At 40.3% G+C, this 144,179-nt stretch overlaps 1 protein-coding gene across 1 annotated transcript; it reads right to left on the reverse strand.

Moving 5' to 3' along the window:
• Positions 1-19,723: 19,723 nt before the first annotated feature.
• On the reverse strand, positions 19,724-118,630 carry pdzd2 (PDZ domain containing 2). The gene is made up of 24 exons (XM_052125962.1): positions 118,248-118,630; positions 101,800-102,283; positions 71,064-71,209; positions 68,166-68,298; positions 67,644-67,814; positions 52,551-52,650; positions 51,811-51,959; positions 51,121-51,240; positions 50,272-50,386; positions 49,650-49,723; positions 48,996-49,212; positions 48,149-48,266; positions 42,970-43,102; positions 37,968-38,040; positions 37,491-37,597; positions 37,100-37,274; positions 34,642-35,516; positions 32,918-33,062; positions 27,004-29,818; positions 26,426-26,543; positions 25,907-26,008; positions 23,902-24,175; positions 23,289-23,423; positions 19,724-23,070 (listed from the first exon to the last, which is right to left on the reverse strand). Exons 2-24 carry the CDS (start codon positions 102,235-102,237, stop codon positions 22,904-22,906), a joined length of 6,900 nt encoding a protein of 2,299 aa, XP_051981922.1. The 5' UTR covers positions 102,238-102,283; positions 118,248-118,630; the 3' UTR covers positions 19,724-22,903.
• Positions 118,631-144,179: the final 25,549 nt, after the last annotated feature.

Here is a 144,179-nt window from a genome sequence, read left to right on the forward strand (position 1 = left end):
GTTCATTGAACAAGTTGGCCAAGAAAAACACGTAAAATATATGGTGGATAACAGGAACAATAGTAACGTGCTTAAAAAAATGGCAGATGCAGACATCATGTTCATTTAGACGATTGAGCGAAGGGAAGTAATTAGGGCAGACGCTGACACAATTCACTGAGCCGCGTTATATACCGTGTTGCAATACGTGTTAGCGAAATTGAACACAAATCATTCCACTGCAACACAAAAATTATGTGTGACGTCTGCCTGAACGCTTTACTGAGACACGTGGTTTACGTGAAATCTGCGTCACATCTACGTCTCCTCTGTGTCTTGAATTTAATGGAATAAATGGTAGAACCTTTAAAAAATCCAGATGTTGAGTGACACGTTCAGTGAGACAAGTGTGTGATGCAGTCATAATTTTGACCCCAAAGGGATGCCATAGATGATGTCATGGAGGTGATTTTCCCCCCATGTGTCCATGCTGCTGCTGTCCAGCAGTGCTTTGAATCAGGGGCAGCTGGATCTGTTCAGGCTTGTCTAAATTAGATTGAGGAAAAACATGGAATTTTGCCATGCATCTCATTTTCACAGTTATTTATTTACTGATAAACCATTAAACAGATATTGATTTGTGGTGCATTATAATTGCCACTCTAAATTAAAGGATCTGTAAGTGATTTTGTGCATTAAAACTATTTTCTTATTAAATGCAGTTGGAGTGAATTTGGCATTCAGTTACAAGAAAAATATTAGTTTGTTTTATTTTACATTTTTACTTTTATTTACAGCAACAAAGCATTTAAACATTAGATGTGAGCATGCACTCAATACGTACAACAAACATAACCCAACTCTTTCTGTTTCTACATCCATCAGTCATCTCATCAAAATGATGAATGCTAAACAGTTTACAGTCTATGTGCATTCTGTCAATGCAAGCTTTCTCTCGCACGGTTAAATGTGTCATAACACTAACAAAAGTACCATAGTATCTTGGAGTTGGGGAAAAATGTTTCCCTTAAGAACAATGCACCCAACTAAATTGTGAAAATACACAATTACATAGAATATTAATTTGAGTATTTTACAGTAAATAACAATTACATTCTTAATTTTGTATTTTCTTTTATTTACTGTAAAATATTAAATCAAATATTCTATGTAATTATGCATTTTCACTATTTAGTTGAATAGTTCTTTAACTGAATAATGACAGACAAATCAAATAGCAGAATCCCAGCCAAAGAGATTCTTTTTAAAGGTAAACCTGTTCTACAAAATACAGTATATACTGTCCAAGCCAATGAATATACAGTATAAATACATAATTAGACTGACAGTTTTTTGTTGAAGGGATGTCATCATCATTCAAGGAAATGTATGTCTTACGCATTTTTTATTTTTTTATTAAATTATTTTATTGATTCATATGTGCCTCATAGTACAAAACATATATACATAGAATCAAACTTAAACCCAACTATTACCCCTCCCAATCCCACCCTAACCCCAAAAACATAACAGTGGTCCCAAATGAAATAGACACACACATGCACAAACAAAAAACAAATAAATAGATAAATAAACAAATAAAAAAAACAACAATAATCACACTTCCACAAATGTCAAATACCCGCCACATTAATCCACAAACACTTTTTACTTCTCCGTTCCTCTGAATGCTACTTCCTCAAAGGCCGCTACCCTTCCCATCTCTGAGCACCACTCCTGAAAAGAGGGCGATCCAGCCAAATTCCAGCCACTCAAAATGATCTACCTTTAGAATCCTAGCCCATTCTCTCTCCTCCAATTCCAAGTTTAAATCTTTCTCTCAAAATCTCTTGAGAGTGGTTGAGACTCCGTCCCCAGACTCTGAATCAATAAGGAGCAATACACTAATGCCTCATGGCCTTTTCCAAAAGCAGAAATCATGTATGCTATTCCCAAAAATAGAAAAGAGCAAGTGGCATAACAGAAGATACCTAAAAAAACTGAGATCTCAGGATCCCAAAATATTGACCCAATTTTCAAAGGATCTCATCACACCACTCTCATTAAGAGTGTATTAATCCCCCTTGCAATCCACTCTGACCAACAAAAAGGGGACTTATTAATGCATAGTTTGGGGTTTAGCCATAAGCTCGAGGCAACATTTAGACAAATATCTGAATTAAACACTCTGGACACTTTTGTCCATAATGCAAATATGAAATAACGGGGTGTGATTTAACTTCTCAAGTTAGATTGACAGAAAGCCTTTGCAATGGCGAAATAGGGGCAAGAACTTCTTGTTCAATGCAGAACCAGGGAGGGGCTCTTTCAGGAGGAAGCGACCAATGAGCCAAAAGTCTGAGTGTTTACATACATAATAATAAAAAAATTTTTGGGTAGACCTAGCCCACCTTTGTCAGTCGGCCTATGCAGTTCACTAAAATGTAATATGGGTTGCGTACCTCTCCAAATAAAAGACTTTGCTATGTTCTCAAATTGCTTGAAATAAGAGAGGGGGACATCTACCGGGAGAGACTGTAGCAGGTAGATACATTTTTTAATACAGTTCATTTGAATAATATTAACCTTTCCAATCATCGATAAGAGTAATGAAGCCCATCTGTCTACATCGCTCAAAAGTAACTAAATCAGACAAATTTGTTGGGAATAAAATACCCAAATACTTAATGCCCTGTTTGGGCCACTGGAAGGTGCCTGGCTGGAAGGCTGTTACTTGACAGGACGCTGTCAGACCCAAAGCTTTGGATTTAGACCAGTTGATATTGTATCCTGAGAATTTAGAAAAGGAATTAATAATTCTGTGGAGGCAAGGCATAGATTAAGTAGGGTCAGAGACGAATAATAAAATATCATCTGCATAAAGCAGAAGCTCATGCTCCACACCTCCCACCACCACCCCTGGAAAATCCTCCTCCTTTCTTATCGCAGCTGCTAATGGTTCCAGGAAAAGACAGAACAATAATGGGGAAAGAGGGCAACATTGCCGGGTGCCCCTATTCAGAGTAAAATAATCTGAAATTAATCAATTTGTTTGTACCGCTGCTACAGGGTGTCTATAAAGTAACTTGATCCAACCAATAAATGTACTCCCGAAGCCATCCATTTCCAAAATCTTAAAAAGATAATCTCAATCTACAATATCAAACACCTTTTCAGCATCAACTGATGGCAGCAGTCTGATCTTTCAACACTGACCACATGATATTGATGAAACACCTAATATTATCAGAAGAGCTATGACCCTGAATAAACCCCACCTGATCTATATGTATAAGAGGTGTCATAACATTACTTAATAGGTTACATTTTAGTGAACATTTTTACATCTAGCTCGATCAGGGAAATTGGACGGTAACTCTTACACTCTTGGATCTTTGTCTTTTTTAAGAGTCATACTGATCTGGGCTTGCGTCATTGTTTGTGAAAGCTTTCCATTCTTTAATGATTCAGAATAAACTTCTAACAAAAGTGGAGCTAGTTCTGTAGCATAAGATATAAAAAATTCAGCAGCAAAACCATCTGGCCCCCGGAGCCTTGCCTGTAGGTAAGGCCTTAATTACCTCGTCAATCTCCTCCAAGTTTATCTCAGAATCAAGATTTGTTTTGCTGTCATCAATTTAGGGAGTTCTAATGGTTCCACAAAATTTCTAATATCATCATCAGTAAACAAAGACTTGAAACAATAAAGATCATGATAAAATTATTTAAAGGCATTATTAATATCAATGATTACAACTGCAGTCACCATCTCCTCCTGTTCATTTCAAGCACCATATTTCCCTGTCTCTGGGTAGACCTTTAAATGAGGCTACTGTCGCAAGCCATTTGATCTGAGAGTATATGATACAATTCCCTATTGTGGTACACCGGTCCTTTTATCTAAACCTTCCACCCTGATCCGGCCCTTACGTGAGGCTGCCTCCATAAGCTGGCCAAATAGATGCAATATATCAAAAGAACAGCACCCTATAGCTGCATAAATGTCCTTCGTCTAAACCTTCCACCCAGAGCAGGCCCTTGCGTGAGGCTGCCTTCGCTAGCCTGCTGCTTCAAAGCAGTTTACCAAAACAGTACCACAGCTTTCACCGCAAATGCATTTCTTGGACATGCTTTCCAAATGTAGCTCCCTGGAGCCACTTTCAAAATTATACTGCTGCAGCAGTACCCAACTCATAGCTCCACATAGTGGACATAGTAGGGAGACGGCGAGACGCGTTAGCCTTTCTAATTGACGCGTCCCCAGTTGTCACTGCAGTACAAACTACCGCAATATCTACCACCAATGCACAATATCTACCGGCAATGTGCAACAGTTGCGCTGCCCACAGCTCCCCGCAGAAACTAGGCAACCACCATCCCTCACCATATATCTTAATCCTTTCAATTCACCTTATTGGGGGAGTCTTTCTGTACTACCAAGTACTACCTGTCCTAAAATGCTCCTGCATCTTTTTGGGGGATACTTCAGAGCTCAAGTTGAAGCTGCTTCATCAAGCTCCTCCTCTGTGGACAGCAAGCCAAATAAGTTTAACATTAATAGATTTAAGATTATATGGGCACATAAACTCGTGAATTGCCCCAAACACCTCTGATCTTTGAGAAAAGGACACTGAGAATTGGCGAGTGGAATTTGCATGCCACTCCACCGGACATACGGGTATAAAAGGAGCTGGCTTGCAACCACTCATTCAGATTTTTTCTTCTGAGCCGAAAAGTTGTGTGTCAGCAAGCTGAATTCCACTGCCGGTCCATTCACCTCTAAATAACAAGCATATGCTGTTGTATAATATGGAGCTGTAGATGCTCTGAGCAGCTCTTTGTCTTCATCGGCGGACAGCGGAAAGGGAACGCTGTCTCTAAATAGAGGCTTGCCCACTGTATCGTGGATGCTATCATGCTGGCATACCAGGCCCAGGCCGTGCCCACCCCTTTGGGAATATGAGCACACGCTACAAAGAGCATGGTGTTCTCATGGGCACTGGCCAATGGCACCTCTTTAACAGACATCTGCAGGGCAGTGGGCTGGGCAAAACCCAATACCTTCACAAGATTCTATAAACTCCAGGTTGAGCCAGTTTCTTCCTGTGTATTGTCAGGTTCAAACAGGTAAGTGTACGGGACAGCTGGCCGGGTGTATCTTTTGCATACAGTGCCTGTCCTCTCCGTGAGGCAAAGACGTGCGCTTTCTTCTCTCATGCGAGTTCACGAGTCTGTGGACCCTGGACGTCCTTCCTCCCCAGCCATGTGGCTGGTGAATTCAGTGGAGTAATTCCTAGCCAGACCCAGTAAGTGTGATAGTGTCACGATTCCCTTGTTGTCTGCCCTGTGTTTCACTAGTCTTTGTCACAAACTCCAATTCCCATGATTCCCGGCCCTCATCACTGCCAGCCCTGTGTCATTGTTCTCACCTGATTGTCATTTGTCATCATCATGTCTCCTGTGTATTTAAACCCTGCTGTTTCTCCATTCCCCTGTCGATCGTTGATGTTTGTAGATGTTGAATGTAGATGTTTGGATGTGTTTGTTTATCCTTGGTCTCTGTAGATGTTTATCCTGCCTGTTTACCTTTTGCATGTTTACTCTTTGGATGTTCTTCATGTTTTTGTTTTATTTTCCCATCGTGGACGTTTTATTTGTTCCAGTCTTGTTTGTATTCATTAGTTTCAATAAAAACCGCATTTAGATCCTCACCCCTCGTCTGCCTTCGTCTGCCTCCACCTACTAGCGTTACAGATAGAGTGCCCTGTACTGGGGTAGGTGCTCCACGGAAACCGGTTACCTCTGGTAGCCCCCTGTGATGTATTTTCAGCAGTACGGTCCCCCTATAGGTAGACCCGCATCTCCCTTAGGCAAAGCCATGTGGTGAGCCCACATGATGTGCTTGCCACATGTTAACAACCCCTTCAGGCAGGATGTGGTCTCCTTGGTGTCTTTTCCACCTGAAAGAATAGGAAAGGAAAAGAACACCTTCCCAACAAAACAAAATATTATTACGAAGGAGGCGATTTCATTTGAGGATTAAATATTGATTTTACTCATCTTTTTTCCTGATTGTCAATGTCGGATCAGTTCCTTTTCTTGTGTATATAGTATTAGAGTTTAGTCTGATATGTATAACTGGTTCAAAACTTTTAGATTTCCAGATGGAATTACTCCTATTCAGTTTTAATTTAAGTTTTTCTTGGGGAAGTTCATAAAAGTAACCAAACAATAAAGCTTTGCTATTGTTGTTTCAAAGAGGATTTTAGAGTCTCTAATATATCAAGACAGGAGAGAATAATTTAATGCACATAGCTGTAGCTTGTATGATTGGTTGTCTTGTGTGACTGTGTATATTTTATAATGATTTGTGCTATGCGTGGCGGTTTGTGAGACATATGTTCACTTTGATAATCAATTGAGGTGTTCTTAGCACCTGCCTGTAACCATCCATGTGTCTGAATCTTTTTAACTGACTAGAGCGCCATCTTTCTCCACTCGCTTACGTCACCGAAGTCTGCACTCAGAGGAAGACCGCAAGGGAGGATGGTTCCATTTACTCAACAGTACTTACCACTTTGGCTACTGGGGGAAGTGTTTACTAATTTCGGTAAACACTGGCAATTTTACCTTAAGAGAAGTCAGCCTACTCTTCCGATTTTACTGTGAGATCAGTCTGGTTATTAACCAATCTTAATCAATGATGAATAAGAACAATAATAAGAAAATGACAAAATTTTTTGGTTTATAAATTAGCATCCAATAATTACATTGATAAAACCAAGATTCCTTTCACACGAGAGATGACAAGCTGTAAAGCTGCACAATCGGAGCCACAGTAGCCCATTCAGTCTGAAGATGGATGGCTGTGTTAGTGGCACTTTGATTAACAGTTCCATCTGAACTTTGGCTGGTGGCTCATCAGTCTGGAGTAGTTCCAAGGAGACCCCACTAACCCAGCTGTGCTGAAGCAGACAAGCCCTGTGCTGATGACTGCAGTGACAGATAAATCCACCCCCCTTCACTGAGCTTCAAATGTACCTCCCCCTTCTACATACACTCTGTGATTGAGGATTTATTGCATGTTCTGATGAATACACATACACAAAAAAACACACTCATAATTTTTTCTTTCACTGGAGAAAACAATCATTAAGGACGAGGCAAATTAATTTGTGGATTAAATATTGATTTTACTAATCTTTTTTCCTGATTGTCAATGTCGGATCAGTTCCTTTTCTTGTGTAGGCCTATATAATATTAGAATTTAGTCCGATGTGTATGACTGGTTAAAAACTTTTTTTTATTTAGATTTCCATATATATGGAATTACTCCTATTCAGTTTCAGCTTTTATTGAAGTTTTTCTTGGGTAAGTTCATAAAAGTAACCAAACAATAAACCTTTGCTATTATTGTATCAAAGAGGATTTTAGAATTATTGTGAGTCTCTAATATATCAAGACAGGAGAGAATAATTTAATGCACATAGCTGTAGCTTGTATGATTGGTTGTCTTGTGTGACTGTGTGTATTTTACAATGATTTTTGCTGTGTGTGGCGGTTTGTGAGACATATGTTCTCCTTTCTATTCAATTGAGGTGTTCTTATCATCTGCCTGTAACCATCCATGTGTCTGAATCATGTGTATTTGTTCTTTAAACATTTACAATTATTGGGTTTTGTTTCTGTAGTTATATGAACTTTGTTTTTCAGAGGTTCTTGACTAAATTGACTAATGGTTTTTTGTCAGTGTTTTGCTTAAAATTATTTAATAAAAAATATTCAAGAGTGAGTTTAAAGTGTGTTCCTTTACCCTATTTATCAATGTCATGACTTTTTCCAAATAATAATTTGTAAAGCTGCATGTAGCCTATATGAAAAACATGAAAAACTGTGTGATCTGATTAAAGTCTTGAAGTCTGTTCCAAATGCAGACTTTTATAACTCATACACCCACATGCATTTACTGACTAGCACCCCATCATTCTGCACATGCTTACGTCACTAAAGTCTGCACTCAGAGGAAGACCGCAACGGCCGAGTGTGCCATTTACTCAACAACATTTACTGCTTTGGCCACTGGGGGAAGTGTTTTCTAATTTCGGTAAACAACCTACTCTTCTGATTTCACTGTGAGATCAGTCTGGTTATTAGATGGTAATATTATAAATTAGCATCCAATAATTACATTAATAAAACTGAGATTTCTTTCACAAGAAAGATGGCAAGCAGTAGAGGGGCACAGTTGGGGCCACAATAGCCGGTCCATCCTGAAGATGGATGGCTGTGTTAGTGGCACTTTGATTAACAGTTCAATCGGACTTTGGCTGGTGGCTCATCAGTCTGGAGTAGTTCCAAGGAGACCCCACTAACCCAGCTGTGCTGAAGCAGACAAGCCCTGTGCTGATGACTGCAGTGACAGATAAATCCACCCCCTTCACTGAGCTTCAAATGTACCTCCCCCTTCTACATACACTCTGTGATTGAGGATTTATTGCACGTTCTGATGAATACACATACACAAACAAACACACTCATCATTTTTTCTTTCACATAAATGGCATTTCATCTTAATGAAATGTTGATGGAATCATTGCTGTTGATGCGCAATGCAGAACTGTTGTTAATGATTCTCCTCCGTGTTGCCATCAACACATCATTCAGTGCTCCTTTCAGTGATTTTACCATTACGGAGTTGATAAAGGAGCCCTGGTGTATTTCAATTAAAGATACATTTGAGAGTAATTCTACTGATAGAACTCTCCAGAAAGTAATACGTTAATAATAAATATAAACATATGAGCTATGTGTATGTTTTACTGCCAGCTGGCCAAAGATGTAGGGAGAATGGAGAGAGAGAGAGAGAGAGAGAGAGAGAGAGAGAGAGAGAGAGAGAGAGAGAGAGAGAATGAAATATAGAAGCTGGCAGATAGAGAGGAGATGAGCTGTCCTTATTCTTGTGGGGAGTCCCACATCATTTGTGTTGACTTCTTGATGAACTCGGCTCATTAATCCCAATTTCACAGTTGAGCTCAAACAGTTGGTGACTGTGAGAGCATATATTCACTCTGATGCTCTTTATTATAAGGTCTGAATGGTATAACATGTGTTTAAGAGGTTGAATACAACAGATCCGATTTAACAATAATCTTCTTTCTCCATCACCGTCAAAATCTTTAGGCTGAATATGTCTGCTGTTTCTCTGTTGTGAAACAAGTTGGTTATCAGCTCCTGGTCTTCCAGCAGAATAATTGCCGCAGGTCTTTTTTGGGAGACATACTTTAGGAGACTACTTCTCTATTAAATTTATATTTGACATTATTTTGACATTAATGTATTCTCCTTAGTCACCAGACAAAGGAAATTAGCTCTTTGAAATGCTGAAATCTTTTCATTTAATAATCTTATTTCTTTAGTTTTTTAATATATAAACAGATCAGTCACAATATTAAAACTGCCTGCCTAATATCGTTTAGGTCACCTTGTGCCACCAAAACTGTAACAACCCGCATCTCTGAATAGCATTCTTAGATCAGATTCTTCTCACCACAATTGTACAGAGCGATTATCTGAGTTACCATAGACTTTGTCAGTTCGAATCAGTCTGGCTATTCTCTGTTGACCTCTCTCATCAACAAGGCATTTCCATCCACAGAACTGCTGCACACTGGAGGCTTTTTGTTTTTGGCACCATTCACTAATCAGCCAATCGTGTGGCAACAATGCAGTGCATATAATCCTCCAGATACGGGTCAGGAGATTCAGTTAATGCCCACATAAACCAACAGAATGGGGAAAAATGCAATCTCAGTGATTTGGACTATGGCATGATTGTTGGTGCCAGACGGGCTGGTTTGAGTATTTCTGTAACTGTTGATCTCCTGGGATTTTCAGAAACAACAGTCTCTAGAATTTACTCTGAATGGTGCCAAAACTAAAAAGCATCCAATGAGTGGCAGTTCTGTGGATGGAAATGCCTTGTTGATGAGAGAGTTTAACTTAGAATGGCCAGAGTGGTTCGAACTGACAAAGTCTACAGTAACTCAGATAACCGCTCTTTACAATTGTGGTGAGAATGCTATTCTGATATGCGGGTTTGCGCTGTTTTTGCGGCACGAGGGGGACCTACACAATATTAGGCAGGTGGTTTTAATGTTGTGGCTGATCGGTATTTGTGTATATATATATATATATATATATATATATATATATATATATATATAAGAAACCTTATTACCCTTGTAACTTATCTATATGATCTAATTAAAGGTATAGGTCACCATTAATGTTTGTGAGTGTGCTTTGGATTGTAGATATGATTTTATTCATATGCCCTCTTCTGCAATATGATTGCCATTAACAACATGAGCAGTCTGGGACTTCAGATGTCTTACACAATAAAAAGTCCAAGGATAAATGTTTTGGTGGAACATTGCCATTTCCACCCTCCTTCTCCAAAACATTCTCCTAAAATAGGCATTTAGTGTCCAGATGGTCAAAAAAGGACACATATTTGTTAGGTGGGAACTGAGCCACTCCTCACCCAGTGGGCATGCATGCTATTTGTGAGCCATATAAGGGCTTTGTTCATTTACTCAATATCATCTAATTTCCCATACCACACCTTCTGTAGACTGACCCTGGAATGAGATCAGCATTCCAAATATGCATGGCTATGAGATATGTAATCGATTAGCTTAGCTTATATGAAATACCATTGCAGTGAGAAGACAGGTACTGCTGATAATCTGAATGTTTCTTGATGAAACTTATAATAATGTACTTACAATTTTCACATCAGTTAGTTTCAGTCCTCTAATCTGATTGGACAAGCGACAATATTAAGTACAACTGGATGATTGTGAATGTGATACTGACATTTTTAACTTATGTTATTCTTTGGATGATTTAAGGCTTTATGTCTACAACACAAATCTGTATGTCAACTTTGTAAATTCTTGATTTAAGGTTCACTATCATCTATAAATCAACTTGACATTTTAGAGGGATTCTTCATTTGTAAAACACTACAGGCAAGTATATTGATGTTTCTGTTCAGTTTCAAGTTTCAGTTACATTATTCGAAAAATTATCTGTCACTCAAAGAGTTTGTGGTGAGCAATTTGCGTGACAAAGCCTACATGACCTTGCAAAGTGATCTAGCCTAGAATACATGGATGCCTAAATAATACAGGAAGTACTGTAACTGTAAAATGTAATGCAATTAAAAAATATTTTTACCACAATTATTTAGGTGGATGAATTGCTGAAATGTAATACAAATTTGAAAAAATAAATAAATGTAAGCACACCATGCACTGAAGAAACATTTATAGATACAAACCCTTTTCATTCTTCTTGTAATCAAGAACCTGAATCTGAATACAAAACGGGGCAAAATTTGAGGTTCAAATAGAGCACATCGGAAAAGATTTTAGGGAAAGGTAATTTGTAGAATGACAGAATAGTCTTTCTTTGAAAAAGGAACAAAGAAGATTGAGTGGGGCACAGGACTCCCAAGGGGAAGGCAGAAAGTCAACTTCACATGTTAGATTACTTCAAAGCGTCAGAAAGTGAGATGGAAAATTTCAAGGACTGTGTCCCTCCAGAGTATTTAATGTTTAGCAGATTTTTATTTTATTTTATTTTAGTTATTTAGTTTAAAAAGTAATTTACATTTGCATCTGTTCATTTTACAGACACCCTTTTATGATCCCTAAATAATAATGCTGCATACAGTGATGCATTGTCTCTGATATTTTAGATAGATAGATCTTTAAGACAAAGCCTATACAATCTAGAGGGGGTCCAATAGAATCGATGTATAATCCTATATATATATATATATATATATATATATATATATATATACATACATACACACACACACACACACACACACACACACACACACACTGGCAACCAAATGTTTGGAATAATGTACAGTTTCAGAGGAAATTGGTACTTTTATTCACCAAAGTGGCATGCAACTGATCACAAAGTATTGTCAGGACATTACTGATGTAAAAAAAAAAACAGCACCATCACTATTTGAAAAAAGCCATTTTTAATCAAATCTAGACATGCCCCATTTCCAGTAGACATCACTCCAACACCTTTTCCTTGAGTAATCACTTACCATTATATCAAACACAGTTGAAAGCTATTTGATTCATTAAATGAAGCTTAACATTGTCTTTGTGTTTGTTTTTGAGTTACCACATTATGCAATAGACAGGCATGTCTTAAGGTCAAAATTAGGACAAAAATGGCAAAAAAGTAACAGCTTTCACTAGAAACTCATCAGTCAATCATTGTTTTGAGGATTGAAGGCTATACAATGAACAAAAAATGAAGATTTCATACAAAGGTGTACACTAAAGTCATCAAAGATAAAGGACAACTGGCTCTAACAAAGACAGAAAGAGATGCGGAAGGCCAGATGTCCAACAAAACAAGAGGATAAGAACATCAGAGTCTCTAGTTTGAGAAATAGACGCCTCACATGTCCTCAGTTGACAGCTTCATTGAATTCTACCCGCTCAACACCAGTTTCATGTACAACAATAAAGAGAAGACTCAGGGGTGCAGGCCTTATGGGAAGAATTGCAAAGAAAAAGCCACTTTTGAAACAGAAAAACAAAAAGAAAAGGTTAGAGTGAACAAAGAAACACAGACATTGGACAACAGATAATTGGAAAAGAGTGTTATGGATCTTAACCCCATTGAGCTTTTGTGGGATCAGCTAGACTGTAAGGTGTGTGAGGAGTGCCCGGCAAGACAGTCACATCTATGGCAAGTGTGAACAGCAGCATGTAAGTGTGTTTATATGCAATATGATTTGAATCTAGGAAAAACCCACAACCTTTGAATTAGAATTCCTCAATGTCATAAATAAAAAGAAGGTGACAACGAGTCTCACATCTGGCCAATAAAACTAACAAAGAATCTTTACTAGATCGCATATGACTTGAGAATTTCTCTGCAAAGAGGCCCTAAGTTCGAAGGTCACAAGCAATAAAAGACAGAGAACAAACCCTCCCTGGAATTCCCAAGAAAGACTCAGAACAAACTATGTTTCATCCTCCGATATAAACCAATTTGCTACACTTAGACTCATCAGATCACAAGACATCGTGATTATTATCCTGCAAACAGCAGCTAAAAAGGACATTTCACTATCCAGGAACATTTCACACAAAGTCACAGTACTTTGCTGAGTTAACCCTATAAAATATACAGAATAAATGTAATCTCTATAACTAATGATTATAGCCTGATGTATCTTTTTAAAATATGTGTAATGATTTGTAATCACTTCTATCTAACAAGTCGATCATTATAATCTTTAATCTTGTATGGTCACTTCAAGGTTCAACTGGATATTATACCCCGACAATCAGGTTTCACGTAACATGTAATGTATTATCCATGTTGTAAAACTAATTATTTAACCAGCATGATTTGTAATCAGGGATTTTCATGTTATGTTACCTACACATATAGATAGATAGATAATTTATTGTCCTCAAAGAGGAAATTTTTTTCCACCGTCGGTGCGTAGAAAAACATAAACACAACAACAGCATACATATTAACCGACTTGCAGTACTGCCACCATTGACATAACACACAGGAAAATGTCACAGTGGACCCCCTCAGCCTACAGCTGGTTAGTTCTGTGAACCTAAGGGTGCTTTCACTCTGGCCGTTTAGTTTGAAACAGATCACAGTTCGCATGAAAAATTAGTAATGTGAAAACTGTCATGCAGACCGGTCTGTCTGTCTGGCTGGCTGGCTGGCTGTCTTGCTGTCTGTCTGTCTGTCTTATAAATACTATATATAAATACTATTATAGGTTATAAATATAGGGTATAATAGGAGTGGCAGTGGTGATAACTTCACCTTGGACATGAGCGTAAGTGTGCAGTGTAAATAAAGTTGCAAATAAATACCTTGCAATCAGCTATCTGCTCAAAAAACACTGTTTGCGAGCAGCAGAAAGCCACCTTCCCCTGGACATCTGATGAGTTACGCCATGAAGTGCACATATACACAGTTGTCGTTCACTCTGAAATAATGGCACCAAAATACAAATTTTTAAAAAAGTATGATGAGTTGCATTGTGTTCTCCATGCGTGTTTGTGATAAGATGAACGCAAATGGTCCAGGGTTCGATAGAATCAAGTGAGTGTGAAACCAGACCAAAACTGCAGGGGGCCAACGGGAACAATCGCACTCGGAATCGGACAGCAGCAAATGTGCCCAGCCCCCTAACTTTCCTCAAAAGGCTATACTGAGCTTAGAAAAACTAGCAGAACAGGTGGCAAAAGTGACTGATGAAAGTGAGAGCAAAAATCAATGGCATAAACAGGGAGCTAGACCCAATGGTGCTCGACATATCAGACAGTCACAAGCATTGCATATTGCAGCATTGGCATCTTCCACTCCAGATATGAATTGACTAACCAGTACTGGTATTCTTTCGCCCCCGATGCATCTTGAAAATAGATTTGAACCATTAATGAATGTGGAGAAAGAAACCCCAAATGTGATCAAGTATAGATCACATCAGCCAGCAGCTAACATTGGTAGCAAGGCTACTACCACTTGCTGCCTTCCTCGAGCAACAGTTTCTGAGGAAAATAAGGAACTTCTGGACATTCTGATAAACCATAAGACTATGAATTGGGTTATTATATAGGTGGGGGGAAATTATATTCAGAAAGAGCAGTCAGAACTCCTTAAGAGGGATTTCAATTAACTCTATGAAACACTTGGTAGATTGAAAGTGCAGTTGTTCATCAGTAGACTGATTCCAGCCCGAGGTACAAATATGTATTCTTGGTTGCACTTGGCTCCACAAAACCTGCAACATGAGGTGACTGAACTACATTGATAACTTAAATATTTTCTGTGTCAAAAAGAACTGTTTAAATGAGATGGCCTCCACCCAAACAAACTTGTTGCAAACTACAAAATATGCTTCTCCCTCCTTCATCCACCTGCAGCGTGCACAAATCCACTCAAGATGGATGGCAAACAAATACCACCGCAGTGTAAGGATGACCACAGGATCGCACTTCAGCACCTAGATTGACATTTGATTAGAAAATCCCACAATAACCCAGTGCAGCCACAACATTCACTACACAGGGACACAATCCAGGCTGAGCACCACCCACAGAGCATACTACTGTCGGACTGTGACGACTTAGAACTGCTCCAAGAAACAGGACCTAAGGACGAATTCCTGGAAAAAGCCAAGGGAGCCAGGATAACATACTTCAGCCTCCAGAAACAACAGAGTCACAGCCTCTCTCACCACACAAATTCTCCCTCTAATCAATATCCATACTTCTGAGCTTCTCATAGAAAGTGGAGGATCTAGAGTATGTTGGAAGAAAGCTCTCCCTCTCCATTTCTGCGAGCCCTGAGATTCCAAACAAAAAAGGGTGGGCCCCTCTACCACCAAAGCCTGCAGGCCCAGCTCCTCCTCCCTCTAAGAGATCTCTCCGGCCACTGCTACAACACCAGGGCACACATCATCCTTCTTCTGCTCTCGGTGAACAACAAACAACTAATAACAGCTCTCAGTGATATGTGTCGGGTCCCTGCTATGGGAGCAGCAAAACTCACAAATGTTTACAGGAAAATCAGGAACCTGCTGTGCCAATAACTTTTTCTATATCTGATATGTTAAGTGATAGGAAGACAAAGGCATTCTCAAGACATATGGCAAACCTATCTAATCTGTTGCCTATAAGATGTCAATCCAACATTGCTGTGGGGTCAAAAACAGATAATGTCAAGTTCACATTTTTAAATATCTGCTCACTAAAGAACAAGTTGTTTTTAGTCAATGACCTCATCACCACAAACAACCTGGACTTTATGTTTCTAAATGAAACTTGGTTAGATAACAGCTGAAGTGCAACAGCCCTCAATTAATCAGACCCTACAAACTTTACTTTTATTAGTGTCTGCACAGTTATTAGGAGATGTGGAGGTTTAGCTGTGATATTTAAAGATGTTTTTCAATCCTGAACACAACACATCCAAAGGACTCATAAAAGTTTTAAACCCCTTTGATCTGACTCAGCATGTAGATGGACCCACACACAATCGCAGACACACTCTTGATCTACTCATTAGTAAGGGTCTGGACATTTCATCCACTATTATTAAAGATGTCGCGCTATCTGCACATTTCTGTATTTTCTTTGAAGTATTGATTTCTCCTGCCACTGAAGTTTGCCTTTTTAGAAGGTGATGTAAAGCAGATGACAATGTGAAGACAAAATCTGGTAAGTCTTTTATTAATTATGAAGGATTTGTCAATCACTCAATGAATGAGATGTTAGAAGTCCAGAATTTAGATTTAACCCTCAGGGGTCGACGGACTGGCGCATCCTGCTGGATATTTTTCCTCATAACAGCGGAATCAACTAAAAATACTTGTATTAAATATCTTTGGGCATACATATAAGTGTAAGACATCATTAGAAACTATAAAGGGTCTACTTTTTTTTGTACACGCACAATAACAACAAAACCTTGTGCTTTTGAAAAATAAAGAAAATTAATAGAGTGTGCTTTCAGACGTCTCTGTCTCTGCGATCATCTTTCTGAAACACGTCACAAAAATGAACCGAAACTCCGCGAATACTTATCACACAAACATGCGCGAAGTCCCTGCAGGTTATACATAAACATCACATCCAAAATCAGTGTCATATATCAGTTATTCAAAGCAATCTTTAAAAACAAATTACATCTGAAGTCATACACAAAAGAAATTCTGCATTCTGTCATTCATTAAAGCTTATAGCAAGTTTGAGATATGCCATATTCTTTCATCTGCTGATTTTTCAAGCGGGTCTTGTGGTTTATAATCATGTGACTGTTAAAATGGAGAACAGGAAATGTGAGAAGTGAAACTTGTGGCATTTCAAGTGTCAGCTTATTTTAAATTACCATTTAATTTATAGCTTTATGTAAATCTGCATTGTTTTAGACATCATTTTACATTGTTTAATGAGAAATGTGCTCTCTATTTCAGTACAAACTGGACATAGGCTATATTATTTCTGTCAAAAGACTATAAAGTGTCTTTGACATAGGCTATTTCAAGAAACTATCAAAAATAGAGTTTAAAAAAAGTCATTCAATTGTTACACTGCAAAGGAAGCACAAGTGTTGTATCTAAAGCACCATATGTTCTACAAAATTGTGCAATTAAACAGAGACTAATGTTGCACAAAGGCAGCATAAATGCATTTTACACCAAAATTGCAATTGTGAAAATGTTTTTTGTATATATAATTATAAATAGAAAAAATACATTATGTATTAAATGATTGCATTTTGAAAAAAATATATATATATATATATAAATAATAGAATTTAAACAATGACAAAAGTTTAAGGCTGCACTGAAGTTGCCTTTAATTTATTGATAACCAAAGCAACTTCAGAGTCCTTTGATATTAGGGACTGAGGTGGGTCAGAGCAGGCATATTTTAGTATAACTTTTCTTTGGAATTGAGTCTTAATACAGAATATTAAGGCAACACAGAGCCTGCTCATAACACTCTTAATTCTGCTGTCATGACACCCTCAGTTTTGAGAAGGCTATCATTGAAACCATGTGGTTCAATATCATATTGTATTGATATTGCTTTGGATCACACAGCAGGCTCAAGTTATTTGCACAGTTACATCAATTCTGTCTACGGTTAAAGTCCTACATATTGATGCAGGCTGTCTACTGACAAAGAGAAACCCTCTACAACTGTTCTACTGAATGCCTGTACAGTCTCAACAGCTGCAGTCATGTTGTGATGACAGAATCACAGACAGATATTCACACAGAACATAGACATATTGTGAGAAGATCGATCTCTGCCAGCAACTAATGAACCCTTGGCAGGTAGTGCAAGGTGGTGGCAGTTCCCAGGAGACTGTGGCCACCATCTGGACTGAAACAAGATGCAAATCCCCCCCTTCACAGTCTACCTTTCTTGTGCTGTTGTGCCAATGGTCTTGCATTAATATCACTAAGTACTGTAGATATCAAGCAAATTCAAAATTGCTAATATAGTAAATCTTAAAATCAATTTTGTTTTTGTGCCATAAATGTATCTAGCATTTTCTTTTATGTTAGAGAAATGCTTGCTTAGGGGACTGATAAAAAAGCTGAGCAGAGCGGTGGCTTGTGAATGGAGAGCGAGATCAGTAGATGCACAAGGAGGGTGTTGCCACCGTGACCCCGTGACCACCCTGCCCCATGTTCCACTAGTCAAGATGGACCCACAAGACGAAGGTCTTACTGGAGCTCTATGAGCAGACATTGGGGGACTGCAGATGGCTGAGCACCCAGTGGGCGGTCCGGTGGAGTGACCTGCATTATCTTGTGGTGACTGTGACGATTACATTGTGGGGACAAATTCAATGTTGAGGCTGCGGTTACAGCGAGTCTGGGAAGTCAATTATGAGGTTAAATGATCGGATAGGGGCCGAGCACGTCAAATTTACCACCTCAACCTCTTAAAACCATGGAGGGAGGTGGTCCCAGTGGCTTTGGTGACAGTGGTACCAGAGAAGGAGGAGCTCAGGCTGGAGGTGAACTTAAAAGCCAATCGAGGTACCCCAGTCACATGCAGAGACCAACTCTCACCATCGCAAATCACGAACGTGGCCCAGTTGCAAAGAGAATTCTCGGACGTGTTCTCGCCCCATCCAGTTCATACAAACCTCATAAAACACCACATCGAAACAACCCCAGGGGTAGTGGTACGCAGTCGTCCCTACCGATTGCCCAAGCACAAAAAAAGTGGTTTGGAAAGAATTAAAGGCCATGCTCGATATGGAGGTAATAGAAGAATCCCACAGTTACTGGGCCAGCATGGTGGTGCTGGTTCCGAAGTGAGACGGCTCATTCCAGATCTGTGTGTATTATAGAAAGGTCAATATGGTATCTGGAGTTCCACTTGGGCCACGGGCAGGTGCATCCCAAAATTGATAAGACCACAGCGGTTGCGGCCTTATAGAAAGTTTGTGCCTAAATGTCACCAGCCCGCTGACCGATCTCACTAAAAAAGGGAGCCCCAGACCTGGTCCAGTTGTCGGAGCCGTGCCAACAGGCTTTTATCCAGGTAAAAGCTGTGCTTTGTGGTGGGCCATTGCTACATGCTTGTGATTTTTCTCTCCCTTTTGTTATACAGAACAACGTGTAGGACGGGGGGGTTGGGAGCCGTGTTGTCCCACTTATTATAAAATTTAAATGTTATTAAATTATCAAATTTATTATAAATAGTTTGAGTTGGATTCGCCGTCTCCCACTTTCTCCTTGCAACCCCATTACGAACATTGTTAAAGTAATTTTGAACACAATATGCCCAAAAAGGTGTTTTTCCCATAAATATTCCTATCGTTTGCCAAACACCTTCTTACATGTCATTGGTAGGTCCTGGAGCTCCACCTTCCATGAGGACTTGGGGCTCCAGATCAGCAAACCTGAACACATCGATGTGCAGAGCTACTAGTGAGGGTTAGGTGCAAATGTACCTACATCTGTAGGGTCGCTCGCCAGACATTTTCCAAGAAAATTTTGTGTGACTTTTTTTTTTTTGTCTACTAAATATTCAAATACTCTCAAGTACCCATTCACTCATGTGCCATCTGCAGCAAAAGCCATTCACACGTCTGTCTCAAGTAAGATATACCTCTATCATCATTGCTTTTTATTTGTTCTGCACATTAATACTTTTATACACTCATCATTGCACTGGAATCGGTGTCATAATAAATTACAGTAACAGTGTAACCAGTGCATATTATGGATGTGTGTAGCATGTTAGCGCATTAGTACCATTAATTCATAATGTAAACAAGACAAATTAATCTTTTTCTTCTGCATATGTATTACTTTAAATCATCGAGTGGTTAAAACAGTTTATTTTACTGACCTCAAGTAAATTCTACTCACAATGAGTTATAAAGTCATTGATAACACATTTTTAAGGTTTTAAATGTAGTGTCCTCTGATTTATATGTACATCTAAATGCCTCTTACATCTGTGTCGGGTGTCTGATTGTTCAGAAACAGTATATATCTCGACTGTTTAGAACTTCTATTTACCCATGAATGAAGAACAAAGAACAACTTCTATGGAAGTATATCGAGGCCTTTAACTGTCAAGTCTTAAAGGAGCAGCAGCACCAAAACTGAGTGTTTCTGACAGAGGGTAAGAATGAGGGTGGAAAATTCATGTTTTACAAATATATTATATTTTTTGTGTAAAAACATTTAAGAGTATAAGTGAATATCGAGGAACATGTTAAAATAATAAAAAAGGCATGAATGGCAAAATGTCATGACCCCTTAGTTAAGCTAGTGAATCAATGTGGTAATATGCTAATAACATTGAACCTCATTGGTTTTTGTGTCATGACATTGGGTTGTCACCATATTGAATTTATGGACATTATTAATGATTTGATAACAAACAATGTCTTGATGCACAAGTCACATAGGCTACATTTATTACCCTTTTAGGAACTTTTTTAAGCTTTAAAGTGAGACACTATTGCCTGCTATTGTATTGAAATTAGCGATCACAACTATCTTTAAATATCTCTAGTGTTCTAAAGAAGAAAGTCAAAAGAGTTTGGAATGACAGGAGGGTGAGTAAATAATGACCAAGTTTTTGTTTTCGAAATGACTATGGAAATGTTGAAGTTGAACAGCAATAACAACACAGTTAACAAGGTAGCTGTAATTGTGGATGAGGAAAACAGGTTAATTAATATAAGACCTGTAGCCCTGTCAAATCCAATAGGCAAAATCTTTTTAAATGAATGAGCATTTCAATTACTGTACAAAATATTCACAAGGGCAGAACAAAAGGTCTAATAGACAATAGAAATAATCATGATCATTTCATGTACATCACACTTTTGCTTAAAGGTATAGTTCACCCAAAATGAAAGTTCTCTCATGATTTTCTCACCCTCCTGGCATCCCAAATGTATATGACTTACTATCTTTTGCAGAACACAAATAAAGATTTTTAGAAGAATATATCAGCTCTGTAGGCCCATACAATGCAAGTGAATGGGTGCCAATTTTGAAGCTCCAAAATCCACATATAGAGAGCATAAAAGTAATCCATATGACTCCAGTGGTTAAATCCATGTGTTCAGACATGATATGATAGGTGAGGGTGAGAAACTGATCAATACTGAAGTAATCTTTTGTCATATAATCTCCTCCCAGCCCAGTAGGAGGCAATATGCATGAAGACTGTGAATTACCAAAAACAGAAGAAAGAGAAAGTGAAGGAAAAAGGACTTAAATATTAATCTGTTTCTCACACACACCTATCGTAATGCTTTAGAAGATATGGATTTAACCACCAGGGTCATCTGGAGTACTTTTATGTTGCCCTTATGTGAATTTTGGAGCTTCAAAATGTTGGCACCCATTCACTTGCATTGTATGGACCTACAGAGAAGTGGTGTTCTTCTAAAAATCTCCATTTGAGTTCAGCAGATTAATAAAAGTTCATACAATTTTGGGATGGCATGAGGGTGGGTAAATGTGAGATTTTTCATAACTGGGTGAACTAACCCTTTAATGCTTAGCTAAAATAAATTACACTAATATCAGTGGGATCTGCAATATTTACATAAGACAATTCAAGTACAATAAAGAAACAGCACTGAAAAGGAAAAATCAGGGAAAACGACTTTCTTAAATATTTTAGATGTGAATATACATGACAAATATTCACAGCTGAAAAAATATCAAACATACCTGAAGGACCTTGTTAAAATGTCAATACTTTAAAAGTCAATATTATTTCAGTCTAATTAAACAACATGTTTCCACACCAAGAATTTCCACAAAAATAATATTTGCTCTGGTCTCCCATGCACTGCTATAGAAGTTTACCCAACTAGAGTTGCAAGTGTTCTGGAAAGGGTACATTTTTCAATAAACAGGCACTGTAGTCCTGCCCAAATCTCACCTTTGGTTGAGCCAGAAGCTGACAAACAAACAGATTAATGTTTTGAAAGTCACCCTAGACAATACTCATTATATAACTGTATATTTCAAATGTTAATAATCAGATTGAATTCTAGTATTTTAAGCTGTAGTAAGTGTGGCAATGTCAAAACATGAATGGGAGACCAGAGCTACTATTATTTTTGTGGACATTTTTGCTGTGGAAACGCATCACTGCAGACTGTGAAAAGGTTCCATAGCAATAAGGAGTGTTTGGGGAACCTTTTCTGAAACTATCATGATTTTGCAGGTACGAGGAACAATGAAAATTCAGGTACATTTAAAAGAAAATAGAAGAAAGATCAACTCTACAATTCCATTTAAAGTTATAAACCTGTTCAAACAAAACTTCACTTTGATATCTACTTTATGTTGATCAAAATAACAAATCCATCAGATTAGGCAGAGTGATTCTAAAGTGGTTTGATTTATCACCATAATTATAGCTGTAGAACCATTGCAGATACTATATATACAGTACAATTTCATAATATTAAAATTAAGTTAAATTATACAAGGGATGCAGTTATAAACATATCACTCATAATTCTTACAAGTATGTTTTAAATGTCTTCAAAAAGTAATAAATGACAGAGTTCAAAGTTTGTGTGATACAAAGTTCAAAGTCAGGACACAATAAAAAAATATCATAACCCCACATACTGTATGTGAGACCACCGCAACATTGCAGAAGCCTTGTTTGAATAAAAATCAATGTGCAACAAATTCTTTATCACAGAGATCCTGTTATAAACACGTATAAAAACAATGCAAAGTCAGAATATGTACAATAAGACACCACAGTTTGGCACCTTCATCACATCTGTTTAATATGTGCAGGTAGATCAGACGTCATACAGAAGTCCTGGGTTTTTTGATGACTAACTGGACGGGGCCCTCAGAGACTGTTTTAATGATGTTCCAGGCATCATAGTGCATAAGGCCTTGCAAAGACCTGCCGTTGATGGCTAGAAGTTCATCTCCAACATCAATAACCCTGGACAGCTCAGCAGCTCCTCCTGAGTGGTGACAGAAAGAGCTCACAATCCACACTTTTGCATTTCCTACAATAAACTAACCCAAAAGGACTGAAAGCACTTTTGTGTGTCCCTACTAAGACAAGGGAATGTTTTTCCTCTTATTAGGCACTGTGATGAACTGAGCACTTTCTGTTTTCTACTTAGATTAAACCATGTGTCTCCCCCTTGTGGACATATTTAAAAAGTGCAGAACTCACCTCGGAAAATACGTTTGATGTAGAGTGATCGATCTAAATGTGCAGATGCTTTGCCTCCATCTAGACTGAAACCTAGACCAGCTGTAGTCTTCTGTAATTCCACACTCAAAGCCCCATCCGGTCCCACCTCCACACCTACAACACACCAACAGCCAATTAGCGACAGAAAAGGTATTTTTCTGGAAACTATTAAATGATATAACCACAATAAAAAGCAAACATGTCAATCAATGACTAGTATCATTTTATAATTAAACAGCTCTGTGGAATACTAGATTCTGATTGTTTGTTCATGGCATTCGGCAGACAAATATTGTTGAACAATGACCGATAAACTGCATATTATTAGCACTCCCATACTGTGCTAATTTTATGTTTACCTTAGAACTTCACATACTCTTTCATCAATAATTAGTAACTCAATATTTCATGATACTTTTATAACTTATTTGGGAAGTATAACCAAGTAACAAGAATAATTACGTACAGTCAGCCAGTCATTAAATAAAATAAACCCCTTAAAATGATACAAGAAGTTTATTGAACATTATCCCTCACCTCTACCTTTATATTCAGGGCTTAAGTGTCATTAACAATAATCCCTGCCACTTACTTGTTTTATTCTCCCTGAAGCTGCCTTTAAGGACAGGTGAAGGGCAATGTCTAGCCTGAAGGGGAAGTTCTGGTCTTGGTGATGTCGGCTCAATATCCTTGCCCTTCTGGATCACCACTAATGCCTGTCTTGGCAGCCTGGTCTGATGAAGGCAGGACAGCGCCTCTCCATGTGTGATCCCACTCAAGCTGTTCCCATTTATTGACAAAACCCTATCTCCTCTGTGAATGGTACCTTCAACTCCTGCCACCCCACGAGTAAACACCCGATGAACCTGTTAAAAGAATATATTTAGTATGTGTGGCAGGGCAAAGGGTGGGGCCGGGTCATGATTATACACACCCGGTCCCTTATCAGGCTAATCAAGCCTCCGAGAGGGATAAAGGCAGACTGCGGAGGATTGTGCGGGAGAGAGAGATAGTTTACAGACATGTCCGTCCTATGTGTGTTTGTTGTCTTTTGTTTCAGTTTATTATTAAACTATTATTTATGTTGAAAAGCTGATTCTCTCCTCCTCCTTTCCATTGACTGCTTTACACTGGTGCCGAAATCCGGCAAGGAGGAGTGGCCGAGGAACAAGCTACGGCGTATCGGAGAACTGGCGAGTAAGTGTTTTTTTTATCTCTCTCTCCTCTCTCTCTCTCACTGCCGCTCCGCGTTGGCCTTTTCCCTCTCATTTAAATTATACAGTGTTTTTTGGGGGGGTACTGCACTGTTACAGGAAGTAACCCCCCTATTTAATTATTTCTGTTTCCCTCCCCTTGTCCCCTCCCTCGTCCAGGTAGACTGGGATGACCTGCCGGCAGACGGGGCAAAAAGGCACGCCCCTTCCCAGGGAAAGGGGGGAGGGGTGTACGTCATGCCGGGGGCTCCCCTGCCTGAGAGAACAAGGGAGGAATGTGGCAGGGCGGAGGGTGGGGCCGGGTTATCAGGCTAATCAAGCCTCCGAGAGGGATAAAGGCCGACTGCGGAGGATTGTGCGGGAGAGAGAGATAGTTTTACGGACATGTACGTCATGTGTTTGTGTTTGAAATTAAATTATTATTTATATTGAAAAGCCGGTTCTCACCTCCTCCTTTCCATTGACTTCTATACAGTATGCTACACACTTTTTGAGAAATTATAATTACATTTAGTATTGGAACCAGCTGGTTGCTTTGGCAGTAGGCGGAATTTAATCAAAAGCGGAAATCCCATTGGTTAGCGCTCACATCAACAAGTTAAAAAGATTAAAACGTTTTACATTTTGGTAACTTTTAATTACTTTTTACTTTTGGACCATTTTATTGTTAGTCTTTTTCACCGAATCACTGAATTTCACATATGCAACAACCAGCCAAAAAACTGAAGGGGGACAGACATTCAGGATTTCTTTCTTTAGGGTCATGTGTGACAACAATAATCTTATTTCATATAATATACATTAAACAATGATATTGTTCTTTGACTTTTTCATGTTTTTTGTTTGGCCTTTGAATAGAATTGAGATTAGTGGTAACGTTTGTGGCATATCTGTTTTTTGAAAAAGAAAGAAATATCTGTGACCAAGTCTGCAGTGTAGAGAGGTGACACCAGCATCTGAAATTGTTCAGGTAAGATAACAGTTATTATATCAGGTAACAGTTATTAAATTATATGATAATTATTTTGATTAATATGAACATTTTCATTCAAACATGGTTTCTACATTTTACTTCTAATTATTAAAGTTCTATCATTAAAAGACATGCAGCTGTTTCTTAAAAATTCAGTTGATATGCTTGCTTTCAAATTATATAATATATTTTCAGATTGTTTTTAATGCCCCTTGATAATAATCCTAGTTGCTAGGTTGTTCCAGTGGAAGCAGGTTATTTCACTACCACAAGGGGGTGACAATATGTTGTTCCATTATACTGTAATTATAAATGCTAATGAAAACAAATAGCTCAAAATATCGTTGAAAAAGCCATTTCATGTACCAAAACAGTCAGTTTCTGTTTTTGCTTAAAAAAGAACAGCTTACCGTAACAGATTTCTGCTCCAGGTCTACCCCTCCAGCGATGCTGAATCCCAGACCAGATCCCTGTTCTTTAGTTAAGATGACAAAGTAAATGTCCTCTTTAACCTAGATACAAAGTATTCATGAAAAATTACATTTTGTTAATATTATGAAGGATTAAAATAAGTACAGCTTTCTTGATTTTACCTGGCTGAAAAGAAATACATGTATATGAAACTATAAATAGGGCCTCCCTGGTTTTGTTATGAGCATTTCTTCTGTACTTTTAACGCTGATAAAAATAACACAAAAAGTGACAGGTAAGTAAACATGGAAAGCTTTTTAAATTTGACTAAACCAGAACAAAAGAATTTCCATAATTGCCTGTGCTATATCTCAAAGCATATCTTCCCCATCTCTTAAAAGATACTTCAGACTGTCAGATGGTCTTTTAACATAGAATATACGCTTTTTTAAAAATACATACAAAATAATTTGAGATGTCCTTTGAGGGATGTATGTAGGAGAGATCTTAAAAAGTACCTCTGAAAGAGATTCTGTCTCCTGTATGAGAGCCATCACATCCACTTTAGTTGTGAGGGAACACAGAACATCTTTTACCTTATTTTGGTCCAAGGGAGAAGATTCAAGATCTTTCAAACTGTCATAAGAAAGACACAACACATATCAGCTGAAAGCCTGCTTTTTTCCTAGCCAAAGATATGTGATAAAATTGTATCAATCATTGAATATATTGGTCCTGGTTTTCAGTAAGAGCATTTATACAGAATCCAGTTACAGTGCCATAAACTATATTACTAAAATACGCACTATGTTACGTGGGCAAAATTAAAAACCATATAGCTCTATCAGCATTACACCAAATCTTAGCATTGCACATTTATAATACTACATTTACATTTCTCCATTTGGCAGACGCTTTTTTCCAAAGTGACTTACAGTGCACTTATTACATGGAAAACCCCCCTGGAGCAACCTGGAGTTAAGTGCCTTGCTCAAGGACACAATGGTGGTGGCTGTGGGGATCGAACCGACAACCTTCTGCTTAACAGTTTAGTGCTTTAGCCCACTACTCCACCACCCTACTAGCCTTCACTCACCTTATAGACCAGCATGAGTGTCCTGTGGCCTGGCCTTCATGTTCCTCCACATTGCTGGTGGTACCAGGTGCCCCAGTGTTAACACTGCTCACCCTGGTAACCACATTGCACTGCAGGTTGTGTGATGCTGGGTCTGTGGACATGCGAGGATGGATTTTCAGTTCGGTCTTAAAGATCACATTGCCAGGGTTACTGGAAAAATCCTCGGTGCACAGCTTGTCCAATTCAGGCATGCTTAGCGCCCTAATCTCTCTCAGTTTTGAGCGTGAAAGGCCTCCATTTGCACGCGCATTTCGGGATTGCAGCACTGGTGGTCTGTGAATAGTGGACTGGTTCTGAGAGGCTTCATTATTTGCTTTCTCCTTCATAACTGGCTCTGCTGTTCCATTTGAAGGAGCTGCTTCAGTGTTGGTGATAACTGCATTGGAGGAAGAATTCTTCAGTTGATGCAATGGAGATGGAGCTGAACTCATATTGTCCACACAAGAGCTGAGACTTCTCCTCAAACGACTGTCACTGGACTGACTGCTAACAGAGCCGGTGAACTCAGACAGCCTCCGATTGAGAGGTGGCTTGGACTTTATAGCATAAGAAGGAATGTCTAAACACCTAACCACAGAGCCATCGAAGCTGGCCAGGTTCTCAAAGGACTGGATTCGTTGACGAACTGAGAAAGGGTTTGGGTCAGAACACCCACTGGGATCGATAGAGTAGCATCTGTGGTCAGGTGCTCTTAGGTACAGTTTGGATTTGCTTGATTTGAGACTAGAAACAGCATCCTTATTATTTGAGCTCCCTTGGGGGCTTTCTTCCTGGCCATTGCAGTACACTTTCTCAACAGTTTCATTTGTACTAAGAGTACCATTATGTTGCAGAGGACTAGATAAAGAGTTGATTGATTCTAATGAGATTGTGTGTGCTCCTACAGACGGTTCCAAATTAGATTCCTCCAACTCGACTTGATTGTCTGACACTGAGACCAAATTTAAATCGCTTGTATTCACAACTTCCTTGCATGTCAGGATAGGTGTGGACGTTGAAGAAGATGGGATTGAAGAGGATGAAAGTCGTACCTTGATGAAAGTTCTTTGTGTGGTGGCCATAGTGATCTCAGACTTAGAGACTTGCTCCTTTAGATCCGAGACCTGTTCCTCTCTGGCAGATTTGAGTTCTTCTTTGACGATGTTGGTGAGATTTGTCTTCAATGCACTGGACACAATTGATTGAATTTGGTCAGTCTTGCAAGAAGAAACCCTAGTCTTATCAGACATTCTGCTTGATTTTGGGCTACCAGTCAGTGTAGTTCTTCTATCATGGAGTTTAGGACACTGACTTGGGGAGCTGAGAGCTTTTTTCAGTACCGGACTTTCTGCCCTGGGCGATCTGGAGACAAACTGTTCTTGCTCATTGCATTTACTCTTAATACTCAATCCCTTGAGTTTCGAAGTAGTGCTTGGTAATTTATTGTTAAGTTTAAGTCCACCACTCAGCAGGGGTGAGACAGGGCTGTCATTGGGGGATTTAGTGCCCAAAGACCTGATACAGTAAGTGGTGGATTTACTCTGGTTTTGAGAAAGTGATGATTTAGAGTCAAGTGTGGGATAAACTTTCTCTTTCTCCATGTCTCTTGGAGAGAGCGTATTAGAGGCCTGTACACTAGATTTTCCATTGGCATAATTTGATGCCATTGGCTCTGACATATTTGACTTCAGTGGCACTTCCGCAGTGTTGTGTGTTTCTGTAGACAGAGTTGCAACTGAGCGCAACTTAGCAGTCCTCTCTTGACTCCTAATGGTGACAGGGTGGTTGCTCTGAATAACAGGGGGACAACTGACACCTGCCAATGACTGGCAGGTTTTGACAGGTTCTGAAACAGTTTCACATATTTCATCAGCATTGAAGTTTGAGGACATTGTGCTTGGCGAAGTTCTCTCACACATAGCCTCTTGTGTGGGACTGTGTCTGGTGTCTCCATTTAAAAGGGTATCACCTAAAAACTGAGGGCAAAGTGGGCCCTGTAACACAGAGAGTGAAACGGAATGATTGTTCTCTTGTAAATCCTTGTCTGGAATGGATAGTAATGGAGGGTTGTGGAGATCAGTGCTAGCAAGTGTCTGGTCAAAAGTTTGACTATAAGTAATGCTGTCTCTCTGTGGAAGAGAGCTACCCTCTGATTGGCTGAATGCAGGCTGACTGACTGCAGTGTTGAAGCAGTGTTCAACCTCCTCCTCATCTGAGTCAGTGTCCTGAGGTTCCTCACAGTCACGTTGAGACTTCTCTACTTTGATAGCGCTGTCAGTGGCAGAATCACTCTCAGAGTCACTATCCTCAACCAGACGGTACATACTTGGTTTCTCCAGAGGCACAATGTCCTCTTCCAGATGACTAAAGTTCCTAGAGTAACTATTTAAAAATGTCTTTCCTATAGGAAAATGGCAAGTGCTATTACTCACATCTAGTACAGAGTAATCCAGAGGATTTGGTTGTGATGGTGATGTGGTTGAACTCCCTTTGTCTTCCGTTTTACTGCACTCTCCTGTATTGGCAATTGTGTCTGTGAAACCTGAGACATTTTGGTCCATATCTTTGTCTTCAGCTGAGTTCAGTTCAGTTATTACATCATCAATATTAGTGACAATGTTGCTGTGAATTGCTACCGCTTGTTTTGCATTGGTTTCAGATAAAGGGCTCTCCTGAGCCACAACTGGAGTTTTGTTCATATTGCTGCTTTCCTCTGGAGGAGGCCTTGGTGCCTCCGATTTAGGTGAGCCCTCACAGCCAGAGGACATTATCAAGCTGGAAAGTTGATTTACAGCTGCAAATGTGGACAAAAATACACGGTTATGCATTAAAAAATTGTCTTGGAATGGAAAAAGAATGGAACAATCATTTCAAACTTTAAGGCCAGTTGATCACCAAAGTTGACTAATCACAATTGGCAATTCAAAACAAAAATAAATTAAATGCAGTTAAAAATATGGCAGAATGGTAAAAGAGGATGGTTGGATATAATGACTTAAGATCAAGATTACCCGTCATACAGTATTAATTCACCACCAAGTGCTGCAAGAAAAGCTCATATTTTAAAGACTTTAGTCAGTTTTACCTGAGGCAGATACCTCTTAAATCAATTCACAATTTAATTAAACACACAAACTTAAAATATGCAACATTTCCTGAAGTTTCATGCTTTAAAGGGGTATTTCATTATTCAAAGGGCACACCTAAAAGAGGTAGACCCAAAAATTGTGCATTCAACATGAATGATAATGAATGGTAAATGGTCTGCACTTATATAGCACCATTTTTAACCTTAGCGTTTACCAAAGCACTTTACACTGTGTCCCATTTACCCATTCACACACACACTCACACAACAATAACGGCAGAGCTGCCATGCAAGGCACTAACCTGCCATTGGGAGCAACTTGGGGTTCGGTGTCTTGCCGAGGGGAATCGAACCGCCAACCCTGCGATTAGTGGCCGACCCCCTCTACCACCTGAGCCACAGCCGCCCCATGAACATGACTTAGTGCAAGTTATTTTAAATATAAATGCTCATGTAAACAAACATTTATATGAGCATGATTGATCTATGTCAGGGGTTTTCAAAGAGGCCGTACCGTCCCCCCAGTTGGCATTCAAAGGATGCCAGGGGGCACTAAGAGCATATTAGTAGAGAGGGGGGCGTTAGGTTACAAATGGGGGGGCCTTTATCAATCATGTTAATCAAATCTATCGTCAAGTTCCTTTTTGCATTAAAATGTTTATATAGACTCCATTATACGGGTTGGTATGCATTTGTACCATTGTTCATCTGAATCTGAAGTCTAGCATCTGAAGTATCTGGTTTAGTAGCGTCAAATAGTCACAACCTCCGCTAATGCACCTGTATGACTCTGTAAGTGGATACAGCTCAATGGACAGAGCAGCACGAGTGCAAAGTAGGTAAGTTTTTACTCACAGACCGGTCTCAAGCTCTTAAATGCGCACCTCTGATCTTTGCAGCACTGTGAGAACCAGTGAGAATCACGGCACGAGACATGCAAGTCATTTGAATTCGGCACAGAATTCTACATCATCAACCTTGAATTTACTACAATAACACTACTATAGGCGTATTCATAATACGTATTATCATTTCACTTCTTCAGCTCAAATAAATTTGTCACATGCTACATTATGGGAGTGAGGAAATACATTTTTGTTACATCTTATAAATATTTGTATTTTGAATATATTTTTTTACATGTGTTTAGAGTAGGCCTACAGTTTGTAATAAAAAAAAAATCCAAAATTTGTTATAGAAATCATTGTTAAATCAAAGCACGAAAGTGAAGAAGATCCATGCTTCCATGTGCATACTATGGTCTTGTTACAAATACCACGGTTAAAACTACAAAAATAAATAAATACATTTACATTTTCATACAGGCAATTGTAAAATACACAATTGTTTTTTATAGATGAAATAGAAATTCATAAATCCTAAAAAAAAATTAAAATAGGCTAAAGTATTTTTGTTTTTGTGTAAGAAAATATAACTGATTTTGTTTGCCTTCAGAAATTCCAAGAGATGACTCATTTTAATCAATAAGAAACTTATGAAAGGAGTTCCAACTCAGTCACACTGTTAGAATAATTTAGTAACATAAATAAAGTGTTAAATTTTTACTTTTTATAGATGTTAAAGATAACCTTACTGTTGTTGTAAATGTACATCTACATCCAACTCAATATCAATGCTGTAATGTAGAATGAGCATTTCAGTGGGACAAAATATGCAATATTATTGTTCTTTTCATTTATTTTTGAAATATAATAACAATACCCCTTTTATTATTAGTTTCTGTCTCTGCATTTTCATTTTATATGCCCCAGATATAGCCCTCCATCTGCTTGAATTCAAGAAAAGCAAAGGGAATGAAGTAGGGGGACCTCCATCAAAAAAGCTTAAGAACCACTGCTCTATGTAATAGACACACAATGTATTGTTATTCACATATAAACATTAGGTGACAGACAGGTGTTGTAGTCCGACAAACACATAACAAATATATTAACACAACTGAACAGTAGTTTTTTGAGGCTATTGCTCTGTATGCCAAAATCAAATATATGATTCAAAAGATCTACTAGTAAGAAAGAACAAGAGTTAATAAAGTATAGTAAAGATTACAAAGTTTTTGACAACGTAAAATCAAATATAATGAATATTACCTCTTTCAAAAAACATTTTAAATTTGAAGGTAGCATTGCAACAGTTGTCAGAGCAATAACACCAAATCTACATTTCAAAATGACTAAAGGCCTCTAAGAAGCATTAGTGCTGTTAATCTACACTTCTACAGAGGCTACTGTAGTAAGATAATCAATAGTCACCATTGACAAATAGCCAGCAGCCTGCAGTTCCCTTTGAGCTGGTGAAGAGTACTGCCAGAAAGGGGAAGTCTGTAGTACTCTTATCTCTTTAAGGCAGCATGGGAAAAGACAGACTGGTCTTTTTATTGCAGTGGCAACTGCTAACAGTATTTTGTATAGTATAAACAAGATTTGTTTAAATTGTTATGCACTCTTTATATAATTAGGAATTAGCTGTAAGATTACTGAATATGATGGAGCACCACAGTCTGCAGGGAGGGAGGCATCTACAGCAACATGACACTAACACAGCATTAACTTCTATTCTTTCAAATCAAATTAATTTTGGATTGATTATAACTTGTATACAAATAAATTGGGAGCTATTTAGTTATATTATACTGAATCCTCAGATCCACAACCAGAGAAAATAGGTTGTGAAGTTATGAAGTTGTTTTAAAGGATCAACTTTCTTGTGGAACATATAAATGAGAAAACAAATTGGAAAAATCCATACCTCCAGGAAACAACAAACATTCTGGCTGCTACTCACCTGAGACTGGTTTCTTAATCTCTAAGGTCAATGTGACTGGCAGGTTGTGCATGAGGTCACAGATCTCCTGATAGGTGGATGTACACACACGGGTCTCACCAATAGTTACAATCTCGTCGCCTACACTCATATTCCCTGAGGCATCCTAATGAACAGATGAGAGAAAAATGGGTGAAATGCATCCCTATGATTAATTCTGGAGATAGTTCCTCCATGCCTCTGACCACAACCAGCTGTGTATTGTAGAACGACTGCCCTACACCTAGTATTCCCTAATATACACCGCACAACTTCCCACGGACACCTTAGGGGCATTTCGCACAGGATGTGTTCTTGCATTCGTCTGCATTTTAAAGGTACAGTAATATTTCTGTTTAGAGTGAAAACATCCATTTACTGGGGATTATCGAGATAAAGCGACTAATATTCTGCTGGTCATATGATCTCAACATGGCAGTGCTCTCCACTATTTAGAATAAAGCAACTTTTTTCTAAGATTAATATGACTAGTGTTTATCTGATTTCAATGTAAAACATTTAAAACAATAAATGATTTTTTCTTAAAAATATTTGCAAATGGCAAAAAATAAATAAGTAATAATAACTGGGCGCACCTTTAATTGTATATGAACATGCACCAGACTGCCATCTTTGAATGCTCTGTCAATGACTTAATCACAAATTTTAAAAAGGAAGAATATAAAAGTTGTCCATGTGACACATGCATCATATTCCATGTCTTCTGGAGGTGTACAATGGATTTTGGTAAGAAACAACACAAAACTTAAGTAATTTTTCATTGGAAATTCAGATGTCCGTAATACCTTCATGAGTGCTAAGAGATAGCTAGTTCACAGTGGCACTAAAAACAACATGAGCATTATGGAATACTTTTATGATAAATTTGGGTCCTATAAGCTTTAAATTAAAGGAATATTCTAGGTTCAATACAAGTTAACCTCAATCGACAGCATTTGTGGCAAAATATTGATTCCCACAAAAATGTCACTCGCCCCTCCTTTTCTTTAAAAAAAAAAAAAGAAAAGAAAAATCTGTGTTACAGTAAAGTGCTTATAATGGAAGTGAATGGGGCCAATCCATAAACGTAAAAAATAAAATACTCACTGTTTCAGAAGTATAACCACAAGATGTAAACAATATACGTGTTAACATGATTTTAGTGTAATAAAATCACTTACCTTTTCTGTGTGAAGTTATAGCCAATTTGACAACTTTGTTACCATGACAATGTAATGTCAACAAACACTGAAGCCCTAAAATGACTGTAAAAACAACGATTTAACCAACTTTAAAGCTCAAATAATACAAAGGTTTTAACAGAAGAATTAATGCAAGTGCTTTTCTAAAATTATAAGCTTGAGATTTCTGCCTTTAAACCCTCCAAAATTTGGCCATATTCACTTTTATTGGCCATATTCACTTCCATCGTAAGTGCCTCACTGTAACCTCGATTTTGGCTTTTTTATTAAGAAAAGGAGGGACAGGTAAAAAAATACATCTTTGTGGTTATTAATATTATGCCACAAATGCTGTCGATTGAGCTTAACTTATATTGAATCCGGAACATTCCTTTAAGGCACCATCCACTGCAATTGTATTTCAAAGACATACAGACTTGGAATGACACAAGGGTGAGTAAATTGTGATATCATTTTTAAAAAGTAAGAAAATCAATACAAATATAAAAAAGAATTTCAACCTACCCTCTCTGCAACACCTCCTGGTCTCAACCTTGTGATCAGCACCTTGAGAGGAGAGGACTTAATCTCCAGATCCAGACCAAAAGACTCAGTATCACTACGCTGGAGCACTATGGTTTCAATAGTGCAGACCCCAGCTAGCTCGCTGGATTCAGCCTTCTTGCAATGTAGCAGTCTGCAGGGAGGCTGTGTGTTGTTCTGCGTGGCCTGAGCAGGGGTTGATGGGAGTAATGGTGAATCCTCACCCTTGGGTCTTTGAGGAGGGTTGGGGCACTCAATGCTCATCATGCTCTTCACACGAGTCACGGCTTTGTGCTCCAGCTTTGGTGAGCGTCTGATCTCCTGCCCTTCCCGATGGGGTTCTTTTTTCACACCAAGGTTCATTCCAACAGCTGCTCCAGAGTTGTGCTCCATACAGCGAATGGGCATGAAGGGAGATTCCACACCAGGCGGCCCACAAGGCCCTTCCTCTGATTCTAGCGAGCTGCCATAGAGTGGAGTGGTTGGCTCGCTGCTGATTTGTCTGTGGCTTTCGCTGCTGTCCTGGCTTTCGTCATCAACTTCAAGAGATGAGGTGGCTATTACTATACCAGAGTCTTCCTCCTGGTGGTGGTGGGCTCCCTCCGTTACAACACGGAGAAGATGATGAATGGGACCACTATCCTCTTCAAGGTCGTTTTCATCATCACTGGGTTCATCCTCATAGCAGATGACCCGACGCTGGCGGAGAAGAGGGCTGCGCACAGAACTGGGGCTGCTGCACACACTGGCCTGGTGGGGAGGGTCTCCAGCACGACCAAAACCAGCAGTGGCTTTAGAACAGTCTGGGGTTGTAGGACTACAATCTGAGCCTCTATAAGAATCTTCCCTGTATATCCCTGTATGACAAGAGAACAGACAAATATATAGCTCTAGTAATTAAGGAAAAATCAATTACAGACCTTTTTAAAACAGGCAATAAATAAAATCTTTTGATGTACCGACTCGATTTGAATTTGAAGGTGGGGGAAAAGAAAAAAGAAGCGTTGTGTTTTTTTGTTTTTTTTTACAACCCCTATCCAAACCACATCGATATGTAATTTGAAATCTGATCAAAATAAGATATTTGGAAATGCATTTCAGTCTGAACGGTCAGACCAGATCACAAGTATTTACTTTCATCATCTGGGATATGGCGTGATTATAACAGTTTACACAATGTGCAGTACAGTCCAGTCCCACCAGGATTACGCTGCACTTTTTCCTGATTATTGAGGCCCAAAATATTGCTTTTGTCCAAAATTGCAATGTGATTTGCAGCTAGTTTTTTTTGTGTTACCTGTTAATGTTATTATGCATAGTAACTGTATATGTATTTACTATTATACAGTTAGCAAGTAAAAAATAAATCCCATACATTTAAGAGGTGAAGCCCATGATATGGCTAATACGATTTTAATGGAAGATCCTTAATCTTTTTTTATGTTTAAAATTTCAGCCTTAAACAATGCAAGTAAACTTTGGCTAAAACAGTAGACCTACGTTAAAACTGTAAACTAAAAACATAGTTATATTAACAGTTGGACCTGTTGCGCTTATCATCAGATAGCAATCATTTGATCTAACCGTGATTATTTAAGACAATTTCCATTTTTGAGCACTGAAAATTGTAATCACATTTTACTCATTTTAATATATGACATGAAGTCCATGTTTTCTATTTTCTGATACAAAATCACATTATGTGAGCACTCATTGACCTGCACTGCCCACCGCACTCAGAGCAGCACCTGAAGAGCCCGTGAAGAAATGCTAGATGTGACATATGCACGCCGTTTGTGGTCCCCTGAAAGTTTAGACTAGGAATTATCATTTGATAATGATCCCCCTCATGCATTTAGGCTATATAATACAGGACTAGGATTCCCATTAGATGTTGTTATTTCAGCCAAAATATGGGATGTACCAGCTATGGGACAGTTGTGTAACCCTATGTGGAGATGATAGAATGGAAGCTGTGCAGTTGGAGATGTTTTGACTGTGTGAAGCGAGTCAAGCATTTGTTTTGCCGCTGTCAAACATAGAGAAAATTGAATTGAGTGAGTTGAGAGTGAGTTGAGAATTCTTAGAATCACAAAATCCTGCAGGTACTGATTGTCAACAGCAGTCTAAGTTCACTAATTTAGAGCATTAATGCTATGACACTAATGTCTAATTTTTTCAATCTTTCTTTCACAGCGACAACTACTCTCTTACTATGTATAGTCAATACAATGGCAGCCACTGTATACAAGTTATTGACTATACTGTCAAACTACACATACAGATCTGATTACATTGCTTGCAAAATGACAGTGGGGACAGTCAGTCCTAAAGATTTGACTAAACAAATTATAGTTTTAGCCAAACACTGACATATTGTGATTTATATTTTTTATACACAGGAAAAATCAAGATGGCACTTGAGATTTAGTGGTGCTACCGTGTGGCTGAGGTGCAGCTGATTCCTCCATTGAAGTATTACAGCTCCTGCTGCTGTGCAGCATGTCATCATCACTGGATCCCATCGGCATGGTCTCAGAGAGGGAAGACTGACTGGGCACATTGTGAACTGAGAAATACTGAGAAAGCTCTGCTTCTGAACTCAGCGAGCCTTGCTGCAGGGACACATAAAGAGAGAAAGTCACATTGGGAACTCAGTGAAATCAGGATAAAGGTTGATGTTTAAATATTTTATTTAAAAGCCTCTTTCTGATGCAAAGTGTGATTTGAAAACTAATGTTGTAAAGTTTCATAACTCAAATTTAATGCTAATTTGTTACGTCTGATTAACTGATTTCCCCTGTGCACAGAAGTTTGAGTTGCAAGTTTACCCTGCTAGCTGGCTCCAGGAATCTCTTCATGGTCCAGCTGAGAGCTGGGTTACCCTCACCACCCTGCTTGACCTTAACAGTGGGAGATTGACTCTTGGACGGCAGGCCTGTGCAAGAGAGCACAAAGGAAAATGGCAGTCTTTAAAATCAGAGAACAGACATCAAACAAAACATGGCCAAGATTAAATTTCAAACAAGCATGTAGTATTCCCTACTGATGTTAAAAAAAAACATTTTTTTTTTGTGTTTCTCAAGGCAATCAGGAGACCACAAATGATAGTCAGATTTTAAATAAAAATATATGTTAATCATGTGTTAATATGTTGTCCAAAACTTTAGAAATCAAAGCCAAAACAGCTTTTCAGTGCTTTGAACTAAACTGAAAATAATAAAATAAAGTTACATGCATCTAGCTTTTACATTTCTGATACTGTAGATACCATAAAGGCTTTAGTTAGAGTAGACAGGGTGTCTTACCCAGTGAATGGGAAGAATGGCTATCTCTGTGTGTGGAGCGAGCGATCGCTTCATCCATCTCTTGTTCAGAAACCTGTAGGTGAAAGAGGCAATGAGGGATATAAGATATAAAACACTTGAATCCCATAGAGCTTGGAAAAACACCAGTTCCAGCCAGCAGCTTATACCTTGATTAAATATCACACAGTAACAGCAAGAGCAAAACTTTTACTGCAAATGGCCTGCTGTGTAGGAAACTTTCCTATTTTGGAAATGTCAGTACTGACCACAAGATGACACTCTTTGTTAAGCAGAAAAGAGTCAGCTTTACATTGGTTCCAAATATTATGTTTAAATGTACATACTCTTATAATCTTTGTCATATATTAAATGCAGGTTTTTTCTTATCAGTGGAAACCTTTGAAAAACAGTACTGCAATGAAATGACACCAAAGACACCACACTTAATCCATTCAATGAAGAAAACATTTCTTTTCTTGTTATTGATTCTGTTTCTGGCATTTCACATTAAATATGGATAACATTTACATAATGGAGAGCATTACAGGTATTGTGACAGCGACTGGCTGTGAATGCTTCAGATGTTGCCCTGGGTTGTATACACTAAGGATGTTGCTAAAGGCAGATCTATTGTTATCTTTTAGAACTCTGGCACAAAAGCTCTTGTCTCGATCAGGAAACAAATCAGGTTTTGCAAGATACATTTTCGGTTTTTTTTTGTTTACTTCAATGCAAGTGTCTTTCTCAATACAAATTCAACAGAACTGATCAAACGTATAATGAATACCCTGGTTTTCAAAAACAAAATTACAGTCCATCTATGACAATCAATCATAAATACCCATCTGCACACATAGGCTATGTACATACACACACACACACACACACACACACACATACATGTTGGTGCAGCTACCCTTATGAGGACTCTCCATAGACATAATGATTTGTATACTGTACGAACTGTAGATTATATCCCCTAACCCTATACCCAACCCTCACAAAAACGTTCTGCATTTTTACATTTTCAAAAAAACCTTGTTTAGTATGTTTTTAAACGATTTGAATTATGGCGACACAAGAAATGCCCTCATAAACCACATTTATAGCATAATACCCTTGTAATTACCAGTTTGTAACCTAAAGAAATTTCCTCATAAACCACCCAAACGCACACCCCTAAATGAATGTTGTTTACTTCAATGATTCATGGTCGGGGCAAATTAATAGGTGGATGGTGCTTTTGATTTACATTTGATATATGGCAGAGGGAGAGGACTGAGATTACTAGTGAGTTATTGAGGAGATGACTGAAAAACAGTGTGACCAAATTACTACACAGATTTTTGGGGCTTATTTAATTATAAACTGAACTTTAGTTGAAGATCAGCTTTGCCAGGCTGGGAGACCATCTTAATCAGTGATAATCTCATCAAATGTTTGTAGAAAGAAGGTTTTTTTTTTTCAACAGTAACAAAGACGAAGCGAAAAAGATGCTTATGACAATAATAAATAATCAGAGCTCGACATTAAGGCTTGTCCGCTTGTCCGGGACAAGTGGATTTTTTGTAGGACAAGTAGAAGAGAAAATTAGTTGTCCGACCGGACAAGTTAAATCCATCCATCGTCAACCGCTTATCCTGTGTACAGGGTCGCGGGGGGCTGGAGCCTATCCCAGCTGGACAAGTTAAATTTCAAACAAAATAAAATGCCATGTTACTTCACGTTATGTGCCACTCATTACGTCTATTTTACAGATTTAATTTAATCGATTTGAAACTAACTAATTTTTTAATAAACACAAGATTTTGACGCATATCCAAGGGTTTGTGCGGAGTGTGGAGCGCGCACTGCATGGAACAGAGGCGCGGGCGCGAACACTTGCGTTTTCCTATCAACAGTGGAAACAACTTAAATACTCTATCATTTCTGGTCATACTGAAAATAATAATACATAATTTGCAACTACTTTTATTTGTGTAAACTCACAATAACAAGAAAACGTGCTTTTGCAAAATAAAATAAAACAATCAGGCGCTTTCATGGTCTCCGTGAACTGAAACTGAACTGAAACAAAATATAGTCTATGTAACGTTAGGCTAAAGCTTGAAATGTCCACTTTTAAAGAACCAATTCGAATCGAAAGAAAATAGCCTAACGTTACCGTCTGATTATGCAATCCATATGAATTTCTCTCTAAAGGCATCCGCTTTACATCGGAGATGGAGGTATATTTCCAGCAAACACTGATTTAGAAAACATTAAAATGCCTCGTTATTTTTTCAGGTTATAAACAGACTGTTTATAAATCACCTATAGCCTAAATTACCTCTCTGTATATGGTTCGAGAGTATGGCTCTTCTCATTCAGCACTGCGGAAAAATATCATTACCGGGTTTGGCCAATTCTAGCGGTTTTTGACGAGGTTTTGGGCTGGAAAACCTTGCTGGCAGCAGTGGTGGAGAGTTATGTTTCTTCAGGCTCCGCAGCCCGGCCAAGCGCCAGGAAAAGCTCCAAAAACAAGAAGTCACCTTAAACCAACAACATACGAATTAAAACGGGAACGAAATTTTTTAACCAAATGGAAAGATGAATTCGACTGGGTTATTTATGAAGACGGAGTAATGTTCTGTGGCGTCTGTCGGGCGCAACCCAACCTGGCTGACAAGTAAGTGACGTTAGCTAGCTAACTTAGCGTCGGCAGCTGTGTAGCTACTGTAAGCAAGCATTAAAGCATTAGTTCACCTCAAAATGAAAATTCCATCTAATTTTCTCCTCCAACTACAAAATCGTCCGACTTCTTTTTTTTATTTTATAATTATTAATAAAAAAAATAATATTTCGAGACCAGCACAAGACCAACAATTGTGGTTATAAAAAGTATAAATATTTTTTTTTTTTAGAAAATGAACGATCGTTTCGCTAGATAAAGACCCAATTCCTCAGCTGGGAACGTGCACAGCCCTTTGAAGCACTTCAAAGCCCTTTTAAACTGCATCGATTTGGACTTCAACGTGTTGTTAAGCTTAATCATATTTATTTAGGCATATCATATCAGTTAATTGCCTAGGCATTGTTTCTAATTTAAAATCATCTATTATTTATATTTCATTTCAACTTTATTTCAATTGCTGAGCAATGGTTGTGCTTGAAGTCCATTGTGTGGAGAAAAATCCTGAAATGTTTTCCTCAAAAAACTTAATTTCTTTTCCACTGAAGAAAGAAAGACATGAACATCTTGGATGGCATTGGGGTGAGTAAATTATCATAAAATTTTCATTTTGAGGTGAACTAATCCTTTAACAGCATTTGTATTGGTTGTACAATGTACATAGTTAAATATTACTAGCCATTTGCCTACTTTAGCAAGTCACAGTATTTCCAAGCCCTGATAATGTACTGAACTGTAACTGAGATGACGCAGTAAATAATTCCTCTTTCAAGTAACTGCACGGTCTGTATGTTACCAAAGGATCTTGGGACGAAGCTGCAAAACAGTACATAACAGAAATTGTGTAAATGTTTTAAATGCTTTCAATGGTTTGTTCGAATTCTGCATTAGCAAAACACAAAAAAATAAATGAAATTATAAATCTTTACCCGGGCAAGTGACTTTTGTGCAAGGACAAGTGAAACATAAATTTACTTGTCCGAAGGACAAGTGCCTCAAAAAGTTAATGTCAAGCCCTGAATAATGTTGATGAAAATGTTGATGAGAAAAACATACTGCAAGATATTAACAGTGCACAAAAAGGAGAAACAATTGAATCATCTAATCCAGTGTGTTGGACATTTCTCTGCTTGAATTGCATGAACACAAAAGCGCTGAAAACCAGCTAAATAAACCGCTATACAAACAGGTTAATTACCGTAGTCAAACACATGCGATTTATACATGTGATCCATTATTATGTCCAAAACATACTGTATATGTAATCTGCACAGACAATGAAGCAAATCAGCAGTTGATCTTGAACAAGTTACGTGCTAGTCAGAATGCACAACTTGCACTGAGTGAATAATGTTTGCCTAAAAAAAGGTGATTTCAAAATACAGTAACTTGAAAATTAGCTAATACCTTTATTTTTAATTTTTATGCAATTATTTCAGGAGCTTTGGATTTCACAAGTAGTATTTTGTTGTGTCTTTAAAGTTGTATAAATGCTTAAATTAGTAAATGTTAAAAAAAAATTCTAAATGTTTGAATATTGAATTAACTTTTGGTCTGGGGTCCTGGGTAGCTCTGCGAGTACCACCCCTGGAGTCGCGAGTTCGAATTCAGGGTGTGCAGAGTGACTCTAGCCATGTCTCCTAAGCAACCATATTGGCCCGGTTGCTAGGGAGGGTAGAGTCACCTGGGGTAACCTCCTTGTGGTCGCGATTAGTGGTTCTTGCTCTCAATGGGGTGCATGGTAAATTGTGCGTGGAGGGTAGCATGAGCCCCCACATGCGGAGTCTCCACAGTGTCATGCACAACGAGCCATGTGATAAGATGCGTGGAATGATGGTCTCAGAAGCGGAGGCAACTGAGACTTGTCCTCCACCACCCGAATTGAGATGAGTAACCACGCCACCACGAGGACCTACTAAGTAGTGGGAATTGGGCATTCCAAATTGGGAGAAAAGTATAAAAAATACAAATAAAAACCTTTGGTCTATAACAGTTTGACAAATGTTTTTGTCATTTTGCACATTATCATTAACTAAAATCTGTCATTTTAGTCATTTTAATTGACTTGAATGAACATGGCGAAAACTTGACTAAATTTAAGGGATATTTTTGTCAAAAACTAAAACTATGACTAAAACACAATGCTAAAAATTGGACTGATCTTAAACCATCTAAGACCAGGAAACCAGTATGCTGGTTTAAGAATTTTTTCAGCAGGGTTCCCAAACTCAGTAGCTTCCTAAACTTAGTAATTAATGAGATAGTTTGGATATAATTTTTTCAAGAGTTAGAACAGAGTTAAATTGAGATCATACAAAGTTTGGCTCTTACTTTGGGTTTGGGATGTCGGCTAATGATGAGGCTGACTGGGCCGGGTCCACATTCACTCAGAATGGCATAAGCTTCACTCAGGGCTGCATGTCTCAGGCTTATAGAATCCACCTCTAAGAGCTGGTCTCCTCGACTAAAACACACACACACACACACACACACACACACACACACACACACACACACACACACACACACACACACACACACACACACACACACACACACACATTAGTCTTTATTAACAAGAATTTGATAAAACTTTGTATTTCAGAAATTATTAGCTTTATTTTGGTATATTCCAGCATGATTTCAGAATTGTGATACCAGCCTCACAATCAGCCAATCAAAGTTCTCCATCCCCAGCCTACTGACACCACCTGTGGCTCATCAAAGTTGCCCATTAGTATTATTATAAAATACTTTTTTTTCTTGAGTTGTAGCTTTGTGAAGTATTGAGTGCATGCACCTTACAGAGCCTTATCTTGTTTTGTCATTGCCTGTTTTGTATCATTGCCTGTTTTCTGACCACAATTTTGAATTTGTCCTTGTTACTAAACTTAATTCTTAAGTAAAGTTTCTGGCTTTGCACTAGGGCTTCCACTTGCTTCATTACAGAATACTTCACCATGGAGGACCCAAAAAAGCATCTGATTGAACCAAGAGTTCCTATTGCTATTGTGCTTGAACAGCTACATGCAGCATTGCTTAATCAAAGATCCACAGTAGCAAGACATGCCACACTTCTAAATAGCCAAGAGGAAACTTAAGCCCAAAATGAATTGTTGCTAACTGAAATACTGGAAATCCTATAACCTATGACCAGTCCCGATTCCCCAGCCCAACCACCCACGGCAGCAGCTGCTAACATATATGATCATTCCAGATCCCCTCCAGTGCCCTTGTTGCACCACACCTACCAGCGCCCCCTTGATTTTATGGCAAAGAAGCTGAGTGTTGCGGATTCTTAACCAATTGTTCCCTTGCATTCAAATTACAACCCACCAGATATTCCACTGACTGTTCCAGCATTGCAGCCATTACCACTCTCCTCACTGGTAAAGCTCTGGCATGGGCCACAGCGATCTGGGAACAACAATGGAAAATCAGATTTTCAATAAAGAAATGCAGAAGGTCTTTAACCATTCAGTCAGTTGTTGGGAAGCAACTAACCAACTCAAGCTTTGTCAGGGTAATCTCAGTGCTGCGGTCTATGCCATCACATTTTGAACCCTTGCTGCAGAGAGCCAGTGGAACACTGATGAACTGATCTCAACCTATCACCATGGCTTGTCTGATCCTCAAGGATGAACTGGCCTCCAAAGAATGGGTAAATGACCTTGAGTCCCTCATTGACATACCATACATGCCTGGATAAAAGGTTACGGGAAAGATGAAAGGAACACCACACATTGGAGCCTCAGTCTTTCCGAGAATTGTCCACTATCAACTCCAAGGCAATCTCAAAGTCCACCTAACCCTGATTATCAATTTATATGGACATCAGCAATCAAACTGTCCCATGCACCCATCCAGAGAAGAATATCTGTCAGACTTCTGGTTGAGAACTTCAGACTTACTCAATGTTTCTCACAATTCTCTGTGCCTGTGCATAAATCAGTTGGCCCTGACTCCATGTCTCTCACAGTGATAGTGGCCTCAGGAGCTGCCAGCAAATTCCTGGATGAACAACTGTCCAGAAAGTTGAATGCACTCCTTCAAACCATCCTCCCCTTCATATCCACTAACTGGACAGTCAACCATTGTGTAAACAGACAGTAACTCCCCAAACTGCCAATCTTACTCTGCAAGTGGGAGTACACTACAAAGAATTACAACTGCTCCTTATCAAGTCACTTAGATCCTCTGGTCCTTGGACACCCTTGACTTCAGCTACATGACCATTTAATCTCCTGTTGACAAGGTGAGCTTCTGTCTTGGTGAACCCACTGTCTCACATCATGCTTATCTTTGCCATGTCAATTTACTTCAGTGGAAATCGCTTCATAAAGCACCCTTGATAATAATCCTGTGGAGTACAACGGGTTCCTGGATGTGTTCAGCAAGTCAAAGGCAGCTGCGCTAACTGCACCTCACACCTGAGACTGTGCAGCAGACTTGCTTCCTGGTAAATATCTCCCTTGAAACAAAATATTTCCATCTCTCAATCTTAAACACTTAATCATTACATTGATGAAGCTTTAAGTCTTGGCATTATAAGACATTCCAAGTCACCTTCTGCAAGTATTTTCTTTGTAGGAAAGAAGGATGGGGGCTAAGACCCTGTATTGACTACAGTGCCCTAAATTATATCACAGTCAAATTCCACTACCCAATTCCATTGATCCCTGCTGCTCTGGAACAACTCCATTCAGCAACCTTATTTACAAAACTAGACCTCAGAAACGCCTACAATCAAATGGAAAACTGCATTCATCACCACCAGGGGGTTCTATGAACACACTGTGATGCCGTATGGTCTTTCCAACTCACCAATTTTCCAGTCTTTCATCATTGAAATCTTCCAATACATAATAAATACATTTTTGATTGTGTACATTGATGATTTGCTCATTTCTAACCTGACAGATCACATCCTGCCATATCTACCTTCAACCATTTCAAATAGCTCTTTACAACAGTCCAAGTTTTAAAACAGCCTGAACCCACACTTCCGTTTGTAGTAGAGATTGATGTCTAAGAGGTTGGAGTAGAAGCTGTCCTCTCTCAGCACCATGGTATACCTTCCAAGCTTTTTCCCCTATAAGCTGTCTTCTGCAGAACGTAACTATGATGTGGGAAACCATGAGCTTCTAGCCATCAAGTTGGCATTGGCTAGAGGCAGCAGTTCATCTGTTTGTGGTCCTGACTGATCATCAGAATCAATTAATTGGGAGATATAACGAATACCCTGCAAGAAGCACTCCACTCTGATCCCAGTCCACCTAACACACCTCCTGCCAAGACCTATGTCCCAGCTAGAATTCGAACTCAACTCGTGCATTGGGTTCACACCTCCCTTGGCTCCAGTCATTCTGGCATCACATGGACCATAAAATGACTTACCCACAAGTTCAGATGGCCAAGGCTCCACGTCGATGTGAAGGATTTCGTAGTGTACTGCCTCGTATGTGTGCTCAGTCCCTACCCAAATGTAAACTTGAATGCTTACCCATTCTCCATCGACCATGGTCTCACAGCAATGGACTTTCTAACCGATCTGCCCCAATCTAATATCTATACTACAGTACTAGTCATCATAGTTGGATTCTACAAAATGTGCCATCTCATTCCCTTTGCTAAATTACCCACTGCAATGGAGTTGGCTGAATGTCCGTTTGAGCATGTTTGCTCATCTCTGAGGACATTGTTTCAGACAGAAGATCACAATTATATCCAGAGTCTGGAGAATGTTTTGTAAGCATCATGTCAGCTTGTCTTCAAGCTACCATCCTGAATCAAATGGACAATCAGAGAGGCTGATCCAAGAGGTTGGATGATATCCTAGATGCTCCAGCTCCCCTCCAGAAAACTCAGTCCCATGTACATCGGTCCGTTTAAGATTTGAAAACGCATTAGCCCAGTCACATATCATCTACAGTTACCATCCAGATATCGGATCTCCTCTTAGTTCCATGTCTCCCTACTGAAGCCTGTCTACTACAGTCCCATGTACCCATCCTCTACATCTGCCATACCTCCTCCCTCAATAGATCTTGGTAGAGAAACAGCATATACTGTATGGGTTCTGTTGGATTCCAGACATTGGGGAAGGCAGCTTCTGTACCTCGTAGACCGGGTAGGCTATGGCCCTGAAGAACAGTCCTGGTTCAGCTCATGACATACTTCACCCTTCCCTCATTGAGGAATTTCACCTGGCTCACCCTGACCAACCATCCCCAAGCCTACGTGGTCATCCAAGAATTGCCTGCCTTACTCCAACTCCGAGGTCAACAGCCTGGTAGGCAAACTCTGGCTTCAGGTGCAGCTTGTGCAGAGGGAGGAACTATGACACCAGCCTCACAATCAGCCAATCAACGTTCTCCATCCCTGGCCTATTGACACCACCTGTGGCTCATCACATTTGCCCATTAGTGTCATTATAAAATACTTTGTTTTCAGTTGTACTTTGTGAAGTATTGAGTGCACACATCTTGTTTTGCCATTGCCTGCTTTCCGACTACAATTTTGGATTTGTCCTTGTTACTTACCTGAATTCTTAAGTAAAGTTTCTTGCTTATTTCATTGCAAACATTTTCCAATATGTGCTTCAATGAATGCAAGAAAATCTGAACTTTTGACTTTTAACATACTCAATGTTCAAATTCACAACTTTTCATTTTACATCATAACCAAGATTAGTTTTTCTTTCCAAAATTTTAAAACGTGTTTAAATTAGATTTTTTATGTGGTCTCAGATAGTTGGACCCCACGGTATAACAAAGATAACCTAAAGTTTATTTCAAATTTAAAAACCAATTGCATTTGTGAAAAACAAAATGTCTGAAGTAGCCTTATATTTCTCTTCAAACAGCTGCAACCACTTTCATGACTAGATCCAACATTTAGGACCTCATTCTATCCCTAGACATAAAAACCACATTCATGGTTTTCTGGCTCTTATTGCACATTCTTTTTTAGTCAAATACAAGTCTGCAAGTTACATCTTAAAAGGCAGAAGCACATACACCTCATACACTATCAAATCACAACAAATATACAAGCAAGACAGACTTAGGTTTTAAGGATGTTATACACATGAAAGGGAATTGGCAAACACTTATACAGACACATGCAAATTGTGGGCTCTATTGGGAAAATAAAGATCTATGTGACTGTTTTCCCTAGTGGGGTCTTACTCCTACCTCTCCCTTCCTTAATTAAATTTAAGTGAATAATTTAAGATTAAAGATCAAAGGGGCCCCATGTCTGCTATGTCAGAGAAAACAACACCATTCACTCTAAACTATATGTATCTTTTAAATATGGCAACATACTCTATGCATTATGAACCACTTCACTGCAATAGCCATGAAGGAGAGTAACACCATAATCAAATGGTTTCATTTGTCTGCGTACACTGAATGCCAAAATACTACATGATGTGACACAATCATAGCCAATCAGCTAAATTTTTATTTTCTCACTTGGTGGATCTATAATCTGACCAAAAACCTACCTGAGTCTGCCATCCATTTTTGCAACAGATCCTGGTGCCAAGCTGTGGATGTAGATTCCAGGAGCGCTGTTCTCTAGTGTTAGACAGCAGACACCAATACCCAGCCCCACACCTGGCTCTGATACACACACAAACACAGCATTCCAAAAGGTTGAGTTCACTACAAGCAAAGCAATAAAGGTATTTAAGATACTGTAATCATATAATTCAAAGTATTACAATTATTCAATGTAAGAAAAATAATGTCAAAGAAATATGCATTGTCCCTGAATTGAATATGTTAAAGGAACACAAATAATGAGAATATCTTTTGATGGGTCTACTTATTAGCAGAACGATCCAAGAATAATTAACTTATTTTGGCAGAACATATAATAAGCCCATGACTTAACCACACATTCATTCTGATGCACAGGTGTAAGTCTACACAGCTGAAGATTATTTGGAATAAAAAATATTTAGCTGATTGCTGAAGTCAGTTTCACATGTCAAGGAGAGTTGCCATAACTTTGAAGTTGATGGGGAAATCAAGACTATATTGACCAACTTTGCAAATTTTCCCCAAAGCATACAATATATAAAGTGAATTAGCAGAACTTTTAATATGTTGATACAGTAGTGTTTCAAGACAAGGGTTAGAAACCCAATGACGCCAGGTTTAAACCCTGGAGCACATGAGTGTGCTCAATATGCTTTTATTAAATTTTAAGTGATTTCCACTGAAGTAATTTGACAAAGCAAAGACAAGCATGATGTGAGAGTGGGTTCCCCAAGACAGAAGCTAACCTTGTCAAACAAATCTCATCAAATCACTATATTTGTTTGTAATAGAGACACACGATTGTACCTTTGTTTAATGTCACCTCCATGATAACGCGGTCTTTGGGACCTGGCCCCTTGCGAGAGTCCCCATCTTCAAAGCTAGGAGGGACTGGTGTCCCACCACTGACATTTGAGTTTGGCGAGCTGGATCTACTGAGCAGCGTAGGAGTGGGACAAGGGGTAAGACTGGGGCTTCTCAGACGGGTTCGCACAGTTAGGGTAACTACTCCCTTCTTCAGTTGCTAAAATGGAGAAGGAAGTCATTCATTTAATACTGGATGGGACAAACATCCAAAGAAGCCAGCTGTTGCAAAAAAAAAAAAAAGAACGAAAAAAAAAAAATTGGTTTTAAATGCCTCAAAATCCTTAAACTTTTTTATACTGAATTTGATTTTCAACTCCAGATTTTTAATGTGGTCTCAGACTTTTGGACCCTCACTGTAAATGTTTACTGTACAGTAATGCTACTTGTGGACCAAAGAAAATAAATTAGAATCAATCTAATTGAAAGCAACAGGTTACGCATTTCTAGGAATTCCTTTCTTTACAAACCATTGCTGAGAAAATAATTCAAGGGCATGGAATTGAGTTCAATGATCTGGATAAAGGCAGGGATTAATTCCTTTTTGTGGTTTCATGCACCGTTGCAATTGTGTCTCAGGATGACTGAGCAGTTTACCTTGAAGGTCTGAATGGCCTGCTGGTGCGTGAGGCCTTGGAGAGATTCTCCATTCACCTCCAATATCTCATCACCTGAAAGAGACAGAATGAAGAAGCAAGAGTTAGAGGAACAGTTCACCCAGTTCGATTTGTTCAATACTTTGCTTCAGTACTGTATACTGTAGATATCATTGCCACCAAATGGCGTTGGTTCTTGTATCAAGTTACCAATCATGATACAATGAAAACGTGACCGCAATTGACATTTAAGCGCGAAAGAGGTGCGGAAGATTATCAATATTTGATGAATTTTCCTTTTTGAAGCTAGCATTTCAAATTATTATTCACTTTCATTGTATGAAAAAGAGTTGCATGGCTATTCTGCCATGATCTCTTTTGTGGCAGAAGGAAAATAATACTGTGTTGGAACGGTTAGGGAGTAAACGATGACAAAATGTTAATTGAGGAAAAAAGAGAACAGACAATGGATAGATATTCAACAGTGAAAAGCCCATGATAAAAGGCAGAGAATATGAAAACACAGCTAATTATTCCCATGCTATTTTTAGGTCCAACTGCTTTGATGACCAATTGTTTCAAGTGCATTAGAGCTACTGTATCATGATCAGGAGTGTGTTTACCTTCTTTGAGCCTCCTGTCAGCTGCTGCTGCTCCATTGGGAAAAATGGTCTTGACAAATATACCCATCCTTCCCCGAGCTGAATCCTGCCCTCCGACAATACTGAACCCCAGACCCTTGACACATTCAAAGACATACATCTCTATGAGCCAGGTTTACAATAGTACAGGTGTTGATATATCTGTATTTTGTGTATGAGTGTGTGTGTGAATGGGTGATTAGGACACAGTGTAAAGCGCTTTGTTAACCTCTAAGGTTAAAAAAGCGCTTTATAAGTGCAGACCATTTATCTTTCTATATGACATTCTTTACAATTTGAACACTGCAAAATAATTTTCTTAAAAAAATTTAAATAAAATAAAAAGTCTTACTTTCTGGTATATATCAAATTAAGTATATTTTTCTTACACAAATGGCAAATAGCTTTTCCTTGTTTTAAGCATAAATCTAACAAAATTGAATGAGGTTTTTGTTTAAAGCAAGAAATAAACATTTGCCAACAGGTTTGGAAAAATAAACTTAATTCAAGCTATATTCTCTAAAAACAAATGAATTTATCTAGCTTTTATATTTTTACTGGAATACAACACAACACTGATCTACGAGAATTTCATTTTTTGTTTTTGTTTTTTACTGTGAATGAATCAAAACATGAAGGGATTTTCCCCCATATATATATATATACAATAGAGATAATACATATATATATATATATATATATATATATATATATATATATATATATATATATATATTATCTTTATTGTATATATATATGGGGAAAAATCCCTTAGAAAAAGAATACTTGTGGTGACAGAATATATTGTCCAGGCTGCAGGGCCTCACACACCTTGCCCTGTCCTTTCATCAGAACAATGTTGGAAATTATAGATGGCTGTGCCAGTCGCCATGGAGACTCCACTTGAACGGTGCTCAGTGAACGAGATGATTTCTTGACGATTTGATATTCCTGAAGAGGATGATAAAAGAGGGCATGAATAAACAATGAGAAAAAAATAAGCATTATTTTATCGTTTATAACAGAGTACAACTGAGAACAGAGAAATAAGTAGCTATCATTAGCAGGAACAGCTATGAAATAAATGAAAATCACTTTGGAGATGAGTATCAGCTAAATTTATGTAAATGTAATGCAGTGCTGTTGCACTGGCTTTCGGTCAGTATTGGGGCAACAAATTGAGGCTATTACATTAGATTCAGTTACAAACTACCGGTAATTTTATATTTGGGTTCATGTAATGGTTGAGACTTTTGACAAACATTATAATTAGTGCAGCCAAAAGAAACCCTCCAGCCTAACGTAAAGAAAGACTGAGTAGGGGGGATTAACTTTGAAGTGGTCATGCCACAAAATAATTTTGGTTTAGGACAGGAATAAAACTTGCAACCCATGTAATTTTAACTAGGTACCTTGGACAGAATCATGGCTTGATGCTAAATAAGCCAAAAATGTTACATACTGTGGGGTCATCTAGCTTGTAACTCATGGTTGATGAAATTATCTAAATGCAGTAATGACCTGTCGGATGCCAACTGTGTCCAGTTGTTGAGGAAGAGAATGTTTGCGTCCTCCTCGTGCAGGCTTTGTTGCCATGTCACTTCCGGTTTCACCATTTTCCACGACTAGCTCATCGTTTTCGCCGACAGACTCCAGACGACTCCCTCCACCTGATCAAAATGTTATCAAGACATTAAATTGGTAGAATGCATAAACTAACATCTAATTAATACATTTGCATTCACAGTGGAAGATAAATATAAAATTAATTCCAAGCAATACGACTGACAGAAACTTTTCTTAGGGATAAACAGATTTGGGGTAGGGTTAAGTTTAGGGGTTGGTGTAGGGTGTCTGTGGGATAAATAGTAAACATGCTGCATTGATGCACCTATACTATAGGTTATTTATAGGGTGCAAACAGTATCTGCCACTATCTGCATCTAACAATGTTAGCACTTAGCATTAATTTATTTAAAGCCATGCATAACTTGAAAAATGTATATTCACTTTAGAAAAAGAAATTCTCAGGCCTGGAAATCACAATAATAAAATTCCCTGCCATTTCCAGGTTTTTCATGACAGTGGGAACCTTGTTCATAATGTCTATGATGATTAGCATAATTAAAGCATAAGTTCAGTACACCTTCACATGGTACAAGAATCTATAATAAAGGAATTAGAAATGGTGGAGCCACCCTTGGCTACAGTCCAGTACAGTGCAATCCAATTACAAAGTTTTCATGCTCTACATGTTTGACCTTGAGCCCTGCTGCGGAACTTCATAGGTGTTGGGCTACGGCAACATCCCTTGGGACCCTCAATCCTGCCATATTCCTCCAGTTTGTCAAGCTCTGTGAACTAGAGAGAAGGCAGAGTGAATTAGTGAACTATCCTTGAACAGTCTGACAGGGAAAGTCATGAGACAAATTAGAGAAAGCACACATTTTTCCATTTCCTGTGACCTTTGGTTTGCCTTTCACTGTGCAGGGCAAGAGCAATGTTGCAGGCTCATGCTGCTGAATTGTTAGTAATAATTTTACAGACAGAGATCAAATCTCTTGTGTGTGTGTGATAAGAAAGGAATTCATGGAGGCTTCTTGGAAAAGTGGAATGTAAATATGGCATGTGATTTTGCCCTTGCTCAAGTAATCTGGTATTGTAACTTAACTGAACCAATTAATGTAAATTCAGTATAATACAGATTTGCAAAGAAATTAGCCTAAAATTAGCAAATGTTATAATATTTTGTGTGATTTTTTTTCACCAAAGATGACTGTGATTTCAAAGTCTGTACTTTTATACGGGAATCACTAAATGCACTTACCAAATAAATGGTGCAGCACAGACCAATTATGTGCACAGTCCACAATCCAGCACACTGATATTGACTAGACAGCACATTGTGGATCACTTGCATGAACAACTGGATAGTGCGGCACAGACCACAGAACCTGTACATGCCATTTTAATTCTGGCAAGAACGTTCTATTAATAAGTGCTTTGGAGGAAGTAAAACATCTCAATTGGCTTGAAAGCCACAACATTATAAACAGCAACTATGTGGAAAAAAGCATAATGTGTACAGTCAGAATAATTTAACTAGCTCTATATAAATAAGGTGTTATTTACTTCCATCCTACTCTAAAGCAGAAAATTCTGTTTCAAATTCAAAAGGCTCCAGATGCTTGGATGATCAATAATAATCAGTAACATAAAATGTAATTAAGTTACTTATGCTAATAGAATCATTGATTAGATAAACAACCAACTTGGCAGGTGTGGATGTCCATATATGTAAACTATCACTGAACACTGTAATAGTTGTCAATAGTATTTAAGTGAGGGACTCTTGCAACCCTTCATGTGTTGAGCTTTGGACTTCAGATCAGAATTTGGCTGAGGATCATGTGAGCAACCTCACCCACTTGTTTTAGTGTGTGTGTGTTTAGCGTGTCCCACCCCTACTAGCAAAATGTCTCATGTTTTTTTGATAATGGGGAAAATACCAAACTGACTGATATAATGGATACTATACTCTCCTTTAATTATGATACACTCACAGAATCACAGAACACTCAAGGCACTGCAAGATACAAGCGGGTTACGTGAGCCACACTGGCTGCTCTGAAAAAATCTAATTAGTTTTCCTTTTCCAACTGTCTGAGCTATAAGAACGAGCTACATCTCCTGTGTCTTGAAACAAGTTTAAACAGCAACATGTAGGGAAAGTTCCACTTTTCAATCATGCAGACAGGAAGCCCTTCTCTCAGTTGACAGAAATGAGATCTGTCTTTTGCATGAGTGAGCTACACTAGCGTGTCTGTCGCAGGTGAGCCTGTGGGCTTCCTCAAACCCCACACCTCTGTGCCCCACAGGACTCAACGTGACAGGCACAGCTGTGCTCTTCTTCTAGATCCTTTCCTTCCGCTCCTTCTTTCCCCATCTTCTCTTTTTTTACATTTTCCTCCCCCGTTCTTCCCTCCCTTTCTTTGTCTCATCAAAATCACTGAGCCTACCACTTCAGAACAGATCTGACAGGCTGCAGTTCTGTAGACACACCCAACGCTGTCAGCACTGGACGCCCACATAATAGCAACCGCTCATCACCTTGTTGTAGGCTAAAGAAAAGGAAGTGTTAACACAGTTTGGACAGGTGTTTTGTTCTGGAATGTCAGAGTGAAAGGGAAAGCAAACTGAAAAAGTAATTGACCTATTTACACTCTCCTTGTATCATTTTCAATTAAATATTTTAAGAACAAACTAAACAGAAAACAGATCAGATTCTATTTCCCTGGGGGAGGTCACTGAGGTAGTCAAACAACTCCGCAGTGGCAAAGCCCCGGGGATTGATGAGATCCGACCAGACATGCTGAAAGCTTTGGATGTGGAGGGGGTGTCATGGATGACACGCCTCTTCAACATTGCGTGGAAATCTGGGACAGTGCCTAAGGAGTGGCAGAACGGGGTGGTGGTTCCCTCTTCAAAAGGGGGATCAGAGAGTGTGTGCCAACTACAGGGGTATCACACTTCTCAGCCTCCCTGGTAAAGTTTACTCCAAGGTGCTGGAGAGGAGGGTTCGGCCGATTGTCGAACCTCGGATTGAAGAGGAACAATGCGGTTTTCGTCCTGGCCGTGGAACGCACGGACCAGATCTTTACTCTCGCAAGGATCCTGGAGGGGGCCTGGGAGTATGCCCATCCGGTCTACATGTGTTTTGTGGATCTGGAGAAGGCGTATGACCGGGTCCCCGGGAGATACTGTGGGAGGTGCTGCTGGAGTACGGGGTGGGGGATCCCTTCTTAGGGCGATCCAATCCCTGTACGTCCAAAGCGAGAGCTGTGTCTGGGTCCTCGCACGCAGTCGAGTTCATTCCATGTGGGGGTTGGTCTCCGCCAAGGCTGCACTTTGTCACCAATCCTGTTTGTGATATTCATGGACAGGATATCGAGGCGTAGTCGGGGTGGGGAAGGTGTGCGTGATTCGGTGGGCTGGGGATCTCATCGCTGCTTTTTGCAGATGATGTTGTCTTCATGTCATCATCGGTCCGTGACCTTCAGCTCTCACTGGATCAGCTTGGCAGTCGATTTTGAAGCAGCTGGGATGAGGATTAGCACCTCTAAATCTGAGGCCATGGTTCTCAGCAGGAAACCGATGGAGTGCGTACTCCAGGTAGGGAATGAGGTTTTGCCCCAAGTGAAGGAGTTCAAGTACCTCGGGGTCTTGTTCACGAGTGAGGGGACAATGGAGCGGGAGGTTGGCGGAGAATCGGGGCAGCGGGGCGGTATTGCACTCGCTCTATCGCACCGTTGTCACGAAAAGAGAGCTGAGCCGAAGGCAAAGCTCTCGATCTACCGGTCAATTTTTGTTCCTACCCTCACCTATGGTCATGAAGGTTGGGTCATGACCCGAAAGAACTAGGTCGCGAGTACAAGCGGCCGAAATGGGCTTCCTCAGAAGGGTGGCGGGCTTCTCCCTTAGAGATAGGGTGAGGAGCTCGGAGTAGAGCCGCTGCTCCCTTTGCGTTGAAAGGAGTCAGTTGAGGTGGTTTGGGCATCTGGTAAGGATGCCCCTGGCCGCCTCCCTAGGGAGGTGTTTCAGGCACGTCCAGCTGGGAGGAGGCCTCGGGGAAGACCCAGGACTAGGTGGAGAGATTACATCTCCACACTGGCCTGGGAACGCCTCAGGGTCCCCCAGTCAGAGTTGGTTAATGTGGCTCGGGATAGGGAAGTTTGGGGCCCCCTGCTGGAGCAGCTGCCCCCGCGACCCGACTTCGGATAAGCGGTTGAAGATGGATGGATGGATGGACTAAACAGAAAACCACAATAGCCATGAACACACTTTAAAAATTTGGAAGTGACAACTGCACTTAAATGCCAGAGTGAATCCTAAACGTTACTGTTCTGTGTATATATGGAATACAGGAGGCACTCCCAAATCTGTGATGATCTGTAAATGAGAAACATGGATGCTAACAGTTTAACCAAAACTTGCTTTGACCAAAAAAATATTAAGCGACCAAAGATGTACTATCATCCAGCAAGGTGATGTGTGTAATTTCTGCACCAAACAGAATAACAAAAATAATGAAAGAATACAAATAAATAAATATATATTTTGGCACATTTTTTTTATGCCGTTGAAGATACTTTTAAACATACTCTCTCTGGACAGTATTGTACGGGTAAATGCCCCTAGATCAAGAGCAACTTCAGTTTAGAGAGACTAATGTCAAGGCACTCCATGAAAAACTCACACTTTGAAAGAAAGAGGTGATGTGAGATGTGCATTAAACACTTCCTCAGATAACAACCTTCATTCAAATATTTGATTATATGTCATGTATACTTGGATAGATAAAGACTACGTACAAACCCGCTATGGTTCAATTGTACAGTTGTGGACAAACATTTTGGTACCCTTGGTAAATATGAGCAAAAATGTATGTGAAAAATATGTCTTTATTGTTTATCCTTTTGATCTTTCATTCAAAATATTCACAAAAATATATCCTCTAATGCAGGGGTCTTCAACCATTTTCAGGCCAAGGATCCCTTGGTATGTAGTGAGATGGAGCAGGGACCCCGTTGCATATTTTCTGAAAATGGAATGTTACATTTTATGTCTACAAAAACGTGTATGGAACAATATTATTGTATGTACATATTTTATGATGTTTACATTGCAAAGTCATTAAATTAATCATTACATTTTTGACATGAAGTGCTATTTTAAATTTTCCTTTTTAATCAATGTTCAACACCCCCTCCAAAAACAAAAACAGAAAGACAGACCCTGTCCATGCAGAGTTAAAAAAAGAAACTTTTATAAGGTTTCTGACAGGCCTATACATCAAGTCTACATCTCATGTTAGTGATCGATTTTTTTACATGTTTCAAAATTACTGTAAATTTCTGTAGGAGTAAAACTCTATTTTTGTTGTATCTGACCATAGAACCATGTCCCATTTGAAGTTCCAGTAGTGTCTGGCAAATTGAAGATGCTTGAATTTGTTGTTGGATGAGAGCAGAGGCTATTTTTCTAGAAACCCTCTCAAACAACTTATGAGGTAGATGACATATGACAGTAATTTTGGACCCCAAGACCCAACAAATTTTTGCAATTCTCCAGCAGTGATCCTTGGAGAATTTTTGGCCACTTGAACCATCCTCCTCACTGTGCATGGAGACTATATAGACATACGTCCTCTTCCAGGTCGATTCCTAACATCTCCAGTTGATTGGAACTTCTTAATTATTGCCCTAATGTTGGAAATGGGCATTTTCAATGCTTTAGCTATTTTCTTATTGCCATTTTCCATTTTGTGAAGCTCAACAACCTTTTACCACACATCATGTATTCTTTGGTCTTACCCATTGTGATAGATGACTAAGGGAATTTGGCTTGTGTGTTACTTCATATTTATACCCCTCTGAAACAGGAAGTCATGGGTGAACAAATACATGTTACCAGTCACCCAGGTGTAAAAAAAAAAAAAAATATATATATATATATATATATATATATATATATATATATATGAATAGGAATGGAATATACTTCAGATATATTTTACTCATAAGAATTTCTAGGGGTGCCAATAATTGTGGCAAACATGTTTTTGAGAAAAATATTACATTTTGAGACCCCATGTTTTGGAAAAATATTTACAAACACAAACACACAATAAGGAAATTTTTACAGCCTTCTTTGTTCATATTTACCAAGGGTGCCAATATTTTTGGCCACAACTGTAACTGTGCATGTAAACATATGTGTCAAAAAAGAGTGTCTTCCCAGTATTGACCGGGATGTTCAGTTTGATTCTGTACACACTGACTTAATGAATTCAGACACCACAAACTGAATTGTTCGGGAGTTAATCGGTTCGGTCATAGAATGCAGTCATCACTTCTGTAAACAATGTGCTATATGTGTAAAAAATGGGATTAAGCACCAAGAAGGGGAGAGACAATAATTTTTGGCTGCAGTGTTTACATGGTCTGTGTGTCATTTGAAAATCTCAGGCCCTTTGAAAATTATATAAATCACAGCCTCAGTTTTTGCCTGCTTTTACCCAGCACATTTGCTCTACTGACAGCTCATGATCCCTTCCGGGTCAGTGAATCATGGGAAAGTGGAACACGGATGAATGATGTGGTTTATTCCTCCTTCAGACTCTTTCATTTTATAAGAGCTCCCACTTTGTCATTCATTAGAGACTGGAGCCTAGAGGGAGAGAATCCTAACCAGAGACAAGAGAATGCACAAACATACAAACACACAGGATGAGAGGAAGCTCTTCAGGCTTTTTAAACCTGATCTCTTTATAAAACTTTCTGCTTACAAGTGTTTAGTAATTCACTGATGAAGTGAAATCCTCCTTTTGTTTAATTAGGATAAGATGGTCTTAGTCTAGCCTCTTGGAAAAAACTTCTTTGGCATTTTAACATCTGAGGCACAGAAACATATGTACTTATGTATACACTTATAAATATTATGTATATATATATATATATATATATATATATATATATATATATATATATATATAGGGCTATCGATTTAATGTGTTAATTCAGTGCGATTAATTTTACAAAAAATAACATGTTAAAAAAATTAACGCAATTAATCGCACTTCCCCCAGACCATAATAAGCAAGAGTCCTGAGAAATGCAAGCTTGTAGTACCACCTGTTTACTCCAGAGAGCAGTAAGTGAAACTTCAGCTGTATGAGCAACGCGCAGTTTATACAGTGAAGAAAATACTTCAGTAGGCTGAACAACACAAACATGCGTTACGTTCTCGCGTTCAAAACACTTGAATGAGCGCAAATGCAAACTAAGAGATCTCAAGATGTGTTTAAAGATTGAGTATTAAACTATATTTAACTTGACACAGTGACCTAAACATTTTAAGTTTATGATGCAACGCACCCGAGACGCTACACAAACATGTATGAAGCAGGGTGTGGCTGGATTGAGATGGTGCAAAATTTGGAAGTTACCCATAAATATTTAATCACGAATAAAATTCAAACTTATTTATAAGTAATACCTCACTAAATATTTTCTTGTAGAGAGATTTAATTTTGATGTTGATATATTCTGTACATTTGTGGTCTGTAGGTGGACATTTGTTTTTCATTTATTTTGGAGTTGTCCCTACTCGACTTGTTTTTGGTCTGATTTCTGCAAGATTGTTAGAGATCATATTATGCTTTCAACTTTGTTTTGAAAATGTTTTATTCTGTTTTTGTTTTTTAGCTATAACATGTCTCTTCATAAGGAATATTATTTGATTAATGTTCTGCTTTTGATGGCAAAGTTTAGTATTCATAAATGTAAGTATGTTGGTTATAAACCATTAGTTTTAATTTTTAATTCAGAGGTTCAGCAATACCTAAGAACAATTTCCAATTTGAGTAACAAGAAAGCTGTAACGTGTATTGAAATATGTAAACAATTTGATATTTTTATTAAACTGTTTATTTATTTTCCTTTTTGTTGTTGTTTGTTTTAATATACCTCTTGGCTCTAGATGTAAAAGTTTTGTAAGCATTAATAAAACAAATAAAGAAAATGTCTGACGCAGGTGTAAATTGACGGATCCTTAAACAAGCCCTCATAATAAATCTCCAACTGATTGACAAATTCACTTGTGAAATGATTGCTGTGAATTGCATGCCAATGATTGACTTATGATCAATAATTGTAACAATCCCCTGTTGTCTGCCCTGTGTTTCTCACTTGTCACCTGTCCTAAACTACACTTCCCATAATTCCCTGCCCTCATAACTGCCAGCAGTCATTCATTGTTCTCACCTGTGTGTCGTTTATTCATTATCCTTGTGTATTTAAACCCTGTTGTTTCACCATTCGTAGTCGGTTGTTAAATGTAGATGGCATGTATGTTCCTGTATGTGTTTTGACCCTGTGCCTCACCCGTGTTAATGTTTGCTCTTGTTAATTTCAGTTTCCCATCGTGGATGTTTGATTTGTTCCCGTGTCTACCTGTTATTTGTATTTATTTATAATTTCATTAAAACCACTAGCCGCACCTGGATCTAGCCTTCTTGATTTCCCTTCTTCATTCGTTACAGAACAACCGACCAAAAATGGATCCAGCGGCATTCTTCCTAGAACTAACTCAGGCGAACTTAACAATTTGTGAGTTCTCCCATTTCTTCTCCAGCGTGGCCAGCCACACCGGTTGGGATGACAAAGCCCTGAAGGACATGTATCGGATCGGTATACCAGAACACTGATGGTGGAATTTGCCGGAGACCGGAGATTACACCTGGCAGGAGTATGTGGAGCTCATTGTGGAGACCTTTGCGGCAGAGGAACCACCTCTCTCAATCCCGGGTTCGGCTTCAGAACTTGCCACGCCTTCCACGGTCAGCGAGCCAGCACCTGTAGCCTTGCTCATCCCAGAATCAGCATGCTCAGCCTCGTCCGCCCACAAGCCAATGCCCACGCCTGCCACGGCCAACGAGCCAATGCCCCAAAAGACGTCATGTAGTTTCCCACATCCCTGAGGGGGGGAAGCAACATAACTAGCATGGGAGCAGGCCGTGCCAGCCTAGTTTTCTTGCCAGAGTGTTAGATGTGGCTGGGGCCATCTAAAGCTATAACACGCATCGGGGAAGGTGTTCTTTTCATCTCCTATTCTTTCAGGGGGGAAAGACCCAGCGGAGACCACATCCTGCCCAGCAGGGGAGGTTAACATGTGGAAAATACGTCACATGGGCTTACCAGCCACATATGGAAGTGACGTGGTGGTAGGTCCAGCCTCGACAGGGAGGAGCTCTACAAACACAGTGGCTGGGAGGCAGAGGGAACACTAACCAAGGGAGACGAAGTAAATACATCACAGGGGGTTACCGGAGTAATCAGTATCTGTGGAGCACCTGTTCCAGTACAGGCAACCCGGTGCCTGCAGTGGGTCGGGCTGTGAACTCCTCCACTGAATTCGGAGCCAGAGGGGTAGGGAGGAAGGACATTCAGGGTCCATGACTTGTGAACTTGACTGGGAGAGTAGAGCACATGTCTTCGCCTTAGGAGAGGGGAAAGGTGCTATGTGCAAGTGATACACCTGGCCAGCTGTTCCGTATTACCGAATTCTACGTGTTCGGACCTGACAAAACACGAGACGAGACCGGCTCAACTTGGAGATTGTAAAATCTTGTGAAGGTATTGGGTGTTGCCCAGCCCGCTGCTCTGCAGATATCTGCTAGAGAGGTGCCATTGGCCAGTGCCCACAAGGATGGCACACTCCTCGTAGAATGTGCTCGAACCAGCAAGGGGGTGGGCACGGTCTGGGTTAGGTAGGCCAACGCAATGGCATCCACAATCCAGTGGGCAAGCCTCTGTTTGGAGACAGCGTTCCCTTTCTGCCGTCAGCCAAAGCAGACTAAGAGCTGCTCAAAGCGTCTAAAGCTCTAAACCAAATAGGTGTGCAAAGCATGCAATGACACAGACACAGCAATGCTAAGGCTGGGTCTGCCTCCTCCTGGGGCAGTGCTTGCAGGTTCACTACCTGATGCTGAAAGTGGTTGTAGGAACCTTGCGCACGTAGCCCGGCCAGGGTCTCAGGATGACGTGAGAATCTGCCCAACCCTCGTGACGGAAGTGAGTGCAAGGAGAGGGCCTTTAGTTCGACTGACTCTAGCGGCTCAAACGGGGCTCTCCGAAGGCCTGAGAGGACCACGGGGAGATCCCATGAGGGGAACTGGCATGGCCTAGGAGGGTTCAGCCTCCGGGCGCTTCTAAGGAACCTGATGATCAGATTGTGCTTCCCTAACGACTTACCGTCCACTGCGTCATGGTGAGTCGCTATGGTGACTGAAGGAAAAAGGAGATATTAGACAGAATGTTTGCCTGAGTCACTATTTATTTCAGTGAATGTTTTATATATATATATATATATATATATATATATATATATATATATATATATATATATATATATATATATATACACTCACCTAAAGGATTATTAGGAACACCTGTTCAATTTCTCATTAATGCAATTATCTAATCAACCAATGACATGGCAGTTGCTTCAATGCATTTAGGGGTGTGGTCCTGGTCAAGACAATCTCCTGAACTCCTGAACTGAATGTCAGAATGGGAAAAAAAGGTGATTTAAGCAATTTTGAGCGTGGCATGGTCGTTGGTGCCAGACGGGCCGGTCTGAGTATTTCACAATCTGCTCAGTTACTGGGATTTTCACGCACAACCATTTCTAGGGTTTACAAAGAATGGTGTGAAAAGGGAAAAACATCCAGTATGCGGCAGTCCTGTGGGCGAAAATGCCTTGTTGATGCTAGAGGTCAGAGGAGAATGGGCCGACTGATTCAAGCTGATAGAAGAGCAACTCTGCCTGAAATAACCACTCGTTACAACCGAGGTATGCAGCAAAGCATTTGTGAAGCCACAACATGCACAACCTTGAGGCGGATGGCTACAACAGCAGAAGACCCCACCGGGTACCACTCATCTCCACTACAAATAGGAAAAAGAGGATACAATTTGCAAGAGCTCACCAAAATTGGACAGTTGAAGACTGGAAAAATGTTGCCTGGTCTGATGAGTCTCGATTTCTGTTAAACAGAATGAGAACATGGATCCATCATGCCTTGTTACCACTGTGCAGGCTGGTGGTGGTGGTGTAATGGTGTGGGGGATGTTTTCTTGGCACACTTTAGGCCCCTTAGTGCCAATTGGGTATCATTTAAATGCAACGGCCTACCTGAGCATTGTTTCTGACCATGTCCATCCCTTTATGGCCATCATGTACCCATCCTCTGATGGCTACTTCCAGCAGGATAATGCACCATGTCACAAAGCTCGAATCATTTCAAATTGGTTTCTTGAACATGACAATGAGTTCACTGTACTAAAATGGCCCCCACAGTCCCCAGATCTCAACCCAATAGAGCATCTTTGGGATGTGGTGGAACGGGAGCTTCGTGCCCTGGATGTGCATCCCACAAATCTCCATCAACTGCAAGATGCTATCCTATCAATATGGGCCAACATTTCTAAAGAATGCTTTCAGCACCTTATTGAATCAATGCCACGTAGAATTAAGGCAGTTCTGAAGGCGAAAGGGGGTCAAACACAGTATTAGTATGGTGTTCCTAATAATCCTTTAGGTGAGTGTATATATAACAAATTTAAGTGAAAGGTGACCAAGACTGTCAGTCACTAACATTCTGTCTAACATTCTTTGTGTTCCACATAATACAAAACCTCACACTGGTTTAGAACAACATGATGGTAGAGAAATGATGACAGAATATTAAATTATGGCTGAGCAATCACTTTAAAGAGATAGTTTACCCAAAAATGAAAATTATCTCATCATTTACTCACCCTCATGCCATACCAGATGAGTATGACATCCTTTCTTCTGCAGAACACAAATTCAGATTTTTAAAAGATTATTTTAGCTCTGTAGGCCAAATATTGAAGCTCCAAAAAGCACATAAAGGCAGTATACAAGTAATCCATAATACTCCAGTGGTTAAATACATGTCTTCAGAAGTGATATGATAGGTGTGGATGAGAAACAGATAAATATTTGCCATTTTTTGCTAGACAGCAGTGGGCGATATGCAGAGAAGAACGTGAATCACCAAAAACACAAGAATGTGAAAGTGATCTGTTTCTCATCCACACCCATCACATGTTATATGGATTATTTTTATGCTGACTTGTGTTTGTTTGTTTAGCTTTAAAATGCTGTCTTTTCGCGCTCCAGTTGTCGTTCACGCGAATGGCAGTAATTTACACTTAACTTGGATGTTTACATGAATTTATACAGTTAATCCACCTGAAGTAGCTGCGATAGTTTACTGAAAATGCGCCGTATCTCCAACAGCATATGCTCTATAAAGTTAAGTGGAACAGCAGTGGGTTTACTCAGCTCGCTGAAACACCACCGCTTGGCTCAGAAGAAAACATCTGTCTAAACAGATGCACGCTTCCCTCCTTTTATACCAGTATGTCCGGCGGCGGGGCATGCAAATTCTGTTCGCCAATTCTCATTGGCCTTTTCTCAAAGATAAGGGGTAACCGAGGCCCCTAGTGTCACTACATCGACACAACATCGAGTGAGTGGCAGAAGGGGAACCAATTTCTTGCAAAGTAGAAAGTAAATATATATACTTTATTTACTTATTTACTTTTGATTTATTTTATGTTTGTTGTAAAGTATCATGTACCATAAATTTGTGAGTAATCACAGAAAACTGTGCAATTAATTAGTTAAAAATTTTAATCAATTCACAGCCCTAATTCAGTATGTAACTAGTCCTTCATACTATTTTTATGAAAGCTTGAAAAGTGTTGCTATGAATAACTTGAAATAACACTGGAATTCTACAGAAAAGCAAACAGAAACTTTACTCCCCCAAATTTAAGACTACAATAAGCAGGAGTTGCAGAATGCAAATGTAATTAGACGGCAGACAGGGAAGGCTGCTCTTATACATTCTTTTGGTCCTGAAACCAAAGAACGTGTATGCAGCAAAGACATGGTGGGGGACGGGGAATGACCCACTTTACTCTGCACTGCACAAGATTTCAAGCAAAGCACCATGGGGACAGCTCTCCAAAACAACAATGCTTAAAATGCATGATCCTAATAAGTATGTTGGGTTGTGTGGTCCTGTCAGTGTGCCATTGAATTAGTTAATGTGTTGTCATCACTGAACATCAAAACAGTACAACATTTAGTCTAGTATGATTAAACATTAACACTGTATGGCGTTGCAGATTTGATGCACAGCTGCTTGCACAGAGCAAATTAATAATTTGTTATCTGTGGTGAGACCAACAAATGCAGAACAAACGGCTGCTTTAGTGAAGATTGGCACTAATTTATATTACATACAAGCTGTGGCAAATGAATAAGGGTTGCCGATATGACAAAAATTCTATATCACGGTATGAGTAATTTTATATTACGGTAATGGCATGTATTAATATACAGTACTGTGCAAAAGTCTTATGCACATTACATTTTTCACAAAAGCATGTGTCTTAAAATGGTTATTTTATATTCTGCTTTTAGTTTATCGGTAGGCAATATCAATTTTAGATTTCAACATTCCCTTTACAAATAGAACTGAATTGAAGAATAACCAGATGTCCAACAACAGATGTTATGGCCCCCACAAAGCCTGGATCTCAACATCATTGAGTCAGTCAGGGATTACATGAAGAGACAGAAACAATTGAGACAGCCTAAATAGATAGAAGAACTTTGGCAAGTTCTACAAGAAGCTTGGAACTTCCTATCTGCCAACAACCAAGAAAAACTGTGTCCGGGTGAACCTAGGAGAATTGGTGCTTTATTTGGTGCCGTCACAACAAATATTGATTTAGCTCTATTTTATGTTGATTGGACTTTGTACCTTTTTAACTGTTAATGAAAACTGTTTATGGCATTATATTTATATATAATGTAAAAATTTTTACAAGTGCCTGAAACTTTTGCACAGTACTGTATATATAAAAATACATCTTTTCTATTCCAAAAGTTTGGAATAATGTACAGATTTTGCTCTTATGGAAAGAAATTGGTAATTGTATTCACCAAAGTGGCATTCAACTGATCACAATGTATAATCAGGACATTAATAACATGGCAAATGACTACTACAATTCTGAATAAAAAATAAATAAATAAATAAATAAATGTATTCCTACTTCCTTAAACAACTTCAAAGAATTCTCATCAAAAAATCCTCCATGTGTAGCAATGACCGGTTTGCAGATCCTTGACATTCCAGCTGTCATTTTGTCCAGATACTCAGGTGACATTTCACCCCACGCTTCCTGTAATGGGGTTAAGATCCATAACACTCTTTTCCAATTATCTGTTGTCCTATGCCTGTGTTTTTTTGTCCACTCCAACCTTTTCTTTTAGTTTTTCTGTCTCAAAAGTTGCTTTTTTTTCTTCCCATAAGGCCTGCACCCCTGAGTCGTCTCTTTACTGTTGTACATGAAACTGGTGTTGAGCAGGTAGAATTCAATGAAGCTGTCAGCGGAGGACTTGTGAGGCATCTATTTCTCAAACTAGAGACTCTGATGGTCTTATCCTCTTGTTTAATTGAACATCTGGCCTTCAACATCTCTTTCTGTCTTTGTTAGAGCCAGTTGACCTTTGTCTTTGAAGAATGCAGTGTAGACATTTGTATGAAATCTTCAGTTTTTTGGCAATTTCAAACATTGCATAGATGCAATCCTCAAAAAGATTATTGAGTGATGAGTTTCTAGAGAAAGTTTATTTTTTGCCATTTTTGACCTAATATTAACCTTGAATTTTCTAGTACAAAATTAGAAATTTAGCATGATTATTCAAGGAAAAAGTGTTGGAGTGATGGCTCCAGGAAATGGGGCCTGTCTAAAAAGGTTTTCAAATAGTGATGGTACTGTTTTTTACATCAGTAATGTCCTGACAATACTTTGTGATCGGTCGAATACCACTTTGGTGAATTAAAGTACCAATTTCCTTCCGAAACAGCAAAATCTGTAAATTATTCCAAACTTTTGGCTGCTAATGTATATTTGTATTTATTTATTTATTGACAAAACAACAGATAAAACCCCAAGAACATAAATGGGCCTCTAAAGAGGTAAACAGATAAAGGGAAAATTGTTCTTTCCTTAAAAGGAAAAGCTGTATTTAAATTACAAAATGTGGGTATTTTTAATTTGTTGAAAAATATCAGGAAAGTCATCTCATTCTTATCAGACAGACTGTGTGTTTACTCATTTACTCATTATCAAACACTGAAATGAGGTGCAAATGAGGGGTAAAAGGAAAACAATAACAAATGCATACACTCACGCTAACATCCAGATATCTGCTTATAAAAACATTATACATACTAGGGCTGGGAAGTGTGATCGTATATACATATTTTTTAAATGGTGCACCAAGCAGAAAATTATGAAATACTCTCCAAACTGTATAGGTAGCTACAATGATTGTAATAGGACCGATATAGTAACAAAGCAAAACAAAAAACTAAAATAAAACAAAACAAAGATTATCAGAAAAAGAAAAATATATATATTAAGACATGGTTATGTAATATATAAAACATTTGGTGGCTGAATTCCCAGCAAAAAATAACTATATTGAGATATCTTCTGTGATATAAAATTACTCATTCCATCTAATCATACTGCCACCATTACTCAAAACCAACTTTCAAACATAGACACAAAGGAAAACAGCCTGTTGTAGCTCCAGCTGTGTATGGTAAGGGCAGTGGAGGCAGCACAAGATGAAAGCGGCAGATAATCAGGCTGATAAGCAGCATGCGAACGTACCAAGTCCTGGGTGGGCAATGAAAGGCTGCTGGCCCTCACGTCCTCCACGTCTGGCTCCATGCTCTCCTTCTCCTCCCTGGGGGAGGGTGAGACATCCGGATCCAAACATGTGCTCACTAAGTCGGGCAGGCTGGTGGATGGGTACTTGTGAAAGTCCACCTCAGATTCATCCTGGAAAAGGAAGGAAGAGCAGCTGGAGATAGCATGTTGTGTGCTATTGAGCTGCCTGAGAGTATTTTTAACTTTATCTCAGAAAGCCGAGCAGCAAGCCCATCAACGTTTCCCTCTTACATTTTTTAGCTTTTAGCTTTAACATTTTATAGAGCAGAACTCTTACAATGAATGGAGGAAGAACCGTTCATAATTGTTGTGTGAAGACACTTCCTTTTAATGATACTCAGTTATTGACTATGTATAGTATGGGCTTCATTTTCAAGACAAAATCATAAAGGAATTAAAACTGTTACAGTATATGTTTGTGTTTGCTTTGACTCAAGACTCTTCCCTTGAACTAAAACTCACCCTGCTGGCGACCACCAGCTGCACCAGTCCAGCAGTAGAGCGGAGGACAGCTACGGCCTCCTGGTGTGAGAGGCCAACAAGTGAGTGACCGTTAATCATCAGCAACTCATCACCTGCCTTCAGACGTCCATCTCTAAAATAAAAAAAGAACCACAGACAGCATGATCAGGTTTTACCCTCCTAAAGAAAATACTAGTGCAGACACCCTGGATTTTTTTATTTTATACACCCTTTCAGCTATTAAGTGAAATGTTTAAGCCAACACGAAACAACATTAGCAAACAATTTTTCTTCCGCATTGTGATGTATTTCAGAGCGACACACAATATTCAGCAAGATAAAATGACGGGATCCCATAGAGAATTTATGGAATAGTGAAAAGTGGTCTCTATATGACAGGTTGGCTGGAGGGGTTAAAAAAATAATAGGGCTTAGTGACATCAGCTGAAAAAGAAAGTCGTTTCAGAGGCGGAGCCAGTTATAACATTTAATAAAAGATTAGAAATACAAATTATTTTTATTTGTAATAACATACACTGATCAATCATTCACAGTAAGACTGTTTTGCAGGGCATTGAAACAGCAATTAAAAGGACAGATGAATAAAACCTAATACTGTATATGTATTTGAACCTATGAGAATGCTACAGAATTTGTTCAAAATTAATTTTTTAACATGATGGCCCATGTGTTGTGAAACAGAAGGAAAGCAGGGATGACATACTCTTGGAGATTTAAATCAACAAAAAAACAAATGATCCAGTTCCATCATACTTTTATCAAAACGCAACATAAGAGTTTAGCTACAACCATGAAAATCCCAAAGGCATCTCTGTCACTTCACAATTTATTTATTTATTTATTTATTTTTTCATTTTCAAATAAGCACAGACTTTATGGGTCATTCTAGCGTGGACACTCAATTGATCCATCATTATGATCAAGTTGATGAAAAGTGTGCAGTGAAGAGATTTTGATTTAAAATCTTAAGGCATTATTCCTCTCGCTGGTCAAAATCCTCAAGACTTCCTTTGCAGACAAAGGAATCCGAGTTTATCTCAGTGTTAGTTGTTATATAAGAACAGGAAGCTTCAGAACTATCAACATCATGTTGCAGTGATGGCCCTGATCTGCCTGCCCTCTTTGTGCCTCACTTAGTAGAATGAAAGATTTGGAAAGCTAATTCGACTAAGGTACATGCTTCATGTCTATAAGTTTCTCAAAAATGCCCCCATTAAACACTGTGTGGGAGAATTTTTTTTATTGTTAAATCATAACAATAAATCTAAGTGCTGTTCCAGAAATAGCCCACTCTGACTGTGGGGGTTCTGGACAACACTGTGTATGTACAGTATTTTCCAAAAGATCTTTAATGTATGATCGTGAATTTGTATTTCCTAATTTTTTCACAGTCTGTTAAACAATCCCAAGGCAAAGCCACACAGACAACATTTCTCTGAACGGATTAATTTACCTTAACATATCACTTAGAGGGTGCAATTCAAATGTTCTGAGGTAAGGAGGGTTAATTTTAGCTTTTGGCTGATTACCATGAAGATTTTGTGCTTCCTCCAAACTTTGCCAAAGTGTGCATTAATGAATAACAAATGGAAGCAAGTCAGCAAATTCCCTAACATGTTACAGATTAAAAAACAGAGTCTGGGCCAAGTAAGGACTGAGAGGGAAAGATTTCTTCAGTACCGAGAGACATACATTAGTCTCCATATTATTATTATTATTATTATTTGTATTTTACTGTATTTGTATAAAGTGAAGGAATATATAACATGTGTACGGTTACAGGTACACGACATGGTCAAATGTGTGTTGACACTCAAAGAGCACACTAATATGTGTTTGTTATGCATTTAATTTTAAAAACTTTGGGCAAAAATAGGGAGTTGCTCCTCTTGTTGCTATAACAATTTCCATTCTTCTGCGAATGTTTTCCACCAGTGAACATCAGTGAGGTCAGGCACAAAAGGTCATTGCAATTCATCCCAAAAGATGTGCAATGGGGCTCGGATCTGGGCTTTGTGAAGACCTAACCTGCTCTTCCACACCGAACTAGGTCTGAGTATTGCAAACCACCTCACAATGCATATCGCAATACATATGTGACAATTCACATCATATCACAATTATATTGCGATTGAATCTGTGATGAGTAAAGAGTGTAGCTAAAGGATCCAACAAGGAGGTACCCACTTACTTATAGCCAAGCAGAGTAATTGCTTCTATACCACGGTACGGAAATATGCTCAGTTTAAAATAAACAGTAGACACAAAGTCAACAAAGTACAAAGAGTACATACTGTGAAACACAAAAGGAGTTTTACATACTGTGAAACACAAAAGGAGGTAGAAATTGACAGCCTCAGTCACCATTCACTTTAATTATTAATTTTTTACCATACTATAGGTGTGTCTGTGTGCAAAAATCCAAACACTACATGACTGAGTGCATAGTATATTTTGTAAGTGTAATGTGTATAGTATATCTTTGGGACACAACTAATGAAAGAGAATAGTGAGTGAGGTTTCATTAAATAACATTCAGCCTAACAACTCTTAAGTTTCACTGAAGAAAGAAAGTCATGCAGGTTTGGAATGACATGATTAATGATAACAAAATATACCATTTTGAGTGAACTATCCCTTTAAGCATTTGAAACCTTGTAGACTGGTCATTATCATATATGCAGCAGCATGACAGGATATTATCCATGAATCTGTGTGAGGATGTCACAATGGCTTTGAAGATTAATGAGTATCTTCGAGGGCACTCAAGACTGCCTGTCGACTGCATATGCATGAGATGCTGATTGACCAGTGTCAGCAGAGCACCTACTGTTGCCACAGCAGCAAATGAAAACCTTTGCAAGGCAAGTTTTTTACCTCTGTGTGGCTCCTCCCTCCTCCACGTGGGCTACAATGATGCCGTGAGGAGAGCGTTTGGACCCACGTCCACCAGTGATCTGGATACCCAGTCCATCCTGACCCTTCACCATGTGCATTTTCCAGATTCGGCTGCCCTCACAGGGCTGTAGAAAAGAAAAAGAGAATACATTTGCCCTTAGAGGGTGTTTACAAGAAACTAAAAAAGTTAGACAAGAATAGAGTAGAACGCAGGTGTCTCATGAAGCATTTTTCAACAATTGATGTTCTGTTTAACTTGACATGGCATCTAAAAAAATGTGGAAAAAATTCCTGTGCAAGTCACTGAAAATAAAACAGTGAGACGTGGCACAATAATTAAATCCATCTAGTGCCCTTTTTCATAAGAACACAATTGAAAAGCAAGGACAGACTCAGAAAATGTGATTGGCGTTAACAGACCTTTATAGTGAAAGAATACGCAATGTGATTTATTATAAAGCACTAGCTAAAGCACACTTCTTGCAGCTGTTTTGTGGGTTTTCATTACATTACAGTTAATTTGTATTTTACATTGTTTAAGGATCATTTAAAGAGAAAATACCATCATCATTTACTCACTCTCATGTTGTTCCAAATCCAAATTCTTTATTTGAACACAAAATATGTTAACCTCATTAACCATTCACAATCATTGCATCCTGTTTCTATAAAATTAAAGTGAATTGTGACTTCTGTGTTCCACAGAAGGAGGAAAATCACAAAACAAGGGTGAGTAAATGGTAACAAAATCCTTTTTTGGGTGAACTATGCCTTTAAGTATATTTACAGCTCTTTACCATCACTCAAGAAAAATGTTTTGTAAATCCACAACTGAGTGGAAGCACTGAACTGATGTATTTTCCATGTTTTTATCCAGGCTAACTTTGGAGGATCTATAAATCAGAGCGAGGGAAACTTTAGGAGCACCTGTTTTTGAAAGCTTCAAGAGCCGCCTTGACACAACCGGCTCTCTCAATGTCTGAGGAGCACTTCATTCATCTAAATATGCCACTGCCATTACATTCACTGAGTGTTCTCATACTTCTAACAGGAAAATAGGTCTTAAATTCAGTTTGATCAAATGACAGAAAAGAAACTTCAGAGATAATGGGAGAATGTTTTTGATATGGTAAGGGCTAACAAGAAAAGAGGTTTAGAATTAGAAAGATTTTGTTCTATGTCCCACATTATTATGGCTAAACTAATAAACAAATAAATAAAAGGACCTTCTTTTTGAAAAATAAAAATCATAAAATTCATAGACAGCTTCAGAATATATGCCAACATAAATGTTAAATGGACCAGATCCAATTTCTCAATTCCGTTTAGGCACAAATGGCATTTTCCTAATGTACAATATATTAAATGTTTTCAATTCAATCTAATCGCATCTTTAAGTCACTTTTTCAAGATGTTGATCATTCTTAAAATGAAGGTCAGGAGGAAGGCCCTTAATTGTCTTCACTCATAAAATGAGCACCACAAGGCCAGACTAAAGCAGTTCACAGTTTGAGCAAGGACCCTACAGCTACTGCAGGAGTAAGATCCACTTGACTTCATTATACTTTGTCTCTATTAGACATAAGCAGTTGCTTTCCCTTCTGTGGGTGCCCAGATCATAGTCAAACTGACGCAAATGCCTGATACACAGTTGATTAGTCAGACATCCAATACCAAGTGTTAGTTCTGAACAAATAAAAGCAAGCAGGTGTTACAGCTCTAACATTGCAGAGGGTAGAATTACAGCAACGTTTTCCTCTTAGAAACATTTGTTATGTACTTAATACATTGACTCAATGCTCAATTTAAGGTTTTAGGCTCTGGCTGGGTTTAATGAAGCAATAAGCAGAAAGTTAGTAGCACGCAAGAAGTGCTAAATCTCTATGGCATGTTTCCCAAAAGCATCTTTGTTGTTGTCATGACAGTCGCAGCATGATTCCAGGCTGCACACAGGATTCAATGGTAACAGGTTTTACAGTATGAAGCTCATTATTATAATGCACTGTAAAGGCATAATTATAAGTACAGTTATTATAATTGTAACAACAGTTCCCCTTCTGTCACTCACTCGACATTGTGTCGAATGAAATGACACAAGGGGTCTTCCTGGGATGCCAAACGTACCTCTGAACCTGAGAAAGGCCAATCGGGGAATAAAGGGAAGCGGGGCAGCGAGTGCTAGTCAGAATTTTTCTTCAGAGAGGAACGGTTGTGCAACAGTAATCTGAGTTCACCACTGTTTCACTCACCTCTACTGGCGATAAGCACTGCTGTTGGATCTATGGCGCATTTCCAGCTGGCGTTCTTTCTATCTGCACGCTGTGCAGTCTATGCCCCTGGGCTCTTTGACAGTGCTTTCATTGCCTGAAAGAGTGTTTCTCCTCCTAAAAAGAGTTTATTTCCTCTAAAAGACTTTGAGTTTCCACTCAGAAAATAGCAATACACAGCAGGCGTTGAACTTCCTTTTCAGGACGCGTCTTTTTAAAGATGTCTTCCCGCCTCTGTGTAGTTCCTGGATGCGGTTGATTTCTCTCCACTTCTGACAGTCATTAAAGCTGCCTCGCGTGCCTGGGCAGAACGCAGGCAGCGTTTTATGAATGGTTTATGTTCTCAGTGCGAGAACATAGTCATGGCAACGTTGCGGTCACGGCTTTCTTTTCTCATGAGAGACAGCCACTTCAGCCACCCCCCACGTCGTTCCTTCTTCCCACGGGATTGAGGACGACCTGGCTGGCGATGAAGGCGATTTGGGGATAACGCCGGGTAAATCCCCACAAACCACCCACCCCCCGGCATGCTTGCTTGCTTCCGTCCGAGCTCAGGATGAACTTCGGGTCTGCATGCCCAGTCTGAGGCTGACGTGCAGATGTCCGCTATGCTTTCCCAGGCCGCCGTGAGCGCGAGGCTGGACTGGAAACCTCCGCCCCCCATCACGGCTACTCGATCGGTTACTCGGGTCAGGGCGCCGCTCATAGCCACGCCCCCACCCCCCCAGTTCCGTTCTTCCGGAAGTGCATGACGAGCTGACACAGTCGTGGAGGGCACCTTTTACTGCCCGGAACCGACCCCTCCGCTCGCCCCCTCTCACTACCCTGGATGGCGGGGCGGTCACAGGTACACGGAGGTCCCCCAGTTGGACAAAGCGGTTGCGATCCACTTGTGTCCCGAGAACGTGGGACCACCCAGTACTCCCCTTCAGAGCCTGTAGAATGACGTCATCACTTCCCGTGGGAAGAAGGAACGACGTGGGGGTGGCTGAAGTGGCTTTCTCTCGTGAGAAAAGAAAGCCGCGACCGCAATGTTGCCATAACTATGTTGACCAGGAGTGAGTGACAGAAGGGGAACTGTTGTTACAATTATAATAACTGTACTTATAATAATGCATTTATAATGCCTTTACAGTACATTATAATAATGGGCTTCATACTGTAAAACCTGTTACCATTGAATCTTGTGTGCAGCCTGGAATCATGCTGCGACTGTCATGACAACAACAAAGATGCTTTTGGGGAACATGCCGTAGAGATTTAGCACTTCTTGCGTGCTACTAACTTTCTGCTTATTGCTTCATTAAACCCAGCCAGAGCCTAAAACCTCAAATTGAGTGTTGAGTCAATGTATTAAGTACATAACACATGTTTCTGAGAGGAAAACGTTGCTGTAATTCTACCCTCTGCAATGTTAGAGCTGTAACACCTGCTTGCTTTAATTTGTTCGGAACTAACACTTGGTATTGGATGTCTGACTAATCAACTGTGTATCAGGCATTTGCGTCAGTTTGACTGTGATCTGGGCACCCACAGCAGGGAAAGCAACTGCTTATGTCTAATAAAGACAAAGTATAATAAAGTCAAGTGGATCTTACTCCTGCAGTAGTTGTAGGGTTCTTGCTCAAACTGTGAACTGCTTTAGTCTGGCCTTATGGTGCTCATTTTATGAGTGAAGACAATTAAGGGCCTTCCTCCTGACCTTCATATTAAGAATGACCAATATCTTGAAAAAGTGACTTAAAGATGCGAATGGATTGATTTGAAAACATTTAATATATTGTACATTAGGAAAATACCATTTGTGCCTAAACGGAATTGAGGAATAGGATCTGGTCCATTTAAACTTTATGTCTCCCAGCTTGGCCTCTTCGGCAACACCGTCGACGACTTCGTCCAGCAGTTTTCGGCAGTGAAGAAGCAGATGGCACATCTTGCCGCCGCGCCACCAAACCACCGCGCCCCGCCTGCTCGCCGATGGCGTCCCCCTGCGGCTAAACAACGGGTAGCTCCGCCTCAACCCGGGCCCAGCTCTCAGCCCCAGCGTCGAGCACCTAACAGGCGGCGTATGCCCCCCGTCTCCGGGACCACTTCCAGGACCAGGAAAGCTCCAAAGCACTCCTGAGACGGGCGACCTAGGCACTCAGACGTTCGCTCCGGAGCTGGTACCAAGACCACTCCAAAATCTTTGTTTCATGTGCCACACCGCCTTCGGGCTGCGGCACCCACATTCTCGATAAAGAGCAATTACCTCACTCCCTGGGTCATGCAGCCGGTGTGCGCAGTTCTCACGGCACTCAGGCCCCAAAACACTACAGTCCCGGCTCCCCGGATGCAGTTCCCTCGCCTCCGGCCCCACAACTGCTCAGCTCCGGCAGTCCAGTGCTGACGAGTTCCAAAGACGCCTCTCTAGGACCTCTTCCTCAGTCTCTAACCCTCCCCCTGCTGGGTGCACGGAGCAAGGCAAGTGCTTTGAGTCTTTTCTCAGCACCCAAGTCTCGGGGCGCTCTTCTGCCTCCCGACACGCTATTACCTGCTCCCCCCCGCAGCGAAGCCCACCCGGTACGTCAAAAGCGATCGTCCCGTTAGTGCCCCTTGTGCGGAGTTTGGATGCGTGGCTTTCACTTCCCAATCCGTAGAGCTGGCTGGCCAGGACCATCCGACTCGGTTATGCGATTCAGTTCGCCCGGCTCCCGCCTCGTTTCAGCGGTGTTCACTCCACTTCCATGCGCGGTGATAAAGCCAGCGTCTTACGAGCAGAGATCATGACCCTGCTCCTCAAGGATGCGATAGCGCCCGTCCCTCCAGCTGAGATGGAGAAGGGTTTCTACTACCCTTACTTCATCGTACCCAAAAAAACGGCGGGTTGCGACCAATCTTGGACCTGCGAGTTCTTCTTGCGGTTTGCATTCGACGGCCAGGCATATCAGTACATGGTCCTCTCCTTCGGCCTGTCCCTGTCCCCTTGCATCTTCAAGAAGATCGCAGAGGCTCTTGCCCCGCTAAGGGAAGTGGGCATCTGCATACTCAACTACCTCGATGGCTGGCTTATTCTGGCTCGAGAGAGTTACAGTACGCTAACAGGGACCAGGCACCTCAGCCGTCTAGGGCTTCAGGTCAACTGGGAAAAGAGCAAGCTCGTCCTGGTTCAGAGCATCTCTTTTCTCGGCATGGAGTTTATCTCACTAACGAGTGCGCTCAGTCAGTCCTCAGGTGCCTCGCTCTCTTCGAGCCCGGCACAGCGGTTCGATGCCCATCTCGAGTCCCGAGATGGGCATGGCGCCAAGGCACATACCGTGTGACAATCACCCTTTCTTGTTGTCAGACTTTTAACCCTTGGACAGACATCTTGCACATCAACTGACTAGAGTTGTTGGCTGTATCTCTTGCCCTACGGAGGTTTATCCCACTAATCCGGGGCAACTAAGTCTTGATCCGTTCAGACAGCACCGTGACACTGGCACATGGCTGGCCCTGGGGGCTGCGCAAGTACGCATTTCACCTAGTGTGCCTTCTTGCACCGGTGCTGTGCAAGATTAGGGAGGACGAGGAACAGGTCATCCTGGTGGCCCCTTACTGGCCCACCCATGCCTGGTTCTCGGATCTTACACTCCTCGCGATGGCACCACCCTGGAAAATTCCCCTGAGGAAGGACCTTCTTTCTCAGGGATGGGGCACCCTCTGGCACCCGCACCCAGACCTCTGGAACCTCCATGTCTGGCTCCTGGATGGGATGAAGAAGATCTAGTGGATCTACCACCTGTAGTCTTAGACATGATCAACCAAGACAGAGCTCCCTCCACCAGGCAATTTTACACCCTAAAGTGCCGCTTGTTCGCAAATTGGTGTTCTTCTCGAACTGAAGACCTGCAGAGGTGCGCAGTTCGGTCAGTGCTTTCATTCCAGCAGGAGAGGCTGGAGGGGAGGCTGTCCCCCTCCACCTTGAAGGTGTATGTAGCTACTATCGCAGCCCACCAAGACGCAGTAGATGGCAAGGCCCTAGGTAAGCACGACTTGATTATCAGGTTCCTGAAAGGCGCCCGGAGACTGAATCCTCCCCGGCCTAGCCTGTTCCCCTCCTGGAATCTCTCTGTGGTCCTCTCGGGCCTTCAGAGATCCCCCTTCGAGCCGCTTGATTCAGTTGAGCTCAAGGCCCTCTCCCTGAAGACGGCCCTCCTGATCGAGTTAGCCTCCATCAAGAGGGTTGGGGACCTGCATGCGTTCTCTGTCAGCGACACCTGCCTGGAGTTCGGTGCGGCACATTCTCAAGTTATCCTGAGGCCGTGACCGGGATACGTGCCCAAGGTTCCTATGACCCCCTTCAGGGACCAGGTCGTGAATCTGCAAGCAAGCTGCCCTGGGAGGAGGAAGACCCAGGCTTCTCGTTGCTGTGTCCGGTACATGCTTTGCGTATCTATTTGGACCACACGCAGGGCTCTAGATGTTCTGAGCAACCCTTTGTCTGCTTCGGAAAACGGCGGAAAGGGAACGCGTCTCCAAACAGAGGTTAGCTCACTGGATTGTTGATGCTATTTTCTTATCTTATCACACCCAGGCCGTTCCTGTCCCCTTGCGGGTTCGAGCACACCCTACATGAATTGTGGCATCCTCTGGCCCATGGCACCTCCTTAGCAGACATCTGCAGAGCAGTGGGCTGGGCAACACCCAATACCATTGCCAGATTTTACAATCAGGGTAGAGTCAGTCTCTCCAGTGCGCCTTCTATCCCAGGTTAGCCACTAAGCGTCGCTCCCTGGATGTTCTCTTTCCCCCCGAAAGAATGGGACCGGGAAAGACCGCCTTCCCCTACACGTTTCATAGCTTTAAGATAGCCCCAGCTGCTTCAAGTCCTATGTGAGAGACATAGTGAGAGAAAAGGCTGCGGCTGCAGGGCTTGCTCCCATGCTAGTCATGTAGCGCCTGTTCCCCCCCTCAGGGGTGCGGGGAACCTAAGGTCTGTATGTGACATCTCTTTGGGGGCGTTGGGGAGGGCTACGTGCAGCCGACAGTTGCCTCTATCACGCAGTAGCCTGCTTGCACCTGTCTCGACAATTCACGTAACACGGTCAGTGCGTGGCGTTTTTAGATAGTACCCCTTCTGTCAATTCATTCGACACAATGTCGGGGCACTCATAAAATGAGCACCACAAGGCGGGGCATGCAAATTCTGTCTGCCAACTTGACATTGGCCTTTTCTCAGGTTCAGGGGTACGTTTGGCGTCCCAGGAAGACCACTTGTGTCACTTCATTCCACACAACGTCTCGTTCCCTTCCTTGGGGAACGGAGGTTACAACAGTAACCATGATGTTATAGTACATTATAATATTTAACCTATTCATAGTAATACCTAAAAGAGTATAATGCATTATAACACAATCAACATTCAATTTTATCCTCAGAAGGTGTAATGTAATATACAGTATATATTAGGTATTGTAAATGTGCTGTCATGCAAAAGCAGCATAGTGTAAACAGTCATAAGGCTTGATGTAATTTTATCCCATTATATGTGGTCTTGAAGTTACACAGTGTCTTCTTATAAACAGCCATAACATAAAAATGTAATATACATTACAAGTCAAGCTTTTATAAATGTAATTTATAGAATTCACAGAATACAAAGTAACACATTCAAGATGCAAATCTTTAGACAATTTTTTTAAATATAAATGTAAATATCATGTAAAAATATCCTATGGATGTTAGTAAGACATTGCTTTTGTCACTTAAAGCATACCTAATACATACATACATACATTTGTAAAGCTTAACTTGTAAAGATAAAATGTAAATGTTATAATGCATTTAACTCTAAGGTATAACTATGAATATGTATGTATTACAGTTTATTATAATTGTGGTTACAATTATTTGTAAGAAGTTATAAGATATTATATGAGATGTTATGAATGCAATATAATGCCTTTACAGTGCATTATAAATATGGGCTTCATAGAAAGTATTACAGAATCACTAGTGCAATGTAAAGGTGGCTATAAATGGTTACATTTATATGCAAAGCAGGAAAGACCAGCCACAATTCAGCATGCAAATATTACAATGATACCAACATGTTCAGTTAAAATTTCAATGCTGAAGATTATTTTACTCTTTTACTAAGACATTGGTAGATTTTCAAATATAATCTTTTTATAAAACAGAAAATAGACAGCACAACTAATGCTTAAATTATCAAAGCATATAAATATTGGCAAATGTACATTTTACGTTAATGCAATCTTAAGAGTGTGATTTGTATGTTACTGGAAAGCCTGGCTTAGCAATCATTTTTTAGACATTTATTCAAATCAACACAACAAGAGCCTTTGGGTCCATCTCATGGACATTTGGACAGTGTTTCTATCATGTGTAAGTACACATGGCCATGTTTACCTCCCGCTTCATCAGGTGATGTGCTAACCTGAGCATATGAAAAGTATGGAGAATGGTACAGCCTTCTGTTCTCATGCTAATACACCCACTTAATTAGACCACAGCACGTGATGCTTCAACTTCCATTTTAAATAGAGCTTTTGTTGCCCTCTGCTTAGATATGCCCATGAGCAACAACACATCAATATTAAATTATAAAAACAAAACAAATGAATGTGTATTTCTTGTTGGAGTTTAAAAATTAAAAAAGAGTTGTACACATATGAATTAGCCATATAAAAATTTCCCATTCTGTTCATCTCAATTTAATAAAAACATGTCTTTTCTAAACCACCTTTATCGCAAAATAATTTAAATAGATAAAAGATAGCCCTAAAATGCATAAATTAATTTCAGCCACTGAGCCATTTACAGTACAGCTATTGTGGCTGACATCAAAGCTTTTCTAATACATGGAAATTGATCAAAGATGTGTCCTGAAACTAGCGTAATATATATTTTTAAACAATTATCCTAAAAATATTCCCTTAGCATACTAATATGATTTTACATAATGTAATGCTTACCCTTTATATTGATAATTCTGTCATCTGTGTTCTTTTGCTATTTTGTAGTTCAAAGCACTGTAGTATGTCTGTATTTGCACAGTTAAACTATTAACAAGTATGTTAAAATACTTTCTCCAATCCCAGTTTAACTATACTCCCAGAGGAGACTAAACACAGTGGTACCACAGCTATGTCAAACCGACTTTTGGTTTGAGAGGTCTGACATGTCAACTTCTAGCTCAACCAATGGCAAAAGGTTAGTTTGTTTTTATTGAGACAAAATCAGAATCTGAAGTACAGAGAGAGACGGCGAATGTAGTGAAACAGCATCACGTAGGTAGAGGATTTTAAGACAACTGTTGGGATTCTTTACAGACTCTGAACTTGCAGAGTTCCTTTTCAACAGATAAGACTAGCTAGGTTAATTAGCTAAAAACACAGTAGCATGAGTTTATTTGCTAAATGTTACAGAAAAGCCAAGCAAGGGGGCAGTATGAGCCCTTGAATAACCTATTTGGAAAAAAATATTATTTCAACTATTTCATTTGTTCTAGTGCCACAGAAATACTTCACCTTTAACACTCACTTCCAGCATGGCAGTTTGGAAGCACACACCTCTGAATTGTAAACATGCTGCGACTTGTTCACTTTTCCTTTGAAATGCGTCTAGGAGAGGGGCATGTTTATAACGAAAGCCTGTTTGTAGGGTGAATCACTGACAGTGGACCTCTCAAAGAGATGCTCTGCTGTCTGTCTTCACATTCTCATGCTGTTTCTGTTCACTGTCAAATTAAGCATGCACTTCCTCCCACTGGCATGCTCCTACTCAACATGCCCGCATGGACACATTAATGTTGTTAATTACTCGCATAGTGATCTCACTGCATATCCAGTGAGAAATGTACTTTTTCATATTGGAATTGTGCATTTGCCGGGAACATAAGCTGTTAGATAATGTAAGACATAAAGTACGTTTCCTATTATGTACATGGTTATGCAATCAGTCATAACAGATTAGTCATCAGTTTGTATAGAAATACAAAGATAAATACAATATGAAATACGAATTAGTTCTTGTAGTTGGTGAGGTACAATGTAACAGTAATATGCCAAACTGGTGAGATACACATCTGAAGTTGAGATATTATTTGGCTCTGTAAAAGTGGCACATTTAATGACTCATCACCATGTAACAAATTTCTGTAGTTTTCACAGCATTATTACTGTATAATGAACAAATGCTTACTGCAGAACCTGTATAAAGCATGTTGCTGTAGATTTGCAAAGCATCATGGTCAAAATTCTTTGGTGGGTGAATTCTTCAGTAAAAATGTGTTTCCTGTGAATCGCAATACAGTAATTTTGAGCGGAATCTTTTTTCAGCAGTAGAAACAATAGTCTGTCTTTGCATTATTTCCAACACGTTCCAACGTTTTCTAGTTTTTGTTATCACGCAAACAGAGAACCCGACCTGATTATAACCTCCATAACATTTAGGGATGCACCGAAATGAAAATTCTGGGCCGAAACCGAAAATCCAGGATGCGCTTGGCCGAAAACCGAAACCGAAATTTTTACCTATTTAAAAAAAAAAAAAATGTTGTGTATAATTGTATTAATTTTATACTTTTTCATTAATTTCATGAATTTAATTAATCTGAATTGAAAAACTACAAACCAATAAAATAAATCACACTTTTATTGAAAGTAGCACAACAAAATTGGACAAAAAATATATTAAAACTATATTCAATATTATTCTTCTTTCAGTTCTGTAAAAATCAAATTTTACAGATTTTATTAACAATTATCCAAATAATGTAAAGTTTTAGAAAACTATTATATGCACAACAACAGTCAAGTAATGAACTTAGCTAGCATCTTTCAAAAAGTTTAAATCTGCAACAGTAATTTTTATTAAAACAACAGGCAGAACACAGAATGGCAGAGGGCCTCTATTCCACTGATCTATATATAACTACAATATATAATTATATATATAGATCAGTGCTCTATTCTGTTTATGTAAACGTATGTACACTTTAAGTGAAAATGATTGTGCAAAACAACAGTGCAAAACAGCAGTAATTGAACTAAATCCAACCTCAACTGTAAACGACAGATGTATCCTCAAGTGAAGAACAAGTGTAATGTAATTGCTATACACATCAAATTGGACCGCTTTCTATTTAAAGGGGTCATGACATGGGTTTTTTTATTGTATTATTATGTTCCCTTAGGTGCAATTATAGTATTAATATATTTTTTTTTAAGAAAAACTTTTAAAATCTAGTGATTTATGACCTTTTCCCACCCTGTTTCTCATCCTCTGATTCAAACAGTCTGTTTTGGGGGCGTTTTCCATTTAAGACTTCAGTGTTAACGCCCACTGTTATGATTGGCTAACGTCAGTGCCTATGTATCAATTATTGACGCCCCCAGCCAGAACAATATGCAAGTAAACTAAGTAAAAACACTGTGATTATTCATAATGAATGAAATTGCGCTTTAAAAAGTAGTTTAAAGTTTAAAATAGATTACTTACAGTTTGCGTCGTCGTTGTTCCCAGAATAGTCGGCACGGACTTATCTTTGAGCAACAGTTTTCTGGCAAAGCCAGCATCATATTGAGATTTGTTCTCAAAACAGTCATCCTTAAAATGTACAGAACAAACGCTTAAGTTAACACTGCCGTGACTGGGACGTCCGCAAAAAATAAACTGCATCCATTTTTCCCTGGCGTCTGAATCTTTCGGCAGCTTATTCAGAGATTTTGTTTGACCACAGCCAGGAACAGCACATCTGTGTGGCATCGTAATTTTCCTGTGCACAAGTAGTCTCTGTCAGAGCTCGCTGTCCATCGACTGAACACTTGTGAGGCGACGGCGATACTGAAATGAGCGTAGTTGTCTTGGCGCTTAAAGCGTAGTTATCTTGTGCTGGAGGCGGTCATATGCAAACGCTGGTACGTCACTTCTAACCGTCACGTCACTTCTAACCATGAATCCAGAACGAGCTGTATTTTGAGCTTGATTAAATAAATGATTTGTTTAGAATGGGGAGGACGTCTTAAAATATTAAACTTGCAGGACGTTTTAATGATACAAAGACCTCTTATATACCAAAAGATCAAGGCAAATTTGGTTTCTCATGTCATGACCCCTTTAAGTACAAGTGACAGGTTTCTCTTCAAGAACAAAAGTTGCTAAACTTTCTGACAGTCTCTCCTGTCTGAAAGCTCATCAAGAACATGAGATGCTGCACTGAACACTCTCACTCTCTGTGCTGGTGCTTGGGCAGATAAATATCTTTACTTGCAATCCGCGCAAGTAAAGGAAATCGGTGTTTGTTTATGCGCCCGTAGTCAAGGAGATTGTCGCTTCTGGCGTAGTTCAGCTATACGTCTCAAGTTGTGGTGTAGCTGCACTAGTTGTGACATTTTCCTGTAGAATCTCTTGCTGTATTCTGTATATATATATATATATATATATATATATATATATATATATATATATATATCTCTTGAAAGTTCTGCTGAATAAACACTGCAGATCGCAAATTTTATGTCCTTATCAGAAACTTTGAAGAATTTCCACACCGCTGACATGATCGGCCTTTGTTTGGTAGCTCGTTGTGGAATTATCTAACAGCTGTGATAAGAGCTACATCGATCCAGATTGAAATCTGAGCACTGAGGGCGGGCGAGGAGGTATATATTTTCGGCTCATATTTTCGGCCTTTTTTCTCTTTCGGCCGAAAACCGAAAGTGCCATTTTCGGCCGAAAATTTTCGGCGGCCGAAATTTCGGTGCATCCCTAATAACATTAACAGTTAATCATTTGATGGGAGTATAACGATATACTGAAAAATTGTCATAGAGCCATCAGTCTTGCCTGTAAATTTCTACATTAGTAAGTAATTCCTTCCACTGCAGGGAAGACGACTACAGCCCAGGAAGGAGTATCCAGTTCAGGAACAATAAAGTCAGTCTTAGACATTTTATTGCTTAAAATTCTACCGTTTTTGGTTCATATTTAATTGAATTTACACTTTTACATTTTAATTGCTTCCAGTGCTTGGATTTTACTGTTTTGTTTGTAAAAATTACTTGAAAATATATTGTGTGACAGAGTTTTCTACATAGGTGATGCTTTTGTGTGTTTTTTCACATTGAATCAACATTGCTAGGTGTAAGGTATGGCGGAGGATCAGTGGCCTTAACAGATTCACGAACAAACAAGAACTTACTGTTAAAAACTCCCCTAATTACTGAAATAGCGCCAACCAGTCTCCACAAGCACAATAAATGTATTGACAAAGAGACAATGAACTATTGACAGAGAACCGCATGTGACATCCGCATGCTCACCACGTGCTTATCGTGTGGACAGGAAGGGGGAAACTTTGAACGTAAAAATGTGTGTGTGTTTTTCAGTTAAACACAGAACTGCATATTGCTAATGAAATACGTGTAATCCCTGTATGTTGTGTATTTCTGAGGTATATCAAACTCGTTAGAACTGTTTCGTTGTGTGTTTTAAACTCTGAGGCCTCATATTTAATAGCCTCAGTGTATATTCCCTTTCTAAGTGTACTAAACACGTTTCTTGGTATCAAATTAAACCTTACGATTTGTCCGAGCTGAATTCGAATATAAGATCTCTGTAGAATGATATTACGCGATGTTTTACTATCTTTTGAGTCATTCAGCCCAAAATCTCTTACTGTCATAAACATGCAAATGAGCTTTGACAAAGGAACTCTCTCATGCCCAGAGTAAGGGAGACTTTTACGACCTCCAAAGGAATGTTCAGAGAAGTGCTGACCCTCACTTCATTCTCTTACTGAGAAAGAGAAATGAACCCTGTTAATCCTATATATATATATTCTATATATCCATGTGATAAATATTGACATGTATCTAATGTGCCATCTCACATTTTCCCTTAAATGTGCTTGATCTATGTTTTCTTGCAAACTAATGGGTTAATGTTTCAGACTTTGCATACTATGATTAACCAAAATCATATGTGTGGCATATTTGGTCTCTATAACTTGGTATTTTGAAGATTGAAATGACTGTGTACATGATATGTCGATAACAACAACATATTAGTATTACAAGTATATTTCCTATTTTCTTTCTTGCACATGCAATGGGCAATTTTACAACAAAGAGCAATAAACCAAATTCCCGCCTGGAACCCAAACCCTTCTCATTGGTCGAGCCAATGAGAGGTGGGACCTGTTTCCTGAGGGTATAAAATTGCTGCACCCACTTCCTCGCTCCCTCTTTTCCACTTCCTCTTAGCCCCCTCTTAGCCTCTCTTGCTTCCTGCCTCTCTTGTTTTCTGGTCCTCTGAGCCTTGTGCTCTCTCACTCTCTCGCTCTCTCTCGCTCTTAGCCCTCTCTCTTGTCGCTTATTTCTGCCTCTCTGGTCCTCTGAGCCTTGTGCTCTCTCACTCTCTCGCTGAATGATGCCAAACTAGAAGGCCCCAAGGACTCCCAAGTGTGTGCCAGGCTACGGCCTTGACTGCCCATTCACCAAGATCCTCTGACTCTCACTGGTTCTCTCTCATCAAGACAACATCATCAAAGATCAACTGGAGCCTCAACAAATTGCATCAGGACAGTTTAATTCAAATGGGACATGCAAGTATCAAACTTAGTCTCATTATTTGATACATTAAGTATCCTTAACCCCTTTCTAAAAAGGGCGTGTCAGAACTAATATGATGGTTTGCTCAGGCTGTTGATCTGCTGAACTTCAAACAATGCTATAACTTCTTGCCTTCCTGTATTCTGCTTCAGCCCTCTTTCCCTTGGTAAACTGTATGAATGTATGTATATGTATGTTAGAGTAGTTTAAATGTTTAGTCTAGTTAATAAAGTCTTGTTCATGTCACATGTAAAGTTGTCTGTGTCTCAAGCTCATATCTAAAGTCACTAATCATAGATTTTGACTACTTGCTCTTAATACTTAGTAAGAAAGACATTTCCCTTGCCCCGAAATGTACATTTCTATTAATTAATTAATTAATAACCAATATTGAGTGTTCACGGGATGAACCGAGCATTTGGTTGTAATGTTAATGTAGCTACATCAAGTTAACCCGATTAACTGATCCAAATATTCATAATCGATTATAACAAGTTATGATTGATTATTAATATTTCATAGAGCTGATTCGCTACCTAATGGTGGAAGAATATAGAGCTGATTCGCTACATAGGATACATGTGACTGTCAGCAAGTCTCAGAAAGCAAATGTAAAACAATAGAGGACTTGCACACAACTTTATGATTATCAACTCCTTGCCTTTGTTTTCTATTTTTATTTATTTTATATTTGTCACTAGAAGTACAGTCAAATTAACAAAAACTCCTCAAACAATCAATCAATCATTTTAAAACTCTCTAAATATGCATTAACAAAATAATTTCAGGACATGCAGTTTACATTGTCAGGGTAACTTAAACAAAAAGGAAGGATTTGTATGTTCAGGAATGTAGTGCTGTAGTTTACAAAATAAAACATTTTTACAAAATGAAAAATACAAAATAAAATCTATTTAGTGCCTATTTAGTTGAAATGTTAAAAGTTGAACGAAGTCTTCATTTTACAGTATGTAATTATTGTACAGTATTAAACTTAATGCAGTAATGCCTGTTACAGTAGTATAATATTTGCTGTGATAAAAAATACAGCATCCTATTTCTCTAATGACAATTACAATACTGTGATTATTACTGCAATAACAATTACAGTATTTTATAGGAACTGTGATTCAGTAAGCATACTGTGTAATGTACTACAGCAACTTACTAGCTAATTGCTGCCAGCCAGTTACTGAACATTTCACAGTGTTCTTTTTACAGTTCAGATAAAATGATTTTCCAATTGCTTTGTAAATTTGCTAACACAGTACTCTACAGTATATGTTTCTAGTCATTTAGATAATGTTTTAAAGCCAAGCAAAGGTTACTTAACTCAACTTAATATAATCTTAAAATATATGAACTACAGAATTTTGTACTTGTTTTTTTACCCAAATTGTTATTATGCACAAGTCAATTGACAAGCATCAGTTGTTTGCAGATGAACTGCAGTATATAAATCCTATAAAAATATAAGCCATCAAAAAAAGACCTTCAAAGAGTTTGGCATGTATTTGCTAAATCTGTATGGCAAGCTTCAGTTTTATTTAGTTTTAAATGGAAAGTAAATGAGATAGTTATAGAATTAAGCATGTGGATTTAGTCTGCTGTCCTCTCATGTGGCTTTCTGAAAATTGCATGTGCAGAATCTCATGGAACCCAGTCCATCTTGGTCTTTTAAATCCCCTGTGATTTTTCAAAATCAGACTTGTACAGCTTCTAGGGATGACCCCTTCAAGCAGTTCTTGCAACCACTGACACATGAATATATTTTAAAACAAAAACCTTTATGGTTATTTCAAGTGAGCCACTCGATCTAATGTCACAAGGCTTACATGCTCGGAGGAACAACAGCAGCCCAATGGAGGATCAAATCAGAAACACATGCAGTTAGCCGCATGGAGGGGTCCAAACTACTAATTACAGGATGAGCATGAAGCAACCACTCATCCTGACTCAAATGGAAGCCAGTGGCATAGTGCATGTGTGTTCAGTTTGTGCACTTGATGGGTGTTGACTTTAAAGCAATCTTCTTTCTGTTTATTTGTTCTTTTTTTTTTGTTAGCTTTTTAAGTAACCAGGGGCTAGGCAATATATTCAAAATTATTTTGCTGGAGATTTAAAATTGGATTTTAAAATTCTTCTTTTGAATCATATGAGAGCATTAAGGCAGAGATGTTTTAGTAGCATCTCTGATTTAAACTTAGGAAACAAATACAGCATTAGAGTAAGTATGATTAATTTCCGTTATTCAGTTCGAACTGTCCGTTTCACCGAATTGATTAAAAACATTGATAAATAAAAAAATGTGTACAGAAGTCCCCATGTGGCATTTTTAATGCTTTAATATGTTTTAGTAAAACACATATGTAGGTAAATATTGTTGTCTCCTATGTATTGTTACAGTATACATAAACTTCCCAGCCCTAATTGGCATCATTAGACATGTGGTTCCAAATGTGTGAGAGGCGGCCCCCTTGGGAGGTGCGAGGGCACTGCAGGGGATGCGCAGGGGGACAGTGGGATTGGAGAAGTCCATTAAAAAAACTAGCTAAATTATTGTTATTATTATTAAGTGTAAAATTTTGATGAATGCTTCCAATCCAATTGACTGTCAATTGTGCAATTGATTGATAGCCTATATTTCAGCTGGACTGATGAGTATGTAGGGAACAAAGACTCAGTGAAGAGAGATGGCTGCCATGCCAGATTGTTTTCTTGTTGTAAATTTTAAAGTATTAAATCTACTGTTAAATCCTCTGCTTTTGTGAGAACATGGTTTTTCTTGCATTGTAAATTTTCAGCGGAAGACAAAGCAAATTATATGTTATTCAAATTCATCATTCATTCATTCACTCATCAAATGCTTTTGCCATTTTATAAGCGCCAAATGTGCTTATCATCCAGAATGTGGATGAGTTCAGGGTGCTTAAAGGTTTCGTGTGAGTGCGATCCACCGAGAATAGCACGCTAGAAGCACTCTACTCTATCATACTATACCTCTGGAGCACGCAGGTGCACGCACGACATGTGTCATGCTTCCCTCGATATGTGAGCTCCAGTAACAGGATTGCTCAGAGCGGATCTCATGACTGTCTCATTAAACTGGGCTTCTCTTAATATTGTGGTGCAGACGACAAAACGTATGCGACCCATTTGAATTCTCGATGTTAAAGCACTATGCAGCCATCCATGGTCTTTCTTGTGTTTATGGCATTACAAATGCAACTGTTATACAATTAAAGAACTAAAAGAAATGAAAGAACTGTGGTAAACAAAAGGGCATGTACAATGTAGAATAAAAATTTATTCTGAGTAGGAAACAAACATCTCCTCTATTGACGCAAAGTTTCCGAATCTGTAAAGTGGTTTAATGAATATTATAACTAGCCCTATAAAAAGTGTTAAATTAATTTGACTTCCCACAGCACCTTGAAGTACAAAAAAAATGTTTCTAGATGCTCAAATGATCAAATAAATAATATTCATTACAAACATGAAATGCAACTACATATCTTAAATAGTAATTGCAATTACATATAAAAAAAAAAACTAAAAACACGTATGTGATGACCGTGTATGTCAGCCACTACTGAAGACCATTTTTGACAGGAAAAACCCCGGAGAAGCGTTTTTAATGTGCAGCACATTTTTTAACTACAACCCCAATTCCAAAAAAGTTGGGACAGTATGAAAAATGCTGATAAAAACAAACAGGAGTGATTTAAAAATTATATTCACTCTTTGCTATATTGAAAGCACTACAACTGAACATTATATGAGGTTCTCTTACGAGAGGTTCTCTCGTATTGCGTAAGCTAGCTTACGCTACGGGAAAGATTCATCTTTTCTGAGATATTGAAGCCAAAAAATTATCCTTAATTTTTGTATCCATTGTCAACGCAGTGCGGCAGCTGCAGACCTTGAGCGGGCTAGCTAGCGAGCTCATAGGTTGCTCTGTGGCAACTGCTGCAGCCTATAGACGAGCTTGGGCGAACTCGCATCCAATGAGAAGCGTCCAGCGCTCACTGCATCAAAGCCCGCCAAAATGGGCGTGACTAGAGTGCATATAAGCGTAGTTAGTAGGCTGGAACCCTGATTTTCATCTCTTCAGCGAAGCTCTTCGCATCGCTGACCTGGAAGCCGCGTCGCCGTTCGAGGGGCATCAAGCAAGCGTGGACAGCGCTAGAAGAAGCCGGCCGTCTCAGCCACCTTCAGCCATCCTGCGAGCTACGCCATCCGACGACGTATCCTTTTATTCAGCAAGCTAGTTCTCACGAACTATTCACAAAAAGTACGGCGTCTTTTCAAGATGCCTCGCTCCACTTGCGCCTCATGTCGCGCCTTCTCAGCACAGGAGACCGCCACATCATCTGCGCTCTCTGCCTGGGACTGGGGCACGCAGAGCTCGCCCTCACTGAGGCGGATGCGATTCTCGCGAGGAGCTACCGATGTCGACCCTGCGGGCTCGACTCGAGCGCTCAAAGCAGAAACCGCCCGCCGCCTTACCTTCAGCCGCGCAGGAAGAAGCGGCACTCACAAAGGCTGCCGGAAACTGTGGTTGAAGCGACTGCCTCGCCGAGCCTCTCCCTCGAGCATCGCTTTCACCCTCCCCGCCCCCTGGGGCCAGCGCAGTTGCCGCCCGGCGGCGCACTGCTGCCATCTCGGATGACGAGGCGGAGGATAAGGGCCGCTGTTCCATCATGGCTCGGACAGCGAGAGTGGTCAGGCTCCCAAGCCTCCTCCTCGGCCCAGGAATCCAGCAGGACCCACGCCCGAGTCGAAGGGAGTTAACACGCCTCCTCATACAGGCCGTCGACCGCCTCGGGCTCAGTGGTCACCGCCCCTGAGCAGGCACCCAACAGACTCGATGGCTGCTTTCTTCAAAGCCATCGCCGCTCTACACCAGCGGCCGGGCGCTCCCTTCCTGCCGGAATTACATACGGAGCTTGCAAAGTCGTGGAGCGCTCCTTTTTCAGTCAGGACCCGTTCCCACGTCTCCACCTCTCGGCGTCGGTGGGCGGCGCAACTGAAGAGGCTACTCCTCCATCCCCGGTCGAGGACTTCGGTAGCAGCACACCTTTGTCCGCCCTCCGCGAGATGGCGTTCCAAGCCTGTGCTCCCGTCTAAGGCCTGCAGAGCGACTTCCGCCTATGTTGGCGCGCCTATTCCGCCGCCCGGCCAAGCCGCATCTGCTCTGCACTCAATGGCCGTTTTACAGATCCTACAAGCAGACCTTCTTCGGAGTGGGATGAGAAAGGCAGGCACCCAGAGACTGTTACTGATCTCTGGCGCGACAGACCTCGCCCTTCGGCTACCAAAGCTGCAGCCCAAGCTCTAGGGAAGTGCATGGCCTCGCTGACTGTGACCGAGAGACACTTATGGCTAACACTAGCCGACATGGGAGAAGCAGACGCTCCACGTTCCTCAACGCACCGCTCTCTCCGACCGGTCTCTTCGGCTCCGCGGTGAGTGGCATTGTTGACCGCTTCTCAGAAGTCCAGAAAGCCAACCAAGCCATGAACCTCTTCCTGCCGCGTCGCGCTAAGCTCCTCTGCAGGCCGCTCACGTGATCAGCCTCCTGCACGAGCCTCTTCACAGCGCCCAGTTCAACAAACTCAGACTTCTCAGCGTCGACAGGGCGGCCGCCCTCGATCAGCTCAGACAGCCGCCGCAGACCGCCGCCCCAGCGGGCCTCGATGTAAGGTAGCGCTGAAACCAGAGCAACCGAAGTCTTCCTAACTTTGTTGAACAAGCGGCGGCTCAGTCCGCCGCGGCGGACCACCGTCAAAGCTTTGCCCCCTGTCAGTCCCCTTCTCTCAGGCTACTACAGTGGTGAATTTAGCAGCCAACAAGCGGTGACACTGCCCGCTTGCCTGCACTCAAACGCCGTTTTCACGGCGACCCAAATAAATCTTGTAAAGAGCAAACATGTCTTATGTGTAGAAAAAGTGCCCACAACCCAGTGTTAGCCCCTACACACAAGCATAACACATCCCGTGCCCCTATCAGAGCACGCTCTCATAAAGCGATTACTGAACCGCTCGGCGTCAGAGTCAAAGAAGAGCCCACAAATGCGTCTGCGCGCCCATTCTCTGCCCGCTCTGTCACACGACCAGCCCTATGTGTAGAAAATGTGCCCACAATCCAGTGTTCACTTCTGCACACAAGCACTGCATGTCTCGTGTCCCCACCAGAGCACGCTCACATAAAGCTGTTACTGAACCGCTCGGCGTCAGCGTCAATGAAGTCGCCCACAAATGCGTCGCGGCGCCCATTCTCTGCCCGCTCTGTTACCACGGCCAGCAACCATTCCTCTGTGTGTAAGTCCCGTGCCCATGACTATGCTTGTGCATCACGTAACAGATGTGACTCTTTCCCCATTCATTCCAATCGGAAGTCACTCACAAAACAGCCTGTTCATGCTGTCTGCGAGCAATCATGCATGAACACACTAAACGCAGCTCACACATTTTGTTCAGCTCTGTGTCGCGGCAATCAGAGCGAATTGGCCATTCACCCTCTAGCGTTACGCTTCAAAGCGTGGGAAGCTATTCCAGGGATATCCAAGTGGGTGTTCAGCACAATACAACAGGGCTATTTGCTACAGTTCGATCGCCGCCCCCTTGCTTCAGAGCTGGCTCGAAACCACTGTGAACACGGAAGCAGCGTGCATGCTTCGTTCAGAAATAGCAAGCCTTCTGTGCAAAAGGGCCATAGAAAAGTGCCACCCTCTCTGAGCGAGTCGGGGCTTTACAGCCGTTATTTTCTTGTTCCCAAGAAAGACGGCGGCCTCAGACCCATATTAGATCTCAGGGTTTTGAACAAGGTGCTTGCAAAAGACCGTTCAAAATGCTTACAATCAGGAAACTCCTCGCGCGTAATGCGCCAGGGGACTGGTTTATTTCTCTCGATCTGAAAGATGCATACATTCAGATTCAGATAAATCCCGTCACAGGCCATTCTTGAGCTTAGCCCGGCGGCCAGGTTTATCAATACACCGTCCTTCCGTTCGGCCTGTCCTTAGCACCCCGTACTTTCACGAAGTGCATGGATGCGGCGCTCGCACCCCTCGTGAGTCAGGGTTTGCGAATTCTGAACTATTTGGACGACTGGCTGATTATGGCTCAGTCACATATGTAGCTTCTGACTCACAGAGCAGTTCTCCTCAGCCATCTGAACAGTTTGGGTCTTGCAGTCAATTGGACCAAGAGCTCACTACAGCCCAGTCAGACCATTTCCTTCCTGGGAATAGAACTAGACTCCGTGGCAATGGCGGCTCGCTTATCTACACAGCGCGCGCGCCGTGTTCAGCGACTAGCCGCATCTTTTCAGATGAACAGCCTCACGCCTCTGAAGAAATTCCAGAGAGTGCTAGGTTACATGGCCTCAGCCGCAGCAGTACTTCAGCTGGGTTTACTGCACATCGCCCGCTTCAGCATTGGCTAAACACCAGCGTCTCGCCGGGCTTGGGCCACAGGCCGCCAGCCCATCTAGGTGACTCAGACCTGTATATCAGCTCTGCAGCCCTGGACAGTGGCCGAATGGTATCAGCGGGAGTGACAATGGGAGCTGTATCTCGCCGAAAAGTCATCTCGACAGGCAGCGTCCAACACGGGTTGGAGCGCGGTCTCGCGAGGGCTCTCCGGTTTTCGGCCTATGGTCAGTTCAGGAAAAGCTCCTTCACATAAATTGTCTGGAAATGATAGCGGTCGAGTACGCGCTCGTGCGCTTTCTCCCGGTCATTCAGGGTCACCACGTCCTGGTCCGTTCGGACAACAGATCTGTGGTATCCTACCTAAACCGTCAGGGCGGTGTCAGATCCAGGAACCTCTTCCATCTGACAAAACGCATACTGAGTTGGTCCCAGTGCCACCTGCGCTCGCTGAGGGCGACGCGCGTGCCAGGCCACCTGAGCGGCGGCCCGGACAGACTGTCCAGAGACAATATTCCCCAGGGGAATGGTCCCTGCACGCTCAAACAGTCCAGGCGTTATGGCACCTATTCGGCAGAGCAGAGATAGACCTCTTTGCGTCCAAAGAGAACTCTCACTGCCCAATATTTTTCTCGAGCGAGGGCCAGCTGGCCCAGGACTGGCCCAGGCGCCCGCTTTACGCCTTCCCTCCCGTCTTGCTATTGCCACAGGTAATGCAGAGGATCAGGGAAGCAGCGTCACTCGGTGCTCCTCATAGCCCCACGTTGGGAGAATCAGACATGGTTCCCGGAGCTTACGCAGCTGTCACTGACAGCGCCGTGGCCCATCCCAGTGAGAGCAGATCTCCTCTCTCAAGCTCGCGGCACAATCTGGCATCCCCACCCAGAGCGCTGGGGCTGCATGCGTGGGTGATCAATGACTACCCGTCGCTCTGCCAGAAGGAGTAATAAACACCATCATACACGCTAGAGCCCCTTCCACGAGAAGACTCTATGCGTCAAAATGGTCTGTGTTCTCAAAATGGTGCACCGACAGAGACCTGGACCCGTGGACATGTGGGGTGTCGTCGCTGCTCATATTTCTACAAGAGCTGCTGGATAAGGGCAGATCCCCATCCACGCTCAAAGTATATGTGGCGGCCGTTGCGCGTTCGCTGAACCCCTGCAAGGCCAGTCATGGGGTAAAAGCGAGCTGGTCATCCGGCTTCCTCAGGGGAGCTAGAAGGATGAACCCCCGCGCCCCCATCGGTTCCTATCTGGGATCTTTCTATAGTTCTCGAAACTATGAAAGCCCCCCTTTTGAACCACTTCAATCCGTGGATTTGAAATACCTTTCACTCAAAACCGTTTTCTGACTGCCCTGTCATCAGTCAAGCGTGTGGGAGACCTTCACGCGCTGTCTGTCAGCTGCGTGTCTTGAGTTTGGACCAAGTGACTCCAAGGTCATTTTAAAGCCTAGACACGGCTATGTTCCCAAGGTGATCGGTACTCCTTTCAGAGCACAGGTCATTTCCCTATCGGCGCTGCCAGCATCCGATAGCTGACGCGGCGCCAATCTCCTTTGCCCGGTCAGAGCACTGAGATTGTATACTGCGCGCTCCGCTGCTTTCAGATGCTCTGAGCAGCTTTTCGTTTCGTTCGAGGGCGCACCAAAGGTCTCGCGCCTCGAAACAGACACTATCTAGATGGATAGTGGACTCTATTGCTGCTGCATACGCGTCAAAAGACCTGCCATGCCCGTTGGGCATTAGGGCTCACTCCACTAGAGGCATGGCATCCTCGTGGGCATGGTCCAGCGGGATTTCCATTCACGACATATGTGTGGTAGCGGGATGGACTTCCCCCTCCACCTTTGTCAGATTTTACAATATGGAAGTGCCCGCTCTGCAGGCAAAACTACTAGCGGTTTAATACGCTACAGCTCCCCTGGTGAGCTGCACTGATGGGACACATTCCACACAGACCGGCACCGCCGCTCTGTCGTTCCCTTCCCACTATGTGCTCAACAGGGGACCAAAATCTAATTATAATGACAGACACCACCATTTGGTAAGCATATTGAATTATCTAGGTTTATAAGGAAAATCGGCAAAAGGTTCGGGGAGTCTGTAGGTAGACTTCCCACATGATTGCTGTGTGTAGTTTTCGTTGCCAGGTAAATATTTCTATAAATTCCTCGATTTCCGAAATGTTGTTATTATATTTGATTGATCGATGATTTTACTCTATGAATTGGATTTGGAATTATAGTTCTGTTAGCTGCTCAATAAATTGTAAACATTTGATTTTATTCTGACTGACTCTGAAATAGTTTCCCCAAGTAGATTAAACGATTCGTATGTTACCGCAAGTCTGCGTCAGATTAGTGATGACTAATATTTGGCATCAATTCAAGTGTACTTGGTTTGCAAAGACAAAAAGGGAATTTCCATTTAGAACAGCAAAAGCTGCTTGACCAATCTTAATTCACATCTAAAACAGAGTGATGTGATAAAAAGAAAAAAAACATTGTAACAACAGAAATGTCACTAGTTTATAAATCAGTAAACAGTACTAGTGTCACAATAAACACTTAGATTAGAGGTTGTAAATGCTTCGGGCATTCCAGACTTTTCGTCTTGTATAAATTAAAAATAACTGTAATCATGCTTCTCTTGAAATTGTTCATCAGTTTCAAGCTGAATGTGTTACTATGTCGGATATCTCTGATATGACACACTGTGCTATTTACCATATAGCTGCAGTTAAACCATACTCATGTGACTACCAGTAATTTTACACAATTCTGCACCTTGAGCAGAAATATGACCCATGTAAATATGTACCTGCAGTCATTGGGTGTTTACAGCAGCATGGACATCAAAGGCTTTCAGCCTGACATGTTACTGTACACACAATGCACATGCTCATGCATCTGATACAAGAGCCAAATTAAAGGCATGTATTCTTAAAAGAGCAGCGAGATGACAAATATCTCATTCCAGAAATCCTCCAGAGACCAGTAATAAAATTATTTTAATTTATACTATTTTAATATAATATAGTTGTATTATAATTAGGGATGCACCGAAATTAAAATTCTGGGCCGAAACCGAAAATCCAGGATGCACTTGGCCGAAAACCGAAACCAAAACTTACTTTTGTTTTTTTTTTTTTTCCTATTTAAGAAAAAAAAAAAAACATTTTGTGTATAATTGTATTAACATTATACTTTTTCATTAATTTCATGAATTTAATGAATCTGAATTGAAAAACTACAAACCGATAAAATAAATCACACTTTTATTGAAAGTAACACACCAATTATTGGACAAAAAATATATTAAAACATTATTAAATATTATTCTTCATTCAGTTCTGTAAAAATCTAATTTTACAGATTTTATTAACAATTATCCAAATAATGTAAAGTTTTAGAAAACTATTATATGCAAAACAACAGTCAAGTAATGAACTTAGCTAGCATCTTTCAAAAAGTTTAAATATGAAACAGTAATTTTAATTAAAACAAAAAGGCAGAACACAGAATGGCAGAGGGCCTCTATTCCACTGATCTATATATATAACTATAATGTATAATTATATATGTATATATATAGATCAGTGCTCTATTCTGTTTATGTAAACGTATGTACACTTTAAGTGAAAATTATTGTGCAAAACAACAGTGCAAAACAGCAGTAATTGAACTAAATCCAACCTCAACTGTAAACGACAGATGTATCCTCAAGTGAAGAACAAGTGTAATGTAATTGCTATACACATCAATTTGGACCGCTTTCTATTTAACTACAAGTGACAGGTTTCTCTTCAAGAACAAAAGTTGCTAAACTTTCTGACAGTCTCTCCTGTCAGAAAGCTCATCAAGAACATGAGATGCTGCACTGAACAGTCTCTCACTCGCTGTGCTGCTGCTTGGGCAGATAAATACCTGTGCGCAATCCGCGCAAGCAAAGGAAAGCGGTCTTTGTTTATGCGACCGTAGTCAAGGGGATTGTCGCTTCTGGCGTAGTTCAGATAGATACGTCTCAAGTTGTGGTGTAGCTGCGCTAGTTGTGGCACTGCTGTGGATCGGGGCGCTTTCCTGTAGAATCTCTTGCTGTACTCTGTGTATATATATATATATATATATATATATATATATATATATATATATATATATATATATATATATATATATATATATATATCTCTTGAAAGTTCTGCTGAACAAACACTGCAGATCGCAAATTTGATGTCCTTATCAGAAACTTTGAAGAATTTCCACGCCGCTGACATGATCAGCCTTTGTTTAGTAGCGCCGTGATAAGGGCTAGATCGAGCCAGAGTGAAATCTGAGCACTGAGGGGCGGGGCGAGGAGGTATATATTTTCGGCCTTTTTTCTCTTTCGGCCGAAAACCGAAAGTGCCATTTCTACATTCTACTGTGTAGACAATGAAAGATGTGTGTGTAAAATGCTAAAGATCAGGCAGAAATTTCACAGCCCTGACAGACCACAGAGATCATAGATGATCAAACGTGTGAATAGCACCCTTAAAAAATCCTAAGCAGTCAACACATCACGAAAAGAGATTAACTGATACTTTGACCACAGAGCTGTGTTGAGAGCAATAAAAATAAAATAAAGCTCAGAAAGTTCCCCAGCAGAACTGGAGCCTATATTGCTCACAACAGCAGACTGTGCAGACTCAACTGCAAGAACAACTTAAGGTGCTACACACTTCAAACTGCACTAAAATATCAGCAGTAATTCAGATCTCACGTAAGATGCTCAGTCTAATTTGATCTCTGAAATAAAATTTGCATTAGACATTGTAATTGTACCTGTTTTTGTAAAGCAAATTGCTTCTTCCCCCTGATGCCATACAGTGAGAGACTAAAACTGTCTGTATCAGTTTGGCTTTGACCATCAGAGGGAAAAAAGTACCACATGTCTAAATGCAAATTAATTAAAGGTTCAACATTAACTGTTTTCTCTCTCTGTGGTTGTTCATATTTCAGGTTGCAATATCGTGAGGGACAGATGCAAAAAGGTTTCTGATCAACCTGCTTCAAGCCAGTACAACAATTTGGCCATGCCGGATATGGGTGCAAAAGCAAATCTAACGGGCCATTCACACCTCACAGCACTACAAAAACAAAAATAGCTGTATGGCCTCCCAGTTTAGCACCGGAACCAAAATTGTGCAACACCAATTGCTCTAGATCAGGTTCCACCCATCTCCTAAACATACAGAGCTCACACTTTTATCACTACACATCATGGAACAAAATAATGGCCTAGATTCTGAAAATACTAATCCACTGAAGATCTACACTGCCTCGCACATACACATAGCCTCTCACACATAGGACATTAAAAACCTGTTTCCATAAAAGTCACTATTTAAAACTTCCCTTTTAAATACTGTAATATACATGGGACATGGCCATGGCTACAGTCACGCATCGATGATTTAATTACTAATTGCAAGCAAACTTGCCACCCAAATTTCAACATTTCCATCTACACATAAATCGAACTAATTGATTGTTGTTGGCATGGTTGCAAACCAGAGGGCCCCTGTTTTCAACACATCGCTAATAACAATGTAAAAATAAAAGAAGTTGACGATATGAAATGCAGATACTATCGATCCACTACACATTTTGAAAATAGGCATATATCATCGATTGTGACTTAGCCACCAAATCACACACATTAGATAATTTTAAATTAGCACCGCTATTATTACATATGTCTGTAACTGTGATTCTACAATCATAGAATTATTATTATAACTATATGTTTAATGATGCATGCCACTGGTGAAGATACTAGTTATACTGACTTTGAGGTATGTTTCCTTTAATTTATTATCCACTGTAATAATGTATTTTGATGATATACTGTATGTTCTAATTGCCTTGAACTCTGTGCCACCTTTCCTTTAATTAATTCAGATCAAGTATATCTAAATACCACAAATCACAATGGTAGTAAAAAATAAAATAAAATAAAAAATCAGATTAATTAGACCCCTTTGCATTTTCAAAGACACACTTGAGACCTGGATTACCACTCACACTTGTGACATGAATTCATTGTTTGTCTTTTCATCATGTATTGCTCAACCTTTTCTCATGTCAGTATAACATTAAGTTCTTCAGAGTTTCATCTTTACATGGTCATTTAAGAAGCTGTTCAGGTGTATATGATTTACCAGTGAGAACTCTTTCACCTAATTGAGGTCTGCCCAGAAGTCCACCACTGGAGGTGGCAGAGAATTCTTCTAAGAGTCAGATCATCATTAAAGGGAAGGTGCAACCAGAAGCAGATGTTTCTCCATGATATATGTCCACTGGGGAGACTTTAGGTAGACTTCCCACACGATCGCTGTGTGTAGTTTTCGTTGCCAGGTAAATATTTCAATAAATTCCTCGATTTCTGAATTGTTGTTGTTATATTTGATTGATCGATGATTTTGTAAACATTTGATTTTATTCTGACCGACTCTGAAATTGTTTTCCCAAGTAGATTAAACGATTTGTATGTGCCGCAAGTCTGCGTCAGATTAGTGACGACTAATATTTGGCATCAATTCAAGTGTACTTGCTTTGCAAAGACAAAAAGGGAATTTCCATTTAGAACAGCAAATGCTGCTTGACCAATCTAAATTCGGGTGTGACTTACCTCTGTTTTAATTTAATGTTTCTCCAGATAAGTGTATGTGGGGAAACCACGACATGGCCAATCCAAAGCTATTATAAGAGAAGTTATGTTGGTCAACATGTATCTGTAATAGTGGCCGTGACCTCTACTGAAGAAAACGTTAAGTTAAATTCAAGTGTATGCAATTCCATGGGGGCTATACTGATGTATCTTTGATTGTGTAAAGTGAATGTGACCGATCTTAGGTATATAGCAATTACCACTGTTTGATGATCAAAGACTGATGAGCTTGTGATCGTGAGACCCGCATAAAAGAGAAAAACACGCGAGGACCTCAAAGCGACATAGTTTCCTAATCTGAACGGGTAAAATATAATTAAAGAGTTAAAAAGAATAATCAAACATTCGCTCAATTTAATTATGCTCAGATATCATTAAAACCTTTTTCATTTATGGAGTCAGATGAAATAACGAGGTAATACATAAGAGAACATTTATTTAATTTAATCTTGTTGTGTTGCATAAAAGGAAAGACAGTAACGCGCAGAGACCTTCACCCGTATATTTGGAGACCGCCATTGGACCGATAACCGGGCTTACAGAAAGTAGAACAGTAGAACTGTGTTTCTTGGTCTGAGGAGTCCACATTTCAAAATGTTTTTGAAAAACAAAGCCATCATGTTATCCGGGCCAAAAAGGAAAAGAACGATCCAAGCTATTATTAGCATCAGGTCCAAAAGCCAGTGTCTATATGGGCCAGGGGGGGTGCATGGGTAACTCACACATTTGTGAAAACACCATGAATGCACATAGCTATGTACAAATTTTGGAGCAGCATATACTGCCATCCAGCACTTTTCCAGGTACATCCCTGCATTTTCCAGCAGGACAACTTCAAACCACATACGGCCTAGATTACAAGTGCATGATTTTGTAAGCAGAGAGTGTGGGTGCTAGACTGGCCTGCCTGCAGTCCTGACCTTTCTCCAAATGAAAATGTGTGGCACATTATGAAGCACACCATATGGAAATGAAGACCCCATACATTTGTGCAGTTAAAGACCTACATAATGGATTATTGGGGGGAAATTCCACTATCTAAACTTAACAAACTTGTGTCTGGAGTGCCCAAAAGCTTAATAAGTGTTATTAAAAGAAATGGTGATGTTTCACAGTGGTGAACACTCGACTGTTCCAACCTTTTTGGAGCATGATGCAATCATCCGATTTGAAATTACTGTACATTTAACACTATGAAATTCACAGGGTAAAATATCATATAATATGTAGTTGTAGTGAATATAATTTACAAATCACTCCTTTTTGTTTTTATTAGCATTTTGCATACTGTCCCTACTTTTTCGGAATTGGGGTTGTATTTCGAAATTAGTTATTAGTAATTAGTTACAATTACATTTGAACAAAATTACATCAACTTTAGTTTTATCTTTTGCATTCTTTGTTTACAGAGACTATAGCTTTTTGTATGACTGCAACAATTACAACTAATTTTACTATGAAAGGTGCAAATGGATTTGGGGGAGGGGTCTGAAAACTTTCTGATTAGTAAAAGGGGGCTTGACTGAAAAAGTTTGGGAACCACTGCCTTAGACAAAATATGGCATTATTCCACAGCTATAGTGGATCCATGAATACATTTAATTCAGATTCCATTATGTTATTCAATAACCAGTGATAATCAACCAGGACTTATTATATTAAAACTACTGCTAATTATTTTACTGTTCACCAATCTCTTACCTGAGTGGAAGGTTCACTGCTTATTGACTCTGTTTTGTAGCTTTCAGAGAGGCGTGAGTGGGAACAGCAAGGTAGGGTGGCCGTGCTCCCCACCTTCAAGTGACTAGCTATCAGTTCTGAGGAACCAAGGACTGGACTCTCATCGGTTGGTGTGTCCTGAGGGGTGTTGCTCTCCGGGGACACGACCTCTGCCTCCATGGAGCAATAGCCATTCTCCTGCACAAAGTCCCGGCTATTTTTTCTGTCCCTGCTGTCACGAGTGAACGAGGAGCGGGAAATGACGCCAAATTTGCGAGTTCGCTTGCCATTCTGTGTGAGGCTGCCTGCAGGCTCAGAGGAGACATTGTTTCGGTGCTTGGTGGGGATGTCCATGCAGTTGCCCCCACTGCTGCCATTGCATGGAGGAAGAGGAGCCTTGCGTTTGATTCTTCGCAACATGATTAGGTAGATGCAGCCTCCATTCCAGCACTGGTCTGCCAAGTAACTGCAGAGAAATTAGAAAACATTGTTGAGTAAATTGAACACTTAACTTCACATGGACACTGCCCTGCTGCTGAAAAAATACCAGCTTAGACCATCATGAATTCCCATACTGGTCCAGACTGGTATATTGGTGCTAATCTAGGTGATCAACCTGTATAGTCTTTCAAGTGAAGCTGGTTGACTAGTTGTGACCAGCAAAAAGTTTAACGACAAAACAATCTGTTTTTTTCTTGGTGGTGTTGATTATAGAGGTGGCCATCAAATTGAACATTTAGAATCACACATATAGATCCACTGACATCTAATGAAATATTGTATGTTTAGAGAGCTGACACGAACCACACTAACCTGTATCAGTCAGAAAGCACTCAATGAGTTAGTCATTGATAATATAGGATTTTCATTGAGTTTTTGAAATAAGGAAGGGCATTGATACTGGATACAGTAGAGCACATTTTACACCATGTCTAGACAAGTGCAAAGGAAAAGTCATAGCAAAAGATACCACTGATATAAGGTACCTCAGGGCCAAGGCATGAGAAACATGCTAACTTAACGTCAATTCCAAAGAAACATAGTTTTTCAATGAGTCTAACTGTATTCTGCATAAAACAGGTTCATTGTTTATCTTTTATTATACCATTTTAGGTCTTCTCTCATGTGACTCTTGTAATGAGGACCAATGAGGATCATGATTGGATTCACACAATTAGCTGTATTCTGAACATGACTGACAATCTCGGCTGGAACTGCAATCTTTCACTGAACAAGTTAAAATAATCATTTAAAATTACTAATTTGTGCAGCTTGTTTTGGAAAGTTTGGTTTTAAAGATGTCACATAAAAGGTGACCTCATAGGAGCACAACGTATGAAGGATTTAAAGCTCTTACATAAAGCTAAAGGCTTGATCACATTATGACATCCTGTGACCTAATCCATTAAAGCTGGCCAATGGAAGATGTAGCCAAAACACCAAACAACTGCCTAGCCAAATAATCGCTATATAAGAATTGTTACAAAAGAGTGCACACACCTTTAACTTGATGAAGATATTTACAAGAATGTGGTAAGGTCCCATTGTCAAATATTGAAAAATGTCCTTCAATATTTTGGTGTGATACTTTCTGCAGATTTCCAAGCTTACAGCCGGACACAAGCATGGGGGAGTGGACTCTCAATGACAATGTCCTCCTGACTAGCTGTACTGACAGTGCTGATGCAACACACCAACTAAGCATTTGCAACAACCCCTAAACAGCAAGCCAGACAATGGAGGGAGATACAAATAAAAGAAACAAAAGAAAGGGGACGCAGTGGAAGAGAGTGATGTGTTATGAACGGACTTTCATAAATATATGTTATACCTTGCATTTGCAATCTTGCCGATATCCTTTTAAATATCGACAACAAATGGACCCTTTTCACAGACTGTGATGATGCATTTCTGCATTAAGTTAGTAGTGCAAATCTAGCTTAAACTTTTAATATTTTCAGTTTTAGTATTTAATGGCATTCAATAAATAAAAAAAGTAGTTCATACTGAAGCAATGGAGTTTCTTATACAGCTGCTGAGGAAAAGAGACGGTTATCTCTTTCGTTTTCACGGTATGAGATTTTCACGGTATGATAACCGTCTCAGAAAATATCACGGTTTCACGGTATACGGTATTACACGATTACTATTATTAGTGAAAACAGAAGGGTTATTTTATTAATTTAGTTATTTTTGAGCAAACACGATATTATAATTGAAACTTGAAACCATTTATTTTATTGAAGTATGTGTTACACTTTTAAGAATGATGCTGCATCCACTCTTGGTTATTGTGTGTAAAAAAGTCTCCCTTTTGAAAATAAATAAATAGAAAAAATAAAACAGCTAACAGAATTATAATGAACAGAATTATAAACATGATCAAAAAATATAATGTAACTATAACATGTTATATAACTAAAGCATGTTAGTTTACATGTCAGCATAGCATGTTAAATGAACTACTAAATGAAAAATAACATCTTTTAAAGTAATGTTCTATGATTATTAATAATTAACATATACAGTCAGGTCCATAAATATTGGGACATCGACACAATTCTAATCTTTTTGGCTCTATACACCACCACAATGGATTTGAAATGAAACAATCAAGTTGTGTTTAACTGCAGACTTTCAGCTTTAATTTGAGGGTATTTACATCCAAATCAGGTGAACGGTGTAGGAATTACAACAGTTTGTATATGTGCCTCCCACTTTTTAAGGGACCATACACTGTATATGTATGATTTATTTGAAAAACAATTTTGAATATTTTACTGTAAAATTTAAGCCTAAAAATTCTCAAAATGTGTTGGAAGTGTAAAGTCTCCATTGGCTTTTTCTCCTTTTTTCTACTTAATATGTTCTCACTACTATAAAGAAAGTAAATTATGTAAACATCCGATTATCCAACATCAGTTTTATGCAATCAAGTCAAGTAATTTTTATTTGTATAACTTTTCCACAACACACATTGTTTCAAAGCAGCTTTACAAAAAATCCTGCATTAACAGAAAATGAAACAGTAATACCTATAAAGTCTTAAAATATAAAAATAATTAAATAGTTAAATAATAATAATTGAAAGAACCCCAGTGTGCAAGCCAAAGGGGACTGGTGGCAAGGAACACAAAACTCCATAAGATGATGGTTAATAGAGAAAAGTAACCTTGGGAGAAATCAGACTCACTGTGGCGGCCAATTCTCCTCTGCCTAAACAGCATAAATATAATGCCAATATTAGTTATTTATGTGCAGTGCATGTCATGGTTTAAAAGAGTTAAAAAATGGCAATCATATTCAAATACCTCTGAGTTCCAACTCAAATCACTCATATCTTCTGTTTGAATTAGACACAATCTTAAGAAAAGAAGACTCTGGCAAGTTGCTAGTGAAAGAGCATGGTCAACTGAACCTGTTCTTTAGGTGATTAAAGAGCTTAGACAACAACATGCAAATATACCACAAGAATTCATCATCAAAAATGACAAAAACAGTTGTTTAAATAAACAACAAAAATCACTGGCAGAATTAATTAAAAAACAGCCAGGCATTTCAGTTGAAAATAATTACTGTTGCATGATAGCTTAAAGGGGATCTATTATGCAAAATTCACTTTTACATGGTGTTTGTACATAAATGTGTGTCGGCAGTGTGTGTACACAACCAATCTACAATGTTAAAAGTCCCTTAACTCCTCTTTCTTACATTTCTATTAATCAAAAACAGTGTGTCAAAATGAATGGTTTTTATTTCTGCTCTAACATGACATCACGTTAGAGAAGGCCTCGCCCACGACTGGTGACGGACTCCACCCTATTATCATAGATCCTCCCCTGAGTGATCTACACACAGTCCGGCATTTTTTTCTGCGCTGGAGCGGACACAGTTAGAAGAAGAATGTCTCAGGTTCGTAAGCATCATAAGTGTTCTGTTGTTGGCTGTAAAAGTGAACATAAGAGTCTTCATGTACTCCCAGCATCAGAGCCACTGAACAAGTTTTGTTTTTGAAGGAAATGAGCCCCAAAATATACAAAAATGTGTGTATGTTTGTGCAAATAATTTCTGCTTTGTGAATGAGTGTCAATATAAAGCAGAATTTTCACAAAAAAATATTCTCAAGCATAGATCAGAACCAAATGTTCCAGCTTTATATCCAGGATGTAAGTATCGCACTTTATATTTACTTACTAGCTGATTCCACGGCTAATGCAGCTAAAGTTACCATTGTCTCTGATTGTATTCACCGAGACCACAGCTATGTCGGGGTGGAGAGCAGCAGCTCATTTGCATTTAAAGAGACACACACGAAAACAGCATGTTTTTGATTCCACCCAAAAAGAGGCATTTACAACATGGTATAATATATGATCCATGAGGTATTTTGAGCTGAAACTTCACAGACATATCCTGGGGACACCTGAGACTTATATTAATCTTGTAAATAGGGGCATAATAGGTCTCTGTGGCATGGGGGGCGTGGTTGTGAGTCGGTCTGCGGGAGAGAGAGAGAGCGGTAAGACTTGTCACCTGGTTTGTAATTATCTCTAACACCTGTGTCTTGTTGTAGAGATACGGAGAGAGAAACTTAAAAGAAGACACAAACACACGCATGACGAACATGTCTGTAAATGATCTCTCTCTCCCGCACGAACCCCTGCAGTCAGCCTTTAACCCTCACAGAGGCATAATTAGCCTAATACGGGACCGGGTACGTAGGATCCCGACCCGGCCCCACCCTCCGCCCTGCCACAGTCTCCTTTAAGGTCTAATAATCTGGAGAACAAAATCACAGAGATGGTTCTTTGACTTTTCAACGAGGTGTGCAAATATAGTCACACTGGATCTCCTGGAACCAATGCATTCAAGGACTGAAAATGGCAAGTTAAAAATACAACAAAGTGAGGAATGTTCAGGAAATAGCAAGTCGATGGATATCACAATTCTCTGAAGAGGAAAGAGGCAGAATATTTATACAATATTTGACAGTGCGATTGCTTAGAAGGTTCAGACATTTTTACGTAAGTGAGCACCGGAATTTGTCGGTTTGACACACCACAGCTGCTTTTAAGTTTTAGTTGGTCTCATTTTTTATCAATGGGAGAAAAATGGTCTTTGGGCCTGTAGTTTTCCTTCACTGTGGTGATTGTTTCCCTCTGTCATTTGGCAGATAATGAAAAGTGAGTGACCCATTTCTGCCATGATCTGTTTTCCTTTAGTGTTTTTATTTAACAAAGTCCCAGACACTTGAAAATCAATGGAAAAATATCTCAACTCAGTTTAAGTGATTCACTTCAAATATCTTGGAACAAAACGGACACAGAAAAAAAAATCGAAATCTACTTTCCTCCTTTTGGAGTCTATTGACAGACACAGCCTCAATGGATGACTGGAAATTTTACACTGCATTCCAAATTCATAGTGTTGTGAGAAGATAACTGTGAGATAGATGATTCTTCTACCATCTCTGTTGCATAAAAAGCTTACTGTATGCTGGAATGCCATTATCTTCATTCCAGCCCATAAAACATGACCGTCACGATGATGTCCTCCCAGATAACAAATATTAGATTTGGACTACTGGAGAAGTCCCAACAACTCTACCCTGCCTAACTGTCTTTTCATTCTGCCAACAGTGGAAAAAAACATTTAAAGGGATAGTACAACCACAAATTCTGTCGTCACTGGCCATCATGTCATTCTAAATCCCTATGACTTTCTTTCTTCCATTGAGCACAAAAGGTGCATTTTTGAAGAATACACATATTTGAGTTGAGAACAATGGCAGAGGTCAAAAATTTCAATGAATGATGACCTACATTTTTGTCTTCTCCTTGCACACAGCTATTATGTGGCTTAATAAGACTTGAAATACGTACAATATGTACCACTTTTAATAGGGGTGTGTAAAAAAATAGTTTTGACGATGCATCGCAATCTTCATTTGAACGATCTCGATATAGATTCTTGAATCCCAAGATCGACCCTTGACTCTATACTCAACCCTCCAATACAATGAAAGGTAATTACTAGGATGTGCAACCAAACTTTGCACTATGAAAAATGTATATATTTGGCAAATGCTTGGTAAATGTTTATATTTCACTCACCAGTGATTGTGTAGTATAGTGGTGGAGTATTAAGCAGTGAGATCCTTTCACTGCGTTTAGAGTAAAAGTTGTTCCATGTAATGTTTGTCCAAAGATAAGATACACGCAACCCACTGGTCTTTGAATAACATCTCTTATAATACCCTTTCTCTTTTTTACAGTCAATTGTTGATCAAAAACAACAAAAAAGAAACATTTAATTCTAATCACGCATAGTACAGGTGAGGTAAATTCGTTCAGGTTTTTAATATGCGTGGTAATTTGAAGTTCAGTTTTGAAGACAATGCATTCTGTTCCATTTAGCTGCACTCTGTCTAGCTGTTTAATACACTCGCCTGCTGTATATGTGCTGTTTCAGCATACTGAGTTAACTGCCACATGCCTGGTGTGGGTGTGTGTGTCTCCCCAAGTGTTCACTCCTGTGGGGAAAGCCGCGATGCTCTGTGTTGTTGTTGCTGTGATGATTCATGAAGCGTTCCATTCAACTCGGGAGAGTCAGTATTTCCACCTTTCAACTGGGGAAAGTGCAATGGAAATGGCACTTTATGTCGGACTTCTAACTTGGAAACTCGTGCGGAAATCTTCAACTCCCATTTCGTCGAGATGTATGTGCGTGTTACATCACGCAAACATGTCGGCACCCAGGGCAGGGAGGTTTACTCAGTCACAAACATTCTCTTTTTTAAATAATATCTATTAACAAGTCAAAGTTCTTACATTAAATGATAATAAAATGTGTTTAGCAAATGTTTTGCAGAGACAGGTGTTCAAAATGGTTGATTACACTCTCTTTTTATTAACGTAACGATAGCATTGCAGTGTCGCATATCAGTTTGGTTGTTATGAGACGTCTCTGACAATCAATGTACCCCTCAAAATCACAACGTAATCGATCTCAAAATAAAAAATAAGCTAATTTAGTAGGGATGCACCGAAATTAAAATTCTGGGCCGAAACCGACAATCCAGGATGCACTTGGCCGAAAACCGAAACTTACTTTTTTTTTTTTTTTTACCTATTTAAGAAAAAAATAATAATAATTTTTGTGTATAAATGTATTAACATTATACTTTTTCATTAATTTCATGAATTTAATGAATCTGAATTGAAAAACTACAAACCAATAAAATAAATCACACTTTTATTGAAAGTAACACACCAATATTGGACAAAAAATATATTAAAACATTATTAAATATTATTCTTCATTCAGATTTTATTAAAAATTATCCAAATAATGTAAAGTTTTAGAAAACTATTATATGCAAAACAACAGTCAAGTAATGAACTTAGCTAGCATCTTTCAAAAAGTTTAAATATGCAACAGTAATTTTAATTAAAACAAAAAGGCAGAACACAGAATGGCAGAGGGCCTCTATTCCACTGATCTATATATATAACTATAATGTATAATTATATATATAGATCAGTGCTCTATTCTGTTTATGTAAACGTATGTACACTTTAAGTGAAAATTATTGTGCAAAACAACAGTGCAAAACAGCAGTAATTGAACTAAATCCAACCTCAACTGTAAACGAAAGATGTATCCTCAAGTGAAGATCAAGTGTAATGTAATTGCTATACACATCAATTTGGACCGCTTTCTATTTAACTACAAGTGACAGGTTTCTCTTCAAGAACAAAAGTTGCTAAACTTTCTGACAGTCTCTCCTGTCAGAAAGCTCATCAAGAACATGAGATGCTGCACTAAACAGTCTCTCACTCTCTGTGCTGCTGCTTGGGCAGATAAATACCTGTCGCTAATCTCGCAAGCAAAGGAAAGCGGTCTTTGTTTATGCGACCGTAGTCAAGGGGATTGTCAGCTTCTGGCGTAGTTCAGATAGATACGTCTCAAGTTGTGGTGTAGCTGCGCTAGTTGTGGCACTGCTGTGGATCCGAGCTTTCCTGTAGAATCTCTTGCTGTACTCTGTATATATATATATATATATATATATATATATATATATATATCTCTTGAAAGTTCTGCTGAACAAACACTGCAGATCGCAAATTTGATGTCCTTATCAGAAACTTTGAAGAATTTCCACACCGCTGACATGATCGGCCTTTGTTTAGTAGCGCCGTGATAAGGGCTAGATCGATCCAGAGTAAAATCAGAGCACTGAGGGGTGGGGCGAGGAGGTATATATTTTCGGCCTTTTTTCTCTTTCGGAAAATTTTCGGCGGCCGAAATTTCGGTGCATCCCTATAATTTAGTTGTCAGTTAATTGTCACAGTATTTCGAAATAAGTGAAAAGTAACATCACCATCGATCATCGTTTTAATGATTGATCATTGCTGCCGCGTCCGAGTACTTGAGTACTCATGCCCTTCACTAATGTAAATAGTATAAATTATGCAACTAAACAATAACTATTTACATTTATAATTTCATAATGCATTGTTAGAAGGTCCCCTGTATAATGAACAACATTAGCTGTGAGAGAATGTCTTCCATATGTAAGCAAAATGGACATCGTAACTGAAATATACCCATTTGAATCGATATCGAAAGAAATCAAAATCAGAATTGAAAGCTTGTGAATCGAATCGCAAAATCTATATCAATACCCAGCCCTTACTTTTGAGATACTTTTATGGTGCTTTTTAGTAAATTTTGGGCTTGATGACACCCATCCCCTTTCACTTTCATTATATGCCTGGATATTCTTCAAATTTCACCTTCTGTGTTCTTAGGTAGAAAGACATTGGTGAGTTAATGATGACATAATTTTCGATTTTGAGGGGTTGAATTTCCCCTATAATAAAAAGTAAAAGGTGCATGTCAAGTCTGCAGTGAGTAAAATGTTCTAAACTAAACTGATTTATGTGTGTGATGTCTTCATGTATGTTCTGTCCATGGCATTACTAAAACTTGCTAAACAATTCAACTCTTGCTTTACCAACACACACATGCTGGATCTTATACTAATGTTTGAGCAGTGGGCAAAATAAACCACACACAATAAAGTTATCTGAGGCAGAATGATGGATGAAAACCACAGAGCAAAATGGAGGGAATGAAAAAGATATTAATGAAAGTAACATTAAAAGAAATGTTGAAGCTAATGTGTGTAAAAACAAAATGTTATTAATGCCACCAAACAAAAAAGCACAAAAAAAATATTGTTTTCTAACAGGTTTCTTAAACGCTCCAATCTGTCTTCCATTGGACTGGTTGGAATGCTTTAAAAACAGAGCAATGTTTTGATAGCACCACAGAACCACAGTGTATTACATTTTCTAGGAAATCAGCCTACAAATGCTTACTTAAAGTTGTCTCAGCATTTTAAGCTGGGATATAACAAAGTATTTTAACATCGAAAAAATGGCAGACAAAAAAAAGAGGAAAGAAGGAATGTGGATACGAACTCATTCGGCCCTGTAGCTGTGGCTTGCAATCTCAGAAGGTGTGTGTCTCAGAAGCTCTGTATGACTATCAGTGTACCAACCAAGTAGACACATGTTCATTTCACACACAGACAGACACACACACACACACACACACAAACAGACAGACTCAAATGGAAAATGAGATCTCTCCTTAAACCTCCAATTCTAAAGACTTCATGCAAATCAGCATCTGATAAAGACCAAACAAGAAGAAAAACAAGCCATGATCTCAGCTCTGGCATGCTGACAAGGAATTTAAGCTGCAATATAAGCTAATGGGTCTCAGAGAAACCCAGCAACAGGCTCTACCTTCAATTGCCTCTCTCAGACTAAACCACAGCTGCAGTGGGGAAATCCATCTATTCCAGCCAAGCACAATTTAAGGAGAATGGTGACCAAAACAGATTGGCTTAAATAGTCATTAAAGACTGCCTTTTTCTGTGTGACATGGAGTAATTTGTTGTAATAGTGGAGGATGCTCCACTATTACTATTATTAGTGTGTGAAATAATTCAGAATGAGTAATATGAAAGACCGAATGCAAACAAAGCAATATAGGAAACACCCGCATGAGCACGGTCACTTATAATTTCCGCACTACTGACATAATCTAAGAGACCCGTTTTGGGTCATAACTCAAGTTTTATGTTTTGCGTTTGCACAGCAACACTGTGTTTGCGTTTCTGCATGCTTGGATTGGCAAAAAAACTCCTCGAAGTGGTGCCTATGAATGGATGGGTAGATGCATATTCAAACCCATTGCTTTAAGTATTTTACCATGGCTGTGAGCCAACCAACAGCAGATGTGCATTAAAGCATGCACCTGGATATCATATGTTGCAAAGGATCCTGCATACTCACAAGAATATACTGATACTATGACAGACCTAGCAAGGAAATCTATGGTTGGATTTTGCTACTTTTCCACCATATTCACCAGAACGCCTCACGAAATGCTAATGAGTTATGTGTTAGATATTTTGTGACATTAAAACATAGTATTCATCTTGCACCCATTGTAATCCAGAGGTCCCTGATCACAGTCATCAGCACAGTTCAGGGGTTATGTCCTCTGAAGCAATGGCTTAGTGACAGGATAATCTTTTAGTCTTAAAGCAGATGCATGTTAGAGTTATTGCCAAGCTCAGTAAATTCCATAAGTCTGCTGGAGACACAAAGAGTCAAAAAATCATTCTACCACCTCTGTCAGACATTCTGGTGCATTTATGATGATTTGTAATACTGTAGGTGAAATTTAATTTCATCAGAATTCAAATAATTCTTACTAGAATGAAGCCCTGACATCGAAAATCAGGAGCCTGTGTCCCGCACGTTCTCAACAAAGTGTGTAGGCCTACATGATGCAGAGACAGCTGTGAAGTTTGAGTGAGCGAAGTTGTTCCGAGGGAAGTTGAATGACAATTGAATGAAGGTGAAAAATGCTTATCGAGAATCCACCGGACAGGAGGACATTGTCGATGAACTTCTCAAGATGTGGTTTGAGACACATTCCAAATGAAACTCGGACAAGTGAATATGCGTCTGCACAAACAGTGCTACAGATTATTTGCATGTGACTCACGTTGTGCAATAAATAATGACAAATTAAGAAATGGATGCACATTGTAGGAGAGAAAGAAGTTTTGTTCTTTATTTATTTGATGCAAATGACTGACAAACTGAAACGAAACACTGAAAATAAGCACAGCTAATGCGCATGACGTACAGTATCTTACCAAAGACAAACCCAAAGGGAAAATACACAGCACACACTGTGTACCATACACACAAGTACTGGGCATCACACAACAAATCACATCTTTTAAATGTGTCACCCTGCGTTAGCACAGAAAATATCTTGAAAGAACAAACATATAGAGCAGGAATTGAAGATCGGATTTATATCCATTTGACAGACACATTGATATGGCCAAGTGTAAATGGAATGTTCATATTATAAATATTAAATCGGATTAGCAATCCGATCAGTAAAAACGCATGAAGTGACCAAGTGTAAATACCCCCTAAATCACCCTGGAGGAATTTCTTGTGCAATAATATCAGGCTGCCTGTTCTATATCCTGGTTATTACATGGCTACTATATTTCTAAAACAATACATGAAGATGAAATACTGAAGTTGACTGTTGAGCTGAAATCATTTTATTGTATAGACCAGACCACTGAGTGATATGAAAGACCGAATGCAAACAAAGCAATATAAGAAACACCTGCATGAGCACGGTCACTTACACAGTGTTGATAAATACAACAGTCATATAGTAAATATTTGACCACCAAATGAATTCTGATTTGACCAATCAGTATAAAGACATCCAGAGAGCTGTGTAATAAGTATTTTTAAATGCATATTATTTAATAAGTATTGATAGTTAATTACATTATTATAATTAATAGTATTTTAGTATTATAATAAACCTATCTGAGATCTATGTAATGCTCCAAAACTCTTTTGAAATAGACTTCTTCATACAACGACCACTGCTCAGTGCACAAGGAAATGCATGTCAGAAACAATCTACAATGTAATATCAGAAGAATCTCATACACAAGCCTCAGCACATATACAAGACAAAAGGGCATTTCTCCAAATCCTATTCAAAAAGTGCCTGCCCAACTGCATCATTGCCATTCTGTTTGTCAATTTCTGAAATGTTGTATAAAAGAAAGTGTCAGAATATGATTAACCTGAAGGGAACAACATGTGAATGAGACCTCACATTAATAACAAGCTCTAGAGAAAACCGGATTAAGATTTGTCTCACTGGCTTACAATTGCTGCAAGAAAAAGACGTCACAAAAAGCTAATAATATTGAAAAATTATTTGATTAACAAAGAGCAAATCTCTTAATCTTATTCTCTGAGCTAAAGTTATTCACGTATTCAAGTACACAAGGAACAAAAATACATAAAAGCATTTGATTCATGTAGCATGTTATTGAATCATAAACTAAATTTTAAATGGTTAATTGAATGGAGCATGAATCCAAGTTTTATACAGTTTGTATTTCACATGAACCATTACAATAGTTGTGTCAATAAAATATCCAACATATATTAAAATATAATTAATACAATAAAAAAAATCAATGAACAAATTAACTTAATGAACTCATCTGGTCATGAGTTTTTTTCTACATTCTACGTTGTAGAAAATGAACAGCAAAATGTACAAGCTGTACCTTTACCCTTTCAATGCAAGTACATTGTTACTGGCTCTGTCAAGCTCCAAAAAGGACATAAAAAGCACAAAAGCTTCTCCTCTGTCATAGCTGTAAATGCCTGCTTGTGTTCAAATTAAACCATTAAAATGTGTTGTACCTTGAATTTTTTAAATGTCAAAGAAAATGTCAACACTCAGACCTCTGTGAAAACATGTTAACTGGTGGATGAACATTTTTGCCCACATATCCAAAAGCCAATGCTAGCAGAAAAATTGCTAATGTGGATTAGAAAGAGAATTTAAAATGAGAACAACTTGTGAGGGAACATGGATGTGTAGATATATTTTTGTGTGAGCAGATTTGTGGGTTAGGGGAAACAAATAAACAAATCTAATCTGTATAAAATATCCATCATACATTCTTCTGACAAACTGAAATGGCAAATGCAGTCACTTAAACAATAAAGATGATGTATCTAGTTCCAGGTTAAATTTGGTGTCCTGTCACAGCTTTGACACTCAGAGGAAGAGACAGTCAGGCCTAGGACACCCAGGACTTTGGTTCGCAATCTGCTTTCAAAATGACCAAGCAGATAAAGTCCATTCCAGGTCTGAAATCTTACCTTCTTTCTAAAGGTCAAGACACTCTATTGAGCTTATTCATAAACTCAAAACTTATAATAAAGTGTAAAGTCCTGCCATATGATCCTTCAGATTCCTGGTTTTAAGCATCAACCTGCATTTGTAAATGTTTTCACATCATACAATGTATATAGTTTGCAATGGTAAGAAACACCATTTATGATTAATTCTGAAAACAATTTAGGAGAGCACTAACTCACTACCCAGGTTAAAGCTGCAGGCAAGTCAGCAGCCACAGTTCCATGCAGACACTGTAGTAAAGACATTCCACAGTGTGGTGGGGAACTAAAAGAATAACCTCAGTCAGCACTCTCCACATGAACAAGCCTGCAGAGGGGAAACAGAGCCCACCACAAGCAACTCTGTATTTGAATGCTCTCAGACGGAGAGGCAGATGTTAGGACAACACAGAGGTTCTAATTTTTTCTGTGTAGTTTAGCAATCATATGCATTTGTGGGGGGCAATGCAAAAGGAACAGGTTTCTGTGAGGATTAGTTTGATGAGGAGGAGAGAGAGATAAAGGGGAGCTGGAGATGCCAGTTCTGGAGAGAGAAACATGCGGCCACGCTGTGTATGTGCGTTTATGTTTGTTTTATGTTGTTTTAAGTTCAGTTACCTCTTTCAAAAGACTCTTTCCTCTCTCTCCTGCTTATTTTTATGTATAAATACAATTTAATCATTCTACTGTGTAACAAACTGTCTATAGAAGAGGTGGATCAGCGCAACGATAAAAGCAATTTGCTCCCATTATAATCAATGATGCTCTCTATGCGTTCGTCGCACATTGTCGTGCATTAAGTAAACGGATGCCCTGCTCTTATTTGCGCTGCACGTGCAGGCGTTACTACTGCCAACAAGACAAATAAACATTTTAAAACATTCGCTTTGACGAGTTCAGTGTAGACAGCCACAAGGTGATCCGACATCACTTGTGTCCGTTGTTGACAGGGTGTGAGAAAAATAGAAATTATGATATTGAAAAGAACATGTTGGCGATATCAAATAATTGGCTTTCATATTGTCACTGTACTAAAGCTAAGAGAAACTAAAATATTATCTTCATAAACATTTATTTTGTATTACATTTACAGTGCAACTTTTTTCTTATCTTATTTACACTATTAATGTTTGTATATAAAGTAAATCTTCTTTTCAATTTTTATCATATAGCAAGTTCACATTAAATATTGTTCCAAAGCAGCTTTCCAGAGAATATGTCCTTACAACCCTTAGTAAGCAAACTAAACCAGGTGGTAGCTACAAGTTCAATAAATATTTATCAAGTCTTTATACAGATTTTTTAAAATAATTTACAGTTAAACAAGCACAATGGCTCAAAGGAAGAAAAAAAAATATTACATTATCTAAAATCTTAGAAAGCAGAATGAAACTAATAATAATGTTAAATTCAGAAATGTCAAACTTTTTTTCAAGTATTTACACTTTGTTTGAAAACATTTTTATCGCAGACCCCCTAGTGGACCCTGACCCCTGAAAGAAAGCAGGCAAAATACATTCAAGAACTCTCAGCTAGAACTCTATAGGGTCCATGTCTCGTCAAACATTATGACATCACTACAAGTGCCCATAAAAGCACAGAAATGTACTGTACATAAAATGATAAAAAAGGGAAACGTATCCCCTCGCTAAGATTACTGCCACCACACAGCCAAATGTTCATTCATTTCTAACCAATTAGGATTGCAGAATGTAAAACAAAATAGTAGGTTTGGGACAGTGTAACTGCAGTCAAACAACCCAAACATGACCCTTTGCTTAGAATAGAGCTTAATTACCACAAAACCTGTTCCAATTGGCTGCTCAAATCTATTATTTCCTTTGCAGGCTAAAAGGAATTTTGGGATACACTCATCTCTAAATCCTGACAGTGATCTCAGAAATGGCATGGGAATTCTTTATTTTCAATGCAGTGCAAAAATAATGCACAAAGTACATCAATATAGAAGAAAAGCTTTTGGATTAGTCCACAGAATTTTGCATGCACAAGTGACAGCCACATTCCCTGCTAATTGTAAAGTCTTAAGATGCTGAATTTCAGAAACTAAATTTGCGGAGGAAATATTCTGTGGCGGCTGACCAAAGCACTTTTTGTTCATTCATAAATTCAAGCCCTTGAAAAGTGAGTTTCAGAAAGCAGTTTAAGCCATGAGAAGACAGTGAGTATCCCTCTTTGTGTAGTGCTGCTGGGGAGCTTATGTGACTCAGAGATAAGTAGATTTATATAGTCCCTATTTACGCTGTGCTCCCTCAGAAATAGAACGTTTCCATTCACAAAGCAGCACTTGGAGTAGCTGACACTCTCCCTTTGATTTCATCCACTATGAGCTCAGAAGTGACCACTAGGATACATGAAGATAAAACAACCTAATTACAATGATGAAAAAGGAAATGGAGTCAATTCACCAGACAAATACTGATTTATGCAGCACTCTAAACACCAAACAGATTTTAATGTGTTTAGAACGATGTTAAAGGCAAACCAATGACTGAAATATCTTACAATGCGATAATAAATATTTAAAGTGATGTTTCCCTGTAAATGTGTCTTCAGTCCCTTGACTGTGTTTCTCTCCTCAAAGATCTATACTGGATCAAAGTATCACATGTTAAATACTATTGGAAGAGATTAACCCAGATTTCTAGGCAAAGAAAGCTGTAAGATTGTTTGTGTATGTAACCTGCATGTCAATTTCTGAAACATAAATGGGAGGATGTGCACTCAGAGATTCTCAGATGTTTGTTAAAAAGAAACACTGAAAAGCAACAATAAAAGCTGTTGCATAATGATCGAGAGCACTTGACAAGAATGAAATCTCACAGAACTGAAATTCACCCCTTTTTATAAAGTCTAATTCTGACAATTATATCTGCCAACCTATGGAACAACAAGCTTACTACTGGAACTAAATGTGAGCAAAATTTTAAAATCATATTTATATTGTCAGTGTCAAATCTCCAATTCAATAGTTAAACATGTCTGCTTTTCTTTAAAGAATATATCGCACGCGAACACACACACACACACATACAAAAGAATACACACATATTTCAAATAAAAAGGAGCAGTTTCTACCAGAACGTTCACTTGAACCTCCTCGTCATCATTCTAACGGTTCCCGACAGCTGGCGCGCTGCTGTTTGGGCTCTCGTGAGTTCTATAATCATTCTAATCGGCTGCTTCAAGAAAGTCCCTTGAGCGATTTCACTGTATGTTCATGAAAATCATTCTAACAGCTCCAACGACTCGTCCCTTTTATGTGATCTGTTCAGCGCTTGATTAAAGTCCATTGCTGCCCTTTTCCACAGCACAGTCTGTCAGTGGAGATGCGGGCAGTTTCCACAGCTCTGAGATGTTCAAATGAAAATACGACTCGGTTTGGCGCTCAAATACTTCGCACGAGCGTCTGGAATCCATTACCCCGCGCGTTATATCTAAACCGTTGCGAGTGAGATACGTCTTTTTGTCCCGCCCCTTCTAACTCACAACAGAAGACGCAGAGAATACATCTTAGAAACACTGACACATGCTTGAATCCCACAAGGGTTTCTCTCAAGACAGCACTTCAGAACTACCTACTCAGGGGGCGTACACAGAACGCGTTATGGTGCCGTGTGCGCTGTTTTTCCATATTTTTTTATATGCTCACATGCGTTAGACGGGCATCTTTGACCGTTGCGTCGCGTTTTGCTGGGTTTTTATTTTTTTTTGTCACCCCCAGCTTCTCCGAAGGAGCGCCGCGTTTTTTAGACGTCTTGTCAGGAACTTCATAACTTCAGCGTTGAAAAACGCGTCTCGAGACAATGGCGTTCTGCTCTATACGTCAAGTTTTTTAAGTCCTCAGACAGCATCAGCACGTTTGCACGTCTCGTCTTTAATTTCCAAAACTGCCGCACGCCCCTATGCTGCCCAAAAGTGCTGCTCGCGGTTACGACGCAGAAGTAGGTACACTATGGAAAGCCACAAGGGTCAAAATTTACGTATTTTGTATAGCCGTATTAGCTTTGAAACACCGTTTTCTAAACGCTTTAAGGCGTTAAGTAAACGGCGTTAAGCGTTACATTAACGCGTCACGCTTTAAGTTAATGCATGTTATTTTAGCGCCTAACATAACTTCATTAGCCCATTCATTTTCTCATGTACATAACTATGTTTGAGGGATCTACAGCAAGTCGGAATTTACCTCAAGAGAGAGGTATTATTACACTCCCAAGTGATAGCGGAACTAATATTGCCAACATCCAACTAAATGAAAAGGAAGAAACATACAAATAATAAATAAAATATTGAGTTACTATAATATAATGCACTTCTAAATCAAATATAATAAAATAATGAATTAAAATAATTAAATGAAATGGTGACAAAATAACAAACATTTTCACTTTAAATTTAATTTCACCAATGGGTTATCAGTTCAACTTCAGTTTGACATTAAGCCTCATTCTTTAGGACTATCTTATATACAGTAAAGAATAAAATTATATTTTGTGTATACTGAAATATTCAAATCAACCAACATTATTTTTGACAGCAAAAACTGTGGTTCCCTCTCGAGAGGTCTCTCCTATTGCGTAAGTAGCTTACGCTATGGGAAAACTCAGTTTCTCGAGAAATATTGAAGTCTTTATGTAAAACGCATTGCAGCTGCACAGCAGACAGCAATGAGCGAGGCAGCTTGGTCATTGGCTGTGCTGCGGCAACTTGCTCGAACCAACGACGGGGCGACTCTGAACGCGCAACCAATGAGCGCGCTTGCGCGCTCAGAGCCCGCCAAGATGGGCGTGGCTAAGGCTATATATTAGGCGCCCCGTCATGAGAGTTCTTTAGATTTAATCTCCTTCAGCAAAGACCTTCTCTTCGCTGGATCCTCCGGATTATTGGAGTCTTTTCGCCAGCCGTCGACAAGCCTACAGCAGGACTGCTACGAGGACGCCGGCGCCTTCAGCCACCTTCATAGCCCTCTGCTACGCCATCCGGCGCGCATCACCTTGATATCCTTTTACTATGCTACTTTGCAAGTGTTCGCCTCTGCGACACTTTTTTGTCATTTAGTAAAAGAGCAAATTCGAGGCGTTGTTTCAAATGCCTTCGACCTGCGCCTCGTGCAGAGGCCCTCTTCCTGACGGGGACTGTCACATTTTCTGCGCTCGCTGCCTGGGACCTGACCACGCAGAAGCTGCTCTCACTCGAGGCGGATGCCCCGAATGTGACTCCCTGGGCCTCACCGAGCTGCGCGCTCGCTTTGCCGCCTTCGCCGCGAACGAGCCTGCTACCACCGTGCTGCCATCCCCTCTGTTCGAGCCGCACAAGAAAAACCGCTGCTCACGGAGGCCGCCAGAGCACGCGGACTTCAGTGACGTCACGCCGGGCCTGTTCCCGCGTGCTTCACCACCACCCGAGGAATCCCTGCCGCCAGTTCAATTCACGCAGGCAGACCAGCACCCCTCCGGAGCGGTGGGTCTCGTCTTATTCGGCACGTCAGGGGACGACGGTGAAAAGGATGAAAGCCTTTCCGTTGACGCTGCATCCGACGACTGGCCGGGCTCGGCCTTCGACCCCGCGCCGTCGACATTAGCGGACACGAGCAGGGGCACCAGCATTGGCTCAGAGATCGTCCGCATCCTGTCCAAAGCCGTGGAAGACCTCGGGCTCGACTAGTCTTCTCCGGAAGAACCCACCCGCAGCCGGCTGGACGAGTGGTTTCTGCAAGGGCGCCGGCAGGCCCCTCGACAGAGACCCTCCCCTTTCTTCCCCGAAGTTCACGACGAACTCACAAAGTCGTGGAAAGCCCCGCACTCTGCTCGCCTGAAGCCGTCTTTCTCTTCCTCGCTCTCCTCGGTGGACGCCGCGAGAGAAAGAGGCTACGAGGGAACCCCGCCCCTCGAGGAGGCTATGGCCAACCATCTGTGCCCACCCTCCACCGCTGGATGGAAAGCCAAAGCTTCTCATCCCTCGAAGCCCTGCCGACCTACCTCAGCTCTCGCCTGTCGCGCATACGCCGCCGCCGGCCAAGCTGCGTCAGCGCTTCATTCCATGGCTGTGCTGCAAGTCTATCAGGCCAAACTTCTCCGCACCATGGACGAGTCTGGACCTGAACCTGAGGCTTTCAAGGACCTGCGCAGCGCCACTGATGTAGCCCTGCGAGCCACAAAGGCCACCGCCCAATCCATCGGCCGGGCCATGGCTAACCTGACTGTCCTTGAGCGCCATCTGTGGCTGACGCTAACAGAAATGAAGGACGCGGATAAGGCGCCATTCCTCGACGCGCCTATCACTCCAAGCGGCCTGTTCGGACCGGCGGTAAGAGAGTTCACTGAACGCTTCACTGAAGCCCAGAAGAATTCGCAGGCTATGCGTCACTTCCTGCCCAAGCAATCCAGCTCGTCACAGAGCCGCCAGAGACCGCCTCAGCTGCAGCAGCGAGCCAGGGCGGCACCTCCCGTCTCCCAGCCCAGACCTGAAACGGACGCTCGACGCCGCTCGCGTTCCGCTAACCGAAAGCAGCCGCCTGAGCGACGGGGACCTCAGCCCAAGATCGTGCTGAACCCGGAGCCTCGTAAGTCTTCCTAGCCATAGGAAGAAAAAGAGAGAGTGCGTGTCTCGCAAAAGCCGGACCACTCTCTCCAAAACATGTAAAACATTACCCAGTCCCCTTACAGGCGGCTGGAAATGTCTGTACAGCAGTCAATGGGCCAGTCACAGAACTCGCTCACCTGCAATCAAACGCCGTTTTAACGGCAACACACAGAAATCACAAAAGAGTCATTTTCTGCCTGTGTCACTAAGAGGTCACGTGTCCACACTAAAGTCGCATTCCCACATATCAATACTGTCCAAACAGTGCCGAATACTTCCCCAGCTCAAGCTGGACGCCCCATAAATGTGGATCGTGTGCCTATTGTCATGTATGCACCACTACACACAAGCACTGTTCCCACAGTTATAAACACTTCCCCAGTAAAAGCAGGAAATACTATAAGGTAGCGCGCGTGCCTGCTGTCATGAATGCACCCCTACACACAAACACTGTATGCATGCCCAAAAACCCCCCCGCCGCGAACGGGAGGCTTTATGAAAATGGCGCGCATGCCTACTATGGTATATGCACCCCCATCCATAAGCGCTGCCCATACAGTTTCAAACAGTTCTCTGGCTCATGCCGCGAGCATCACAGATGCGACGCGCGAGCCAAGAAACTCCCCGCTAAGAACGGGAAGCTTTATGAAAGTGGCGGCGTGCCTATTACAATGTATGCACCCCCACCCGTAAACACTGTCTATACAGTTTCAAACATTTCTCCAGCTCATGCTGCGAGCATTACGGGAGATAGCGGCGTGCCTGTAATCTCACACGCACCCCTGCACTCGGCACTCAACAAAGCTGCTCAGCGGCTCCAGCGCCTCTGAGAGCTGTAAGCTCAGTGTTAGCACAAGGCAATTCGCCGGCAGGGCCCATACGTCACTGCGACACGCCCCAGCCAGCATTCAGCCCATATCTGTGCGAGCAAAAGCCTGGGAAAAAATCCCGACATGCGAAATGGGTTTTGAACATAATAAAACACGGTTACTCGCTTCAATTCGCTCAGCAGACCACCCCGCTTTTCAGCGGTGGTCGAGACGAAAGTGAGGAAAGATGTGTCACATGTTCTACGCACCGAGGTGCTCAAACTGATAGAGAAGGGCGCTATAGAAACTGTTCCTCCCTCTATGAGCGAGGCGGGTTTTTACAGCCGCTACTTTCGTCGCCGAAAAGGTCGGTGGTCTCCGCCCCATCCTAGATCTCAGACATCTGAACAAAGCTTTAATGATTCGCTCATTCAGAATGTTAACGACCAAACATATCCTCGTGCAAGTTCGCCCCGGGGATTGGTTTCTATCAGTGGATTTGAAAGACGCTTACTTTCACATTCGATAGCGCCTCATCACAGGCAATTTCTGAGATTCGCTTTCGAGGGACAGTCATACCAGTACACAGTACTACCATTCGGCCTATCATTGGCCCCCCGTACATTCACGAAATGTATGGACACAGCACTTTCCCCCCTGAGACAGCGGGGAGTGCGAATACTGAATTACCTCAACGAATGGCTAATCCTAGCACAATCAGAGAGTCAGTTAACGACGCACAGATCTTGGATTATCAGCCATCTAGAATGCCTGGGTCTGAGAATCAAATTTTGCAAAGAGCGTGCTATCCCCCAGCCAGAATATCTCTTTTCTGGGAATAGTACTAGACTCAGTGCAGATGACGGCGTGCCTCTCATCAGAGCGCGCGCTCGCTATTCGGCGCCTTGCAACATCATTCAGAGCGGGCGTGCGCACCCCCGTCAAACGATTTCAAAGGATGCTCGGTCTCATGGCCTCGGCATCAGCTGTACTCCAGCTAGGATTGTTGCACATGCGTCCTCTCCAACGCTGGCTCAAGAGCCGTGTCCCCACTCACGCGTGGCGCTCGGGCCACTTTTTAATCAGAGCGAATCATGGCTGTATAAAAGCCCTGACGCCCTGGAAGGCCGTCGACTGGTATCAAACCGGCGTGAGTCTGGGCATGAACACACAGAGAAAAATGATCACGACAGATGCCTCCAAAATAGGATGGGGGGCCCTTTACGAGGGCAGGCCTGTCTCCGGTTTTTGGTCAAACCCGGAAAAGCACCTACATATAAACTGTCTGGAAATGAAAGCGGTCGCCTTGGCTCTCAGAGCCCTGCTTCCGTACCTGAAAAACGAACACGTCCTGGTCCGAACGGACAACATGACGGTAGTATCGTATATAAATCGCCAGGGTGGACTCAGGTCGAGCTCCCTGCACTCTATGGCCAGGGAGCTCATCTTATGGTCACAGCACAACCTGCGCTCGCTGAGAGCAGCGCATGTGCCAGGCGTCCTGAACCAGGGAGCGGACATGCTGTCCAGAGACAAAGTTCTCCCAGGAGAATGGTCTCTCCACCCCCTGACGGTTCAGTGGTTATGGCAAACCTTTGGCGAGGCAGAGGTCGACCTCTTCGCCTCCAGGAAAAATGCGCACTGCCCTCTTTTCTTCTCAAAGAGCACGGACACGCTCGCCCAAGTCTGGCCGAGCCACCCCTTGTATGCTTTTCCCCCGATCGCGATGCTACCTCAGGTCATCAGTCGGATCAGGGAGGTGAAATGTGCAGTGCTCCTGGTAGCCCCACTCTGGAAGAACCAGACATGGTTTCCAGAACTAATGCAGATGATGCAATCTGCCCCATGGCCGATTCCGTTGAGGCTGGACCTCCTCAGGCAGGCCAACAGGATGATTCTTCATCCCCACCCCGATCTGTGGGCCCTTCATGCATGGCCCCTCAACGGGTTCCAGAGAACCTCCCCAGCAGAGTGTTGAGAACCATCACTGAGGCGCGAGTGCCCTCTACGAGGCGCTTATATGCCCAAAAGTGGAAAGTGTTCAGTGACTGGTGTGATACCAAGAGCTTGAACCCCAAATCGTGCGAGATACCAAGTGTACTCGCCTTTTTGCAAGTGCTGCTGGAGGCGGGCCACACACCCTCCACGCTCAAAGTCTATGTGGCTGCCATAGCAGCGTCACACATTCCTGATAAAGAATGCTCATTAGGGAAAAATGACCTAATCATTCGTTTCCTAAGAGGCGCTAGGAGGATGAACCCTCCTCGCCCCCCCTCGGTACCGATCTGGGACCTGGCCACGGTCCTGGACGCACTCAAGAGTGCCCTGTTCGAACCTCTCCGAACCGTGCACCTTAAACAGCTCTCGCTCAAAACTGCGCTCTTGCTGGCACTCGCCTCAGTCAAGAGAGTGGGCAACCTGCACGCGCTGTCATCAAGCGCTGCTTGCTTGGAATTTGGACCTAATGACTGCAGAGTTGTCCTTAGGCCAAAGCACGGGTATATTCCTAAAGTGCTCTCCACACCCTTCAGAGTACAGGTGATATCTCTGGCAGCTCTATCGTCTCCAGCAGACGAAAGCGACGCTAATTTACTCTGCCCGGTCAGAGCGCTCAGAGTATAATTGGAACATTCTGCCTCATTCAGACAGACGGAACAATTATTCGTATGCTTTGGCGGCCGCACTAAAGGTCTCACAGTTTCAAAGCAAAGAATATCGCGCTGGATAGTAGATGCTATAGTGCTGGCTTATGAAGCCAAGGGCCTTCAATGCCCCTTAGGCGTCAGAGCTCACTCTATGAGGAGCATGGCCTCCTCGTGGGCGTGGTCGAGTGGGATACCCATTAAGGATATTTGTGCGGTGGCAGGCTGGGCCTCGCCTTCGACATTTATCAGGTTTTATAACCTACAGGTCCCCTCATTGCATTCCAACATTCTATCAGCCTGACTGTAGTATGGACTGGAGTATGCTGAGCATTATCTCCTCCCTTATAAGGTCCGTCTCTGACTGACTTAGAGGTTTTTTATGCATATCAGTAAATAGAAAAATCAGTACATAAGATATGTGCTTGTGTTTTTACAATGAGTGCCCCACCATGGGCCACCTTGGGGCAAAGGCGCTCTGTATTATCTCATTTTATAGCTCGCCGTTGGCCGGCTCGTTGAATAATCACTTTGCTTTAAGGCTCAGGCATCTGCCTCTGGCTTTATAGAGCGAAGTCAGCACGCACGGCGTTTTGCATGGTGTTCCCATAGCGTAAGCTACTTACGCAATAGGAGAGACCTCTCGAGAGGGAACGACTCTGTTACTAACATAACCTCGGTTCCCTGAGAGAAGGAACGATTTCAAAGGATGCTCGGTCTCATGGCCTCGGCATCAGCTGTACTCCAGCTAGGATTGTTGCACATGCGTCCTCTCCAACGCTGGCTCAAGAGCCGTGTCCCCACTCACGCGTGGCGCTCGGGCCACTTTTTAATCAGAGCGAATCATGGCTGAGATATGTGCTTGTGTTTTTACAATGAGTGCCCCACCATGGGCCACCTTGGGGCAAAGGCGCTCTGTATTATCCCATTTTATAGCTCGCCGTTGGCCGGCTCGTTGAATAATCACTTTGCTTTAAGGCTCAGGCATCTGCCTCTGGCTTTATTCCCTGAGAGAATTCCCTTTATTCCCTCTCAGGCCTTTATTCCCTGAGAGAAGGGAACGAGTATTGCGTAAGCTGCCATGCTTGTGCTTGGTCAGTCGCTTCAGTCGATTGAACCTAAAGAACTCTCATGACGGGGCGCCTAATATATAGCATTAGCCACGCCCATCTTGGCGGGCTCTGAGAGCGCGAGCGCGCAACCAATGAGCGCGCTTTGCGCTCGCGCGCTCAGAGCCCGCCAAGATGGCCGTGTCATCGCCCCGTCATTGGTTCGAGCAAGTTGCCGCAGCACAGCCAATGACCGAGCTGCCTCGCTCATTGCTGTCTGCAGTGCAGCTGCAATGCGTTTTACACAAAGACTTCAATATTTCTCGAGAAACTGAGTTTTCCCATAGCGTAAGCTACTTATGCAATACTCGTTCCCTCCTCTCAGGGAACCGAGGTTACGTTAGTAACCGAGTCGTTTTACCAACAGGGAAATGTAGTTAACAATGACATTGAGCAGAAAGCTTACATATAACCAGTTTTGACAGAGCTGCTGATAAAAGTTAAATGATTGCAGATTGAGAAAACTGGATAATTTATGTCATTCATTTAACGTAGTCACTTACAGTACACAGAATAAATGAGTACACCCCCTCTAAACATAAATATATATTTCTAAATGATTACTGTTACAATTCATGCAAAGATGACAAAATTGAAATGTATTACACATCTATTAAATAACAAAATCGAAAGATACAGTATGTTATAAATATCTGTAAAATAATTAAATTAGGCAAATTAGGCATAAATTAAAATACACCATAGCACTCATAAATCTCCATATAAGAACTTTACAATCACTCTACATCACTATGAGGACCATGCACTTCCCACTGTACTCCTGTGTGATGGCATGCATTTTGGATTTCATCAGGTACAAAAATAAATAAATAAAAATGAGTTTGGGCTCATGAGACAAACTTATATATACTCAAAGGTCTGCACCTTTATCAGTATGGGTCTTGACAAAGGCTAAACAAGCTTGTTTTATGCTTTGGGTTCAGCAGTGCCTTCATGCCTGGATGGCAACCATGTATTCCACTTCTTTGCAGAGTGTGTGTTACTGTGCGAGATGAAACAGTCACTCCAGTTTGGCTTCCCACAGCTTTTGTCAGCTCTGAGGCATGAGCGTAGTGATTATGAGCAAAATTATTATGAGGTGAAACCTTACAGCAACAGTCTAAACATTTTAGGAATCTTGTCACAGGTCCATAATTTTGAATTTCTGTGTCACTTTTGTTACTGTGTTTTGACTCAGTAACAGTAATTTTCTAATTCTCTTGTACCATTGTCCCCTTTTGTGCAATTAAATAATTTTCTTCATTTACTTGTGGTCCATTTGTTATAAGTAAAACTTTTACACTTTAACCCAGAGGTTTTCAAACTTTTGAATCACAAGGACCCCCAAATATGACGATTACATGCTGGGGACCCCCTTACCTAAAATATAAAGGTAACTATGTATTTTTGAATAAAAAAATTGTATATAATGTAAAGACATTTAAATTCATATTACAATAAACGTAAATATGAAATGCTGTTTCAATAACAATTTTCTTTTATTATTTGGCAACTCAAAATAATTCTCACAATAAACAATTATATGTAGCTTCTGTAGTTTTTTGTATTTCTGAACAATTAAAACATATATACATTAACTGAACAGGGTACATTTTTTCACAGTATTAATGCACTGGTAGATGAAAAGTTAAACCTGAAGGGCAGCATTTGCATATTCAAACATGTGAATCAATCTAAACAACACCACATTCACTGATTCAAGATGTCATAATGGGATGGATGAGCCTGATGGCTTCTACACAGTTTGTCAATGCGTGGTTTCATTTTAGTGAGAGCCAGGCGCATGTCACTTGCGACCTCCAGACGGGCCCGGTGCTTGGACTGAAGTACTTTCAGTGCTGAAAATCCAGCTTCACACAAGTAGGTTGTGGCAAATGGTAAAAGACACTTTATTGCCTTCTCAGACAAAACAGGGTAGTCCTTTCTCACAGACATCCAAAACTCTGACAGAGGAAGGCAGAGGAACTTTGTTTTCAGCTCTCCCTCATTTGTCAAATCAATCAGTTGCTCTTGGGCTGCTAGATCCAGATGAGTGCCAATCCCTGGTGCAAATGGGTTTCTAACATAGTCCAGGTGGGTGTTGTTCAAATCTGGGAAATATTGTTTAAAATAGCCCTGAAGATGTGACATGTGAGACTGGATTATGGGTGTAATGTTGTCAGCAGTGGAGGAGATGCACTCCTGGTTATAGCGAGGAAACATTTCCGTAACTCCCTCTTTCAGTTTGCTTTCCCACAGAGATAATTTTTGCGTGAACGCACGCACCTTGTGCATTCAGTATGTGAACGTTGTGCCCTTGCATGCTCTGATTGAGGGCACTGAGATGCTGGAAAAAATCTGCTATGTATGACAACTTCAGTATCCATAAGCCATCTTCAAAACAGCTGGCAAGCTCTGATTTTTCACCAGAGAGAGACTCTCTCGGCTCTTTGCGCAGCACATACACGCGATTTAACACCGCACCGCGGGAAAGCCAGCATACCTCTGAGTGAAGCAGCAAGCTCTCATAATCAGCACCCATTTCTTTGCAGAGTAAACCGAATAGTCTGTGTTTCAAGGGATGTGATTTTATATAGTTCACAGTTTTAACTACATCCCTCATCACGTGTTGCAAATCATCATCAATGCGTTTGGCCACAAGAGCCTCACGGTGAAGCATACAGTGTGGGGCAACAGCATAGTGGGCTTTGCTTTGATCAGGGTCACCACACCACTGCGCTTAATGGTCATAGCGGCAGCACCATCAGTGCACACACCAACACACCGAGACCAGTCTACTGAATTGACCGTCATGAACTTATCCATCATATTAAATATGACCTGCCCTGTGGTTCTGCCTTCAAGGGGGTCTACAAAAAAGAAGTTCCTCGATAAATGCATCCTGCCCGAGGAAACTAATGTAGACCATAAGCTGTGCTTGATTTGCAACATTTGTGCTTTCATCCAACTGCAGTGCAAAATATTCACTGGCTTGCACTTGTTCTAAAAGCTGCGAAGCAATATCATTGGACATGTCACCTATGCGTCTGCTCACTGTATTGTCCGACAAAGGCACACAATCTATTTTCGTGCCGCTTCCTCTCCAAATAACTCCCTGACAATGTCTTTAGTAGCTGGTAATAATAATGCTTCACCAATCATGTGCGGCTTCTTAGCACGCGCGATGTGGAGTGATGCCAAATATGATGCCTTTAAACTCCTCTCAGGGGCCGATGCTTGCTGCCGAAAAGTAATAGTCTGCCGGGCCAAACACAACTCCTGATGTTTGAAATAGTCAGTGGACTTTCCTACCTCACTGGGATGTTTCTGCTATAGATGGCGTTTGAGCTTGGATGGTTTCATGCACTCATTGGAGAGAATCTCTTGACAGAGAACACACTGGGGTCTCTCGACTCCCTGCTTTAACATACAGGTAAAACCAAACGTAATGTAAGATTTGTCATATTTTCTATTTTTTTTGTTTAGCATTCGCCAAGTCAGATTGACACGAACTATTCAAAAATCTTTCCATCATTTGTAGTGCATGTAATTAGCCGCTAATTTCTCCGTTCACCTTACTATAAGTGCAAAACGTAAATAGCGAAAAGTATTTTGGGATAAACACGTTAAAAGGAACCACTCTTATACATCACGAAACTGTATGTTTATTTGATTACATCTTTAGGTTAAAAAATTAATTATGTAAAAAATGATAATCTCACATATATATTTTATTTTCTGTCAAGTTTTTTGCGGCCCCCCTGGGGTCAGTGAACCCCAGTTTGAAAACCTCTGCTTTAACTAACTATGTCTATTTAAATGTTATGTTCAAAAGAATAATCTTCTGATTAATTCCCTCAAATAGCACCAGAATGCTTTTATTACGTTTTATATTATAACTTTCAGGATGGTGTACTCATTTTTGCAACTTGGCCCTTCATCATTTTGATAAGTTTTTTTTAATTTTTTTTATTAGTATCTGATAAATCAGAGTTGCTTAAACATTACATTATAAATGAACACCAAATATGTCTTACTTGTAAAGAGAAAGAGCTGAATTGTTATGGTTCAGAAGGGGTGTACTCATTTATGCAGTGTGCTGTAAATTAAAAACCTTTGCAAGGTTGAGATTTCTGAATGTGTGCAATGTTTTGAGGTTTATGGTTGGATTTTACTTTACAGGATTTGGCGTGACATTTGTAAATTAAGTGGTACAGTAGATTTTAATTAATTTGGCCTGTGCAATCCTGTTAAATTGAAGCATATTTTAATATTTTACTGAAATGTAAAGTAGTAGGCTAAACAAGGAATCTGGAGATCATCATGTGATAATTAACATGGAAACCCTCCCTTTGGATTTACTTGGAAACTACAATGAACAACATTTACTATTTTGGTGATAGATAGCAGTGCTATTCATTCTGATGGACAGAACTTTAAAGGAGGTGAGCATTTACCATGAGTATTGGGCTATTCACTAATTAAAGGAACATTCTGGGTTCTGACAAAATCATCAGCAGTGCCATAATGTTAATAATCACAAAAATATTATTTAGAATCTTCCCTCCTTTTCTTAAAGAAAAATACAAAACAAAGGGAAAAATTCAAGGTTACAGTGATGAACTTACAATAAAAGTGAATGGGGCCAATTTTTAGAGGATTTAAGAGCAGAACTGTGAAGCTTATAATTTTTTTGGTTAAAACTTGTGTTTTATTTGAGCTGTAATGTTAAATCGTAATTTTTAGATTTAGGGTTGACAGAATCATGTTGTCATGGCAATGGAGTTCTAAAATTGCATATAACTTTAAACAGAAAAGGTTTGCAAGTAATTTTATTGAAACTAAAATCATGTTGTAGCACACTTATTGTTTCCGTTTTGTGCCTTGTATCCTTTTGAAACAGTGAGAATTTTAGCCTTTACGGTTTGGCAACATTTACTTCCACTGTAAGTGTAAATACTTTTTTGTGGTAATCAACATTATGTCACAAACGCTGTCGACAGAGCTTAACTTGTATTGAACTTGGACTATTTCTTTCAAGTCACTGTTTTCACATGAATGCCTTCAAACTAAATTCAGCAGATTTGGAAAAGCTGCCTCACTGTGCTTACCTCTCTCTTTGCAGGATCATGATTTTCCAAACTTTACTCCACTCCAACAAAACAGATGCAGAGAAAACCACTTCATAATAATTTACCATAAAAAGGAATGTCTAAAACTCTTGTCTAACAAACATATTCATGCACCCATTTCTCTGGTATCTATAATTCCTACTGTTTTCACCATATTTATCAAGAACACTGTTGTTTAATTAAAACTTATACACAAAAAAAATAAGTAATTTGCTATCTGACATAATATTATCTCTAGCATTCATAAAATAACATTCCTATACATACATACATTTTAGATTATTTTGTACTACACAAAATGTACAGCAGCATGCCACGTATAAATCCAATAGGAGGCCTTATGGCAGAAAATACATTTTTGTCCTTTTCCCATGTCATGATGTTAATCAATTCTGAAGTTCAGATAAAATGATTTTTATCAACTGTAACTAGAAAGTTTTGTACCACTGCCCTCTTGTGGAAAACGTTATAACTCACGGACCAAACTTGATTCTGGAATGTGAAACGGGGTTAATAAAGAAACATTATCATTATTATTAAAGCATATTAAAGTCATGCGATTTTAGGTGTATATTGGGTCATGTTAGGCCAGAATCAAATACTATAAAATCTTCCCAAAGGCCCATCATCATCTTGATACACCAACTCAAGACCAAATTAGCCTACTTATTTACAAAGTCCTGAAATTAATTTAAAATAAAACATGAAAATGTATGAAGGACAAAAGTTTTCCCTGTGTGTTTAAAACTTAAATAGAATGTGTGTGACTTTCTAATAGATTCACTTACATACAATTCAATTTTGAAATTCCACAGACTGCACCAGGATTTTTAAATGGTAGAGAGACAATAACTGTACTGTCCTGTGCATATATTGGGCCTTGTGTGCTTGCAATTGCAAATCATAATTTTTCAACCTAATTCAATCATCAACAACACTACCCTGACAGTTACAGTCTCAGCCATCACTTTTTCAAAGTAAAGCCACAATGGGCATGAATTAAAATCACAGAGCCAGACATGGTGGAATGTAATCTGAGGAGATTCAAAATGGTCAGTTCCCAACCAGATAGTATTACCTGAATATCCGGATTGCACAGAGCCAATCCTTATAGCTCCATCTGGTGTCCAGAGAAATCTGGGGGTTCTGTGAGGTTTGTCAATTTTGTTATCAAATTGTGTGATGATGGGTTCTGTGCACAGAGGTAGATAAATGTTTTGAAAGCAATAGTTAATGTTGCATTTTAGAAGTTTAAAATGTTAGTTTAAGCATGATTTAGGCCTACAGTTATGACTGCATGGCAGCACAGAATCATATCTGTACACTAAAGTAAGCTAATATGTATGCTATTGAAAAATTATGATTTCTGAGCACAGCAATATTATCTTTCATCTGGTTTATTTAAAATTAAAGACCTTCTGTGAGTTGCTGAGTTTGATTTAGCTTGACATTTAAAACATTCCATTGCCAATTTTATTTCCACCCTACAACTTTGAAAGTCCTCCTATTGTAATTAAGAAAGCAAAAGAGAACCTAAAATTTGAGCTGATGATCTCAAGCCATTTTCAGTCACGGGGTCCGGGGTCACAGCGGCAGCCCCCTCCTGGGGCAGCAAGCTCCGGAGCACCTGCTGGTCCTCTGCTTGGTCCCGGAGGAGCGTGATGGAAAGCTGCTCCTGTTCTGTGTGCAGCTCGAGGAGGGGCTGATCCTGTAACTGGTGGATGCTTCTTGTTTTAATAAGACCACAGTCTCTAATTTGAAGTGCTCATGTGGGCACATCTCACTGATCTCTTCACTAAAGAGCTGATGCCTTCTCTTGCTTATAAGAATTGTGCAAACTCAGACAAAGTTAATGCCCGGGAAGAGATGGCAGTCTTTCTCTCATTTATCCAAGTGGTAAGTTATCTAACCACAGAGAGCTGACTCACAAATATAGGACTCTGAGTGGGAAGAGTAAATCAGTTCAAATCAAACATAGACTGAAAGTGCTAACTCACAGGAGGCTTTGATCTTTAACCCTGACGGGAACTAGGCAGAATTTATAGGATACAGTGCAGTTACAAGTTTAAATGCTAATTTGTAATGTTTCAATTGTGGTTTTGAGAAGACAGATGTTAATCTGTAATACAGTTAATCTCTTTGACACAGTATACAGTACATCTGTGTAATAAGCTCGCAAAGAGGTGAAAGGAGGAAGTGGGAGCCGGCAAATCCAACTCAAAAGGATTTTTTCTATTATTACTCAACTCTCCATTCACAAGCCAGCGCTCGACCATGCCACTACGTACACCCTCCGCCCGACCATCCGGCCTGCCCAGTAATCCCCCCCTCCATTTCTGGAGGAAATCCACAACAGTCTTCTGTGCCCCCGGCCTGTGGACCACCTTGAACTTAAATGGCTGAAGAGCCAGATACCAACGGGTGATCTGCGATTTGGTATCCTTCATGCAATCAAGCCGCTGGAGCGGTGCGTGGTCCGATCAGAGGGTGAAAGCCCATTCCAGGAGGTATTACCAAAGGATGAGGACTGCCCACTTGATGGCCAGACACTCCTAATCAACGATGCTGTACCTCGCATCCCTCACCGAAAGCTTCCGGCTGATGTACAGCACCGGGCGCTCCTCCCCCTCAACACGTTGGTCTGTAAAACAAAAGGGAGAGCAAAATCTGGAGCATGCTACAATGGCCAACCACAAAGCGCAGCTTTCACCTGCTTAGAAGCCTGTTGGCACAGCTCCAACCACTGGACCGGGTCTGGGGCTCCCTTTTTAAGTGAGATCAGTCAGTAGGCTGTGATGTCCAAATAATTAGGCACAAACCTTCTATAATAGCCAGCCAGCCCCAGGAAATGTCTCCCCTCCTTTTTGGTCTTTGGTCTCGTGACCCAAGTGGAACGCCAGATACCATACCTCCAACCATCCAACTGCGCACTTCTCTGGGTTTGTTGTGAGTCTTACCAATCGTAGAGACCTCTGAACTGCCCTCAGATGCTGCATATGCCACTGCCAATCATTGTATATATTGATGTCATCCAGGCAGTGGTGTACGCGGAGTACGGTCTGAGGATTTGGTCCATAAGGCACTGAAATGTAGCTGGGGCCCAAAACAAACTGAACGGAAGGGTCATGAATTGGTGTAAGCAATTGTGAAAAAGGCCATTTTCTCACAGGACATTAGTGTTAAGGCGATCTGCCAATATCCCTTTGTCAAATCCAGTGTTGAATAAAACCAAGCCACACCCAACCGATCGAGCAAATAGTCAATAAAAGGCATTGGATACATATCAAATTTAGACACCGCGTTGACCTTTCTATAATTCACACAGAACCGGACAAGCCATCACTCTTCAGAACCAGCACCACCAGGCTTACCCAGTCACTGTGGGGTTCTTCTACTACCCACATACCGAGCATGGCTTTAATTCTTCTTGAATGTTTTGTACTCTGGTAATCGTTAGGGATGACTGCGTACCACTACCCCTGGGGTTGTTTCGATATGGTGTTATATGAGGTTCGCACGGCCGCAAAGGTGCGAGAACACGTCAGAGAATTCTCTTTGCCACCAGGCTACATCAGTGACTTGCAACGGTGGGAGGTGGTCTCTGCAAGTGACCGGGGTACCTCAATTGGCTTTTAATTTCACCTCTGGTATGTGCTCATCCCTCTCCGGAACCACCGTCGCTAAAGACACAGGAATCACCTCCCTCCAAAGTTTGAAGGTCCCTCCTCCCAATTTTCCCTCATGACGTCTAAGACGTTGCGAGGCTTACACCATTACAATATTTAAATGGGGAGAAACCTGTAGAGGCTTGCAGGACCTCTCAAACTGTGAATAATGGGTTCAAGCCACTTATCCCAATTCTGAGCATCTTCATGCACGAACTTACGAATCATGTTTTTCAGTGTTTGATTAAACCTTTCGAACAAGCTGTCCGTTTGCGGGTGATCGATTTAATACCCAATAATTCGATCAGCTCACAGTGTATGTGACATGAAAGTAGTGCCTTGATCAGTGAGGATTTATTTTGGAATCCCCACTCAGGAGATGATTCTGAAGAGTGCCTCCGCAACACTACATGCTGAAATGTTCTGCTTCTGGATATCGCAATACGTAGTCCAACAAAACCAACACAAAGCGATGTCCGTGTGCCATCTGATGAGGTCCATGCCAATTCTTTTGAAGGGGACCTCGAGCAAAGGAAGCGGGCACAAAGGTGCTCTTGGGGTGGCTGGCGTATTCACCAGCTGACATTAATGGCAGGCAGACCACACACCAAGACACATTATTACAGGACCTATCCATACAAATTTTCCTCAATAAAGTGGTAAATGCTGGCAAATTCAAACCAAAGATTAGCAGATGGGTGAGATGGGGACTAAGCACTGCCTCGACACGATGCTCCCCGGAACTGAATAGTCAAGAGTCACTATCGGATAACTGGGGATATCACAATGCACGCACCACACCTTCACCCTTTGACTAGCACCCAAAGCCTCATCTTGAACCAGGTATTGATGGATGGAGGTTTAGTTGCAACCCGAATACACAAAGGCCTGGTATGTACCCCCCTTAATACTCACAGGTATGCGGTACATCCCTGCTCAATCAAGGGTGTCCTGTGGAGCATCGGGGACCCGAACCAATGTCCTTACCTCCGACACTGGGCATTGGTCTTGGAAATGTCCGGGGTCCCTACAGATCCAGAAAACTGGCCCAATCTTCATGCCCATAGCAGCGGATTCACCAACCTGTGAGTGAGATCAGAGAGGGACAGGGGAAACAGGCGGGTGGGTGCGGCCCCCGAAGCAAGGAGCTGGTTTGGGAGGAGGAACACCCCATTTCCAGAGAGGAGGAACAGGATGGTGGAAGGAAAGGGAAGAGAAGGGGAGGCAGGAGAGAGGGAGAGAGAGAAAGAGAGAGAGAAGGGTCTCGGGCCTCATCGGCTCCCGAATATGCGGCCATGCGGTCCTCTGCCAGCTGGATGGCCATTTGGGTGGCACTGGACCCATTCTGCTATCCTTCTTGGAAGCAGAGCAATAAACTGCTCCAGTACCACCAGGTCGATTCACAGCCATGACGTTGCATTGCTCTGCCAGCCACCACCTCTGGCAGGCATCCCAGAGCTACTGGGAGAAGGCAAACAGACAGCCGTGCTCGCCAATGTTCAGCGAGCGGAAGCAGTGGCGCTGTTGCTTGGGTGTCAGGCTGACCCGTTGCAGGATGGCTTTCTTCAAGTCGGCTTATACCAAGAGGTTCTTGGTTAGTAACTGTTGCACCATGAGCTGGGCTTCTCTGGACAACAGAGGTATTAAACGGACCACCCACTGGGTGCTTGGCCATCAGCATGCCCCCGCTGTCCACTCAACGAGCTCCAGTAAGGCCTCTGGATCATCTTAGGGTCCCATCTTGAAGAGCGGAGCATGGGGCGGGCGGTCACGGGGTCACAACGGCAGCCCCCTCCTGGAGCAGCAAGCTCCGGAGCACCTACTGGTCCTCTGCTTGTCCCGGAGGAGCTTGATGGAGAGCTGCTCCTGTTCTGTGTGCAGCTCGAGGAGGGGCTGATGCTGTGACTGGTGGATGCTGGCGAGGTCTTGAATGCATACTCCAGAGGTGAGGTAGCCATGGCGGCGTTCTTCTTCCTGAATCCCGGAACAAGTTCGCGAAGAGATGAAAGGAAGTGGGAGATGTTGAAACTCAAAACCACAATTTTCAGCGGCAACAATTCAACACTCTAGTTATGTGTCTCTAGGTATGTGTGAGTTGCTCTCTCTCCCTCACTGGCATCTGGCTCGCCCTTAAATTCATCTCCAACTCTCACTGCAATGGCAAGACAATCATTGACAGGTGATGATCCTTAATGTTCTCTGTAAAAGCAGTTGTGGTGGAAAAATATTTGGCTCATAATTGATTTTGCACAGTCCTTAATGTCTTCACACTTCTGTTATAAACTGCCAGATATTCATGGCTTCTGTATGAAAGTTTTCAAGATGAACATTAGATCAAAAATCCATTTCCCTTGTTTCACTGATTCCAAGTAATTAAAAAAAACTGTATCATTCTTAATCTTGCATTCTCAAAACTCTTATGTGGAGAACACTTTGCATGGGTTGTTTGGTGAAGTGCCACTGAGCTATTTTCCATGATCCCCAAAGACAGATGTTGGGCCAGGCTGTTAAAGAAGAAAAATTCAGAGAGACCGAAATTACAAGAAGTTTTTTGTGGTGAGCTCCATTTGGGCCCAGAGGTTTTGCACAGAAACCATTAACATGAAAAGCACTTGATGAAAAATAAAGTTTCCATCATTTGTCTCTTTTTGTGTTTGAAGGCCTCAGCCCATTGCTTTTTGAACTGTGTCGAACCCTTGTCTCACCAGCTCTCTCCCCAAACCTTCTGTTGTCTTCTATAACAGTCCTCAGTGTTTGCTCCCTTACAGATTTAAGTCTTCCCAGAGAGAGGAAACAGGAAAGTAGTAATGAGCAAAAATAATTCTGAGGCACCGGAATTTTCCTTATTAACCTCACTTAAACTGAAATTTAACCAAACATTTATGTGAAAAGAGGAAAAAATAAGCTAATGTACAAATTAGAAACCCTGAGAAAATTTGTTTGTGGTGTCTTTTTTCTATTGAAGTTGGCTGAGGATAGAAGTCTTGCTTGTAAATAAGCTAGTAAAGAAGCTTGGTGGGGACACCAACTCACCAGAATATCATGCTAGGGATGACAAGCCATCTTTTCAGGCCTTTTGGTCTTTTCAACAGGGAACACCCTCCCATATTAGATACTTAAAATAAAGGCTTATGGTCAGTTTCAAAAGAAAATCTGGAATATTACTTTGTTGGAAATTAGCACATTTGCTATGACAACATTTTCATAAATCACACAGACCTGACTCTATAATCTGTCTAGTTTGCACTCTAACTTTTTAAGTTTCAAGCTCTCATGCAACTGTGTTTCTAGGGCTATAGTTGAGCTTTAAAAAGCTTAATTGGAAATGAAGCAAAAAGTAAGCAAGCAACTCTCTCGTCCACAGAGCTCTACAACAGAATAGCTTACAATATTTGTTCCTGCCAGTAAATGACAATAAAGTTACCTAGAGTCAGAATCTTCCTAGACAGTTTTACTAATGTAAAAAAAAAATTGAACCAAGACTTTTTTTAATGTTTTGCAGGTTTTATAGAGTGTGAGCAACTTAAGAGTAGGAACAAATATAAGCTCTCATTTCAGAATAATGAGCAGAAACACTGCCTTTTTTTCTCTCCCAGAGAGGTCTTGACATCAACAGCTTTTCTTTAGCTTAAGAAAATGATATGACTGAAGACTTCAGTTCTTGGACATAACCACGAGCCACTCCCAGGAACCTCCTCCCTTTCTGTACCCTGCCGTCCATCTGCACGGGAGACAGTTGTCCCAAAGCAGATTTTGTGTGAACACTTTAATTTATCAGTTACATGATACAATGCCTAATTACAGAGCTCAAGTTACAGGGACGAATCAAACTATCACAAACCGCAAAATTCAAAGGATATCTGAAGTAAGCGGTCTTCATTTTACATTTATATATGACTTTATAGGATATAGGACCAAGACACTTTCAGTACATTTATATGTGCAGTTAAATTCAAGCTACAATGATTTTTTGCATAGTGGAGCTATACGTCTTAATCTGTCTGTCCAAGTATAGATGAAAGAAGTCTCAATTGAATATTTGAAGGAAGGACCTATGACTCCAAGACTTTATAGATATTACAGTTTCATTTTCTGTTAATGCATGATTTTCTGTAAAGCTGCTTTGAAACGATATGTGTTGTGAAAAGCGCTATACAAATAAAAATTGAATTGAACTGACTTGAATTTTCAAAATGAATGCATGCAGTCTTCAGTTATGTCAGTTTTGCTCACCCAGCCACAGTATTGTCACAATGTATGCATGCAATCATCATTTGATGTCCGTTTGTGATTAAAGCACTGAATCCAGCAGAAACTCAATCATTAAAGGCATATTTTAAGTGCTTATGACTAGGGCTGGGATAAACAATTATTTTTTAAACTATTAATCTAGCGATTTATTTTTTTTTGATGCATCGATTAATCTAACGATTAATTTTTCCAGTACGATTCGATTTCGATTCGATTAATCGACTTGTAACAACACCGGTAATACCTGTTTCATCGGGGATGGGGGTGCATAAAATGTAAAAAAAAAAAAACATTTGCTGGGAGTTTGATTGACTGGCGATCTGATCGATCAATCATAATACGCCATTTTTGTCCGACAAAGTAGTCAGGAGAGAGAAGATTAACGTCGGTGGATTTGAATAATGGATTGTAAGCTACTGTACTGACATCTTTCCGTGGTTAAAACAACAGTCCTTCTGATGTAGGCTACATTCATGTTTAGCCTATTTGATGCTATAAATTAACCAAGGAAAAGATGATCGGTTCACGAGCAGCTTTAACTGAGGCAATCTGTCATGACACATTAAAGAGCCACAAAATAGTAGGCCTATTTATGGTTTAATTTTCTTTGAATGACCAAATTTGAAAGTTGAGACTTTATTAAATGTTACCTGCTTGGTCCTGTCTGTTAGCGTGTTGTCAGTGTCCTCTATGTATTTTTCACGACATTCATAGCTATAAGCGCATTATTAATAGCTATAAGCGAAAACTTTAGGTATCGACAACGTATTATAGCCTACTCCAACATCGAGTGCAAAGTGGGGAGTTGAAAAAAAAAAACTTATGGTGCTCTGTCATCTGCAGCTGCTCCCGGGTGGCGCCTCTTCAGGTGCTGGTGCGTTGCCGTGGTGCTAGAATGGAAGGCCATCTCCATTTTGCAAAGACGACATATCACGGAATTGTTTCCTTTTAAAATTAAAGAATTCCCATACTTTAGAGGAACGAGTGCATGCCGCCTTGCACTTCTGATAGTCTGAGGAGCCACTCGTGTTGCTACTACTCACCGGCGCCACCATCTTTGTTTTGGGTCCGACGAATCGACGCGTATATTTTGCGTCTACGTATTTTTTGCATCGACGTCATCGATGACGTCGACGCGTTGTCCCAGCCCTACTTATGACAGAAGTCACCGATTTTAGTTCAAGTGATTGGCTGGTGTCCGGCATTTTTCATTACTCGTTTGCATAAAGCAGAGGAATTTGAACTTTTCCAAACGCCCTCTACTAATGTTGTCAAAAATACCGGTACCAAGTCGGTACTCAAACAAAAAATTATTTACGATACCAGAATTTCTGAAGGTACTGAGTATCGGGTCTACCCGGTACCCATGCAGAGGCGGGAACTTTCGAACGCTCACAACAAGCAAAAGATGACGACAAGCAAAGCTGCTGCTGCGGAGTCTCAACTGAATCATGTCGAAAAGAAAAGTGGAAAAAGCCAGGTTTGGAAATTATTTGCATTTGAGTCTGATGAAAAGGGAAACATCATAGATCAGCAAAAACCTGTTTGTAATCGCTGCTTTAACAATTTTCTGACGATAGGAGGGAAAACATCAAATTTAATAAAGACAGACACCCGGATTTATTCAAGCAAATAAAGCAGGTGAGTTTAAAAGCATATTATCATTTACATTAGGGCTGAAACGTTTAGTCGACATTATCAACATCGTCAAATACAAAATTGATGAGAAAAATGTTTGTTGTAAAATAGCCGTTTGATCTCATTTAACGTAACGTGAAATCACTGTAACAATGACACCCGAGAGCAGCGATTCACGCCTGCTGGAGGAAGAATTACACAGATCAGTCCAGATGCACTCGAAACTTTCACAGTTTATTTTATGTAGATCCCAAAGAATTAGGTAATGATTAAAAAAAAAAAAGTACATTCAGAAGCACTCTCGTTGTGGAATAAGCGGAGGCGGAGCTTTTTAAAGGAAACATCCCGGCGTAACATCTTAAATGCAGTAAAATTGCTTTATTAAAGTTCAAATAATACAGAAACAGCTCATGTTAATAACTATAAACTCAGAAACTGGCATTTCTCTGTGTGGTCGGTGCCTCTTCAATGAGTTGCGCGAATGTCACGATCTAAGGGGGAAAGATTGAAACTTCACCCGGCTGAGTATGGCAAGCCGTTTTAACTTTTATTCATTTCCAGGATATGAATTCTTGATATCAACAATTCAATTTTCACTAGTTAAAATGTCTATTCTTGATATCAAGAATTACGTGGTTACTAGTAAAAATGTCTATTCTAGATATCAACAATTGAATTGCTACTAGTAAAAATTTTAATTTTTGATATCTGAAAATGTATTTATGATCTAAAATGGCTCTCTTACTAGTAACAATTCAACACATTCTCACACCCCAACTCGTCACATATGGACGCTTGGCAAGGACCCCTTGGCGTCACTTATTGACGCACTGGGTATACCTTTGGCGTCATTTTTCAACGTGCAGGGTAGTCCGATAGACTTCTATATTGTTGAACTCATCGATGAATGCGGTTAAACTCACCGATGAATGCGGTTGCCTATGAACGCGCTAAACCTCTGCTGAGAGGGCACTTTGATATCAGATTGTGAGGGTTTTAAACATAAAAAAAACAGTTGGAGGGCCAGATAAAGATGATCTGGGGGCCACCATTATACTAGCCCTGGCATAGATCATTTATTGTAGCCTATTCCTTTTTATTTTTATTTATTGCAGTCTCGACTCTCGACCCATTCGCAGCCCAAGACGTCAAATTTCAACGCTACAGGCTCTACCCTGCACATTGAAAAATGACGCCAAAGGTATACCCAGTGCGTCAATAAGTGACGCCAAGGGGTCCTGGCCAAGCGTCCATATGTGACGAGTTGGGGTGTGAGAATGTGTTGAACAATCACATTCATGATATCAGAAATGAACATTGTCACTAGTAGCAATTCAATTGTTGATATCAAGAATAGACATTTCAACTAGTGACAATTGAATTCTTGATATCAAAAATAAAGGTTTTTACTAGTACGAATTGTATTTCTGATATGTGAAATTGGAATTTCAACAAGTAAGAAATCAATTCTTGATATCAACAATTGATTTTGAATGGCAGCCTATGGTGACATTTCACTAGTGAAAATACAATTACAGATATCAAGAATTATAGTTTTTACTAGTTGTAATACAATTCTTGATATCTAGAATGAGCATTTTAACTAGTAAAAATGTAATTGTTGATATCAAGAATTAGCATTGTTACTAGTGTAAATGTAATTTCTGATATCAAAAATTGCCATTGTTACTAGTAGATATCGAATTCCTGATATCAATAACTATCATTTTAACTAGTGAAAATTGAATTGTTGATATCAAGAATTCATATCCTAGAAATGAATAAAAGCTTGCCATAGAGACTCTGCCTCGTGGACATCATCCCTCGAGCGCGCACGCTAAATGCAGCTAAATTAGAACGTGATTGCTCGCGACTTATTTAATCATAATATATGTCACTGTGCATTTCTTATCATGAAGAAAATTGGCAATATGCAGCTTTATTAAGAGAGCACTTTGCACATTAGTTTGGAAATAGTTTTTTATTAATTCTATTGTATGCTAGTTTATTTAGGCTTTTTTTTAGTACTTGGTAAAAACTTAAAAAGTTGCAAAAGTGGAAGCAAATCTTATATAACTGTTCAAAAATACTTTAAGCATACATTGTTCAGTTTTGTTATAATTAAAAAATAATATAAAGTAAAGTGTTGCTCAATGGCATATCTCTGTTCTTAGTTCTGCTGCTAATGTTTTGTAGACTTTGTTAATAAAAGAGTGTTGTTTAGTACCGTTTTTGCTTTGGTGCCGAAAATGGTATTGAGTAACGTGAAATTTCACTGGTATTGGTACCGACTACTGAAATTTGGTACCTGAAAACACTACCCTCTACCACCTTCAATGCGTCCTCCGCACCACTGTCAAGCTGCGAACACACTGCCAGCGACTTTGTCGCTGCAGGTCGACAGTGGCTGCCGGTGAAGTCGCTAGTGGGCGTTCCCACTACTGGTTGTCTAGTAATGTTTATAAATGATATTCACGTATGTCATTCCATTGCTCTTGACAGCAAATCGCTTTTCTTGCCGCTAAAAACAAACATTTTGGAGGGAAAAGACTAAATATAAATGGAATCAGTACATAAAATGCTTTATATCAAAGATGAATGAGAAACAAGGTGTGCTCTTTGCCATAGCAGCTGTTTATCTGTGTCCACAAAACCATTAAATCTCGGAGTCCGCACGGCGAGTACCACCGGCTGGTGCAAGAGCTGCGGCTGGATATACCATATCCATATCATAGAGCACTGGAAAATTGCTAACAGCAAGAATTAGCCTTTCATCCATCTTTTCGTTACCGCAGGAGCTGAGAGAGAGAAGGATCACGTGAGCGCTCCCGTCTTCTCTCCTATTAGCTGTCGCTTCCATTAGGTGCTCTTCATTTGAATAAAGTTGAACTTGTCTCAACTTTGTCGCATCGCTGGACACGCCCACATCTAGTCGCCAACGGTCGCGACAGCTTGTGTCGCCGGAAGTCGCTGTGCTCTCATTGAAAATGAATGGGATGGAGTCACGCGCGCGATGTCGCTTTCAGTGTGTACGCAGCTTCAATCCCACAATCCACCTCGAGAGAGTTCCATATGAATGATTTGAGAACGCTCGCTCACCTTCACTTACAAGGCGTTAGTGGAAACGTACATACCAAGCCTTTAGGATCAAGGTCGGACTATGTTAATTAAAGTGCAATGTC

Source organism: Xyrauchen texanus, chromosome 4 (assembly GCF_025860055.1).
Source record: "Xyrauchen texanus isolate HMW12.3.18 chromosome 4, RBS_HiC_50CHRs, whole genome shotgun sequence".
NCBI classification, from domain to species: domain Eukaryota; kingdom Metazoa; phylum Chordata; class Actinopteri; order Cypriniformes; family Catostomidae; genus Xyrauchen; species Xyrauchen texanus.

Excerpts from the sequence above, each read along its gene's own strand:
- pdzd2 (XM_052125962.1), bottom strand. The coding sequence starts at position 102,237 with ATGTTGCGAAGAATCAAACGCAAGGCTCCTCTTCCTCCATGCAATGGC. Across the intron at positions 48,267-48,995 it reads GGAGGTGACATTAAACAAAG|AGCCAGGTGTGGGGCTGGGT; the intron begins GTACAATCGTGT and ends TGTGTGTATCAG. Across the intron at positions 43,103-48,148 it reads AAAATGGATGGCAGACTCAG|TCGAGGAGACCAGCTCTTAG; the intron begins GTAGGTTTTTGG and ends TGTGTGTTTTAG.